This window comes from Nannobrachium achirus (genome assembly GCF_963921795.1).
Source record: "Nannobrachium achirus genome assembly, chromosome: 21".
Taxonomy (NCBI): domain Eukaryota; kingdom Metazoa; phylum Chordata; class Actinopteri; order Myctophiformes; family Myctophidae; genus Nannobrachium; species Nannobrachium achirus.
Window position 1 is genome coordinate 4,664,127 of NC_137828.1, and position 116,845 is coordinate 4,780,971.

A 116,845-nucleotide genomic window follows, 5' to 3' on the forward strand; every position below is an offset into this window, starting at 1 on the left:
ATACATGGGCAAGACAGACGGTTAAAACAGATGGGAGGGCGAGGACGCTTTTCACCCTTAGGCGTCTTACTGGGTATTATTAAGTACGGTAGGCTCTCAAAGTGCAGCTGATACATTGGTATTATGTCCTGTAGGCTCTCCGGGTAGAGTTGGTGCCCTACCTGCTGAAGCTGCTAGAAGGTATCGGTCTGGAGACCTTAGACAACCCCTCAGCCACCAAGGCTCAGATCGTCAAGGCCCTGAAGTCCATGACGCGCAGCCTACAGTATGGAGAACAGGTAATGTATAGAAATATTAATATAATACCAGCCTACAGTATGGAGAACAGGTACTGTATATGAATATTAATATAATACCAGCCTACAGTATGGAGAACAGGTAATGTATAGAAATATTAATATAATACCAGCCTACAGTATGGAGAACAGGTACTGTATATGAATATTAATATAATACCAGCCTACAGTATGGAGAACAGGTAATGTATAGAAATATTAATATAATACCAGCCTACAGTATGGAGAACAGGTACTGTATATGAATATTCATATAAATATGATAGCAGCCTGCAGTACGGAGAACAGGTACTGTATATGAATATTCATATAAATATGATAGCAGCCTGCAGTACGGAGAACAGGTACTGTATATGAATATTCATATAAATATGATAGCAGCCTGCAGTACGGAGAACAGGTACTGTATATGAATATTCATATAAATATGATAGCAGTCTGCAGTATGGAGAACAGGTACCGTATATGAATATTAATATAAATATGATAGCAGTCTGCTGTATGGAGAACAGGTACCGTATATGAATATTCATATAAATATGATAGCAGTCTGCAGTATGGAGAACAGGTACCGTATATGAATATTAATATAAATATGATAGCAGTCTGCTGTATGGAGAACAGGTACTGTTTATAAATATGAATATGACCCGCAGCCTGCAGTATGGAGAACAGAAAAATGAACACTGGTATGCAACAGTGTCAGATGTGATTGATGCTGTGATTGAAGACTAAAACAGGAATAAAGCTGGTTGCACACTGCTGCGTTCTTTCGTTGCGAAATGCGTTTTTCAGGGCAAGGAGAATTAGAGCGAGAGAGAGAGAGAGAGAGAGAGAGCAAGGGACCCAGTGGTCCGAAAATAAATGGTGGTCCAACTGGGATTTGTGTTTGATATCAGCTGGGATTGATCGTATAAATAAAAGCACATGATCAATAACGGTCCTTAGTTGACTTCTTTTCATTTAATTGTGTTTATGGATTTGTCCAGTGACGTGCTGGCCATTGGGAAAAGCGGGACAACTCCCGAACGGCCGGTTAATTCCCGGCCAGTCCAGGCCGGCCATTAGGAAAAAAAATAAAATAAAATGTCGGCCTTCGTTCCATTTTGGGGGCTGGGCGGCCAACAAAGTAAATCGTCACTGTCGGGCAGAAACCTCGTATCTCCAAGTTTCAAATGTATATATTTTTTTTTCGCAAAGCAAAGCGCTGCTTCATCATACAAGGCCGTTGCACAAAAGTAGTGAAAACAGCCGATCTACAAGCACCTCGTGGTGCGAGGCGTTGTGTGCTTGTAGATCGGCTGTTTTCACTAGTTTAAATAATTTTTAAAATGATAAATACAAAACAAACTGTTTTGGACATACAAGGTTTCCACCCGACAACGACGAAATATACAAAAAAAAAAAGAAAAAAATTAGGGCCTCTCCAACTCTTTTTCCCGGGCTGAATCAGGGGCCCTGCACGTCCCTGGATTTGTCTATTCTATGTAAGAATCCATGTTGTTGACCTGTGTGCGTTGCAGGTGAATGAGATCCTAGCTAAGTCCACAGTATGTTGTACAGTGGTTCGCCTGTGAATCCGTCAGCCTAGGGGGCTGTGGCCCCCCAGAGGTACCTAAGATTCTGGGACTGCTTGCTCACTAAAAAAAAGCGCCTCCCCCTGTCCGAATGGCCACACTACACGTTGAAATAAGATACAATATAGCCCAAGGGGTGCGGCTGAGAACATTTGGGGGAGTGGCTGGGAAGGTACCTATAGCCATTGATAGGGACAGAGAGGGGCCTTTTTGAAGCTCCTGCCAGAATGAACGGTAACCCACTGTATGTTAATGTTGTTGAACTATGTGCGTTGCAGGTGAATGAGATCCTAGCTAAGTCCACAGTGTGGAGTGCCTTCAAAGACCAAAAACACGACCTGTTCATCTCGGAATCGCAGACAGCAGGCTACCTGACAGGTACCCCAACTGTAACCACGCTTAAAGGGCTTTGCACACAGGACCGTTGTGTTTTTTTTTTTTTTCGTTTGCTGCATGATTAAAACGCATTGGATTTGGTGTGCAAGGCTGTGCGGAATCCACCCTGCGGATCCGAAGAGGAGTCATAAAAGGAGTCATTGAGTTTTTACCGCATGCGACAAGACGCACAAATCCAACTGGGTTCGATCGGGAAAAAAACGCACAGCCGCAGCCACCTGCCGCATGGCAAATCGGGATCCGGTGTGCATTGAGGTCATAGAGAATCATTGTTTTCTTTAAAAAATGAAATTGTCCGTTTTTTTTTTGCGTCTGTATGCAAAGCCTTTTACCGTCTCTGCAAAACCTCTCTTTACAACAAGTGTCGGCCGGCAAAGTTATCACATTCTCTCTCTCTCTGTTGTCTTTTTTGCCGACTTTGCTCGCGTCGAGTCGACGCTACCATGTCTGTTTGAGAATCTGCTGTTTGTCTGATGTAACACTACTGCCGTTTCCTGAAAATCACCTGTTTTGGCTGATTGCTCACTTTATGCTTAGCGCCTCTCTCTCTCTCTCTCTCTGTGTGTTGTTCGTACGCCCTGCAATCCTTCTCCTGTCCTAACCTCCCGTCCTCTCTCTCTCTCTCTGCCCCCCCCGCTACTCGCTACCCCCCCTCTTCCAGGTGTGTCCACCCCCTCTCTTATGGCGTCCAGTAGCCCCCTTCGAGGTGGGCTGTAGCCGGGGGGGGGGGGAGGCCCCCCCCTCCTCTCTCTCTCGCTCTCTTGCTCTGACGCAGGTAGACTGTTACCTCATAGCCCCCCCTATCATAACCCCTCTGTACTGCATGCCTGCATTCTTCCATCTCTGTCCGTTTCCATGTTTCACCTCCCGTCTGGGTCTTCTCTGGTGTTGGGGGTGAAATCATCCGGCAAGGTCTTCTGACAGGAATATGGAGGCGAGGCTTCCCCCTCCTTCTGGCGGGGTTTCCTTCTTTTTTACAGGGGTTGGTCCTTTTGGGTTGTAATCTCCTCCTTGAGCGCTCTCGGATCGTTTTTCATTTCTGTCTCTCGTAAAGCATCGAGTTGCTTGTTGTTCGCGTCGAGTAATTTGCTATTCGTGTCGAGCTGTTTGCTGATAGCATCTAGGCTAGTCTGTAGCGCATCCATGTTGAGTTCGCTAGCTTCGCGTATTAGTTTGTTCCCTTCCTTGTTGAGTTTCTCGTGTGCTCCACTTCGTCTATACAGGTTTGCGCCGCTCATTTCCCATTAGTTTGACTATTTATCTTTTCATGTTTTAAGCGCAATTTTAGTAGGTTGTCTCAGGGTGAAACAACTTACGCAACCTTCCTGTTCGCCGCCATTTTGAAAGTCCTTGGACGTTGTCCTAATCTAATACAGGCCTAGTCCCGCGTGACCAGACTGTTTACTCCCGCGATTTGCAAATGCTTCCGTCATACAGTCTGGGAGAACGGAAGTTCTGATGATAAGTATCCGGTTAAAGCCGTTAAAGACTCTATGTAGCATTCAGACATTGTGGAATTATTCCAATAGTTGTCTGGATACGCGAGACTAATACAGACCCAATGTTCCATCTCAGCACCGACCACAGTGGCTTGGCTCGCTAATCACCAGACTCCCAATCCACACCTCCCGGGTTTGTGTCCCGCTTGTGCCACTTTGGGCAGACAAAGTATTTTTGTATTTTTTGCAGATAAAGTATACTTATTGACCATGACAGAGGTGCGACATCTTAACACTTCTGCTGCCTTTGACAGTCCTCACCGTCATTTAAAGGGTTAATATCATGGTGCCGTTGACGATGCTCACCGTCACTGTTACTGTAAATACATTAAAAGTATTATTACTTATTATGCGTTGCTCTGGTCCTGCCCGCATCGGTAATGTCCGCGATTTGTTTACAACGTGCGTTGGGCGTGCACGCTAAGTGAAGCTCCTCCATAGTAAATCCATTGAGAGGCCCATAAAGAGACTTCATTTACTAAAAAAAATACATTTTGATACCAAGCTGGCATGTTTACAGTACAAACTGCACTCGGCTGGGCGCGGCCATGACACTTTTCTGGGCCCACACTGTCATGTGACTAGATGACGTAAACGTTGAAGTCAAGTGATAATCCATCTGCGCAAAAACAACCCCGCCCGGCCCTTCAGGAGGAATCGGCGCGGTACCAAGGCACCATGCATCCCTTCAAAGTAAGAGGCAGCAGACGTGTTAAGCGACCTTGAGCCACGTGAGACACTGCCGAGTGAGCTAAAGCGAGCGAGTCGCCGTTCGAGTTGTAAACCAGGGGGAAAGAATAGTAAATATTGTTGTGGGGGACTGCTTGTAGCCTGGGTGCCAGCCTGTTCGCTCCGTTCCACGATTTGTTTGGTCTCTCCGCATCACAGTCTAGAAATGAATCAGTTGACTCGTATTTCTGAACGTCCGTTGTGACGTAGGGATGTATTGGATGTTGTTCCAACGAATCAGAGTAGGGTTAGGGGAGCTACCTCCCCTTGGAGATAGGAGGCTTTCCAGACTGAGATGCGGAGAGACACCCAGGCTAGACTGCTTCTGCGACTGACTGCCTCTCAAAGGGACTACAGTGGTCTGGGCTGCTGCATAGAAGGCTTCACGCCCCCCATATTACTGTCAGAAGCCCTTGCCAGATGATTTCACCCGCCTGCTTCTTCTCTCACATCCATGCACAATGAATGATGGTGGTATCTGTGATCTGAAGGAGGAGGGTTGGATTGTATGTGAAAAGATCTTCATATGAATGTACAGTATGTACAGTACACAATCCACTTGGTGTAACCTCTCCCATCGTCCCTCTCATCAACATCCTGAATGTCAATCATCTTTAATGTCACAGTCAGACTACAGTAGAACGCTATGGATGTTGCCTTTCTTCACCAGTGCACTCACACACACACACACATGGTGTTTAGAACTTCTTGCTACTTTGTTTTGTTACCAGTCGGATACTTACTGCTCGGATCCTATATAAAAAAAATCTTCTTATCATCTTATTGTGTTTTGTATTGTCCCTGTCAAATACAACAATAAAATACAAATACATTCCATATTCAGGCCAATTTTTTAGAAGACAAATATATATTTAAATGTTTTTTCTGAGGAATGTTAACAGCCCTAGTTCCCATAGTCAGGGGATATTAATATCTGGGAATAAATTCCTTACCAAGACATTTCTTCAACAATGTGTTTGTAAAGGTGTCTAGTAACACATCTAACGAACACGTTTGAAATTCAAAATCCCTAGGGGAATGTTTGACAGCTGCTGAAAGTTGGGGTCCCATTCACTTACTATACATGATACTATACAGAAAAAGAATACCCCCCAAAAAGAATCTGCTTTAAGTTGCATGTGAGGGGTCAATCTAGGGTTTTTTCATGATTCTGAATCCATTGCAATTGCATTTGTTTTGCAAAAAAAAAAAAAAAACAATTTTTTGGGCTAAAAACGTACTCCACAAAAAAATGTTTAGTGATGACATGGACAAGTGGCTATGGCCGTTTTTAGACATTTTTTAGAGGCTAAAAACGGCCCCACGAAAAAAAATGGTTTAGTGACAACATGGACAAGTGGCTATGAACGTTTTTAGACATTTTTAGAAGCTAAAAACGGCCCCACAAAAAAAAATGGTTTAGTGATGACATGGCAAGGAATTTATTCCCAGATTTGACATTATTCAGACAATATTCCCTGACAGCCAGTCCAGTCCCAGTGACTCCCTCTCTCCCGTGGTCTTCCGTAGGTCCAGGAGTAGCAGGCTACCTGACTGCAGGCACCGGCTCTACCGTGATGTCCAGCGTCCCCCCACCCGTAGACACCGAGGTGGGAGACCTCCTGGGATGACCAGGGACCCCCCACCCGTAGACACCGAAGTGGGAGACCTCCTGGGATGACCAGGGACCCACCGGACACACAGAACACACAGAACACACATGGATGCTCAGGCCCCCCACCACCCTAACACCCACCCAACCCACCCTAACCAACCACCATACCAGGCCCCCCTGCCCCCCAGGCCCAGAAAGAACACACAGAACACACATGGATGCTCAGGCCCCCCACCACCCTAACACCCACCCACCCACCCTAACCTCCAACCACCATGCGGCCCCCCTGGCCCCCCAGAAAGGACCTCGTGACAAACACATGAGGTGGACGGACAGACAACGCAGAGAGGCAGAGCAGAGCGGTCCATCTCACTGACTATCACCAAAAATACATGATAAACATTCTTTTATGTCACGTCCCCACCAACAATCCTAAAGGACAATTTTTTTTCTTCTTTTTTTTTACAACAAGGATTCGTATTTTAGATAGTCATTAGGGAAAAGAAGAGTGTTAATGTGGTATGCATGCAAGTGGCTAAAATGTTATTTTTAGACACAATAAAGCCCATTCCCAAGATTCACCGCAATCTTTCATGGGCATATGTGACTTATGGGGGCTGGTGTAAATAGTAACAAAGAAATTACCGGCGTATTGTGTCTAAAAAGACATATTTAGCCACTTGTACGCATGATGCCCCCACCCACTGAAATCAAAATACTGAAATGGCTAAAACAATAGAAAGCAGTAAATGAAAACATTTTAACACTCATATTTTCTTTTCTCTAATTACAATCTAAAATATGAACCCTTGTTTAAATATTAAAGGAGAATTCCGGACTAGCTGTTTTCTTACCTTAACTCATTTCCTGCCCCAAGCCCCAGTTTCCCCCAGCTATTAATCAATTCGATTTGATTAAAAAACAATCTAAAATCCCCTTTTCCTTTACGAGGTGGAACCAGAACCTGAACCTATTTTTGGGGGTTCTGGTTTTGTCTCCATAGCGCACAGCCCGGTTTCAGATGAGATTCTGGGAACCTTTTTTAGGTCCTGCTCTTGATGTAGTTCTAAACTAGAGTTCTGGGAACCTATGGGCTCTTTTTTGGTGGGACCTTCCAGGTTAGTTCTGGTTATATGGAAACCTAAGCAGAACTTTGGTCCCGGAACTTAACAGGTTCTTGAAAGTTCTTGGTTCTGTAAAGTTCTGGTTCTAGTTCAGGTTCGGCCCTGTAGTGGAAAAGGGGCTTATGTAACCTAGAGACAGTGCTTCCGTTCTGGTCCCGGAACCGGAACCGGATCCGGATCTGCATTTTTTTGGGGAGGCGGGACAACACGTTTGTCTGTGGCCACTTTCTCCTGTGTTTACTTGCTTGTTAAACGCAGCTGCATTGCTAGCAGCAGTGCTAGCATGGATTAACATGGGGGTCTTTTGTAATCGCGCCCACGTTAAAAGGTAAGCAAATCACGGCAGTCAACCAAGAAAATCAGTTTTTTTCGGGGCAGTCGACGAGTTAATCTGATGTTATGACATCCCATAACGAGTGGTATTTGTGTCGCTCGAAGAAATGGCGAAATACTTTTTTTTTTTTTTTTTGAGCGATACGAATAAGCGGTTTAGCGTTCTGCTGCCACACTGTGGTGGACTCGGGGATATAAAAATAAAATGGAGAATTTTTTTTTTTTCTGGAATATCACAATATCGGATTAAGGTAAGAAAGGTCCAGGCTAGTCCAGAATGGAGGGTATGCGTAAAGTGAATCTAACGTCGTCTAATGCAATCAGGAGATTTCTGTTTGGATGTAGAAAGTCGTTTTTGCCACTCCAGTAGGCGTTCCCGCATAACTTCCGGGTATGATGATGTCACGCGCCTATACCCTCTATTCTCCTTAAACACGCCCCCTCCCCCTTTTCACTCACCCCGCCCCCCTGCCCCTCCCATCCCGACAGCACTCAAGTCTTCTCCCCCCTCCCCTCCCCCCCTTTGATTTATAACGACCACGCGTTTGTTCTTTTTGTGTTCTTTTACTCTTCTTTCTTCCAATTCTGAAAAGAGAAAAAAAAAAGTTTACTTTTGTATGGATATATTTTTTACTCTTGATTAGTTTTTTCTTTTCTTTGTTTTGTTTAGTTTTTTTTTTGGGGGGGGGGGCATTGGAAGACTGAGGATTGTTATTGTGTGTAAATGTAGAAGCCGTCTCATGTGTCGTGTTCTTAAATCCTGCGTTTCCATCTTAACCGTATTACCATAGAACTCTTCGTTAAGGGTAGAACCCTTTATTAAAGGGTACAATCCTTTATTAAGGGTAGAACCCTTTATTAAGGGGACTCGGCCAGGCATTGTGAGAATAGGACAAAGACTGTGGTTTTGGGGGGCGGTAAATTTCAATTTTATGAAATTTCAATTCATGAAATTTCAACTTAAATTTCAATTCATGAAATTTCAACTTAAATTTCAATTCATGAAATTTCAACTCAATGAAGTCGTACTGGACTGCACTATTGAACAGGAAGGACTGATGAATCAACAGCTCACAAAAAAATGCATCTTTCTACAAAGAATATACTTAAAAATATACACTTGATGATTTTCCCCCATTTCCACACGTAAACCCTTGAATCCCTTTTTTCTGGGCACGTCACGATTGGCGAACACTCGCTTAGAACAGCAGAGCTACAAGCTCACAAGGCGCCGCGTTCCGATGCGGCGTGAGCTTGTAGATCGGTCATTTTTTAACCCATTAAAACCAGGAAAGCATCTGTCATTTTAGATAGTTTTTGTTTTTGCATTGGATGTCCAAAAATATCAGATGTACAAACCTACTCGTTGAAAAATCTTGAAAGAACCTCCGGCTTTAGAAGGCATTCATAGAATCAGCTTCAGGTCTTTGGGGGGGGGGGGGGGTAAAGGAGGATACCAAGTACAGACCCCTGGGGGACCCCCGGGGGACCCCCTGGTAGGACTGTGGTCATGTGACCAGCATTTGTGCTGCATGTGTCCCATGCATCTATTCTGCATCTAGCTTTTGGCAAGACCCAAATTCAGAGTTAACATTTTTAACTCACATCTTTGCTTCTGGGGGTCCCTGGAACGCAATATATTGAAGATATGGGGGTCCGCGGACAAACATATGTCCTCTTGGGGGTCCTTGACATGAAAAGGTTTGAGAACCACTGATATATAGCAACATAAGTTTTTTCAGAAAACTGTTAGGATTTTGAACTTTACTAAAGTCTTTAAAACTTTAAAATGTCGGCAAGTCAAGGACCCCCAAAATGACATGTATTTGGCCGTGGACCCCCCCATCTCAAAATCTCTTGTTCCAGGGACCCCCATTTGGGTCTTGTTTCATGCTAGATGCTGAATAGATACACACCTACAATATGTGTCCAAATGCAACCCTTTGTTTCCGCTCGTTTCTGAAGGTGACACGAACAACAACGCTCTCCGCGCGGTGCCGTCTTCCATGCCCATATAAGGACCTCCATTAAAGGACATACTGTCTCTATTTGAAGTCCTTTTGTTCCGCCTCAACATATATATATATTTTTCTTTTCATTGTAACCCCCCCTCCCCTCCCCCCTCCCGTGCAGAAAGCACTATAATATTTATAGTTCAAATAAATAACCCAACCCTCCTTTACAACCCAACTGAGCATAGGACAGGAGGAATGACCATACTGACTGATTACGGTGAAAAATCTCATGTGAAAAAAAAGAACTTATTAGTGCAATTGTGAAATGTTCAATGTAATATGACGTATATAAACTTTCTATATCGAATGTACATTACAAAAAAAAAGAAGAAAAAAAGAAGTAAAAAAAAAAAAAGAACAACGAATAAATCAGTCGCACTTGTACATAAAATTTTAAGAATAAAAAGGGAACCCTACGGTGTTGTTCGTGTTTGTGTCTGTGTGTGTTCGTGACGAAGAAGACGGAAGTGACGGAAGATATCATTTCAGAACTGGCTGCAGGGACGTGCTGGCCATTAGGAAAAGCGGGACAACTCCCGAAAGGCTGGTTCATTCCCCGCCAGTCCAGGCCGGCCATTAAAAAAAATGGCCGGTCCACAAAGTAAATATAACTCATGTAATTGGTCACTGGCTTGTCTCTCATGATCTGAATTGGCCAATCTTTGAGTAGCAGCAGCGCTATAGAGAGAGATCTCTCTCTATAGCGCTGAGTAGCAGCAGCCCACAGAGCCATCACATTGGCCCCACTGGCTTGTCTATCATCTGAATACTGGCCCACTACTCCCTAGCTTCCTTGACTACTCCTGGATGGTCTACATACAACATCATTAGACTCTCTTTATACCAGAAAAACAATGAGACCTAAAATCATAGTAACCGTTCATCGGTTAGTATTTGGGGTCTCGCGGCGCGTCCGGAAGGCAAAAAAATCTGGTGCGTGGCAGATACAGCTATATTTCCACACTCACTCCAGAGGACCACTATATTTCCACACTCACTCCAGAGGACCACTATATTTCCACACTCACTCCAGAGGACCACTATATTTCCACACTCACTCCAGAGGACCACTATATTTCCACACTCACTCCAGAGGACCACTATATTTCCACACTCACTCCAGAGGACCACTATATTTCCACGCTCACTCCAGAGGACCACTATATTTCCACGCTCACTCCAGAGGGCCACATTACATATAGACCAATTATTTGTTTATGATAATAATTACATCTAACGATGCTTCTCCTCCATTCACGTTTGGTGAATGTAGCCTTGGCCAGGAAAACTTGATGTCTTCAGGCGGAACCCATCGATCATCGGCTGTTTCGACCCTTGAACCGCTACACCCTCCTGATGGCAGGGTCGACAGTGGTGGCCAAATCACTGCCCATCTCCTCCTCCTGGCCAAGGCTAAACTCCTCCCTCCGGCTCCATAAATGATTGTTTTTAAACCAACAAGAGGCTGGAGGTATTGGGTGGTCCCTCCTGAGGTCTTGAGGTGACACAGGTGCGTAGAGTTCTCCAGTACTGTGGGGTTAATCCTGCCTGGAGTTCTCCTTCGTCTCACCAACTCACCAACCAAGCTGTGCGCTGCACCTGTGACCCCTCTTCTCCACACTTGGTCACTTGATGTATTTTTTACCTTTTGTGTTCCTGCAGATGTTCTTGCAGTGAAACTTTACTTCCAATTCCTCCCCAGTTGATGTTGTTTAGGTGAGCCGTCTCATTAGCTGTGATTACAAACATGTATTGTGTAATCAATTCACAACAGATCCCCAAGCCTGTTGTTTTGGGGAGCGCTGCTTTCAGCTCATTCAACCTCCTCTTGTGTGTTGGCTAGTGAGGTGCACCCTAGCGAGACAGACATATACTTCATTGTGCAACGGTATTGCGTGTCAAGAGTAGCTGATAAACAAGCTCACATCACGTCGCAGCTGTGACTGTTGTGAGGTCTGCTATTCTCGGCCGTTCTCTGCGCGGGACGCGATAATGGAATCCGTAGGATACGGGGGTGAATGAATTAGAAGCCGCGGCTTGCGATTGGCTGAAGCGGAGGTGTGCTGGAGCGATGTGTACACTTGGACCGCGCGGAGGTGGCGAAAGTCAAATATTTACTATTCTGTCCCTATCGTGACTTAAGGCCTGTCCATACTTGTTCGGTTTGGTGAGTTGTGTTTTCCGACGTGCAAATTTCCGAACTCTCGTTCGGTTCAATGCTTTTCAGAAGTCGTGAGGGACATAATTTTAGGGTCGAAAAGGACCTTTTGACCGAAATTTTCGGTTTCGGTCAAAGTATGGAAAGCCCTTTAACTCGGACGGCGCTGAGTCGGCTCATGCGACCTTCGCACCGCTCGACACACGCTTAGCTCACTCGGCGGTGTCTCATGTGGATCGAGGGCGTATGAGACGGCGCGCCTCTGTCGTCATCACCGAAAACAAGCGCTCCTTCCACTTTCATCTCCTACGGATTCAGCAGGTGGAGCAGTGTCTGGAGCTCTTGTGCCTCACTCCCTCCGTTCTGAAGACGGCGAATGGTGGAGGGGTTTGAAGGAGAACTGTTTTGAATTGCTATTATTGTTTACAATCAACAGAATTGTAACCCCCCCCCCCCCCCCCCCCCCCATGGGCGTCAATTGGGTATGGTAGGGGTATGCAGCTGCCATACCCTGGGTCCAGGGGGGAAAATAAAAGTTACTTTTAAACATAAATCCATGAATGTCTCTTTGTATGGCAACATGACTGGTGCGCGTGCAAGACACCAGTCATGTTGCCATACCTTAGTTTTTTCTGAACTTTTTCTGACCCCCCTCCCCCCCCCCCCCCCCAATATTATATATTAGAGGTCTGGTCTAAATTTAGACTGAAATTAGCCTGGCTAGAATCGGTCTTTTTTTTTTTAAACCTAATCTAAAAAAAAGATAATTTGCATGGCTGATCTCCAAATATTGTACTAAACTAATTAGAATAGCCATTAATCCATATACAGTATGTTTAAATTTAGACAATATTTAGAAGTTTAAATCAAGTCTAACTCCAACTACTGCATTTAGACTTTCTGTAGACCTCTAACTCTATACCGCATTTCAACCTATATTTAGACCATGTTTAAAACATTTGAATTACTTGTAAGCTCATTGTTTATACAGTGCAATACTAATTCATGTTGTAACGATTAATTTGGTCAGAATGCATCTGTGTTATTTAACGTTTCTAATTCTTCTCCTTTATTTTAGTCGGGTTTGACACAAAAGAAAACACGAGGAAACAGCCGTGCAGTACCGAACACCAGCTGTGGGAGGCAGCAACACGCTGGCCGTTGAGTCGGCTCAGAGCCCTCACTAATATTAGAGAACAACATGTCCCATTTACTGTACTCATGTACTCATTCATTCTGACAACACGTACACACACACACCAGTTCCATGTCGTCTCCCCAAAATCCCTGCCCACTTAAAGGACAACTTTGTTTTTTTACAACAAGGGTTCATATTTTAGATTGTAATTAGAGAAAAGAAAAAGTGAGTGTTAAAATGTTTTCATTTGCTTCGTTCTATAGTTTTATCGTGTTTACCGTGTTAAAATGTGGGGCATGCGTACAAGTGGCTAAATATGTCTTTTTAGACACAATAAGCCATCAGTTTCTTTATTGCTATTTACAGTAACACCTCTAGCCCCCATAAGTCAGATCCAACCATGAAAGGTTGCGTTGTATCTTGGGAATGGGCTTATTCTGTGTAAAATGACATATTTAGCCACTTGTACGCATGCCCCCAACCACTGAAATAAGAATCTCTAAAACAATAGAAAGAAGTAAACTAAATGATTTTAATACTCATCTTTTATATTATTTAATTACAATCTAAAATATGAACCCTTGTTGTAAAAAACTAAAGTTGTCCTTTAAGCCCCAGGGGGGTCCAGGGGAAAAATCCGCCTAAAATGTATGCCCAAATTGGAACAATTGTGGACACAAAACTACAATGATTGTGGCTAATGTTGACTCACCAAATGTCAGCTAACCCCTGAAAATTCACAAATGCAGTGTAAAACATCACATTTCTCTTCACCAAATTGTCCTGCTGTGATCATTTAGCTAGGAAAAGATGATTGAATAAGACCTCCGCCTATGGAAATTTTGCCTTCTGAATAGCGAATGAGCCTCAAGACCTCAATGAAAACATAATATAGTGAATAGAGAAATTGTTCACCAAGGTGTCATCCATCGAGCTGTAATATTAGTAATGTTAAAGTATAGGGTGAAAAATTATAAAAACGAGTAACAATAAGTTGTGATAATAGTACTGTAATATGAGTAATGTATGGATGAAAAGTACAATGGCAGCTGATTACTATGCTGTAGGCCCACTGTAACAATAATCAACAAAGAAATTGTAGTTTGATTTGGTCTCTATTGATTTATTGACATTTATTGATAGCTATTCAGAGGTCAACACATTTTGCCCCCGCCGGTGGGGGCAATGGGGTTCAAGAGGTTAAGGTGAATTATGTCCCAAGACAGACAGACAGACAGGCACTACGGTGTAGGGTCAGCAACCTTTTTGAAATGAATTGCCACGTTTTTATTTTCTAGATAGTCGGTGTGCTGCATCAACATACATGTTTATGACACGCCATCAAACATCAAACATATTTTGATCGGCAGGACATTGTTAAAACGATCATTAGATCAATAATCAATGATGATCATTGTCACCTCTAACTCTATACCGCATTTCAACCTATATTTAGACCATCTTTAAAATATTTGAATTAGGCCTACTTGTAAGCTCATTGCTTGTTAATACAGTGCAATATTAATTCATGTTGTAACGATTAATTTGGTCAGAATGCATCTGTGTTATTTAACGTTTCTAATTCTTCTCCTTTATTTTAGTCGGGTTTGACACAAAAGAAAACATGAGGGAAACAGCCTGCAGTACCGAACACCAGCTGTGGGAGGCAGCAACACGCTGGTCATTGACTCTGCTTACAGCCCTCAATAATATTAGAGAACGACATGTCCCATTTATTACACACACTCATTCATTCTGACAACACAACACACACACCAGTTGTCCAGTTCCATGTCGCCCACTCTCTTAAGGTGAATTATGATCAACATACATGTTAATGACACGCCATCAAACATCAAACATATTTTGATTGGCTGTTGGGTGGCTCTGAGGTAAATTAAAGTTTGGGGACTTTCCACTGCTGAGCTCAGCAAGATCAAACCTCTGATCATGTGACACTTTAGTCATATGACACATGACACGCACAGGATGCACACACACACACACACACACACACACAGCAAACTGCAGAACAGAAACTCCCTGCTTCCTAAAACCTTATTAAACCTTCTAAACCACTGAACCAGAAATGGTCCAGAAAGTTGATTAATGGCTAACAGTTCCCTCCATGCCTTAAGTTAAACTTGGCCCTAAATGTATTTGCCATTTTTCTTTTACATTTCAAATAGTTGATCTACAAGCTCACAATGTGTTGATGTAGATCGGCTATTTTTTTTTTTTTTAATAGTTAAAAAGGGCAAAGATGTTTAGGGATAAGGGCTATGGAATGGACAGAAATATAGCCAACATTGTGTACATTGTGTGTACAGTGTGTACATTGTGTACATTGTGCGTACATTGTGTACATGGTGTGTACAGTGTGTGTACATTGTGTGTACATTGTGTTGAAACATTCTCAATGTAACATCAATGCAGTTGTAAAAGGTGCTCACATACTTTACTTAAAGGAGTAGTTCACCTCCAAAATGACTTTATCTCTATTGATTACTCACCCTATGGAGACTTGAGTTCAATACAATCATTGTGTTTTGTCACATTTTTAAGAATCAATGTCTCCATCTGGAATCAATGGGGGTAAATGTATTATAATCAAATTATTGTCATGTGAATTATTCCTTTAAGTAAAAAAGTATCAATGCTGAAATGCAGAAATACTCACAGGTAGAATGTTTTATTCTACCTGTGAGGATGGATTCTACCATGCATTTCAATGGCAGCAAACCACTCCACTCCCATTGAAATGCATGGTCAGAATCCACCCTCATTGGTAGAATGTAGTGTGACTGTGGCCTTAAAAGTTTGGAAATAAAATGTACTTGACTAAGGGCGGCTTGCACCAACACGGTTTAAGTCTTAAACTGGTTTAAATCAAGGTTTATCTGTTGCACCACTACTTAAAACTTTGATTTAAACATCAGTAAGGGATTAATTTTAAACCTGCTGTAGAGGTGGTTTAAATGCAAACATGCCATTGACATGAATGGGGGTCCCCCTCCACAGAGGGAAGCCCCACAGCCAGCCCTGCAGGCTTGCATCTGTAAACTGCAGACAGTGTTTCACAGCTGAAAACAAACATCTCATCATATTGTTGTCTTCAATACATCCTTGTAGTACTGTACATCGGCTATTTTAAATTAGCGAACATTTCAATATTTACAGGGACATTATACAGGCATTTGTTATGGAAGCTTGTGGACTTCCCAAGCAACATGGAGACGTTTTAATTTTCGAAATCGCTTCATAATTGACTCAAATGTGAATGTGATCAAAACTGTGGTCTTTTCTTGCTTCCTTTCTAGCCGCGCATCGCATCGCCGCACCGCACCGCACTGTGTAGCGTCCGAGCGTCACCACTATATTTCCACACTCACTCCAGAGGACCACTATATTTCCACACTCACTCCAGAGGGCCACTATATTTCCACACTCACTCCAGAGGGCCACTATATTTCCACACTCACTCCAGAGGGCCACTATATTTCCACACTCACTCCAGAGGGCCACTATATTTCCACACTCACTCCAGAGGACCACTATATTTCCACACTCACTCCAGAGGACCACTATATTTCCACACTCACTCCAGAGGACCACTATATTTCCACACTCACTCCAGAGGACCACTATATTTCCACACTCACTCCAGAGGACCACTATATTTCCACACTCACTCCAGAGGGCCACATTGCATATAGACCAATTATTTGTTTACGATTATAATTACATCTAACGATGCTTCTCCTCCATTCACGTTTGGTGAATGTAGCCTTGGCCAGGAAAATATGATGTCTTCAGGCGGTAACCATCGATCATCAGGTGTTTCGACCCTTGAACCGCGGCGCTACACCCTCCTGATGGCCGGGTCGGCAGTGGTGGCCAAATCACTGATGGGCAGTGATTTCTCCTCCGCAGTGATTACTCCTCCTCCTGGCCAAGGCTAAACTCCCCTCTCCTGCTCTATTAGTTTTTTCCCAACAAGAGGCTCCTCTGGGGAGGCATTGGGTGGGTCCCTCCTGAGGTCTTGAGGTGACACAGGTTCGTAGAGTTCTCCAGGACTGTGGGGTTATTCCTGCCTGGAGCGCTCCTTCGTCTCACCAACTCACCAACCAAGCTGTGCGCTGCACCTGTGACCCCTCTTCTCCACACTTGATGTTTTTTTTACCTTTTGTGTTCCTGCAGATGTTCTCGCAGTGACACTTTACTTCCAATTCCTCCCCAGTTGATGTTGTTTAGGTGAGCCGTCTCGTTAGCTGTGATTACAAACATTGAGACTGAATGCACAGGTGACCGTCTCATGTAATCAATTCCCAACAGATCCCCAAGCCTAGCCTGACACTCAGCCTGAATTGACATTTCGTTTCACTTCATTATTCAGTCTGAGGTCGCTTCCCCCAGGGCGATTGCAGGGATGGGCGTTGCCAAAAAGAGGCAGTCTTCAGCGATTGGTTCACCGACCAACACATGACATAGTGTTGTTATGTGTGCCTGGCTGGCTAGTGGCTAGCCTGTTGCTTGCTAGTGCTACTTGCTAACCAAATAAACAGTCAGAATAGGAGCACTATGAACTAGTAATCAATCACAACATAACATGCCTGCTACTGGTGTTTCATAGCGAGATCGATACGATCGCATATTACGGCGGCGGCGGCGGCGCTTGTTTACTCGGAAACGCACATGAGTTCTGGGAAACCCCCACCCACGCTGATCACAAGAGGCTGATTCACAACGCTGATTCGGCATACAGATTTTCGAACGAGCAAAGCCTCTTCAATGAGAGCAATGCTAGACCCTGAAACGCCAAAATAAAAATGTAAAGGGGTGTGGCTAGCGATTCAGGGTCTGGAACTAGGCTAGAGGACCACTACATTTCCACAATCACTCCAGAGGACCACATTGTATATACTCTAGATCAATTATTTGTTTACAAACAGTGAGACTGAATGCACAGGTGACTGTATCGTGTAATCAATTCCCAACAGATCCCCAAACCTGTTGTTTTGGGGAGCGCTGCTTTCAGTTCATTCAACCTCCTCTTGTGTGTTGGCTAGTGATGTGTGCCCTAGCGAGACAGACATATACTTCATTGCGCGATGGTATTGCGTGTCAAGAGTAGCTGATAAACAAGCTCACATCACGTCGCAGCTGTGACTGTTGTGAGGTCTGCTATTCTCGGCCGTTCTCTGCGCGGGACGCGATAATGGAATCCGTAGGATACGGGGGTGAATGAATTAGAAGCCGCGGCTTGCGATTGGCTGAAGCGGAGGTGTGCTGGAGCGATGTGTACACTTGGACCGCGCGGAGGTGGCGAAAGTCAAATATTTACTATTCTGTCCCTATCGTGACTTAAGGCCTGTCCATATTTGTTCGGTTTGGTGAGTTGTGTTTTCCGACGTGCAAATTTCCGAACTCTCGTTCGGTTCAATGCTTTTCAGAAGTCGTGAGGGACATAATTTTAGGGTCGAAAAGGACCTTTTGACCGAAATTTTCGGTTTCGGTCAAAGTATGGAAAGCCCTTTAACTCGGACGGCGCTGAGTCGGCTCATGCGACCTTCGCACCGCTCGACACAGCGACCAGCTCGCTTAGCTCACTCGGCGGTGTCTCATGTGGATCGAGGGCGTATGAGACGGCGCGCCTCTGTCGTCATCACCGAAAACAAGCGCTCCTTCCACTTTCATCTCCTACGGATTCAGCAGGTGGAGCAGTGTCTGGAGCTCTTGTGCCTCACTCCCTCCGTTCTGAAGACGGCGAATGGTGGAGGGGTTTGAAGGAGAACTGTTTTGAATTGCTATTATTGTTTACAATCAACAGAATTGTAAACCCCCCCCCCCATGGGCGTCAATTGGGTATGGTAGGGGTATGCAGCTGCCATACCCTGGGTCCAGGGGGGAAAATAAAAGTTACTTTTAAACATAAATCCATGAATGTCTCTTTGTATGGCAACATGACTGGTGCGCGTGCAAGACACCAGTCATGTTGCCATACTTTAGTTTTTTCTGAACTTTTTCTGACCCCCCTCCCCCCCCCCCCCCCCCAATATTATATATTAGAGGTCTGGTCTAAATTTAGACTGAAATTAGCCTGGCTAGAATCGGTCTTTTTTTTTTTTAAACCTAATCTAAAAAAAAAGATAATTTGCATGGCTGATCTCCAAATATTGTACTAAACTAATTAGAATAGCCATTAATCCATATACAGTATGTTTAAATTTAGACAATATTTAGAAGTTTAAATCAAGTCTAACTCCAACTACTGCATTTAGACTTTCTGTAGACCTCTAACTCTATACTGCATTTCAACCTATATTTAGACCATGTTTAAAACATTTGAATTACTTGTAAGCTCATTGTTTATACAGTGCAATACTAATTCATGTTGTAACGATTAATTTGGTCAGAATGCATCTGTGTTATTTAACGTTTCTAATTCTTCTCCTTTATTTTAGTCGGGTTTGACACAAAAGAAAACACGAGGAAACAGCCTGCAGTACCGAACACCAGCTGTGGGAGGCAGCAACACGCTGGCCGTTGAGTCGGCTCAGAGCCCTCACTAATATTAGAGAACAACATGTCCCATTTACTGTACTCATGTACTCATTCATTCTGACAACACGTACACACACACACACACACCAGTTCCATGTCGTCTCCCCAAAATCCCTGCCCACTTAAAGGACAACTTTGTTTTTTTACAACAAGGGTTCATATTTTAGATTGTAATTAGAGAAAAGAAAAAGTGAGTGTTAAAATGTTTTCATTTGCTTCGTTCTATAGTTTTATCGTGTTTACCGTGTTAAAATGTGGGGCATGCGTACAAGTGGCTAAATGTCTTTTTAGACACAATAAGCCATCAGTTTCTTTATTGCTATTTACAGTAACACCTCTAGCCCCCATAAGTAAGATCCAACCATGAAAGGTTGCGTTGTATCTTGGGAATGGGCTTGTGTAAAATGACATATTTAGCCACTTGTACGCATGCCCCCAACCACTGAAATAAGAATCTCTAAAACAATAGAAAGAAGTAAACTAAATGATTTTAATACTCATCTTTTATATTATTTAATTACAATCTAAAATATGAACCCTTGTTGTAAAAAACTAAAGTTGTCCTTTAAGCCCCAGGGGGGTCCAGGGGAAAAATCCGCCTAAAATGTATCCCCAAATTGGAACTACAATGATTGTGGCTACTCTTGACTCACCAAATGTCAGCTAACCCCTGACGATTCACAAATGCAGTGTAAAACATCACATTTCTCTTACCTAATTGTCCTGCTGTGATCATTTAGCTGGGAAAAGATGATTGATTAAGACCTCCGCCTATGGAAATTTTGCCTTCTGAATAGTGAATGAGCCTCAAGACCTCATTGAAAACATAATATAGTGAATAGAGAAATTGTTCACCAAGGTGTCATCAATCGATTGCATGAATATATTCCAAACTATGTAAACTCTACAGATGCTTTAGTGAGAGTAGTGCTGTGATATTAGTAATGTTAAAGTATAGGGTGAAAAATTATAAAAACGAGTAACAATAAGTTGTAATAATACTGTAATATGAGTAATGTATGGATGAAAAGTACAATGGCAGCTGATTACTATGCTGTAGGCCCACTGTAACAATAATCAACAATGACATTGTCGTTTGATTTGGTCTATATTGATTTATTGACATTTATTGACACCTGTTCAGAGGTCAACACCTTTTGCCCCCGCTGGTGGGTGCAATGGGGTTCAAGAGGTTAAGGTGAATTATGTCCCAAGACAGACAGACAGACAGACAGACAGGTACTACGGTGTAGTGACTGTCTTGGGGTCAGCAACCTTTTTTAAATGAAGTGCCACGTTTTTTATTTTCTAGATAGTCGGTGTGCTGCATCAACATACATGTTTATGACACGCCATCAAACATCAAACATATTTTGATTGACAGGACATTGTTATAACGATCATTAGATCAATAATCCACCCGCTCCCTCCCCAGTCAGAGTTCAGAGTTTTAATTAATGTTGCAGGATGTAATTTGCTGTAAATCAGGTGATGTGGTGTGTGTGTGTGTGTGTGTGTGTGTGTGTGTGTGTGTGTGTGTGTGTGTGTGTGTGTGTGTGTGTGTGTGTGTGTGTGTGTGTGTGTGTGTGTGTGTGTGTGTACACACTGTGTTCACAGCAGCATGTCTGCCTCTAGCGACAGGTGATGCTTATTAAAAGGAGACAGTTGATTGGCTGTTGAGTGGCTCTGAGGTAAATTAAAGTTTGGGGACTTTCCACTGCTGAGCTCAGCAAGATCAAACCTCTGATCATGTGACACTTTGGTCATATGACACATGACACGCACAGGACGCATGCACACACACACACACACACACACACACACACACACACACACACACACACACACACACACACACACACACACACACACACACTCACACACACCACACACACACACGACAGACAGACAGACAGACAGACACGCACACACACGCATGCACGCACACAGAGCAAACAGCAGAACAGAAACTCCCTGCTTCCTAAAACCTTATAAAACCTTCTTAACCACTGAAGCAGAAATGTTCCAGAAAGTTGATTAATGGCTAACAGTTCCCTCCATGCCTTAAGTTACCCCTTGTCCCTAAACTTATTTGCCATTTCTCTTTTACATTTCAAATAGTTGATCTACAAGCTCACAATGTGTTGATGTAGATCGGCTATTTGAAGTGTTTTTTTGTTTTTGTTTTTTTAAATAGTTAAAAAGAGCAAAGATGTTTAGGGATAAGGGCTATGGAATGGACAGAAATATAGCCTACATTGTGTGTACAGTGTGTTGAAACATCCTCAATGTAACATCAATGCAGTTGTAAAAGGTGCTCACATACTTTACTTAAAGGAGTAGTTCACCCCCAAAATGACTTTCTCTCTATTGATTACTCACCCTATGGAGACTTGAGTTCAATACAATCATTGTTTTTGTTGCATCTGGAATCAATAGGGGTACATTTATTATAATCAAATTATTGTCATAAGAGTGAATTATTCCTTTCAGTAAAAGTATCAATATACTGCAATGCAGAAATACTCTGTTTTATTCTACCAATGAGGGTGGATTCTACCATGCATTTGTTTCACAGCATTTCAATCTGCAATCACTCCATTCCCATTGAGATGCATGGTCAGAATCCACCCTCATTGGTAGAATTTAGTGTGACTGTGGCGTTACAGAGTGTGGAACTGAAAGTTTACTTGAGTAAAAGTACTAAAGTATTGCTATCAAAATGTACTTAAAGTACCAAAAGTAGAAATCACTCATTATGCAGAATGTCCCATTTCACAAGTTTTCAAATGTTTAAAATGTATAAAAAAAATCAAACCTTGGTTTGAAGTGAAGCGGTGAATCTGAGTATAAAATTGTCTAGAGCTACAGAATTCTGAATGAACATTTTTAATCATCCAATCATCAGCCCGGGACGGACACTACACACATATTCTGGACGTACGGGACAGATAAAACCTGTTCATTCTGGACTGAAATGACCATATATGGACATGGGGGACACACATGGGACACACATTTACGGACAGATAGAACCTGTTCATTCTGGACTGAAATGACCATATATGGACAGGGGGAGACACAAAGTCACTCCTTGGAAGCGGCTTTCACCGCTTCAAACATATATTATTTAAAATAGTACTTGTAGATCTGCTAATTTAGCTGTTTACTTTCTTTCTTTTTACCATATAACTTATAATACATTTCTCTCAAAAAGTCCTGAGTTGTCTTCCCCGGAGACAGATGACACAACGGCTAATCTTTATTCTGATTGGCTGATTTCTCCTTAAACTACAGAGCAGCCCCTCCTTTCCTCAGTGTCAGAAGACAGAGTTTCTGTTGAAGACAACATCCATTAGTTTAACTGTGTTTATTTTAATCACTTTATTTTAATCAGTTTATCTCAGTGTTTATTCAGATCAGTTGAGTTCAGATTGTCTCTGAGGATGAAGATCACAGCCTCCCTCCTCATCCTCCTCTCTGTACTTCATGTCAAAGCTTACGGAGGAGGTAAGAATCACATTTATGGTATTATGAGGTTTAATATTATAATGTTATTATATGATAGCCTATTTAATATTAAGATATTATTTTTAAATACATATTTGTTGCTACTACAGTATAGGCCAGTAACAACTTTTTTCACAAACGCACACATACGCGCACGCACGCATGCACGCACGCACGCACGCACGCACGCACACACACACACACACACACACACACACACACACACACACACACACACACACACACACACACACACACACACACACACAAACCAACTAATTTCAGTGTGAATTGTTTCAGCAGGTCTGTGTCACATGAACCTTGCACACTGCATATTCATAACCAAACATGAATGATTCATATCTGATGATGTGATGCAGTGATGTGTTTGATTTAACATCATCTTTGTTTTCCTTACAGTTCTACATGAGGATATTGGTGTCACTGGATGTTCAGACACTGAGGGAGAGGTGATGTGGGGACTGGATGGTGAGGTGTATTGGTACGCTGACCTCATCAAACAGAAGGGAGTGTCTCCTGTTCCTGACTATATAGATCCATCCAGCTACGATTATCCATCTGCTGTGGGCAAGCTGCATAACTGCAGAGCCAACCTGGCCGTCATCCGCAAGGTCTTCAACATCCCACCAGTGGAAGAAAGTAAACAAATACTATTATTAATATTATGATAACTATACTGTGTGTGTGTGTGTGTGTGTGTGTGTGTGTGTGTGTGTGTGTGTGTGTGTGTGTGTGTGTGTGTGTGTGTGTGTGTGTGTGTGTGTGTGTGTGTGTGTGTGTGTGTGTGTGTGTGTGTGTGTGCGCGCGCTGACCCTGGCTCTGCTGATGTCTGTCTCTGTGTGTATTGTGTGTATTGTGTGTCTTCAGAACCTGACACCAGGCTGTATCCCAGAGACCATGTAGAAGTGGGCGTGGCCAACACTCTCATCTGTCATGTGACCGGGTTCTATCCTGCTCCAGTGAGCATCAGCTGGACCAGGAACACCCTCAACCTGACTGATGACATCACTGATGACATCACTACCAGTGTCCCATACATGGACAAAGATGGAAACTACTACCAGTTCTCCAGACTGAAGTTCACTCCAGAGCAGGGAGACATCTACAGCTGTACGGTCAACCACCAATCACTGCCTGGACCTGAGACCTCCATGTGGGGTGAGAACTCTGTCTGATAAACTCTGTTCATAACTAAACACTGTTCATATTGATGTGATGGTCAGGGTTTTTTATGACCCATGGGTCCTGCAGTTATTAATAAGTTGACTCGTCCCAGCTCGCCCTGCACCCAGCAAGAGCCGCTGATTTTCACGTCCATGTCGCGTCTGCGGCCGGCCGTTTTTTTCCGCAGAAATCAGCGGCTGTCTCTCCCTGCACCACTGCAAACATTTTCGCAACCCGCCGCAATCTGCCGCCTAGAAATACACCTCATCTACGTCTTTCAATACGGCTTTTATTCCATCCAAAAGGTGCTGTTTAAAAGCACCTTTTAAAAAAAAAGTAGTATATCACCTTGCACGTCTTAATGAACCGTCAGAACAGACAAGAGTATTTTCATTTTGATAAATGCATGTGCAGGTATTCATAAACTCTTTGGATAAAGCCAAGTATTTAACATGCCTAGCCTTCATAACACACTAGCTGTATTTGACAGCAACAGGAAAGCAGCCAGCCAATCGAGACGGTTGGGGGCGTGGTTTGGATTACAGTGGCTATCCGGGGGCGTGGTTATCCAAAATCTTAGGTGAATCATCACATATTAACTAGAAAAGTATAGCTTCTTGGTCACCGCCAGGCCTGGTTGCCTAACATAGGAAGAATATTTAGAACAGTTAATGTGCGTTACAGTAATGTGTGTGTGTGTGTGTGTGTGTGTGTGTGTGTGTGTGTGTGTGTGTGTGTGTGTGTGTGTGTGTGTGTGTGTGTGTGTGTGTGTCTCCAGATGTGGACATTCAGCATCAGTCCAGTGTGGGTCCAGATGTGTACTGTGCAGTAGGACTGACCATCGCTGTGCTGGGGGTTGCCATGGGAACCTTCTTCCTCATCAAAGGAAACCAGTGCAACTATTAAAACTAGAAGTTCGTGGCCCACAGCTAGAGATCGCGCCCGCGCTGCAGGTGCTCACAGCTGCATTGTAGCAGTGATCCAACTGATATGGCCATATATGGAGATCTGTACTGTATCCTGTCAGTCCTTGCATACTTTCCCACATGTCCCTAGTGCCCAGTTGTCCAGGATCCCACCTCTCCAAGTGCCCATGTGCCTCTATTGCCCAGTAGTCCAAGTGCCCACCTCTCCAAGTGCCCACGTATCCCTAGTTCCCAGTTGTCCAGGTGCCCACCTCTCCAAGTGTCCCTAGTGGCCAGTTGTCCAAGTGCCCACCTGCCCACATGTCCCTAGTGCCCAGTTGTCTAGGTGCCCACCTCTCCAAGTTCTCACATGTCCCCATTGCCCAGTTGTCCAAGTGCCCACATGTCCCTATCGCCCAGGTGTGTCCGTCCGTCCGTCCGTCCATCCATCCATCCATCATCCATGGATGGATACATCCATCTATCTCATCAAAGGGTTTCCTGTTTCCCAGTGTTGCCATGTCTGCTATAAGTGACTTTGGTGTAGTGTAGTTGCTATATACCAGTATCGGGAGATAAACGACCGTCAGGTCGCATAGACAAACTTTAGAAGGCAATGGTAACCAATCAGGAGAGAATATGGGAACATGTTGAGGACATGACTGTAGAGATACTGTGTACCGCTTTGTGTGATTTTAGGGCAAAATCTTTAGGAGCAGTGTCCAAAAATGTGTTTTGCTAAAAACGTCCTGATAGTATGCATTATTTTAGGACAAATCTGTAGGAGCAGTGTGATGTGAGACGTTGTGACCTCTTAGATATGCTATTTTCAAATAGCCTATGTAAAGTGGGCTTGTTTTCATTAACTTAGTCGCTTGTTTCTCTCGCAAAATCTGGCAGTACACTGATTACCTGCAGCCCATTTTGAGTTCACCCCCAAACATTATTTACTATTCTGGCCCCCTGGTTTGAGTTCACTTACTTACTTACTGTTTAGACTCTTTTTTTGGTTCTCTCATTTTTCTTTTCTTTACATGTCTACTGCATAGTACTGTGTTCTATTCGTCTGTCATTCAATGTTATATGAGATACTTCAATGGTTTCCTGTGGAAACAAGCTTAGTCTTTTCATGGATCTCCTTTTAGTACACCTTGTGAACTGTACCGTCATGAAACTGTACGTTTTCCTATGCAAACTGACAATAAAGTCTTCAATCAATCAATCAATCAATCAATCAATCAAACCCCCAAACATTATTTACTATTCTGGCCCCCTGGTTTGAGTTCACCCCCAAACATTATTTACTATTCTAGCCCCCTGGTTTACAACCCAATCGGCTCAAGCGACATTCGCAAACGCTCTACAGGGCGACTCACTCACTTTAGCTCGCTCGCCAGTGTCTCACGTGGCTCAAGGTCGCTTGATGGAAAAGTTATGTCGGTGTCCATGTTATCTCAGTCTTGCATTCAGCCAATGAGAACGCAGGGAGGGCGGCGCTTACCCTAATATCGCTACGATTTACTATTAAGCTATGTAACTTGTGATTTTCACAATAAAAACTGAGATACAGTAAATAATTGTTCATGAAATCATTTCATCATCATTAGACATCCTGTGACATGCGTCATCCACAATATATTTATGACCCAATGTTTTAGGCAAGGTTTCAGCCTGATCATATCCCCAAAGACTTCTAGTTTATTATAGAACATAATAATAAGACGTTGTAGGGGTCCGGGCCGCCAGCGTGGTGATCCGGACCCTATAGGTCATACATGGGCAACTGGCGGCCCGGGGGCCACATGCGGCCTCCACCTTCACTTAATGCGGCCCACAGGTTAATACCGGAATACTAATATATTATTGATTTAGTAGCTTAATGACTAGTGTAGTAGTATTAAAATGTATTTTTTTTATGTCCTATGTATTTGTATTTAGATTCATAAAGTTAACATGAGTCTATAACTAAATGTGTTTGAAATTAAATCAAAATGTTACATTTCAGGATTCCAAAAAATAATTCAGGATTCCAATTAAAAAGAAGCAAAAATAGCTGATCTACAAGCTCAAAACGCGTATGAGATACTATGACAAAGTAGGATGTATTGTAGCAATATGCAATGTGGCCCTCTGGAGTGAAGGTGGAAATATAGTGGCCCTCGCCATCATCAAAGTTGCCCACCTCTGCTATAGGTCGTTCCTGACAACCTTTGCTGCGTACGTCACTCACCATCTCGGAGAGTGCGAGTGATAGTCTGGCTGCCAGCTTAGCATTTATGCTAAATTGGTATCATAGGTATGATATTTGGTATATAGTTTTTTTTATTGGCCTAAAATGTTGTCTATATATATACGTTCATGAATCCACCTGCTGACGGCCTGTCAGCATTGAGCAATTTATTTTATAGGGGGTAAAAGTTTGGGCCCATCACTTACTATACACTATACTATAAAGGAAAAAAATACCCCCAAAAAATCTGCTTTAAGTAGCATGTGAGGGGTCAAACTAAGGGTTTACTATAAAGGAAAAAAATACCCCCAATAAATCTGCTTTAAGTAGCATGTGAGGGGTCAAACTAGGGGTTTATAATTATTCTGAATCTGTTTTGCATGAAAAACCTTCCTTGGGCTTAAAAAGCCCCACACGGAATTGTGAAAAGTGATGACTCATCACTAAACCATATTTTTGTTTGTCTGTTCTTAGGCCAAGGAATGTTTTTCATGCCAAACCAATGCTTGCAATGGATTCAGAATAATTATAAAACCCTTGTATGACCCCTCAGGCCCTCAAATTCTACTTAAAGCTGCTTTTTGGGGGCATTTCTTTCCTTTTATAGTACTAGCCCTTACCCGTTCAAAGATATGAGCTCTGAAATGATGTGCAGTGTGTGGGTTATGGGGTGTGCACTGTGCACACAGTATATGAGGGATGGAAAGTAACTTTAACTGGTGCTTACATGATAATATGTAGGAGCGTCAATGTAAGAAATACCCGTTTCGTTTAATGGCTACAGAGATACCGTGTACCGATCTGCATGATTTTTGGACAACATCTGTTGTTTTTCGTGCATCACTAAACCATCATTTTTTTACGTCTGATTTTGGCCTAATGAATGTTTTTCGTGCAAAACAAATGCTTGCAATGGATTCAGAATAATTAAAAAACACCTAGTTAGACCCCTAACATGCTACTTAAAGCATATTTTTGGGAGTGATTTTTTTCCCTTATAGTACAGTGTATAGTAAGTGAATGAGACCCAGAATTACCCTAGCTGTCAAACATTTTGCTAGGGATGTTGAATTTCAATCTTTGTTAGATAATTACCAGACACCTTTACGAACACATTGGTGAAGAAATTGTTTGGTAAGGAATTTATTCCCAGGGTTTTTTTTTTATTCCCTGACTAAACATGACATCCGGGTGTTGAAAACCAGCCTGGAGTTTAGCCAAAGCAGATTGAGAGAAAGGAAATGCCTTCCTGGCAAAGAAATGTTGCCATAGCTTTGTACTTTTTTTCTGTTTTGTATGTGTCTATGCAGAGCCGATTCTGGGCCTACGGGGGCCCTAAGCTTGATTCTGCTATGGGGGCCTTCCTGAGGGCGCGAGCATAGCGAGCGCCCGCGAAGAAATAATATAATTTTTTATTGTTTTTTAATCAATTTGATAATGGGTTTAATTCTGGGTTTTGTATATAAATAGGCCAAATTGCAGAATCGTCATGCAATGTAGGATCAAATAGCCTAACATAACAAAGGACTGGACAAATACCCCCAAATAAGCATAGCCCCAAGGTGGAAAAGGGTGATTTTGTGGGGGGGGAGGGGGGTTGGATTACATTTTTGACCTTTTTCGGGTCAAATTGGACACCGATTGTTCTAGATATAATGAAGAAAATTAAATCTACAATAAAAATATAATATATCCTATAGATATAGTTATATGAATATAATAATATTTAGGGACTTGTCTTTAATATAGGCCACAGGCATAGACAGAGACAATGCATGCTGTGAGCTTGTAGATCGGCTATTTATTTTTTTACACACAGTAAAACATTTTGCTTAAAATGAAAGGGTTAAATTAACTGGAGTGGTTACCATGGTTACTGAGAGTGTAGTGCACGGGCAGTGCTGTAAAGTAACTAAGTACACTTACTCAAGTACTGTATTTAAGCACAATTCATTTTCAGGTTCTTTTACTTATACTGGAGTATTTCCACATCTCAGCAGCAAATATTGTAATTTTACTCTGGACTTTTACTTGTAACAGAGTATTTCTGCATTGCAGTATTGATACTTTTACTAAGTAAAACATGTGAGTACTTTTTCCATTACTAGTAGTCTACATGGGCCACGGGAGAGGGACGCGATACTATTGAGAGTGAGAACGTGCAGAAGCAGAACCCTGCGGTCATAAAGCGATTCTCCGCTTTGAAAACTGCGCTTTTTATGACTTAATTACTTTATGACCAGCCTTACACAGAGGCGGAGAAGCCAGAACAGCAGCAGCAACGTGGCTCCGTCGCACAACACAAGTTACAACTGACAGTGCAATTTGAATGTGCGTTTCTGTTTACCTGATCGCTGTTGCTGCAGTTCCGTTTAGACGCTTTTTCTTTCTCTCATATCCAGAAAGATAAACGTGCATTGTCAAAGCGAAAGTAAACACACACTAGACTCTGAAATGGGGGCGGGGCGGAAACTCCCAAAGATTTCCAGAGTCAAGAAATGTGGTCTCCTTTTTCTTTTTGGCCAATGGGACAATGGCAAAGAGCCGTGACAGCCAATCAGGGACAAGGTTAATCAGAGATGTCTCATTCAGGCTAAGATGGCAGTAGCGCTGGTGTCAAAAGACAGTTCGGTGCGTTCTTTTCTGCAGAGAGGAGGGGGGCGGTGGGGGCCTTTTGGTCAGCGGGGCCCTACGCAGACTGCGTAGTCTGCCTATAGGGGGCGCTGGCGCTGTGTCTATGAAGTTAACATTACTCTAATAGACCACCGGGTGTGGTTATAATGTGCACATTTGTCTTCCCTGTGTATTTTTGTTTACTTTCTGAAAGCTGAAAGCCTCTCAGTCAAAAGGCCTGATCGAAAAACACTGATTTAATGACATCATAATAATCAACCCCTCCCCTTTTACCATTCACCCAACACTGTGGGTGTGGCTAACTTCAGCTGGGTCACCACCCACCATGACAACCATGCATACTTAATGAACTGGTGGGTGTGGCCACGTAAAAACACAATTTTAACTCTGGTTATTTGAGTAATAGAGCATTGCAGTTTAAGCCCAACCCCGTCCTCACTCTGGTGTCGGAAGCGTTTTCCCCATGCATTTCATCCATAGACATTTCATAAAGTATTTATTTAAACGTCTTTTAAGCCTCTGACAAAGCCACCCCGGCTTGTGAGGAATCGACAATAAACACTATTTTTTGCATGCAACGACTTATTAGAAAGCTGAAAAAAGGGCAGGGTACAACACTGTGTACATCATTTTTGTCAAAACTGCAGAAACTACACTCCCAGAAAGCATTGCGAATGACATTTGTTTCCTGAAATATATCCCATAAATCACGCTCAGTTTAGTTATCCAGGCCAGTATATGGCCTGACATGTCGTGATTTTCATCTCTGTGGACGCTCTTAATGTCACCTCTAAAACTGTGCATCATATTTGTAAAAGAAAGACGCTCGCTCACAGAGTTCTGCTGAAGTGCAGACCAGGGGCATAGTTCCGCCGATTTAAAATGACTCCAATACGGAACTAAAACTTCCTATGATTGGCCGCTAGTTGCGCTGTTTCCCCCCTGGCCGGTTGCAAAAAGAATTGTTCTCCATTGGACCCCATTAATTTTCCACTTTCGTTTTCTAACCTTAATTAACATTTTCATAAATACTGGTTCCTATCGCTAGTAAAAAATTGCCTTTCAATCACAATAATATGCGTTTTGTGAAAATAAGGTGCCATTTATGTTAAAATTGATGATAATTAAAGTTGCGGGGGGCGTGGCCAACTAAACTGATACCAGCCGGCTGTGTTCTTCTTCGTGTGCTGTATTTCGGGAGGCTCCGACCACTTTCTCCCATGTATCCCTGCGGTTGCACGTGACCGTTGGCAGCCAATAGCATCCTCCAATCTATGATGGCAACACCCATGCCAAGGACCCATATTGTGTCATTTGCGCTGCATAGAAACCAGTGGCTTCGCTTTGTCCATATATTTTATACAGTCTATGGTGCAGACCTGCCAACCTGCACGCATTTTGCGTACAAAGCACACATTTTTAGGTCTCTGTACGCATTTACGCAAACTCCTCTAACGGCTACGCATTTTTGGGGGATGGTAACACAGTGTTGTGGCTCAAAGTGAGGCGAACATTTTTGCTCTGTGCTGTGTAGTTCCTCCCAGGCACCACATGAATGGTGTGTGAATGGGGTGCATGGCGCAGGGGAGCACTAGAACGGAAGCGATGCTTGTTTTGTCGGCAGAAGAAGAATGGGCCTGGCGGAGTCTGTTTTGGTTTTGTTTTGTTTCAGCACGCTGCATGCACGCATTTCACAGCGATGAGTTCTCGCTTGGATTTTACATAACAGCGATATTAATCAGATTAATTGATAAAGAAGATAATAATGGAGAATGGCCGTGGTCAGGTGTGCGAGTCGATGCAGTTGCACAGCGACTGTTCGCCCCACAGTGCTGCCAATGAGTCTAACAGGTAATAATACATTTTTAAAACTCTCCTCTGAGGTGATTTCACATGTCATAGCAGCCACAATGGTGAGAATTGGTGAAATCTCGCACTAAGGGAGCAATCGTTTTTTTATGAACAGCACCCCCTGGAGGAAAATAGGGGAGGGTCATGCTATTTTAATTTCAGTCCTGGTCTGCTGATTTCACTTTGAATTCAAGGGAGGGTCATGCAATTTTTCAAAAGCAAACAATGGCTCCAGAGGTACAGGCACTTATGCAACCATTGTCAACAGCCTTCTGCTTCATTTAATGACAAACCCTGGGTGCCAATACCAAGAATCGCACCACAGTCACTGCAGTTTGTGAATGAACTGAAGTGGCTGTGTTTATACTACATTGTATTTTCCTAAAACAATGGAGAGCTGTGTAAGGCAGCAACAATGGTTGTCAGAACTGTATCCCCCCTCCCTAAAGTAAAAGGTGAAATGGTGCTATAAAAAAAATAACATTAGGCTAACGATCGCTCGTTGAAAATGCGCAGTTGACCCAGATTTTACCACAGGCAATCAACAGCACAAAATGAATGGCAGCAGTTACAAGCCTTCTCTGTGTTGTGTACATGTGTCAACTGTTATATCTGTAACCTAGATGTCAAATAACCTGTTCTCAACCTGTGAGAACTTCTCACCTTTTTTGTGATGTCCACATTGACTTTTACACTAGCAGCAGTAGGCTACTCACTGTGTGTTACTTTAGTTTGGAGAGTGTGTTAGTTTATATTTGGAAATGTGTTTTTGGGAGGAAGTGCAGCTGGGATCTCAATGCATTATATTAGCCTATTAATTATTGTTCATTGCTGCTGCTGCCCACACCCGTTTTTAACCCTAAAAAAACAAATCCTAATTATTTACACTACAGTAAAGAAAGAAAGAAAATACATTTTGCAGTGCCCACCCAGAACTTGCTTCTCTGTTCTGTTCTCGCCACTGGTTAGGAATAACTAAGTTTAGGTTTTAGACATAATTTTAATGTGGTAAGTGTCATGTTGTGGGGGAGGGTCAACCTTTTTTATTTTAATGCCTGGGGAGGGTCATTGATTTTTCCCCCAATTGAGAGGGAGGGTCATGGCATTTTATAAAAGGGCTTATACATTTTCTCCAGTAACACCCCTCAATAAAAAACTACCCCTCCCTAACCTAAACCTATCTGGCGTCGCTGGTGAAATGAGCGGCTGCCTAGTGGTAAGTGTTCATTGAATTGTTAGGATTGTATGGCTGATAATGAAATCCCCTATGGGGTAAATTAATTGGCAGTTTACTTCCGACACCTCACTGCGATGCTCTATAACATTGTTCTATTTGCACAAATAGTGAAGTTATATTTTCGTTTTGGCATTTTATTGTGAATTTGGATAAAGCCAATTTGTATTTCCCTAAACTCAGCTAAATTTTTCCCTTTTCCTATTGCTACTGCTGTGCTTAAGGGGGGTTGGGGAGGGTTTATCTCGTCCCCCTAGTGGCGAAAAAAAAAGAACCTCTGGGAACTCAGATTGGGGAGGGTTGGGCAGGCCTGCTGAGCAGGAGGTGGGGAGGAGTGAGGGGGCCAAAACTAGCTCAATAGCGCAGTCCTCCCACTCAGGACAGGGTGGTACTGCAGCTGAAAATGCTCTGAAAGCCAGGCAGAAATGACAGGGGCCCTGTATTCAAGAGTGGTAATTTAGCCTCAAACCTTTTGAAAAGCATTTTTTTGGGACACAAACAATATTATTGCGACCGTCAGGTCGCACTTACTATCAAAACCTCCACAAACTGTGAGTCAGTCAGTCAGTCAGTCCGTCCGTCCGTCCGTCCGTCCGTCCGTCCGTCCGTCCGTCCGTCCGTCCGTCCGTCCGTCCGTCCGTCCGTCCGTCCGTCCGTCCGTCCGTCAGTCTGTCTGTCACACCTCACACGTCACACTATTGCCCTGCTCATATCTCCGCAACCATTGCCCCGATCCATGCCAAATTTTGCACACACACTCCTTGCCTGGCAAACTACAACCTCCAAGGACCCCCGGAGCTCCAGGGACCGCCAGGTCCCTGGGGGACCCCCAGATGTAAAAAATTACCAAATGACCACCCCAATGGGGCTGCTCACGGGGAATTCCCGGGGACCACCGACTCCTGGTGCTCCAGAACGGATGCCAAAGTGGTGGCGCCCCCAGTGGAGGACCCCCTCCACTGCAGGTCACATAAAATGCCGTAACTCGGGCTAGGAGCGTCCGGGAGAGCCGGGGCCGGTACCTATTCGTCCGCCAAGGCAACGCGGAGACCCCACCCCTCATTTCTCACATGGCCCTCTTCTAGCGCCACCATGAGGCCGATTCTTGCAAAACACATTTTTGGACACTGCTCCTACAGATTTTGCCCTAGAATCACACAAATCGGTACACACTATGTCTACACTCATGTCATCAACATGGATCTGTCCCATATAGCGCCACCATCAGGCTGACCTGACGGTCGCTTATCTCCCGATTAGGGAGTCTTACTGGTATAAATTATTTTTAAATGCATGGTGTAGAACCTTGTGTTAGATCAATCTCATGTTAAGAACCATATTCGATCCATACACATGTTTATTTTCATCCAGATTTAGCTGCTATGTGGGTGAACATCACATCAAAACCTCTAGCATAGCAACCTAAGCCAAACAGCCGAGTGGTGCCTGGAGAATAGGGGGCGCTTGTTGTCTTTACAAGCCCCGCTCGGAGCAATTCAGTCACCGTCCTATGCATGCAGACGGTGCTATAGAAGCGCCCGCACGGCCGGAGTTTGTAGAAAGATCAAGCACTCCCTGTTAAGCTGTAAAACACTGTGGAAAGAAACGGCACAACTGGGTTTGATATACACTGATTCAAGGTGTGGATTATCGTGAGATTTAGACACTGGTCTAATCAGAAACCAGCCAATCAGAATCAAGTAATGGGACTAACCGTTTTAGAAAATGTTACAATGCATGATGAAATGGACTGCTTCTCTTCCCTACTATAATAAAAGCAATAATACATCCATGGAACAGTACCGTTAAAATTGTAAACAAGACACTGGTGCAGTGAAACCCATACATGCAGTACAACGAATATTTGGTTTGATGCCTGCCTGGTAACAAGTGATGAGAGTGAATAGTGTTTTTTCATTGGTTGTTGTAGAGTAGAGACTATCGGACAAGCAAGTTAGTGTTCATTTCTCTGAAACATCTCAACTCATCAACACTTCAACTAAACTCTGAAACATCTCAACTCATCATGACTTCATCTCATCTCTGGCTCTGTGTTTCACTGAGTTTCATTTGTTTCTATGGAGCAGGTATATTTTATTTACATTAATATTTACATTCAGTCTGTGTTGATATTATAGAGATAATAGAGATTAATGATTGATGTCAATTTTACATTTTTGTATATATGTGAACACATTTATACATTTCTATTTACAGATGGATATGTCCACAGTACTGTTGCCCGCTGTGTGTTTAACTCCAGTGAGCTGGAGGACATACAGTACATCAGATCATATTATTACAATAGATATGAGATTAACAGGTTTGACAGCAGAGTAGGGAAGTGGGTAGGATACACTGAGGCTGGTGTGAAGCAGGCAGAGAGATGGAATAATGATCCTACAGTGATGGCTAGACAGAGAGCACAGAGAGAGCTGTACTGCAAACCAAACATTGGAATCGACTACCCCGCTGCTCTGGATAAGAGAGGTGAGCTGATCACAACATCAACACACATTACCTTATAAACTATACTTATTACTGAATACTGATATAATACTACTACTACTGCTAATAATAATAATAATAATAATAATATTCTGCACGTACTGATTATGACTAACACTCTCCAGACCCAATGGAAAAACACAATTCTCCCTCATCACTTGTTACCAGGCAGACATCAAACCGACAAACGTATTAGTTGTGGCAGTTGTTATCATAATAACTGTTGTTGTAATTATTATTATTATGACATTACAGATGTATGATCTATATTCATATTAATAATGTAATAAACTAATAAACTACACCAGTAGTGTACAGACTAAACTACTAGTGTAGTGTTGGGCAGTAACTATTTACTAATTAATAAATAATAATGTAATATTATTACTTTCCCCAGTGGTTAGTAGTCTAACTTATTACAGCTGCCTAAACTGTTATGAAGTTATTAATGAAAGTAACCTTTAGTTACAAAGTGTTGATCTGTTTATGACACAGATGAACTTTATTAAACCTATAACTTTCATGTGGAAAATAACAGATCTACAAGACACGTTATTAGCTTGTAGATCTGTTAGGGTGAATGCTTGTTTAAGCATTCACCCTCTCACTAAATTATGACATAACGTGTATGCATATTATTACTTTTCTTAGGAGTAATAAGAAAATAGTAACATATTACTCTACATGATTACCTTTGGTCATAATATAACTACTACTGCTACTACTGATACTACTGATGACAACAACAAAATATAATATTATTAATCATCATCATAATAATTGTAATTTCAGTGAAGCCTGAAGTGCGCCTGGCCTCAGCAGCCCCCTCTGGTGGTATACATTCACACATGCTGGTGTGCAGCGCCTACAAGTTCTATCCTAAACTGATCATCATCACCTGGCTGAGAGACGGACAACCCACCACCTCTGATGTCACTTCCACCGATGAGGTGTCAGATGGTGATTGGTCCTACCAGCACCACTCCTTCTTGGAGTACACACCCAGGTACACACCTAATAGACACCTATACATTCCACTACACACCCAGGTACACACCTAATAGACACCTATACATTCCAGCACACACCCAGGAGAGTTGCATAATTACAAGCATTTATATTTCCAAATAGTATCCCTATCACTAAACGCCCGGGGTCCAAATGCATTTTGCGTATTAAAACGCAGAGGTTACTATTTGGAAATATATGGTATGCACAAAATATTTTCATCAATCATATTTGACACTTTATGTAGTGTCAGATTTGGACGATACCCCCCTCCCCCGCCCCTCTGCATGCCCCAAACTCAGCTGATTGCCATGACAACCTCAACCTAAGCATCCTCACCTGATGTTTGATACCATTGATTGATTAATTGATTGATTGATTGAAGACTTTATTAGAAGTTTGTGTAGTGATGCACGGAAGCGGGGATTGAACCCGGGACTCCCACTCGCCAGTCCAACGCACAGTTGTCGCTGGTTCATGGCTGGTACTAACTGCGGGGGCTACATTTGCATAGGAAAAGGTACAGTTTCATGTCAGTACAGTTCACTGGTACAAGGTCAACTAAAAGGAGATCCTAGAAAAGACTAAGCTTATTTCCATAGGAAACCATTGAAGTATCTCATATAACATTGAATGACAGACGGATAGAACACAGTACTCTGCAGTAGTAAAACAAAAACAAAAAAGTAAATACAAATAAAATAAACAGTGCAAAAAATATATATGTACAGTAGGTAGGGCAGTGGTTCTTAACCTTTTTAAGTACCACCTCAGAAAATATCTGTGTTTCCAAGTACCACCATAATAACTGATGTTAAAATACAGGTGTGTATACTGTACCACATCCTATTCAGCTAGGCACAGTTAACACAGGAGGACAATTTATTCCTTGAATTCATGGGGATATTTTTTTTTTTTTTTTTTTTTTTTTTGCATTTCTAAGATAATAATTTGATGACCGGGTTAGGGTTAGTCATCATCAGCCAGTAACTACTACTACATGTTTGAACCTCCCGTGCAAACGCATATTATATTGTGTACATGTGTGGAATGCCTATGTCAACCAATTGCTTGTTCAGAAGAACTACCTGCATAGTATAATATCAACATTTCACTCCACTTACATTATGTATTGTTTCTTATTTTTGGGAAACTCCTCTGAGTACCACCAGAGAGGGTACATGTACCACCAGTGGTCCACAGGTTGAGAACCCCTGCTATAGGGTATAGGCTACTAGCAGAGATAACCACTATAGTAACCACTACTAAGTAATGTAATATACACTCTGTGTGTGTGTGTGTGTGTGTGTGTGTGTGTGTGTGTGTGTGTGTGTGTGTGTGTGTGTGTGTGTGTGTGTGTGTGTGTGTGTGTGTGTGTGGTACAGATCAGGAGAGAAGATCTCATGCATGGTTGAACACCCCGATCTCATGGAGCCCCTAGTGGTGGACTGGGGTAAGTGACTCTACTGTAATGTTCACTGTACTCTGCTGTAATCCACTGTCCTGCAAAGACAACCTGCACATTGATTCAATACTTTATTAGCAGTTTGAAAGAAAAGAAGAAAAAAAGGCACTGGAAAGTAAAGTTCAGTACAAGGTCTGCTAGGAGGATTTTAAACCCAAGACATAAGCGTATAACTTGTTTCCATTGTGGTCCTTTGTACTCAATTCATATGAATTTTAGTAACTTTATTAGTTTTAGGACAAACTGACTTATTTATTTCTGAGCGGTCAAATCAGCCTTCAGGACTTTTGGGGAAGAACAATTACCTCAAGACTGGTCAATTGAAACACGTTGAAGCCCTTTTTTATTTTGTATAATTACTGCACTTTGGCTACAGTACAGTAGTACAGTATACTCTACTGCAGTGGTTCTCAACCGTTTCAGGCCACAACCCCCCAAAATAAACATTTTTGGACTGGGTACCCTCCAAAATAATCATATTTTAAATGGGGATCCCCCGCCCCCCACCCTGACAAGTACTTGGAATTGAGTCTGACTTGGATTGGATTTTCTTTGACTTGGTTCCACAGATGAATATTGTGAAAATAGCCCATCTAGAAGCATTGCGAGGCCTTGTATATCAGCTATTTTCTCTTCTAGGTATTAAAATGGCCTTAAACAGTCATATTTAGGATTAGTAGTCTACTTCAGGATTTATTTTAAGATGTTAGATACGATTCCATGCCAGAGTCAGAGAGGAACAATATGTATTGCATTGCATTGCATTGCATTGCATTGCATTGCATTGTATCGTATTGTATTGTATTGTATTGTATTGTATTGTATTGTATTAATGTGTTTATTATAATGATCAGATGATTCCATGCCAGAGTCAGAGTGGAACAACATGTATTGTATTGTATTGTATTGTATTGTATTGTATTGTATGTATTGTATTGCATTGCATTGCATTGCATTGCATTGCATTGCATTAATGTGTTTATTATATGATCAGATGATTCCATGCCAGAGGGAGAGTGGAACAAGATGGCCCTCGGAACATTTGGTCTGGTTGTGGGCGTGGCCATGGGCGTGTCTGGATTCATCTACTTCCAATGGAGGAGGAGGAGAGGTCATTAACATATTTAATTAACACATGTCATTAAATGTAACCAGGATGATTCATCTACCAATGAAAAAAAAAAGAATCATTTTGGGGGTGAACTACTCCTTTAAGACGTCAACTTAAATGTTATTTGACAACGTCAGTAACAACAGCAGTAAACAGCAACAGTGGCTACAGCTGGTACTTAACGATGTAGTTTTAAAGTATGCAAATAGCTAGGGTTAGTCTATTAATAGACTGTTTACACAAACAGCTCACTGCTGAGGACTGTGGGAGACTACATAAGATACATGGTTTTATGTTGCCATATCTGGATTTGACACCCTTGGTTTCTTTGACTAAACAACAACAACCCAGTAACATGGTAACTGGTATGGTTGTTACACAGTATGTCCTGTAGAGGTCAGTATTTCACCTCTTTTAACCATCTCTCTTTGTTTTTCCTATCAGGTCGCATGCCTGTGCCCACAAACTGAAGGTGAGAATCTGTACTAACTATAAACTTTATGTCACTACTGAAAGGGAAACATAGAAATACATTCATCTCAACTATAAATGGAATGAAACCAGATGAATTGTGTTTACATGGTCAAATAAATCCTAATCTGGTTATGTCTACCAGGTTATGCTAACTGTGATATAGATTAATACAATCAGATTGATTAATACGTTGTAGACTTGTTGTACTTGTAACAGTCAGATTACAGACTTGATAATTTGTGATTTATATTAATATTTAACTATTCAGTTTGAATGTTAACTGGTTTAAAAGGTCCACTCAGTCTAATTCTGATTGGTTCATTGTTCCACTGTCATTCTAACTGGACCATTGTGTTTCCACAGATGCAGGCAGTCATTGATGCCCCCTGCTGGGGAGAGGAGGAACTACATGTCCGACCAGTCAGCTGTTAAATCATAATTATTAATAATAATACAATTAAATACAAATAGTTAATAATAGTAATACTAATAATATCAAATCAATCAAATCAAACTTTATTGATATAGCACATTTAAAAACGACAGTGTCGACCAAAGTGATGTACAACAAAAGAAAAACATATAAATACAATCAAATACAATCAAATAAACAAACAAAAAGATTAAGTTAAAACTTAGGCCCGGCAGTGGTCAAAAGCCAAATTAATAAAGTGAGTCTTAAGGAGTGATTAGGCCTACCACTCATTTTCAACATTGAACGATGTCATTGTTTAAGCCAAACCCCAATCAATCCTCCTGATTCCTCCAGTTCAAGGCAACACAGAAGGGGGCTGGACTTTTTTCTTATTTCCACACAACAACTCCAAGGTATATTAATGACAAGTGTATTCAATGTTGAAAATGAGTGGTATTAAAACCCTGGATGGACGGGTCAGACCTGAAGCTCCATCTCCCCTGAATTAAACATTTTATATTATGTGTCATTTAAACAACAAGCTAAGGATAAAGGTCATTAGGTTTACATTGTGTGAGCCTACAACAAATTAAATTATATTTTATATTTTTATAAATATTTCATATTTTTTATGAATACTTTATGGTTGTCAATCATGCTGAGAGTAAATCTCCCAAGAACAGATTCCGTGGGAAAAACAGCAGAGAGCGCTGTTTTATTTATTTATTTTATTTTTTACGACGAGTCCCCAGATTGTGCTTAGAGCGACTGAGCACTAGTGATAGTCGAACCTTGTGTCATGGCATGATCTGGTTCAGAAAGATTTTTTCCCCTCACATAATGTGAATGAATTGGATTTAATCTCACTAGTCATGCTACGAGTTAGAATAGTTAATGGACAGTCACATTCCAAACGATTCTTATACCAAAATAAACTAAACGGTTATACCAAATTAAACAGATTTTAATTTTAAACTATAATCATTTTGGAGTTGCACGACATCGGAGGTTAGGGTCATAGGTTCAGTCCTACGAAATCTTGATGATGTCACTTTACTTCCAGAAGGCAACGTTCAAGAGAATTGCCTGAAAACAGCAGTTTTTGCTTTTTTTTTTTAACCAAAAGTTCCCTTTTATAAATCACAGCCTCACTAACATTCTCTAAACTATAATTGGCATTTTATACAAAAAATATAAATCAGTGACGACATTTGTATTGTGCTATATTATACCACAGGTAGTTCTGACCAAGCATTCTGATTGGTTGAAATAGGCTCCCGAGCCGTGCTCAAACGAGCATGACATCACACCGAGCCGTTCTCAAATTAAACTCATCAAAATATAAAAATCTGGACGGTAGAGCAGAGCTAAGTGGCTAGGCTAGCTAGTTTGCATGGGAAGTTCACAGACGTAGTAGCAGCATAATATTCCATTAAAACATTCAGAATTCCTATTGAATAGATTAATATATTAATTACAATGACATTAAGATAACAGTTAAGTTTAGTTTCTCTGTGTGTTCAGTTTGGTAATAGTTGGTTGTCTCTGTTAGACTCCATGTAGGTTGTTATTTTGAGAGTGAAATTCCACACAATATGAATGCGTTTTTATGTTTTATTCTGATGATAACTTTGTAATCTCAATCTTACACTGGAGGGTGGCTTCACCGTGATTATTGTTACTTCAAGTCTATTATAGGCCTAGTTAATGAAACTAATGAAATAACGAAGACTACAAATAAAACAAAAATCATTAAATGAACTAAATAAAAACTAGACTAAAAGAATAAGACGATAACTAACTGTAACTGTGGGTTGACAAAACAGTACCAACAGTAACTGAATATATATATTTTTAAATTGTATCTTTTGTTGAATTTTTATTACACAATAAGTCTACTTATTTTGACCTTTTCCTATAAAAACTAAACTATAGGCGTTGTCACAAAAATATAAACAGATAAATACTTCCAAACCCAGTCTAAAAACTAATTAAAACTAACTAAATTAGAAAAACAATTGTCAAAACTACCGGTAACTAAAACTAAACTATAATGAAAAATCTAAAACTATTGGAACCTTGCTTCAGTGATGCTGGTGGAAGTCGTCTCCGCCCCTTTCCTGACTGCATCACTGTCATGGTGATAACCAGGGTAAAGCCACACCCTCCAGAGTGATGTCACTTAATTTGAAACAAAGGGTTAATTAATCACACACAAAATGAATTAATCAAACTCAGATGTAATCCTGGGCTCTGCTCTCCCTCTGCCAAGCTGGGGAGAACCCTGATTGCTTCCTTCAATGCACAAGGAGTGAGCAGGCCGCTTCTTATCACCTGACAGGGAAGTTACACGTTATTCCAACCTGTTCCTTTCCCCTCCATCAGGCGCCCCAGCTGGCCGGGGGGAGACAGTATAGAGACCAGGATTACTGCATGTTTTTTTTGTGATGTAACAATGTAACTTATTGACTTTATGGTTAACATTGTCTAAATCTTCAGTGAAAATATTTAATTCATATTTGTGGAAAAAGCTCATAATTCAATTCATTATGTGATCATTCATAATATGTAATCATTTGGATCACTGTACTATGTAATCATTTGCATCATTATAATATCTAATCATTAGTTTAGTTTTTTTTTTACCACTTGAACCCTTGTGTGCAGCGCTTCCAAACTGTAGCCCACTGATGGGCCGTGGGGATATTGCAAGAGGGCCCACCATAAATAACTGGCAAAAAAGACCAACAACAATATGAATTGTTTATAATCTTAAAAATATAAACAGGAACTTAAAAGTATACTGTGTTAGTTCCAAGATTATTAAAATGAACTGAAAATGCATTGCGGTCCAAAAAAACACTTCAACTCTGACTGCATTTATCAGTCAAATTGACAGGTAAATTCTCCTGGGCAAAAACTGGAGAAAATGTACCTGTCAATTTGACTGATGAATGCAGTCAGAGTGGTATATTCGTATATTATTACATACTTAGGAGACGTTTCAGAAGGGGAAAAAAACGAGAACATTATGTCTTGAGTATTTAGGAAAAGTCATGGAAGGGCACATTTCTGAGACCTTCACAGGGAGAGTTATTGCACTTTCAGATCTAAAAATCGGCCAAAATGACCGGTTAGTCACCCGTGTGTTAAAGGAGAATTCCGTAGATCTCATATTTCGCCGTCATTTTGGCGTGTTGTTGTAGACAGAGATATAAGTAGAGGATCTAGCACAGAGCCCTGGGGAACCCCGGTCCACTGCAGCAAAGGGTTAATAAGTGGTTCAGTTGAACTGTTGTGAGTTTGATTTAAACGGCTTTGTTTGATTTGAGGCTTGTATTGCTTACCGATGGAACATGCACGCGCGTGCGCGCGCACACACACACACACACACACACACACACACACACACACACACACACACACTCGCACGCTTGGTGTTTTTGCTCAATAAAGCAGTGTGAAACTATTCATCTCTTATGGTCATATTTTGTTGTTCCTCAGTCATTGGACATTGGCTGTCTGTCTGTGCATGTGTGTGCGTGTGTGCGTGCATGCGCGTGTGTGCGTGTGCGAGCGCATGTGCGTGTGTGTGCGTGTGTGTGCGTGCGCGTGTGCGAGTGCGTGTGCGTGTGCGTGTGTGTGTGTATTAGGAATGCCCTGCATATGATTACTGTAGGCCTACCACGGATAAGCTCTAAAAGTGTGAAAAACGTATATTTCATTTCACTAGGTCTTTAAGTTCTGTATAGCTACATATCTGGTGTGAAATGGTACAAGGGACCCTCACAAAAAGACCACCCCAAACATAGTGCCCTTTTTGTGAGGTTTGAGCACCTGTCCACTCATGCCATGCAGCCGAGGACCTGAGATAAAAAATTAGGGCTGTCAGTCGATTAAAAATTTTAATCCCATTAATCGCATGATTGTCCATAGTTAATCGCACGATTAATCGCAATTAATCGCATATTTTGTATTTGTTCTAAATCTACCTAAAACTGATATTAATACTCATATCAACATGGGAGTAGACAAATAGCAATCACTAAACCCCAACAACCCTATTCTAAGGGGATATTCACCAAATGTAGCAGATTTACAAGCTCATTACAAGATGCTACAAGATCTTGTAGATCGGCTATTTTTGGTGAAGAGAGTTGGTGTATAAATATAACTCAAGTACAGTGCAACTCGGGTGTTTTACAAAGCAAGCATGAGGCATTAGAGGGTCTAAATTGGTTTAACTGAAGTAATATTGATTGTTGCATGCATTTGGTGGTCACTGTTAGTGTGTTGGTGCGGGGGTCTGGGGGGCACTGTATAACGAACGTAGGCTAGTAGGCTACTATGTGCTCGTGTACAGTACAAGTTGGAGCGCTCCTGTTCTTGGGAGCTTGTGTGTCTGGGGCTTGCGCTGTCTGCAGATGTGCCGTTTCAACGCTTCTGTATTTGATGCGAGCATAGGATGCTCGCAGGACAGGAGTTGTCAGCGCATTCGCTTCCTCACTCTCTATACTACGGAGCGCACCGAGGCTCAAACATCAGCTGCATTAATCGCAAGTTAAAAAAATTAGTGGCATTAAAAGGATTGTGAGTTAACTAGTTAATAGCGCACTAAATTTGACAGGTATAATAAAAATAAAATAAAAACGGTACCATTCTGCAATATCATAACATCAGATTAACATTGTAAATCGGCTAGTGCAGAGTTATCCTTTAAGCGGGAGACAGAGCGTGGTGCAGAGATACGGACGTGGGGGTGCGGGGGTACAGGGGTGGGAGTACGGGGGTCCCTGCATGGGCTGTAACTTACAGACCGGGTCGTGCATCCTCTGCTCTATTCCGTGTGTCTCTGATTTATAAGCTAAAGCGTTCGAGGCGGAGGTACAGATTACAGTGTAGAAGCATTAGATATTCCATTAGTGCTGCTGGCTGCTCTGTCCCACTCTGCCCTCTAAATCATGACCTCTGTGCTTGGCATGATCTTCCTGTGTCCTACTCTAGAGGGTGCTATAGAGCCAGTGGTGTGTTCTAGACTTTTTTTGAGGGCATACTATAATCTATGATCTGCTGCTATTCGTGTGGCCCAGGCGGGGAAATCTTGCTTTTTCGAATGCACAACATTTCAACAAGCGGATTGTCGGCAGGTAGGCTATATCTACTCACCCCACGGAGGTTAGGGTTGGGGTTAGGTTTGGTTGTCGAAAAAATTACGCGACACACTACCGACCAGGGCAGATGCCAGTGCATAATGCCTATCAGATACGTTACTTTGAAAGGTTTACGAGGGCATAGTCTTTTTTTTTTTAAATGTCTTCATACTCCGTATACCCACGTGACACAGCACTGTATATCAGGGGTCTCCAAACTTTTTTGTCTCGGGGCACCCAATAAATATATTTTTAATCCGAGGAACCCCTACATTATTATTTTCACTCTCATCACCTTATATTTATAGCATATCGTCGTTGTCGGGTGGAAACCTTGTATGTCCAAAACCATTAGTTTTGTATTTATCATCTATGTACTAAACTAGTGAAAACAGCAGATCTACAAGCACACAACGCCTTGCGATGCGAGGCGTTGTGTGCTTTTAGATCGGCTGATTTCACTAGTTTTGTGCAACAGTCTGTGATGAAGCAGAGCTTTGCTTTACCAAAATACGTACACATTTGAAACTTGGAGATACGAGGTTTCTGCCCGACAGTGACGATATTTTAGTGATTATGTTGCGAGGAAAACGTTGAGATAATAGCCATTTTGGTTAGAACTGACTGAAAATAACTTTTTACTTCAAGTTTAAAATTATACTAAATATTTGTATATTTTATATATACCAAATAAATTCCAAATATTATCAAATGATCTCGCGGCACCTCTGGACTGCCGTCACGGCACCCCAGGGTGCTCCGTCACCCACTTTGAAAACCCCTGCTGTATATAGCACTATTTATCAAACACTGGGTCGGGACCCATTTGGGTCGCGGACACATTTGTATGGAACCCTCCGTGTCAACTCTACCCTTGAGCCACCGCACAGATGTACAACACATACATTAACCACTTGTTAACATTTCGGCCATTTGAAAATCTGCACAAAATCTTCAAGCTCAATCAACAAGCTCACAATGCGTCGCAATGCGATGCATTCTGGGCTTGTAAATCTACTATTTGCCAAAGATTCTGATACATTTGAAAACCTGTGAAACGGGCCTAATGAGTACTTTCTACTTTTAGATGCCAATGCTTTTGTACTTTTACTCAAGTACATTTTGAATTTCTGATGTTTACTTGTTAACAGAGTATTTCTACATTGCTACTTAGTTAATTTATTGAGCTTTGAAAAGCTCGCAGATGTTCTCTTTGTACGGTGACAGATGCTACCGTTCTCTTTGTCCTCCTCTCTCTATGTCTATGTCCTATTCTTTAAAAGAAAGTTTAGTTTTACGATGCCTGTGATGTCTGGTTTTGTTGTGCAGGCTTGGCGGTGTTAAAGCCAGTGTTTGTGTGGGAGGGAGAGAGCAGTGTATGGCAGCATATGGCCTTGTCCTCGGTGGGCGTTGGGAGGAGATTTATGTTCTGTTTCAGAGGATAAAGAGATGAGAAAGGAGGGCCATCACAATCTCCTCCTCCCTGGTGTCTGCACTGTTGAGGAGGACTGATGGAATGGACACATACTCACACATGTTTTACTTAAAGGTGATACGCCATGCATTTAAAAAGTATTTATGTCATATTGTTTATGTCCCAAAAACGTTTTTCAAAAGGTTTGAGGCTAAATTACCACTCCTGAATAGAGAGCCTCTCATTTTTTAATGGCTCTCAGAGCATTTTCAGCTGCAGTACCACATTTGGCCTTTTTTGGCCTTAAAAAAAAATGACGTCACAAACGGCAGCAAATCTGGACAGCCTGTTTTGAGAACCCGTGGGATGCTTTTAACCTCCACCTTCCTCCACCTTCCCAAAACCAGAGAAAGACACAACGGTCTGAATTGGGACTTTGTGAGGATAGAAGGTGCTAGTGGGACCCCAAAAAAAGGTTTTAAAATAGGAAAAGTGAATTTTCATGGTGTATCACCTTTAAGTAAAAGTAGCAAATCAGTAACCCCTAAGTCCGGTATTCAACATTTACTTGAATAATAGTACTAGATTATTGGCATCAAAGTATTGCATCAACAAAGCACAAGATAAAAGGAACACATCTCTGCTGTCAGGCCGAAAACTCCTAACTCCAAAATGTTCATTTTTGGGAAAATGAGCTCAAGTGGAGTTAGGAGGTTTTGACCGAAGGGCTTTCTTATGGCCTCTCCATACTTCGACCGAAATGTTCGGTGAGTTGTGTTTTCCGACGTGCAAATTTCCGAACTCTCGTTCGGTCCAACGCTTTTCAGAAGTCCCGAGGGATATCATTGCCAGACCCAGGGGGTCGGCCTACAAAAGGCTTTGTCGGTCGGTCGGTCTGTCTGTCTGTCTGTCGGTCGGTCGGTCCCTCTTTTCCTCACTGTGCACACACAGGTGACGGCACTCAAGGCAATCAGCCGAGCAAGGGAGGGGCAGATGCGTGTGTGTGTAACACACACACACACGCACACACACACACGCACACACACACACACGCACACGCACGCGCACGCACACGCACACGCACACGCACGCACACACGCACACGCACACGTGCACACGCACACACGCACGCACTCACACGCACACACGCACGCACTCACACGCACGCACTCACACGCACGCACGCACTCACACACACACACACACTCATACACAGCTGCACCCCTTCCTTGCATTCTGATTTTCATTGCGGGTCTGGCAGAACCAGGTGACCTGGTCTAGTTTTATGGTAGAAAAGGACCTTTTGACCGAAAACGGCGGTTTCGGTCAAAGTATGGACAGGCCTTTAGCCTGCTTCCAGACCATAGACCCCGCCCACTCTCAGAGAGTCTGAAATCAGGCTAGGGCTTTCTACTACTTTTCATTGGTTCAATATTATTTTAGCCAATACACAGACGTAAGGGGTGTTCAATAGCACATATTTATGAGAAAAAAAAGAGAAGGCCAATCGGGTGGAGTTAGCTGGTTTGGCAGAAAGTGTGGAGTTAGGAGGTTTTGTCCCAAGCACTTTTTACTACTTTCCATTGGTTCAATATTATGTTAACCAACACTCAGATACTCAGATGTAAAGGGTGTTCAATAGCCCTGATTTATGCCAAAAAATCTAAAACCTCAAAAATGGAGTGACGATATATAAGAAATACATTTTCATTCTATTGTACAGTATATCCTGAGGACACCTAAGGATACCACACGCACGCACGCACGCACGCACGCACGCACGCACACACACACACACACACACACACACACACACACACACACACACACACACACACACACACACACACACACACACACACAGTGTCCTGGTGTCAGAGTTACTACAGTACATGCTGGAAGTAACTGTCTAAGTAGAGACACAGTGAAATACACTTTGATTAAAGGGAGGGGGGTGTCTGTGTGTGTGTGTGTGTGTGTGTGTGTGTGTGTGTGTGTGTGTGTGTGTGTGTGTGTGTGTGTGTGTGTGTGTGTGTGTGTGTGTGTGTGTAGTGTCGTAGTAAATCAGTGTCATACTGTACATATTCTGAAGAAAACCTGGAGACTGACATTCAGGAACTGGGTGTTACTCTTTTGATCAAAATAAGAACATTATAATGGTGTGAAGAACAGAAAATCTAAAACATTTGCCACGGACAAGGACAAGGCTTTGCCACCAACACATTGTGTCCGTATGCAGACATAGTGATGATCTCTGGTAAAGCCTGATTCCTGGAACCTTTAATAAAAGAGTCTTTAACTATCAGAGCTGCTTCAATGTCTTCTTTGACTGGAGACATTCTGCCCTCACTCTCTCCCTGCTCCCCATGTCCCCAAGGTGTGTTTAAACAAGACCTAGAATTATGTTATACTTTAACTATTGAAAAATAGCAGATATACAAGCTCTGAGTGCCGCGCTGTGAGCTTGTAGATCTGCTATTTTTGAAAAGTCATGAAAATCTTTTCAAATCTTAGAATATATGCATTTTTAAAGCGAACATTTGTAACTAAAAAAAATTGCTTCTGGGGGTCCCTGGAACTAAATATTTTGAGATGCGGGTCTGCGGCCAAATAGCCTACATATCATTTTGGGAGATGAATAAGTTTGAGCACCACTGACATAGAAACGTCGTTTTTTTTTTAAACCTTAGAAGGATTTAGACAGAATCGGGTCAAAATGCCGCGCTGTGAGCTTAGATCTGCTATGTTTTAATAGTTAAAGCATAAAATAAAGTCGTTCAAATCCAAAGTGACACAGATTTGCGTTCGGGTCTAAATGGCTTTAATAAAAGAGTCTTTAACTGTCCAAGGTGCTCCAATGTTCTTCTAGGCCAGTCAATCTAAGCTAAAAAAGGGCCTGACCCAAAAGAAATTGCAATAGTAATGGTTCAAGGTTTTTTATGATCCTTAGGGTCATCCAAATAACATATTAAAAGTTGTGAATTATATATTTAGTGGATCAAGGTAAATTCAGGGGGTTCAATTTTTGGTCCATTCACTTACTATACAGGAAAAAAGACCCCCAAAGAAATTTTCTTTAAGTAGCATGTGTGGGGTCTATCTAGGGGTTTTTCATGATTCTGAATCCATTGCAAGCATTTGTTTTGCACAAAAAACATTCCTTGGGCTAAGAACGGACCCATAGAACTATGGTTTAGTGATGAGTCATCACTTTTCTGGGGTCATCTCCATTTCGTGGTGTCCGTTTTTAACCCGACGAATGTTTTTTGTGCAAAACGAATGCTTGCAATGGATTCAGGACCATGAAAAACCCCTAGTTAGACCCCTCACATGCTACTTAAAGAAGATTTTTTGGGGGGTCTTTTTTCCTGTATAGTAAGTGAATGGACCCAAACATGAATCCCCTAAATTTAACTTGATCCACTAAATATATAATTCACAACTTTTAATATGTTATTTGGATGACCCTAAGGATCATAAAAAAACCTTGAACCATTACTATTGCAATTTCTTTTGGGCCAAACCTTAGATTGACTAGCCTTTATTCTGTGACTGCAGGCGTTCTGTCCTCGCGAGTGCCACGCTGTGAGCTTGTAGATCTGCTATTTTTCGTGAAAATGTGTGCAAATCTTAGAATATGCATTTGTAACTTAAATTTTGCTTCTGGGGGTCCCTGGCTGGAACTAAATATTTTGTGATGGGGTCTGGGGCCAAATAGGGTGTTTGGGGGTCCTTGAGATGAAAAGGTTTGAGCACCACTGACATAGAAACATATGTTTTTTTTTTAAAACTTAGAAGGATTTAGAGAGAATCCGGTCAAAATATTCAAAGTCTTGCACAAATGTTCATGATTCCGTGCTGTGCCGTGCTGTGAGCTTGTAGATCTGCTATTTGCTGTCTTTTTATAGTTAAAGCATAAAATAATGGTTAAAGTGGTTCAAATCTAAAGTGACGCAGATTTGCGTTCAGGCCTAAGTGGCTTTAATAAAAGAGTCTTTAACTGTCAGACAGGGACGTGCTGGGCCCCTGATTCAGCCCGGGAAAAAGAGTTGTAGAGGCCCTCATTGCAGCGCTATAGAGAGAGATCTCTCTCTATAGCGCTGCTGCTACTCAAAGATTTGCCATTTCAGATCATGACAAGTGACAAGCCAGCTAGTGGGCCAATTACTGTACATGAGTTATATTTCGTCGTTGACGGGTGGAAAACCGGGTCCAAAACTGTTTTTTTTTTTTTAATGATTTAAATTAGTGAAAACAGCCGATCTACAAGCACACAACGCCTCGCGGTGCGAGGCGTTGTGTGCTTGTAGATTGGCTGTTTTCACTACTTTTGTGCAACGGCCTTGTATGATGAAGCAGGGCTTTGCTTTGCGAAAAAATGTATAAATTTGAAACTTGGAGATACGAGGTTTCTGCCCGACAGTGACGATTTACTTTGTTGGCCACCCAGCCCCCAAAATGGAACGAAGGCCGACATTTTTTTTTTTTTTTTTTTTTTTTTTCGTAATGGCCGGCCTGGACCGGCCGGGGATGAACCGACCGTTCGGGAGTTGTCCAGCTTTTCCCAATGGCCAGCACGTCCCTGCTGTCAGAGCTGCTCCAATGTTCTTCTGTGACTGGAGGTGTTCTGTCCTCATCTCTCCCTGCTCCCTGTGTCCCCAGGGTGTGTGTTTTAAAGGATGCTGTGTTCCCACCGACCGCTACTCATTCTCACTCCTCTTTTATGGTGCAATACGTAACGCAACGCAGGTCTGGTCTTTTATGGAAGTCATAAACACGGGAGAAAATGACAAACTGAAAGGTATTCTGAGCAACACTCCACTCCCCTGATATACTACAAAGAAGGGTGTCGCAGCTTGTACCTGGGTAGGTACAAGGATTCACTGCAGGCCCCCCATGAATGTTCTTCATAGGGGCAGGGGGTTTAACCCATTTAGAATGGGAACGCATTATTTTGTGCTTTAACTATTGAAAAATAGCAGATATACAAGCTTCTAGATCTGCTATTTTTGTAAAATCTTGTAGACTTGTAGTCTTGTAGACTCTTATAGACGCTTGTAAACTCTGAAAATATGTGCAAGCCTTCAAATATTTCTAAAGTTTTTTGGAAAAACCTATGTTTCTGTCAGTGGTGCTCAAACTGTTTCACTCAGTTCTGCGCTGTGAGCTTGTAGATCTTCTATGTTTCAATAGTCAAAATATAAAATAATGAAGGACCCTCCACCTTTGGCCCTATAGTAACTCAGTCCCACTTTTCCCTCCATTGTGACACCCCTGATTCTACAAATAGCTGGGAGGGAATTCGGACCCTTCCAATAACTGATGGAAGAGATCTTTCAATCAATTCTGTGTGCTAAATAACCTACTAAAAGTTTAGGAAAAACTAACTGTAAAGGCATCATTTTCATTTTGCGTTACTTAATTTAGTTCTACACAATTAAAGAATGTAGAAGAAGGGGAAATCTCGCTTTTGCGAACGCCCATCCTTTCGACCGGAGAGTTAGCGACTCACTCCACGGAGGTTAAGGTTAGGGTGAGGGTTAGAGTCGGCTGTCGAAAAGATGACATGTAGTAACAGCGCGACACGCTCCCGTAGAAGAATTGTTATTTTGATCAACATCGGCCTCTTAACACATCAATACAGCATGGAATTGTGGACAAAATATTATCCCGCGATAACAAAATATTCTTAAAGTTATAAAGTATAACGTTTTGGGTCTCAGAGGCTAAAATGTCATCATATGGTGGTTCTGTGGCTCAAATACCGAATAAATATGAAAAAGGTTTAAAACCATTTAGGCCTGAACACATTATGACGCAATATTTTATGCTTTAAATATAAAAAAATAGCAGATCTACAAGCTCACAGCGCGGCACCGAGTGCCACGCTGCAAGCTTGTAGATCTGCTATTTTTGAAAAATCGTGAAAATTAGAATTTTGACCCGATTCTAAAGTGTCTTTTGAATCCTTCTAAGATTTTTGGAAAAAAACCTATGTTTCTATGTCAGCAATCTGGCCAGCCATCGTCAAAGAAAAGGTCCTTTTCACTTAACTGGAGCTCAGTTAGTCTGTTCTTGAGAGATTACCATGTCAGTGGTTCTCAAACCTTTTTATGTGAAGGACCCCCAAAATGATATGTATTTGGCCACGGACCCCCATTTCAAAATATCTAGTTCCAGGGACCACCCAGAAGCAAAATTTGAGTTACAAACGTTCGCTTTGAAAATACATATAATCAAAGATTTGCACACATTTTCACGACTTTTTCAAAAATAGCAGATCTACAAGCTCGCAGCGCGGCACTCGGTGCCGCGCTGTGAGCTTGTAGGTCTGCTATTTTTTAATAGTTAAAGCTTCCACAAATGTTAGGCCTAAAAAGGTTTAAAACCACTGGTTTAGAATACTGTAGAGTTTGGCTGGAAGAATGTTTTCCATGTGAAGTGTTGTATTTCAGAGGAATCTCTCCAAACTCAAGCAGCAGTCATTCCAGAGTGGCAGAATATTATGCTGACTGTGCAATGTGGGCAAAACCACAACCACATACTGAAGACTGGCTCCAAACAGACCTATCATATTCTTACAGAGAGGGACTGGGGGGTTTCCTGATAATGCTGACACATGATTCATATTTAAAAAGGACATGTGCGTGGCACATTTAACCCTGGAAAGCATCGTTTTAGATCTTAGCGACGGCATTTGTCCATTCCAAAATAGCAAATCTACAAGTTCGGAGAGCAGAATGGCACAACGTGACGCGTTGCTTGTACATTTAACTTTTTTGAAAAATCTTGAAAGTAGTTTGGAAGATGTTGAAGGATTCTGAATTACGAACATGTTTGAGAACTATTTATTTAGAAGGCTAAGGAAAAGAGTCTTTGAGAACCACAACATCCAACAAAAGACCAACATCTGCACCCTGGCCACAACATGCGCTGTGGGCTGCATAACTGAAGTGGCAGAACTCCTGCGTTTAAGAGAAGTTACGTCATGCAGTACAGGTCTGTTTAGATCCCCCAGAGAAACAAACCTAAATAGATTGTAGCTCTTAACTCACTCTTACTGGTGTAACTTTGTCAGAATCCATGTTTTTGTTTGGATATTGTTTATCATGAGCGCAACCGAAGGGTCGGGAGAAGTAGAACAGTTTTTCCCCCAGCAGGGAATACGTTCGCAGAAAACAACAACATCTGGGAAAATTCTCACGGCGGAAGCCGCACCGTTCTATGCCGTCTCAGCCTCATATTGTAACCAGGCTTTTCTCTTCCACGATGAGTTAAGGCCCTATCAGAGTACAGTCTCCGGTGATAAGTCATCACCGCGATGTAGTTTTGTACCTATCACCTAAAAATGTATTACAAAGCCCATAGAGATAGCTAGAAAACTACACCGCGGTGATGACTTATCACCGCAGACTGTACTCTGATTTGCCCTTAAAGGAGTAGTTCACCACCAAAATGACCTTTTTTCTATTGATTAGTCACACCATGGAGACTTGAGTTCAGTAATATTTTTAGTTTTTTGTCGCATTCCTAAGACAAAAAAAAGTTAAAATGTAAATGTACCCCCATTGATTCCGGATGGGGACCCAAATGCATTCAGGTCCCCATCCGGAATCAATGGGGGAACATTTATTGTAATCAAATTATTGTCTTAGGAATGTGACAAAAACAAAAAAATATTATTGAACTCAAGTCTCCATGGTGTGAATAATCAATAGAAAACAAGTCATTTGGGGGAGGGGGGGGGGGGGGGGTGAACTACTCCTTTAAGTCTGGCTACACGAGGCTAGTGAAGCTGTGTTGCTCCCCACTCTGCCTTATGGATCAGAAGAAGCCTGGACCTCCATGCCCACCGGTAGACCCACCAGGACCAGAGAAGGAGGACAGTCATAACTCCACTACAGACAGAGTGACCACCGCCGGTGTGTGCGTGTGCGCGTGCCTGCGTGCGTGTGTACATTGTGTGTTTTCTCATGCCAACAAAGCTCCTTTGAATGTAATTTAATTCAAGTGTGTGTTACTATGTTTCTGAAGTATAGGCATTCTACACACAGGTTATTATGTTGAATGTGATCCCTAGTATTGGAGGTTTGGCATAATAATGCATAATAACATGTATTAACGTTTAGCTTTCAGCCTCTCTGCATTGCAAGGTAACAATGATAAAAGCAGCAGTGTCAGCACAACCAATATTAACAACAACCAGGCTATCCTCTCATAACCACAATGTGATGATTCAACGTTGTTGTCACCGACACTATGTCGTTTACAGTGTCCTCCGCTCACCGTCTAATTCCTACTAATACAGAGTTAGAGGTCTGGTTATTACACGGTGTGAACAGCAAATCCTCAGCTAATTGTAGGCTATGATATGATCCACACTTCTACGGCCACTGAGAGTTTATGCTGTAGGTGTTTGCAACACTTACAGTATGCGTACTTGATACGAGACACATCTTGTTCTTGTCCTCCTGATACATTGTGTTCATTATTAAAACAAGATGCATCCAGTAAGCTCATCCTTATTCTTATCTGTTCTTGCTATGTGTTCTCATATTCCTGGTCATGTCATGCGTCCAGTCCCACTGTATGTAATTCCCTGTGTGTAATAAACTTGTGAACATGACGTGTGATACTGCCTATGTGTGATGTGTCATCTTGTTCTCTGTGGGGTCCCCGCTTACACAGAGAATTACTATTGTTCTAATGTCTTTATTGACAGGAATGTAGACTGACAGGAAATGGAGAGAGAAATGGGGAGTGACATGCAGCACAGGTGGTCGGGAACGGGATTCGAACCCACGACACGCTGTCAGGCTGGCATTGCAGCCTAGGGTGCCTCGGGGGGCCCGGGCCACCCAGTATTTGGACTACTACACAGAGGGTCTCCTAAATTCAAAAAACACCCACAGTATAAGCTGTTGAAACCCTCCGACAACCAGTCTGTGGGTCTAAGTAAGGTCCTATAGGCTGCCCAACATACAAAAAAAATAGTCTGCACCTATCATAGCTCAGCTCTGAGATGGTAGACCCTGCTCACACATAAAGGCTTCCTATAGGCGAGGGTCAAAGGTGCAGGTTATCTCTAACACACACACACGCACACGCACACACACACACACACACACACACACACACACACACACACACAAACACAGGAGGGAAACGGCTATGTCTAACAACTGGAGATAAACGTGTGAAGATGACAGTTTCATAATAGAATTGTAAATGCGCTCGACAACGCGGAACCTCTTCCCGAGTCCCGACTAGCAATAACTCTCTGATATGTGATTCCACAGAACATTTCCTTTTATGGCCGTTGATATTTCCTATTAGAGTAGATAATGTTTCTCTGTTATGTCTGTCTCCTCATTGGAACCACAGATTAATTTGGAGATGAGGCGTACTGGGAACAGCTGCGTATGAAGCTGTCACACGTTAAAGAGGCTCCTTGAGTGGCTGAAACAGGGGTGTAGCACCAAATCCTGTAATAAATAGTTAAAGGCCCCTCCACCTTGGGCCCTAGTAACTCAATCACACTCCCCCCCCCTTGTGACGCCCCTCGGCTGAAAGTTGTTAAATGAACCATAATATTCGCCCGACTGGACGCATTTCGTAGTCCTGTCCCTGTGTGTCTACGTGAACACGGTGAGATATTTACTCTCAGCGGTGTTCAGAAACAGGATGAGAGCTCAATGTACCGTCTTTTCTTATTAACGTCCAGCAATTGAAGTCAGGTGTTTGCAACCAGCATCTGTTCTATAGGTGATAAAAACACCATGGAAATGGAATTAAATTCGTGGCAACATTAGAGCAAGTCGAATCCAGGACAACTCCTCCACGCGTCCCGGACCCTTCTCCCTTCCCTAAGACGCCCTGGACGACGCTCCACGCGTCCCAGACTCTTCTCCCTTCCCTAAAACACCCTGGACGACGCTCCACGCGTCCCAGACTCTTCTCCCTTCCCTAAAACGCCCTGGACGACGCTCCACGTGTCCCAGACTCTTCTCCCTTCCCTAAAACGCCCTGGACGACGCTCCATGTGTCCCAGACTCTTCTCCCTTCCCTAAGACGCCCTGGACGACGCTCCACGTCCCAGACTCTTCTCCCTTCCCTAAAACGCCCTGGACGACGCTCCACGCGTCCCAGACTCTTCTCCCTTCCCTAAAACGCCCTGGACGACGCTCCACGTCCCAGACTCTTCTCCCTTCCCTAAAACGCCCTGGACGACGCTCCACGTGTCCCAGACTCTTCTCCCTTCCCTAAAACGCCCTGGACGACGCTCCACGCGTCCCAGACTCTTCTCCCTTCCCTAAAACGACCTGGACGACGCTCCACACGTCCCAGACTCTTCTCCCTTCCCTAAAACACCCTGGACGACGCTCCACACGTCCCAGACTCTTCTCTCTTCCCTAAAACACCCTGGACGACGCTCCACGCGTCCCAGACTCTTCTCCCTTCCCTAAAACACCCTGGACGACGCCCCACACATCCCAGACTCTTCTCCCTTCCCTAAAACACCCTGGACGACGCTCCACACATCCCAGACTCTTCTCCCTTTGAAGACCTTGCAGGCTTATGCAAAGGCTGAAATGTCATTTAGATAGCATGTTATTTGTTCGTTTGTTGACCTGCCATGTCATCCTATAATTTGTATAGAGTTATTTTTACATTATACTGTTTAGACTGTTCTTGGTTTACCTGATCCTAGATTACTGTAAATCTTACTGTAAATCTTACTGTAAATCACTCTGGATTGACATCTGCTAAATGCCTACATTGTGAATGTCTTTGTTCAGTCTCAGTGTTACGATCCATGTGCTTTGCTTTCGTATGGATTTAGTGTTTGTGGTTTGTACCCTGCTTTTAGGAAAATGTTCCGTTCCTTTTACCAACTGTGTGTGTGTGTGTGTGTGTGTGTGTGTGTGTGTGTGTGTGTGTGTGTGTGTGTGTGTGTGTGTGTGTGTGCAGGGATGTGCAGGGATGTGCAGAGAATGTTAGAGGGGCAGGGACAGCTAAAAGGCCTTTTGGTGAAAATATTGAAAACAGCAGACCTCCAAGCTTAGAGGTCTGCTGTTTTCAGTACTTTTTGAGCGGTGGTAGACCGCTCCATAGCATGGCCGTGTGTGTATCCGTGTATCCGTGTATCCGTGTATGTATGTGTGTATGTAGCCTGAACTACCACTCAGTGACTAGAGAGGGTGCTCTTGAGTCTAGTCTGAGCATCAACTGCAATATTCTCTCTCTCTCTCTCTCTCTCACACACACACACGCACACACACACGCACGCACGCACACACACACACACACACACACACACACACACAACCACCGCTCAGTTCACACGGGTGTGATTTTTTTTTATATATACTTTATTGAGTCAAGAACTTGTAACATTCTCTTTAAATGCCTTTTCCTTTCATTTCATTTTGCATATCCTTACATGTTAATTCCCTATGTTACGGACATCTTGACCCATTTTCATTTTTTTTTTTTTTTTTTTTGTGCATACCTTCACCTGCATAAAACTCAAAACAAAAACACAGAGGGGAAAAAGACAAAACAACATAACCTATGTACACACACATAATCCACAAAACAAAAACAAAACAAAACAAAAAATATACAGAGACCAAAAAATTAAATACAAAAATAAGATAGAGAGGCTTTTTTGTTTGATGATTGAGTCTGTTTTCAGTACTTGATACCATATCAAATGAAGCATGAAAAAGCAATACACTGTAAAAAAAATAAAAGTTGAGAAAATTCAAAATTTTAAGGCAACAAACTTTTAAGTTAGACAATCAAACATAAAACTTTAAGTTTTGCTTAAATTGGTTTAGTTGGTTTATCTTAACATTTTAAGTTGCCTCAGCTTTTATCATTTTTGCTTAACTTAAATTTCTAAGTTGCCCTAAACTCAAAGGTTTTCTGAAGTTTGTTGCCTTAAAATTTTGAGTTTTCCCAACTTTTTATTTTTTACAGTGTACTGGAGATGTGGCGTAACAACATTTCTACACAGAGAGGGCAATTCTTTCAACATAAGATGCTGCATTCAAGTTCAGGAGAGTTTGGACAAGGCAATTCTCTTGAATGCTGCCTTCAGGTATGGCATGGAAAGAGGGGGCATTTGCATTTCTTTCACCATAGTTAAAACTGCATTCATGGTCTGGAGAGGGCACTTTTTACACAAGGATAAAAGGGCAGGGGCTCAAGCCCCCTTTCATGTCTATGTGTGCACGTGCCTGTGCCTGTGTGCGTGATGCGAGCGAGTGTGCGTGCATGCTTGCATGAGTGTGTATTATGTGTGTCTGGGGACAGTGTTTTACAGTTGTAACTTCACTTGCAATTAAAAATCTATTTCCTGCACTCTGCATTGTTCACTGGCAGCACTTAAAGTCCCATCACAGAGCAGCCTTTTATTACACAGTAGTTTAATTACAGCTGATTCGTCATTACTTGCATTTTGTTATGATTTCCTGTAAAGCATTGGTTCTCAAAGTGGGGTCCATGGACCCCCAGGGGTCCTTGAGGGGGCTCCAGGGGGTCCCCGTGATACATGATGGATTGTTAGGAACCAAATGGATCCTTGTGTGGTTGTAACTCAGAGAGTGTACATGTATACATACAGGTCCATTTGTACACTCTCTGAGTTAAGGTGCATGGTCTAAGGCTGGACTCACACATATGCGTGAAACATCTTCTCCGTATCGTCTGAGAATGGCCACTGGAGGCGCCGTACTAATGCATTGTCAATGAAAGGTTGTTTGGTTTTTTGTCGTTGCCGTGTTTCTAGCTCAACCACAGCCTGTCTTTTGGCCAAGAGACACGGCAACGACAAAACACCAAACAACCTTCCATTGACAATGCATTAGTACGGCGCCCCCAGTGGCCATTCTCAGATGTTTCACGCATATGTGTGTGGGGCGCCTAATAGATTGGGGTCCAGGGACTCCTATAGCAGGGGTTGACACTAAGGTCTCAGAGGCAGGTCATGTTCTACTCGCCCAAATGTCATGCCCACTTGCCCGAAAAGTAAATCGTCCATTATAAAACGATAGGTAAGATTTTAATTACCGCTCAATTTAACACTTATTTCTTTACTTTTGGGGGCTGTGCGATAAAAAATTTCATACCTCAATACCTCCAAATCCAAAGACATATTCAAAGCTACCGGTATGTAGGTAACATACCGGTAGCTTTGAATATGTCTTTGTAGCAACAGTAAAAAACAGCACATTATAGGTAGGGGGTTTGAGAACTGTTTATAACAGTTTATATTCCACATACAGAAGACAGAGCACTCTGGCCGCGTTCAGGTGTTTAGACAGATATCTCTTGTGTTTATAGATGGTTGTGCCAGGGGCAGGTGGGCAAGCCTTAGTGTCAATGCCTGCTATTGGGCCCTATATATACAGTATATATCTTCATCTTTTATGTATATTTTCAAAACATCTTGACATTCTTGAAAATGTTCACATCTTATATAGGCTCTTTGGCACAACATCTTTTCAGATGGGGGTTTGTGGCCAAATACACATTAATTAAGGGGTCTTGACATTAAAAACTTTGAGAACCCGTGCTGTATGAAGCTCTGGTCTTCATCCACATTACTGAGACTGCTATAGTTAATGAGGCAAAGCAGATCTGATGATCTAAGCTGATCCTTTTTGGGTCAGAGATGAATGGTAACAATTGTTTCACATCAGCTTAATATAGATTCAGAGAAAAACAAACCTTCTCTGCATTCGTGAAACAAATTGTTGTGAGGCCTCAGGCCTTTAAGCACTGAGAATGAGAGATTGCTACGAGTTGGTTCTTGGACATACTGTAGATCGATCTGGTTGTTTTCTGGGCAGTACTGTTGTACTTTACTCGACTATTTCCTATACATCCAATACTTTTATTTCTACTCCACAACATCTCGGATCCAAATATTGTATACTCAGCAGTATACATACACGTATACATACATATATTTAATTGAAAATGTTAGTTAAGTTTCTTTGCAGGTATACATTATAATACTACATACATGGCCCTATTTTATACCTAGGTTATTTGAAAATAGCCGATCTACAAGCTCACAATGCGTCACATGATTGCACACTGGAGAGATTTTAATTTGCTTGATTCACTATTTCGACATTTGATATTCATTTTATCAGACACACCCCTTCCCATACAAACCCTTTGTAACTTCAAACTCCATTTAACCATTTTAGATTAATCCAAATCACACATATTTTCTTTTCTGGTGACTCCTGATGCCCTCCTAAAATGTGAGCTGGCCGTTTTTTTTTTTTCTTTCTTTTTTTTCTTACCCATGGGCTGTCACCCATGGGCATGGCTGCATATCAGTGGGGTATTTTATTAATTAAATTGTGTTTGTTCACTTTAGAAATGTGCATACACCCTCTATACAGTTAAACTTTATGTTGGTTTGTTTACTGTTGAGTGAGGAAAACAATGTTGCACATTAAGTTAATCATCTGGGGACCCCCCACAATAATTTGGGGACCCCAATTCTGTGGGTCCCAACCCACAGGTTGAGAACCACTGCTTACACCACTGGACGCTGTTGACAATGACAGAGGAAGAGGAGGGGGAGAGAGAGAGAGAGAGAGAGAGAGAGAGAGAGAGAGAGAGAGAGAGGGGAGGAGACAGACCGTCTTCCAGACTGAATGCTTGATGTCAGAGAGAAAAACTGCACAGGACTTCATGGAAACAAACAACAACTAGCTGATCTGGAGGAATGTTAGGGGACACAATGAGGACATGAGGACATCTTAGGACAGTAGCCTACATAACCACAGGACAACAGGCTACTACAGAACAGGAGGACAGACATGGGGCGGATTTGCTGCTGCTGACTCCTTAACTTCAAAGATAGGATCAACAGCAAAACAATGTAGTCATCATCATAGGCGGACTTTATTTAGGGAGTGAGTCAAACATTGGACTTTTCTTTACTAACCACGATTTTTAGAAGAAAAGAAACTGCAACAATCTTTTGGGGGTTTTCCTACGTGCGGATTGGAGGTAGGCTACATTGCTGACGCGATCCTGTCTGTCTGCGAGGAAAGAATGTCTGAACGCAGCCTACTATTTTTAGGGAGTTTTGCTTTTTTCTAACTAGGAGGACGTTGCAAGACTTAAACAACAAAAGGATAAGAAAGGGCGATAATCTTTTTGGCTTTCTTACGTGAGGATCTGACTGGAAGTACATTACAGAACAGTGTGTCTGTGTCTGTGTGAGAGGAAGAGAATGTACAGTGTACAGTGTTTTCTTATTAACGCAGAGCTGTCAAAATGCCACGTTCAAGATTAGATTCCTCTTGTGATGATGATGTTGTAATGGGCTGAGCTAAGTATAAATATAACGGATCCTCCTCCCACTGTACTTCTGACACATTGTTGCAACACAACACAAAGTTGTCATCTGTTTTGTTTCATATAATAGGCTATGTGGCAACAATTTAAGCCAGTTGGAGTTGCGAGCTAGAATATGCTGGACTACCGGACGGACCGTTATAAAGTAACGGTTTCTCTCTTGCTGGATCGTATGGATTTATTGCAAAACAATACAAAGTTGCGATCCGTTTTGTTTCATTTTGTGGCAACATTTTAAGCGAGTTGTAGAGTTTAGTTGGAGAGTTCAGAATCTCCTAAACGTTCCAGCAGCTTAGCGCTGTCCAACCTGCGGCCCGCGGACCGCATGCGGCCCCTGCAGCATGTCTAATGCGGCCCGTCATATGGTCATGCCAATAACAATACGTTTTGTCTACTTTCAGTGTGGACATAATAATTTTTAACCATTTTTCAGTTACTCTCCAAAAGCACTAGGGAACTATTTTTCTCTTGTTTTATACAAGATTCTTTTGCTATTTTGCTTGTTCCAAAAGGATAAACTTTGTCATTTTCATCATTGATCATTCCATGACAATCTTTTTGTTCATTGAGGTTTGGCCTATAGTGTTTTCTAGTGTGTTCCCTTAATTTTTAGACTGCTGATGCATTGTGTTACAAAATCATTGTCTAAACGTCCAAAACAGGACGGTCAAATTTAGGCCTATCTTACGACCCTTGGACTTATGGTATTTTGCGCCCCTGAGCCATCTTAAATTGAGTAGCCCTGGATATGCTGGACTAACCTATCGGTCTCTCATCCTGGACTAAACAGACCGTTAAAGTAACGGTCTCTCTCCCCCCGGGACCACCGGAGGAGGGGTTTATCTGGTCCATGGCATCGGCCGTGTTCTCCGGGACCTCGGTGGTCAACATGTGGGTGAGGGACTGCTGGGTCAACGGGGTCCGCCGGCTGCTGATCAGCCCGCGCGGGGAGGAGGAGCAGTTCTTCGAGGTCCGCACGGAGTGGTCCGACCGCAACGTGATCTACCTGCACCGCAGCTCCTCTGACCTGGCCACCATGGTCCGCAGACTGCTAGAGAGCTTCCCCGAGGACCACGGAGAGCTGACCAAGAGTCCTCTGATTGAAGGTTGGTACTGTATGCTACTAACTACTGACCAAGAGTCCTCTGATTGAAGGTTGGTACTGTATGTTATAGGCTACTAACTACTGACCAAGAGTCCTTTGATTGAAGGTTGGTACTGTCTGTATGGTAGGCCAGACAATTGTACAAGTCCCTCTGATCCGAGTCCAAGTCGAGTCACAAGTCATTTGGTCCAAGTCTCAAGCAAGTCTCAAGTTGTTCTGTTGTGGGCAAGTCAAGTCAAGTCGAGTCACAAGGTTGTCAAGTCAAGTCGAGTCGAGTCACAAGGTTGTCATGTCAAGTCGCGTCGAGTCGCGTCGAGTCGAGTCACAAGGTTGTCAAGTCAAGTCAAGTCACAAGGTTGTCAAGTTGAGTAAATGATACCTCTGTGACCATAACTATTAAGTAATTAACATTCAGTAGGAAAAAAACAGTAGCCTAACACTAAGCCTACCCTCTGACCATAATACTCTATCATGGCAGAGGTTCTCAAACTTTTAAATTCCGAGGTCTCTCTCCCCTAGAACCAAATGGATTTGGTTGTACACTGTCAGTACAGACCTGTAAGGGTCAATTTAGACCCCTGGCTGGTATATCCTCTGAAAAAAAAATAGACTACAAAACTGCTACAGGCCTATTGCTTTAAAAACAAAAACAAACAAGACACAATAATCTTAACGTGCATGCTTTGTTTTGTACTACTAGTACTGTATTTTAAAGTCATTTCTCATCAGGCACAAATTTAGCTGCCTACTCCACAACACTTGCATCATTTGTTTTGCTGGCATGGGGTCCCATTCATGACCGCAAGTAACCCCAAGTTACACCAAATGTCGTTACCCGTCGTAAACTATAGAATGACTACGCAACCACCACAGGCTGGCAACACATTTCTGGTCGGTCACATTTGTCTGTGTAACATTACGGGCCATGCGAAAAGCTCCCAAGAATTACAGTGGAGTGGAAAACTTGTCGGAGGCTAAATGAAAAGGAATAAAGCTTTTGCGTGGGAGTTATTTAGTGAAGTTCTTAACCCTGCTGACGACTGGATGGGATGTATGTTATGAAAAGTGAGAAAGTGTTGGAAGACGGAGGCTTGCTACCATGATGGATAATTGGATAATTATTTATGCAGTCACAGATCAACGTTCGTGACAGTGGTGAGTGACATTGTTGTCTTATTAATGTTCAAAACACGATCGACCGACAGTATATCACCAACACACACATGCACACGCGCACACACACTTAGTTCTAATGTTATCTTCTTATGTTTGGTTTTACTTGTCTTCATGCGCAGTCTTCAAGTGGCGGATAAAGTTTGATGTCGTTCCCTCTTTGTCTTTGATTTTAGCGTTGCATATCTTGCATTGAGTGTTCCTCTGTTTACCATCGGAGTGGAAGTTTTTATATGCAAACTGCACAGAACTGTAGCAGCAGAACTGGCAGTGGCTGCATCAGGCTGGGGTGCAGCAGTAGCCATTCATGCTGTGTGTGTGTGTGTGTGTGTGTGTGTCTGGTGCTTGTGCTCTCGCTTACATGCCTGTCTCCAATCAATCAAATCAATCAATCAATAAAAGTGTGAACCTAGCGTGGCGTTCACGACTGCTTTGGTGAGTGGCGTAGCGGCAAGTCGTCCGAGTCAGCGTGTCTCAAGTCGAGTCGAGTCGGGAGTCATTGTCTTCCAAGTCAAGTCGAGTCTCAAGTTTTTGTCCTTATGTCCGATCAAGTCGCAAGTCGTCAAAAATATGACTCGGGTCCGAGTCAAGTCGAGTCATCATGACTCGAGTCCAATTGTCTGTGGTAGGCTACTAACTACTGACCAAGAGCCCTCTGATTGAAGGTTGGTACTGTCTGTATGGTAGGCTAGGCTACTAACTACTGACCAAGAGTCATATAAGGTTAGTTTATGGATACTAACTACTGACCAAGAGTCCTCTCATAGAAGGTTAGTTTATGGATACTATACTACTGACCAAGAGTCCTCTGATAGAAGGTTGGTACTGTCTGTATGGTAGGCTACTAACTACTGACCAAGAGTCCTCTCATTGAAGGTTGGTACTGTATGGTAGGCTACTAACTACTGACCACTATGGATACTATACTACTGACCAAGAGTCCTCTGATTGAAGGTTGGTACTTTATGCTACTAACTACTGACCAAGAGTCCTCTTATTGAAGGTTGGTATAGGATACTATACTACTGACCAAGAGTCCACTGATTGAAGGTTGGTATAGGATACTATACTACTGACCAAGAGTCCTCTGATTGAAGGTTGGTATAGGATACTATACTACTGACCAAGAGTCCTCTTATTGAAGGTTGGTATAGGATACTATACTACTGACCAAGAGTCCTCTTATTGAAGGTTGGTATAGGATACTATACTACTGACCAAGAGTCCTCTGATTGAAGGTTGGTTTATGGCTACTAACTACTGACCAAGAGTCCTCTGATTGAAGGTTGGTACTGTATGGTATAGCTACTAACTGTCCAAGAGTCCTCTCATTGAAGGTTGGTACTGTCTGTATGGTAGGCTACTAACTACTGACCAAGAGTCCTCTGATTGAAGGTTGGTTTATGGATACTAACTACTGACCAAGAGTCCTCTCATTGAAGGTTGGTACTGTATGTTATAGGCTACTAACTACTGACCAAGAGCCCTCTCATAGAAGGTTGGTACTGTATGTTATATAGGCTACTAACTACTGACCAAGAGCCCTCTCATAGAAGGTTGGTTTATGGATACTATACTATTGACCAAGAGTCCTCTGATTGAAGGTTGGTATGAAGTCTGGACTTCCGGGTAAAGGCAGTGAGTATGAGAAATTGCCCCGATCATTTTCTGATCGGGGCCAATCAGTGACTGCTGTCCACACAACAAACGTAGTCTTCTTGACAACAAGTGAAAAGCTTCCCCTGATTGGTCCATGTGTAGACGGTGACGTAGATGCTTGCTGCAGCATTTTCAAAACAACAATGGCTGCCCTCGATGCAACAAGTGTAACAGTTAACGCTCTAATGATTAAAACAAGCAATAAGTGAAGTTATTTCACACTTGGAATCAATTACAACAATTAAAAAGGAACACGGGAGATGCGCTAGCGGAGTTCATCGGCCGAAAAGACGTGTTTGTTTGCCGTTCTTCCGACTGGCTGCACTGTGACAGACGTTTTGCTACTCTGATTGGTTAGAGGAGTCTGTCTGTCAAGGCAAGTACTCCTGCCCACTTTTCAAGCTGCCTATCGGCCGAAGGCCAGGCCTCATACTGGGGAGTGAACGCAGTATAATGTGGGATGGCCCACCAGGCTAGGGGCTTGAGCCCCTGCCCTTTTTATCCCTCTGTAGACCTCTATAGCCTCTCCAGACCATGAATGCACTGACCCCCCAAGGCTGTCTCCAGCACCACATCCCTTATAGATCAGGGGACTTCAACGTTTTTTTCAGGCCAATTAAGGACCCCTTAGTTGAGAGAGAGACGAAGCAGGGGGGAGACACCCATTAGCCTATTATATATTTCAAGGATAGCTTCATAGTCTTGAATCCTACACCAATTTTCAGTATAAGAGTTATACTGAAAATAGCAGATCATAATGTATTAATTTTGCTAATGTTCTCCACAGAATAGCGATGCTGGGGTTCAAGTGGTTAATGTAAAAAACATGATCCTATCACACAAAGATTTGGTGCCCCCCCTGTAGTAACTCTGAGGACCCCCTAGGGGTCCCGGACCTCCTTTTTAAGACCTCTAGTATAGAGGCTATAATAATAAGCATAGGGTTTGGTTTGACAATATACAGTCAGTGATACATCTGATAATAACAGAGGGTAATGCCAATACAACCTCTAATAATAAGGTGCTTTATGATTAAGGACAACTGTTAAAGCCTATATTTAAAACCAACCACTTTATGACCTACATTTAAATCCTTGTACCTACAGTATCCATAGGGTTTAATCATTAACTAAGTCCAGTTTAACTTTAGGATGTCATGTCACTTTAACCTATGACATCACATCACATGGCTGGACTTGGAACCACAATCAAACAAATAGTTTAGCCCAGGGTTTCTCTAAAGTGGGTGCCGTAGCACCCTAGGGTACTGTGATCTGTGACGTCTATGGGTGCAGCAGCTACAATACTTTGATAATATTTGGAATTTATCAACGTCACTTCAGTTAAACCACTAATACGGACAGTACACCAAGTCTCTTCACCAAAACATAGCAGATCTACAAGCTCACAACGTGTCACAACGTGACGACGCGTGTGAGCTTATTTGTCAATAATTGTGAATATTTCTGGATGTTTAATTTCTTTCAATGTCCCTATCCACCTGTTTCCGCAAGAATTTACTGTAGCATTATCTGTAGGACAGACATACATACAAGCTCGCGTCGTGTCGCAGATGCAACCGTTGTGATCTTGTAGATCACACTCGGCTGCGGCGCCGGAAGCTGCTGCACACCTTCTGCGCAATGCACGATGGGACGTGGGAAAGTTGTGGATACCAGGGCAGGAATTTCATGGAGGCCAGGCCACAGTGGCCTTAATGCCCCAGCTGACTGTATCACTTTCTGCTCTGTCTCTTTCTTGTCATGTAGACACCAGTGTCTTTTGTTGAGATTCTGAATTCTTAACTCCCCAGAGTCCCCATCTTTAAACCAATCCAGTGACTTTGATTGGTGCAGGGCTGAGCATGGATCAGATGATCAGATTGTAAATACCATCATTTATCTATTTCACTGCAGATTACAGTAGGTTATCTTGTTTTATTTGATGGCCTTCCTGCCCTGGCATTTGGCCTTTGTGCCCTCAAACAATGGACAACACCAAAGGCCAAGTGGCCATGCCCCTAAAATGATGAAATGCTAGGCCTGGTCCCTACATAAGTATATCTCTCGGGCCGAAACCTCCTAACTCCAAAATGTTCATTTTCGGGAAAATGAGCTCAAGTAGAGTTAGGAGGTTTTGACCGAAGGGCTTTTTACTACTTTCCATTGGTTCAATATTATTTTAACCAACACTCAGATGTAAAGGGTGTTCAATAGCCCTGATTTATGCCATAAAAAAACTAAATCTTGAGTTAAATTGAGTTAAGAGGTTTTGGCCAGACAGTGACGACATTATGTAGATTTGAATTCATTGAATAGGCTACCATATTAACAGTTTGCAAAAAAAGTACAGATGTATAATTATACAATCATGCTAAAAGGATTTAAAATATATACAATAATACAATACATATATGTATATTTATTCTGGACAAACACATATGAACCAGTATTGTAAAACAGCATCATATTGAAGACTTTAAAATAATACAGACAAAGTCAGTCACAGTTCACTGTGAGTTGTTTTTCTCCAGAGTTCTGTGCGGTCTGAAGTTCCAAAGGGATTATTTGGTAGAGCAAAGCAGTGCTTTGAGTTTTCATTGGCTAAGGTTTTGTCAAGCGTAGCCTATAATAACCATAGCCTTAAGTCTTGGATGGCTGTCACTGTGGTCGCTGTGGACCCATGGGGTTTGGCTCAATGTTCAGCATGTGCACTGGTGTAAAGTTAATTTACTCAAGTACTGTACCTATGTGCACATTTTAGGTATATCTTTATTTTATTAGAGTATTTTCAACTAATCTCACAGGCAAATGGGTGCCATGGCATTGGTCCTACGGTACATCTCATTGTTCCTACATCCCATTAGTCAGAATCTGGTGATGTTAACCTGGTAAACATACTGTGCCTAAACCTAAACCTAACCCTAACCTCAGTAAAACTATGCCTAAACCTAATCCTAAAACCTAACCCTAACCAAATTAGGACTAATGAGATGTAGGACTTATTATGGGCAGTTCCCCAGGCAAATACTGTATTACCGGTATTATTTCATTGTTTTACTTTTTACTACAATTATAGGAAAACTTCAGTTTTGTAGATTTAGATTATAATCATTACAAAGCACACTATCTACTCCAGCAGTATATATTTTTCGGCCATTTGAAGATAGCAGATCTACAAGCTCACAATGCGTCACATCGTGACACATTGTGAGCTTGTAGATCGGATATTTTTTGGAACTTGTGAAATGGAACATCCTGAACAATTTGACTATACATAAGTACATTTTGATCACGGGACTTCTAATTGTAACAGAGTATATTTCTACATTGCAGTATTGATACTTTTACTTAAAGGTGATACACCATGCATTTAAAAAGTATTTATGTCATATTGTTTATGTCCCAAAAACGTTTTTCAAAAGGTTTGAGGCTAAATTACCACTCCTGAATAGAGAGCCTGTCTCATTTTTGAATGGCTCTCAGAGCATTTTCAGCTGCAGTACCACCTTTGGCCTGAACCTTTTTTTGGGAAAAAAAAAATTGTCTTCAAAAACGGCCGTTTATGACGTCACAAACGGCAGCAAATCTGGACAGCCTGTTTTGAGAACCCGTGGGATGCTTTTAACCTCCGCCTTCCCAAAACCAGAGAAAGACACAACGGTCTGAAATGGGACTTTGTGAAGATAGAAGGTGCTAGTGGGACCCCCAAAAAAGGTTTTAAAATAGGAAAAGTGAATTTTCATGGTGTATCACCTTTAAGTAAAACATTTTAGTTATTTTTCCACCCATGTTCTGCATGGGTCTGTTATATCACACACCACTGTCTTCCTGGCATTTCTCTTCAGTCTGTGCCAAAGACTGCCAACCGAGCCTTACTTAGAGCCTATGAGTATGTTTTATACTGTATGTTGGAAGCCTGCCTTTCAGTGCAGAGGGGGCGATGGAGTAGAGGAACACTTCTCTTCCTTCCTCTTAAACTGAAATAGCAGAGAAGAGTTGTCAACAGTTTGCTGTGCAGTAATGTGCAGACAGACAGAGTGCATTATGGGAAGGAACTCATGACTGTCTGACTGACTAGATTTTGGACTTCTTGTTTTTCTGGATCTCTTCTTTAAGCTACAGTATATATATAGACCTGAGTGAGGAAGATTCTTCTACACACATTTCTTCTAAATCAGTCCTTTCTCAGTTTCACGAAGAGGATTGAGATTCTTGGTGCCAAGCAACTCCCACATTCATACAGTATACATAAGTTTCCGTGTTTGTATTTCTTTATTGCACAGCTACTCTTAGGCAATTTGTATTGTGAACTTTTAATCAGTTTAATGAATGACCTCTTTCACTAAAGGAAAGGATTCTAAATAAGCCTGATGGCTTCTTCCTCTCCTTGCGCAGTATTTTGTATCCTTGATATGTATTGTTCTATTTTTTATAATGTGCTAATAAAACTAAACTATATATTTGGCAGCAGACCCTCCCCATCTGAAAATGTTTTGTGCCGGGGGACCCCCAGAATTAGAAGATCATGTGTACTAAAAAGAAAATCAAAACGATTCAAAAATATTTCTAACGCACCCATTTAGACCGGGCAAACATCTTATTTCTCTCTTTTGGGTCATGTGAGCTAAAAGGTTTGCGAACCACTATGTTAGAGGACCATGTGCTCAGGGCAGTACTACTTCACTCTGATAGCTGTGACGTCTCCAGTGATTGATCACTGCTGCTAGCCGGACATTAATTCTTTCCTCTGTCCTGTCCTTCTTTGTAATTCCCCACCTCAGCTCAATATTTCATTCACATCCTGGCTTTAACGGCTGTGAACAGGACATAGTTCTACTCGTGGAGAAGTGTCTTCCACCCTCTCTCCTCTGTGAACGGAGCTCTCTCTCTCTCTCTCTCTCTCTCTCTCTCTCTCTCTCTCTGCTGGCAGAGCGAGCGGTGCCCCCGGCTGCCCCTCGTGTTTTCCTGTTTCTGTCCCGTAACCCCCGGCAACCGCGGGGAGGCGGGCAACAACTCTCAGACTGATGTCATGATCTGTGAGGGGGAGAGAGAGGGTGATAAACATGCAGGCCTGGGAGAGCAGAATAGAGGAGAGGACACTGGACAGCCTATATTTAGACGAAGGTTCAAACTCCTCCTGACACTAGGCTAGGCTATAGTTGGGTCGAATCCGATACTTCCGTGACTGTGGAGAGCAAAGGTCCGCTTCTCAGTGGTTTTGTCAACTTTGAAGGTTAAATAGACGGGTTTCTGGTCCACGTTACACTGATAAGAACTAGATGCGTGCGCAGGGTCGGTACCAAAATTAGCCAATGAAACCAGCGCTCCCCAAAACAACAGGTTTGGGGATTGATTACATGATACAGTCAGATTACATGCATTTAGTCTCAATGTTTGTAAACAAGAAACCCGTCTATAACTTAATTGAGCTCCCATGGCCCTCGCAAAAATGTGGGCAAAATGTTTGACAGCCGCTGAAAGTTTGTGTCTCATTCACTTTACTATACACAATAAAGGAAAAAAAATCACCCCCAAAAAATCTGCTTTAGGGGTCAAACTAGAGGTTTTTAATTATTCAGAATCCATTGCAAGCGTTTGTTTTGCATGAAAAACATTCATTGGGCTAAAAATGGCCCAACACAACTATGGTTTAGTGATGAGTCATCACTTTTCACCGTTTTTTGGGAAAAGATTTATAAAATCGGGTCAAAATATATTCAAAGAATTGCACAAATGTTCAATATTCTTAATCCATTCAGGCCGGGTACACATTTTAGTGTATGGGAGGGGCTTACAGTAGATGTACAGTATGTATCAACATATTTGTTTTTGTAGGCTAATTTCTGATTTGGGCCTTACTATAGGTTAGGCCTAAATGGGTTAAATAGCAGATTAAATAGCAGATCTACAAGCTCACAGCGCGGCACTCGGTGCCGCGATGTGAGCTTGGATATCTGCTATTTTTTTAATTGTAGATATTAATGACTTTAGCCTGGTGTGATGTTGATCATGGAACCAGTGCTAGTTTTAGCGGTGAGATGATATCAGCTGACTCTCCTATCTGATGAGCTGCAGGAGGCATAGAGGCTCGTTGTGAAACCGTTGTTTGCTCTGATGACTGTTGAGATAGCGTGGTTGAGGAGGACACAGCATAGCATCCTGTCCTGGAATATATCGTCGTTGTCGGGTGGAAACCTTATATGTCCAAAACCGTTTGTTTTGCATTATCATCTTGAAAATGATTTAAACTAGTGAAAACAGCCGATCTACAAGCACACAACGCCTCGCACCGCGAGGCGTTGTGTGCTTGTTGATCTGCTGTTTTCACTACTTTTGTGCAACGGCCTTGTATGATGAAGCAGGGCTTTACTTAGGGAAAGAATGTATACATTTGAAACTTGGAGATAGGCCTACGAGGTTTCTGCCCGACAGAGACAATATTTTAGTGATTATGTTGCAAGGAAAAAGTTGAGATAACAGCCATTTTGGTTAGAATTGAACATTTTAAAATGATAGTAAATATTTTTTCAAGTGTCCAAATAAATTCCAAATATAATCAAATGATCTCGCGGCACCCCTGGACTGCCGTCACGGCACCCCAGGGTGCCCCGTCACCCACTTTGAAAACCCCTGGTCTAGAGGCTCGTTGTGAAACCACTGTTTGCTCTGATGACTGTTGAGATAGCGTGGTTGAGGAGGACACAGCATAGCATCCTGTCCTGGAACAGGGGCGTCAATTGGGTATGGCAGGGGTATGCAGCTGCCATACCCTGGGTCCAGGGGGGAAAATAAAAGTTACCTTTAAATATAAATCCATGAATGTCTCTTTGTCTATCTGTATTATTTTGTTAAATTACAGTAAAATAACTACAAAATTTAACAAAATGGTCACTTTAACACAACTACTGCCTCTTAATCTGAAGGTTTGCTTGGTGCCTCGGTGCCACGCCGTTTCCTCCATAGGCCGCCGCTATTATTTTTGAAGGGCCGTAAGGGGGTTGTTTTTGTTTTTTTGGATTATCACTTGACGGCAACGATTACGTCATCTAGTCACATGACAGTGTGAGCCCAGAAGAGAACATGGCTGCGCCCAGCTTTTGTGTACAAGTATGGAGAGTGGAGACCATCCTTTGTATAAGAATGTCCCTTTTGGAGAAAATGAAGTCTCTTTATGGGCCTCTCAATGGATTTACTATGGAGGACGTTAACTTCGCGTGCACGCCCGACGTGCGTTGTAAACAAATCGCGGACATTACCGATGCGGGCGGGACCGGAGCGACGTACAGTAAGTAATAATATCTTTACTGTATATACAGTAAGATTGACAGTCCTCGCCGTCAACGGCGCCATGGTATTAACCCTTTCACTGACGGTGAGCGTCGTCAAGGGCAGCAGAACAGTTAACAAGGTATTGTGGCACGTTTACTAACATGCCAAGTTTAGCTGCACTTGAACAACCGTTCCAGGCTGCCATATCCAGCCCAAGAAACCGTAGAAAGTAGAAACGGGGGGAAATAGAATGTACTTCTTAAGGTATGGCAACATGACTGGTGCTTCACGCGCGTGCAAGACACCAGTCATGTTGCCATACCTCAGCTTTTTCTGAACTGACACCACTGTCCTGGAATATGTTCTCTTCTTTAGTTTATATCTTATCTCTAGTGGTGTAAAAAGTACTCACATTCTTTACAGTATCAATACTAAAACACAAATAAAATAGAAATATTCTTTCAAGGTTAGTAAAAAGTCCGCAATTCAAAACGTACTTGAGCAAAAGTACGAAAGTATTGGCATCAAAATGTACCAAAAGTAAAAGTACAACATGTTTGAAAAATAGCAGGTCTACAACATCGCAAAGCATTGTGAGCTTGTAGATCTGCTATTGTCAAATAACCTAGGTATAAAATGGGGCTACAGTGGTTAATGTATGTTTTAATAATTCTATAATGAATACCTGCAAAGTAACTAGTAACTAAAGATGTCAAATAAATGTAGTGGAGTAAAAGTACAATATTTGGATCCCAGATGTAGTGGAGTAGAAGTAAAAGTATTGGAAATTGGAAATACTCAAGTAAAGTACGAATAACTCAAAATTGTATGGTAAAAGGCTTAACCTCTTGAACCCCATTGCCCCCACCGGCGGGGGCAAAAGGTGTTGACCTCTGAACAGCTGTCAATAAATGTCAATACATCAATATAGACCAAATCAAACAACAATGTCATTGTTGATTATTGTTACAGTGGTCCTACAGCATCGTAATCAGCTGCCATTGTACTTTTCATCCATACATTACTCATATTAGAGTATTATTACAACTTATTGTTACTCGTTTTTATAATTTTTCACCCTATACTTTAACATTACTAATATTACAGCACTACTCTCACTAAAACATCTGTAGAGTTTACATAGTTTGGAATATATTCATACAATTCTTGAGGCTCATTCACTCTTCAGAAGGCAAAAGTTCCATAGGCGGAGGTCTTATTCAATCATCTTTTCCTTGGTAAATGATCATAGCAGGACAATTTGGTAAAAGAAATGTGATGTTTTACACTGCATTTGTGAATTCTCAGGGGTTAGCTGACATGCGCTGAGTCAAGAGTAGCCACAATCATGGTAGTTTTGTGTCCACAACTGTTCCAATTTGGGCATACATTTTAGGCGTATTTTTTCCCCTGGACCCCCCCTTAACCTAACCCTAACCCTAGTGTAAATAAATGTACTTAGTTACTTTATACTACTGCTTATCTCTGATGTCATCTGTCTGGGTTCTATGTTGTTAAAATGACACGCTGGCTGACGGTTATGTCAGGACTGTGTGTCCCTGCTCTATCTCATGTAAAGAACAGTAACTATGAGCATCAAAGTATTGGTTACAGCAGAGTTTGGTGTACTGCCATGTTGTAGTTGATGTGTAATTGATGTTTTGGTTGGTGCATTTGGCCATGTAGTTAAAGGTAGGGTGAGTGGTATTGTTTAGTTAAAATAATACGCTTTAAATTGCTTCATATTCTCATTGCTGTTTGTTCAGTAACAGAATTATCCATGTCTCTCCAGCTCTTAAACAGAAAAGACCTTTTCAGGTCAGGGATACACATTTTATCCAACCAGGATATAGAGAACTCAGACAGGATACAGATTAAACTATAAGACGCCTCAGGGCCAGGCCAGTGATATGTATCGGACTAGTTACCCATATATGGAGACCCCTGGTACCCATATATGGAGATCCATGTACTGTATGGATATATGCTGTGAGACCCCAAACATGCTTACTCAGCTATTCGTTATACGAAAGTCCTATGATGTCTATGACATCTGACATCATACCCTTTTATGCCCATACATGGAGATCCCTATCTGTAGAACCAACCACGCTCACAGATATTAATTACATGGCTACGGGACTTTCTCCTGATTGGCTGAAGATGTGTCACCTACCTAAAAAAAATATATATATATATTTTATGTTTATTAATGTTCTTGAGAGACGCAGAGACACCTGTTACTGAATAAACACTCTATAAATGACGATTACTGCAACACTATAGTGATATATTTTAACTTTTTGTTTGTTTTAAGCAGTTTGTTTTAAGCATCAAATATCACGTCACTTAAAGCTGATATAAGCATTTTTTGGGCCAGCTTGTCAGAATTTTACTGTCACTTTTTTTTATTTTTTATTTTAGATTCAGATGGTTAGCAATTAGGTTTGACAGAGACAAAAAATTAAAAATAAATGCAATTAAAAATCGAGTCTCTAGATTGCCTGTAGGGGCCGCAGTCTGCCTCCAAAGCAGAGAGCTGCTGGGCTATTATTGGTTCAAAATCACCGCGCCGCGGTACAAACTGCCTCTCTCGATTGGCTACGTCGGTAGCCTCTTTCGATTGGCTACGTCGGTTGTCAATCATTTTAGCCCCACAGGCCGACGCTTGAAACCACCGTGTGAAAGACAACAGAAGAAGAGCATAGGCCTACTGCACAATGTGCGCATATGTCGTCTCCAACGGCAGCTTGCTTGATACATACCAACAAAACATGCTTCTCTAGCTCTCTAAACTAGTTTTTAGTTCGAAAGAAATGACAGACTGGGAGAAAAAACGTCCTATTCTACCCTTTCCTACTACTGCATACACTGCAAAGTGTGCAAACAAAAAGAAGGGGAAAAAAAAGGAAACAAACGATGGAGGGGATGGAGGGGACTCTCTCTGAACCAACGCAGAACTTGCTGTGTCTTCTGTACAGGTAATCATTTCTTATGGTCTATTTCAGTATTTTGTTTGTGTATAAGTTAGTCCACTAAACGTTACAATGAAGGAGGATGGCCAACTTGTTTCCACGACCTAACAAAACAAACGTTGAAGAAGACCTCTTACTGTTGATAAAAATAAATAAAAGGGCTATTGCATCGTGGCTACTGGCTATACAAGCTGCGCGACCACTCTTTCTTTAAAAAGTTTTATATAAGGTGATATAAACAGTCCTCGTTTGTTTACATTACCTAGCAGTATGGTACAATGACGTTAGCTTTCTGGTGTCTGACTCTGCAGCTAGTAGTCTCTTATAATGGGGGTCCCTGGTATATCTGGGGGTCCGCGAGCTTATGTCAATTTGGGGGTCCTTGACATGAAAAGGTTTGAGAACCACTGTTGTAAAATACATTAGAATCCTAACTTTAGTCTTGTGGTTCACACTGTGCTAACATACTTATTTTCAGGGTGCATCTGTCTGACTTGGCAGTAGCCTAGTAGTTGTAGTCTCTTATGGGGGTCCCTGGCATATCTGGGGGTCCGCGGGCTAATAAGTGTCAATTTAGTGGTCCTTGACATGAAAAGGTTTTAGAACCACTTGTGTAATATGCTTGCTAACTAGTCGGTGTTTGTTGAAAATCTATACAATTGTTACAAAAATTACATCTAAAAAGGTTGTCAATTTTTTTAAATTAATATTTTATTTTTAGTAGGAAAAGAAAATGGGATTATTACTCGAGTTGTGACCCATACAAATTGGTCTGTGACCCACAAATGTGTCTCGACCCACTGTTTGGGAAACTACCCGAGGAAATGGCCCACAAATAATAGCTACATGACATCAATTACTATCGCTGTTATTTTCCCATTGAAATACATGTCAAATTGTTCATTCAGAGTATTTTGTCTGAATAATACTTTCTGAATATTTCCTTTCATAGCATTGACTGGGAGGAGGAGGAGGAAGAAGTCTAGGTGTGTGCTGGAGCGAGGGCTTGTAGAGTCTGCGTCATCATCTGAAGAGGAGGACGGTGAAGATTATGTGGCTCTGCTGTTAGGTAGGTTCCTATGCTGTCCCATAACTTGTGTTCCACCCCCATCCACACAGCAGCTGTTTGAGTCACGTCAGCTGAGGTCTTGGTACAATTTATAATAGAGGAGATGCATTTGAATAGTACACCTCCATATAAAGTGGCCACCAGGACTAAACCGAAAAGCATGAATCACTCATCCTGCACTATGAGGGAATCTATTTAGTAAATAACTATCCATGGTGATTCAGAAGGAAACATTGTTTTATTATTTTGTGTGTTACTTCAGCTAACCTCTGATGCCTGAAAAATGACTAGTCGGTGGGTCAAATTCATTGTCCAGGCGTAAACCTTATGCTGTGAACAAGCAGATTTCATTTTAATTCTAATTATGATTTTACTTTACCAGGCCATGGCATGGACTTAGCTGGGAGCCGACAGGACCATGGAGACAGCAAAGTACCCCGCAGATCCAACCAGTGGAAGACCCCAGGTCTCCGGCAGTCTTCTGAACTGACTTCCAATAACTGTTCCAATAACTGTCATTACTGCACTGCCACCAAAGTGCCCTTACACAGAATACACACCTCTTCGAAAACTTGGATCTCCAAAGGATTTTGTGCCTTTTTCACTTTAGTGCCTCTGCGCTCTACAGTGTTTTATAATGTGTCGATATTGTATTTGTGTTAAAAGTGAAGCGTTTGGTCATGCTTCACACATTGTCACTGTTGTGCTTCACATGACAACACAATCTGTATGTAATGGTAAGACTGAATTCATTTTCCAGTGGATTCCTCGCAACCTGCATCAGTGAAACCACACTTGGAATTTCCCAGAATTGCACCTTTCTAGTTTTATGCAATGTTGATGAATTACATGGGACCACAATGAAGCAAGTCACCAGGACATGTTTTGTTATCCATTTAGCTGAAGTGTAATGGTATGTTATATTTCTGTTTACACAGTGTTTAATCAATCAACACAGATTTTTAAACCAGGGACCAACAATCTTCTACTGAGAACCCACTGTTGAAAACCTGTTTTATTTCAATGTCTGAAGGACAAAATGTTTTACACTGCAGTGGTGTAATAAAAAAATAAATCCACCATAGAACTCTTTAGTTATTCTTTGTCAGAATATAATGGTAGTCCTGATGTTTTGATTCTGTGACATCATATTGCACTTGCTAATTGTCCATCCTCTTGTGTCAGTTACGGGATAGACTGCTGCTGTTAAAAATATGAAATGTTGTCAAAGACTTCCCAAAGAAGTAACATTTCAACATTACAGGAAACAAAGTGTAGATATACAGTATGTGACTGTCTATAGGCCTACTTTGACCTCAGTGGGGCTGCATTTTTTGGATTGCCCACTGAAGTAAAATAAATTCAAAAATAGTTATGCAGTGTGACAGAAGATGACATTTCTATTATGTCTAGACATTTATGCACTTGTGTCTAACAAAACAAATACAAGTAGAATTGTCTGTGGAATGAACAGCACATTTATTTAATTGCAGGTTTTTGTGTGACCATGGTGACCAGTTTATCTTTTGACTACGTTTGTCACACAATGGTACATGAATATGTAAATATTTACCTCCTAAAATACAGCATGTCATGAAGAAAACTTGAGAGTAACCATTTCCATTATGACTGACTGAAAATATATACTTGATGTTTAACCAGTTGAACCCCAGCATCCCTATTCTGGGGGGAACATTATGTCTATAATAGCCTCTACTATATACAGGTATATATTTTTAATTCCTATATATTCTTTTAATTCCCTAACCCTACAACTTCTGTACTATGAAGCCTACATGATGACCCTCAGATTGTTGCTTGCAGCACTTCTTCAACAATGTTGGCATTTCTCTGCATCAACTGGGTGCCCAGGGGCCTGGCGGAGGACATTGGGGGAATCTGGCAGGTCGAAGAGCAGGCTGGGCTCTCACTGAAGAGTGTGACATTTGGTCAATCTGTGCCTGATAATAGACAAAGACAATCATATTCACATAGAGACAATTAATTTCCCACAAAGTAACTTATGTTCATAAAAATATAAATATTATGTGTGCAATGGGCAAACATCTCTCTTTCCCATACTTTGTTAATTATTATACTGTACAACCAATAGCCTACTTGGTACAGTAGCATTTACAAATCACATAAGCTTGAGTTACACTTTATAATTTGATGGTGTCATGTAGCAAAGAGCCGGTCTACAAGCTCACAGTTATTCCCAAAATTGGGAAAGCAGATTGAAAGAGCCCAAATGCAATTTTAGTAGTTGTTTTGTTACATAGAAATAATATAGTATATATAATTACAACATAATTGTACATGAACAGCCCATTCATGCACAATTCACCAAAGCAAATATAATTTAAATGTATTGACTTTACTTGTTGTAGCTTGAGTAAAACATACTTGTAAACACTGTGATAACTATGGTAGGCTCTGCCTGGCGTGCAGATATTTAGACTAAAATTGGCATATAGCCTACCAATATATCTGAACTGGACTAGTTTGATGCATCATCGCTACTAACTGATGTATGATAACTACTAAAGGGCTATAGCTAACATTATCGCTAACATAGTAACATTAGCTTCAGCTAATATGTTTTTTTTACATAAAGATTCACTCGGAAACATGCTGTTGCAACGTGTACACACACACACGCGCGCACGCACGCACACACACACACGCACGCACGCACGCACGCACGCACGCACGCACGCACGCACGCACGCACGCACGCACGCACGCACGCACGCACGCACGCACGCACGCACGCACGCACGCACGCACACACACGCACACACACACACACACACACACACACACACACACTGCGTATGGGGCTCGAATCGTGACACGGGGACGTTGGTGCGTGCGCGTGCACGCATTCGATTTTATCTGTGTTGTACTGAACGCATGGACTTCTCCTGTAGTTTTTCAATGGCATTTAATAGCATTACACGTAGGCGTCGCTGGCACGCGTAGCTGTGTGTCTTCATTTAAGTGGCCAGGCGGGTTACACGGGGACGCGTTTAATTAGGCGTTTGTGGCGAACGCATGTGTTAACGCACGCATACATCTTTTGGTCATGTGGCCATCATGCGTGAGACGACACGGTCAAATGCAGCGCCGCCATGAACTGTACGCGTGATTGACTTGTTGCTCTGCTCTGGGACGCACGTGTGAGCTGTGTGCCACCCATTTGATTCTCAGCGCTAAACCTGCGTGTGTGTGTGTAGACGTGTATATCAAATAAAACATCCATCCAGAGTCTGGATTCCAGACGTTCATGCGAGCATGCGTTGGTCTGTCACTGTGGGCTGCATGCTCTCTGTGCTCCTTAGGGCTGGCGTAGCAAATTTGCTTTATAGGCCTATTTGAATTGAGATAAAATACAGACCCTCAAGGACCACCGCGGTGGTCCTTTGGTGAGTTGGTGGTCCTGGTGGTCCTGACTGATTGAGACTATACATATTTCGTTAATTTATTTATATTTATTTATTTAACTGTTTGTTTTGTTTGGTGTTCCTAAGTTGAGCCCTTCGGAATGGCTGCCTTCTGGTTATGTTGTCAGTTAAATTGCTTTATTTATTATTAGTTTAGTTCTGTTCAGTTATGTTGTGTTTAGACCTTTATTTCGTTATTTGTTTGTTTTGTTTAGTTATTAATTTCAGCTCTGAGCAGCGGCCTTTTCTTCGTCACAATTTATAAGATCGGTGAGTAGGCCTACAGCCTCCTAGCCTTTAACTGTTAGCAATATATACCCAATGGCCAACGTAGAATGTAGTCATCTTGGTCTCTTGTGATCTTATCATTTATTTATAAATGTATTTTATTTAATTTCAGCTGCTTGCTGTCTGATTGAATTATTCGCCGGAGCGAGCGGGCGGTGCGGCCTCTTGCGCCCAGCGCTGGATTTTTGGGACTCTCCAGAGAGAGAGAGAGAGAGAGAGAGAGAGAGAGAGAGAGAGAGAGAGAGAGAGAGAGAGAGAGAGAGAGAGAGAGAGAGATCGTTTTGCTCGCTGTGTATGAAAGGCTCTCTCTCTCTCTCTCTCTCTCTCTCTCTCTCTCTCTCTCTCTCTCTCTGTGTTTCAAATGGATGATACGCACGGAGCGAGGAGCGGAGAGAGATAGAAAGGGAGAGAGAGGAGAGAGGAGGGGGGGGGGGGGTGTAGACAGACAGATACGTGGTTCTCCTCCTAGTCTCGCCGCTGTTTTAATTATTAGCTTCCAATACTACATTATAGGCCTCTTAATGTAAGGCTACTGCAGCCATGTATTTCATGAGGAGAGCTGGAGAATGGAGAAAGATCAGGGCATTATTACGCAGCGGTCCAGCGGACAGATCACTAGTAGGCTAATATTGCTGTTAAATAGTGTGTTATTTGTCTAATTTGTTAAATTGTCATGATGAGGCAATGCCCAGTGCTCAAATCCACAGTAAAACGAAACAGCTGCGAGCCTGTGACCACTTGTCGCGCTCGTTACACCTCCGTGGTTGCCCTGCGCTAAAAAAGTTGAGATTTCATTCATAGATTCCTCACGCATAACTGCCAAGTAGGCCTATAGGGAATTTAAACATCCCACGAACAAGCTGTGGGTTTGTTTCTTTCTCTCTGTCGTTCTTAATCTTGTTCGCTTTCGCTCTCTTTTTCTCACTCGATCAGGCTATCTCTCTCTCTCTCTCTCTCTCTCTCTCTCTCTCTCTCTCTCTCTCTCTCTCTCTCTCTCTCTGTGTGTGTGTGTGTGTGTGTGTGTGTGTGTGTGTGTGTGTGTGTGTGTGTGTGTGTGTGTGTGTGTGTGTGTGTGTGTGTGTGCCGATCATCATCATAGATTCAGAGCCTAATAACTAATATGTAGGCCTACTGGTAGCCTATTTGCTCCGCCTAAAAATAAACACGGAATGCATGCCAAAAGTGATGCCTAATCAATGGTTGTTGTGATAATTGATTTGGGTGCACGGTGGTCGCCCGCAGTGAGTGCACCTCAGGCTGGCTGTGCATGCATTCAATTATCATTATGCATTACTGTCTGAAAAGTCATCCAATAAACTGAATAAAGACTACTATGTGAATTGTGAATAACCCTTTACCTTATACTGTCACTGCCGGCCTGCCGCTGTGATGTGATGTGATGCATTTTGAAGGTCCATGAAGAAGTAATCCGTTATTTGGGGTGACCAGAATGCAGGATAGACTATCATTAGTTGGCTGACTGAGAATATAATGCCACAATGGTTTAAGTTATCTAATGTAACTTTGAGAAGCGCAGAGCTGGTCCATTCAGACCAGCTGCGGGACTGCTGCGCTAATTGGGTTAACTCGTTGACCCTATAGCAGGCGCGTACGCTTCATTAAGGCGAAAAGGCCGTCGCCTTACATTTATTCTGTAGAAAATGTTAAAAATAGCCCCCAAAGCACCCCCAAGCACCCAAAAGGCCCTGCTAATTTCAAGAATGTCTCTCAACCCCCCTTGCACACTCGCTGGGGAAGGCAGCCAGCCAGTTCTTTGGGATGTAAATTGCTTCTCCTCGCCTTTTGTTCCTGTGCGTCTTTTGTTATAATGGTGTTACAGGGCAGGGGAGGAGATTTTGGGCCATTATCACCTCTACCTGGCTGAAAGGTGGGCTACTGTATAAAACAGGCTCTCAGACTAGCCTTGATTCATTACTGACTGAACTCCAACATGGGACCACCAGCTAAGAAGAAGTTCACCCGCTCCAGTTCACCGCCGCCAGCAAAAGCAAGCCGCCTTCTGAAGACCTCCCTGCCGCCGCTTTGGAGCCGCCTTCGCCACCTTCCGAAGACCTGCCTATAGGGCCTATAGGCCTAGGCCTACTTGCGCTATTCGATTTATAATTGAAAAATGGAAATGCAATGACAGTAGGCCTATTAATTCATTTATCTATCTGTCTGTCTGTCTGTCTGTCTGTCTGTCTGTCTGTCTGTCTGTCTGTCTGACAGACAGACAGACAGACAGACAGACTGATCATTTTCCCATTGCACACGAGAATTCAGCACCGCAGGCAGCCCCTCATCACAGACAGCGTGTTAAAAGTGGTTGCACTTACAGACTTACTTGCGTATATGAGACAGAAATGGGCCTCTAATATTTGACAATTTGGCCAATGTTTAATTTGTCACGTTAGAAATGTTCAGATACTGCTCTATAGACCCAACCTGTGGGTCCCAACCCACAGGTTGAGAACCACTGGTATAGCTTTCAATGGATCAATTATGCGCGGTCATTATTTGCTTTCAAGGAAAAACAAACAATAGATGTGTGAATTACGCCGGTCATTAGCTCCTGCTGTGACATCAAATGAATATGGTCCACCAATTAAGGTTCAAAGCAAAGGCAATTGTGGTGATCGAGGATTTCGGTGTCTGGAGGTTTATGAGTGGAGTTTTTTTTTTTTTTTTTTTTTGTGGGGGGGGATTCGACAAGAGATGACTATTTTCTGAGGAGTTGCTCACAGAGTCAGATAAAAGGAAAGTGCCACTGGAGTGAGGAGAAATATTGTATGTATCCTATAGGCTATGCCTAAAATAGAATATTGCAGGCCAAATCGTGGCAAATGGAGACGTTTTACGCGCAGCGAAAGCCTGGGCTGCGAGGAGAGATTGATAGAGCAGAGAGGGAGGGCGAGAGGAGAGACAGCCAGGTTAAGATAGAGAGAGACGTTGAATATACATTAATATCTTGCTAAACTAAGTATAGGCTCTATATAATTTGTCTGGTTTATTGCAGGGTTTAACGCCGCTGGTTTTATTTTTTGATCGCCCGTTTCCGACCGCGATAAGCGCCGCAATTTTGCTGGGGTGCACTGTTGATTTGTATACATTTGAAAACTTGAATTGGGACCAACATTGTGCATCAGTAGGCCTATACCGTTGTTATACCTACATTTTTATGTTAATAATCATTCATAATTCTATTGTTTTTTTGTTTTACCGTGGAGTAAATCTCATGTCTATACTTTGAAAGAAATATGCCAGTTCAGCTGTGAAAGATCACATCTTAAGCCTGGACTTTGTTTAATTTGGTTTCTAATTTAGTGCGTAGACAAAACGATATAAGATAATACAATGTATAAAAAGCATATAAGTAAAGTGTCCCTCTGGGATGAAAGCTGCTGTTGGATGTTTTCTGTCTGGCATCATAACTTAGTTTCGAATACCGTTATGTGGTAGATGTGCGCACAGTGTGTGTTGGGTCACAGGGGACGGGGACGGTGGGAGAGAATTAGAAATTAGTAAAACAGACATTCATTGAGAATTTGAGAAAAGGCCTTCTGAATGTTGATGGGTTTTTGGAGAGCTGTCCAAGAGCCCCAAATTACGCATGAACGAGAAGTAAGCTGCGTTTCAGAGAGAGAGAGAGAGAGAGAGAGAGAGAGAGAGAGAGAGGCCGCCGCTGCAACCCATTTTGTGCCCGACTGCGCGCTTTTTCAATGCACCACCCACATATCAAATGAATTAAACAGAGCAGGCATCACAACCATTAATCTGGCATCACGCATGCTTGCTTGCATGCATGCATGCATGCCGTGATTATTTTTAGGCGGCGAAAATATGAGTTATTATGATGATCATGATTCTTTTTTCTTTTTCTCTCATTTTTTGGTGCACTTTGGCACAACCATTGCTCTACACAGAATGGAAACGACAGTTACCAGACTACCAGTAACTACTCATCGACAGAGGGAGAGGTTCATATGGATACAGCCAAAAGCGACCTTATAGTTGACAGCGCCATGCAGCCGTTAACTGCTGCTGCTTATTTATTTAGGAAAAGAAACAAATGACAGAAAGAGAGAGAGGGAGAGAGCGATCGATCCACTCAGAGTTCATTTAGGCCTACGTGTATATTCGTTTTTCCAGAGGGGCGATTTGGTTGCAGCAATAGGCCTACATAACTTAGCGCAAATGTGTGCATGTGCGTGTGCGTGCGTGTGTGTGTCAGTGTGTGCGTGTGTGTCCAGAAACGTTTTGGAAACGCCACCTTAATTGTCTTCTTGGCTTGCGATCATAAATAGCCTACGAATAACGAAACCACAGCAAAATATCCTTCATCAGATAAATTAAGGGGACTGGAGTAAAGGGATATAAGAAATTGTCCATTTTAGAAGTAGGCCTATTTAAGCCTTTTTAAGCACTTGTATATGGAGCGATTGGAGCCTATTAGGCTATCTTATAGGCCCATGGGCCGCCAGGCGCACACATATGGATTGTTTATGTGATGATGATAATGATATAGGAATAGGACTAATGCAACAGCGCGACAATAGGTGCATTTCATTGACCAATCTGATCTAAATAAAGACAGACAGACAGACAGACAGACAGACAGACAGACAGACAGACAGACAGACAGACAGACAGACAGCGTCGTGCACAACTGTGCGACTTGTCAGTAGCTATATATTCCATGTCCATCAGTTTTGGGCCGACGATAGGCTATCATTTGATAACAAGACAGACCCCAGCCAAACTGCGAAAAATTGCCGATCTACAAGCTCACAACGAGGTGTGTCTACAGACTACACAACATGCATGCTTGCGAGTTTGCAGATCTGGTGAGCTACCCCAAGGCATACTATAAAGCTTTGATTAGATTAGATTAAATAAGCCATGTCACAGTGACCCATTGTAATTTGGCAACTTTTTTGAGCCTATTGTTAAATCAAGTAGGCGTATAGACTATATTTATTGCTCCTAATAATTAACAAATTAAGCCAGCAATATAGCCTACATTACAGCTACGTGATTTCATCTGTTCTGTAGGATATTATTCAATCATTAATGCGGGGAATGGCGCGTCGTTGCTGTCCGTGGCTCCCCGGGGCTCCGGTGGGCCTGGCAGGCTGGCCCAGGTGCCCACTGAACGGCGGGGTGACAAGCGGTGGTCCGCGGGGCCGGGGGACCACTGGATGAAGCTCCGATGCTGCCTGGGTGTTGGCGCCGCCTCGGTGGACGCACAAAGCCTTATTTCTCGGTCAATTCTCAAGGGATTTTTCTAATTTTAAGTACTGTATATCTGTGAAGTGTCTGAATACAGTGTATATAGGCCTAAATGTTTTAATTGTCCCTCCATCAAACCATCAAGCTTGAAGTACAGGAATAATACTAGGCCGTTACAAGATTGCGTTGAGAGAGAGAGAGAGAGAGAGAGAGAGAGAGAGAGAGAAAGAGAGAGAGAGAGAGAGAGAGAGAGAAAGAGAGGGAGAGAGAGAGAAAGAAAGAAAGAAAGAAAGAAAGAAAGAAAGAAAGAAAGAAAGAAGAAAGAAAGAGAGAAAGAGAGATGGGGGGAGATGCACATAAACTCATTCCTTTTTTTTCTTCTTCTTCTTCCACCCCTATGAACTGCCGCTCTACGCACAGCTGAATCGTTCGCTTATAGAAGCAGCGGCCGCGCATTGCTTTTGCAAAAATAGAAGGGCTTTTTTTTTCCAGTCAGTGCCATCCTTTTTTTTTTTTTTACATGACGGGTCACGCGTACCATAGTGGAACCATAGTGGACATTTACATGACGTGTCCACGCGTACCAATGCAGGGCAATCGTGTGCGCCGGAGTGCCACTGGAGCAGAACTAACGCATGCACACACGCATGCATATCTAAACAAAAACCATGCTGCACAAGATGCGTAGCAACGTTCAGAAGGCATTAAAAAAGCTTCATACACTGCGCACACACACGTCTCACACACACACACACACACACACACACACACACACACACACACACACACACACACACACACACACACACACACAGTGCAACACGTTAGGTAGCTAATCTTAGCCAGCAAACTGAATACAGCCCAGTATAATGTCTTCCAGTAACTTGCTATAAAGCAGTAAAAACGTTCATTATGACACATCATTTTCTAAAAGTCTGATGATGGATAGCTTACCTCAGAACCAGATATTCTGCTTTCGGTAGAGGTCAGAGGAGCGGAGTGGAGTAGCGAGTTGTTGGTTTTCTTTCATAACAGAGGCCCTGAGCATGCGCAGTGCATCGTTCTTTCTTCTTCGTTGGTGGCTTTTGCGAAGGGCCGTGGTGAGAGAGGCTGCCCCTGTATTATTGTCACAGGATTGGCTAGTTGTTTAGAGGCTAACTGCGACCCCTGCAGGTAATATAGAGACTAAATATTTAGTATGAATAACCAACCCATTGAAACTTGTCTAAAAAAAAAAAAAAAAAGTGACAGTAAAATTTTGACCAGATCTGGCCCAAAAAATGCTTATATCAGCTTTAACCTACACCTACACAGTAGATTTAACCCTTAATATAACCCTTTAACCCCTTAATATAACTCCCCTATTGTGATCTGAGACATAATATTATGTTTATAAACATGAGCCCGCCGCCCCTCCTTCTTGGACAGCGCCGTTGTTTTTTCTTTTTTTCCCCCCCCAGGTCATTAGCTCACGTGATTTTCTCGATCTCCGTTGGGATAGAATGGTGGTTTTGGCCGAGCATCGATCTCCCCGTGTGTTTCGCGTGCGCGATCCGCGCGCATAACGATCCATGCATATAGTCCAGGAGTGACTGAACAGTCGATGTGTCCACTTTGGATAGCCTCACTCCAGCTCTGCTAGAGCTAACGTCCAAACAACAAGTGGGTGGGAGGAAGGAAGGCTGAAGAAGGAGAGGCCATGAGAGTCACTTCTGTTTCATGTCAGAGCAGCCACGAGCCACCGATGGACGAGCGGTGACTAGGGAAGGTTAGACGATCGCAGATTTTCGGATCAAAATCATTTATTCCGGTTTTAATGACAAAGTCCGGGAAAGTACGGCGCGGCTGAGACTCCTTGCTGGGATGTGCGATATACTACGGTTTTAACATTAAGGGGCTCCCCGTGGCTTACAAAGTGTTAACATAGACTGATTTGTCCCAGTGATAGGAACAGAGTGCAGACTGCTCGTTACAAGCAGCAGGATTATTTGCCCAGATTCTCAGAGCTGTGAATAATGTGACCGTCTACTCTAGAGCCATTACCACCAGGAAGTACAGGCAGGAAACGGACGCTGACAGGAAATTGGAGAAAATACACTTAAAAGGGCTTCTAAAAGGAAACAATGTTTCCAACAACTAGCCCTGCCTGTAGGCTTAGTATCAGCCAGGTGGTTAGTGATGATTAGTGGATCATTAATGATTTGAATCCATTTTTTAATCATATTTGAACTAGGGATGCTCCAAAATAATCATATTTGAACTGGAGAGGAGTTGAGGCGTTATATATCTCGTTTGACCCGGTTCCACAGATAAATATTGTGTATTAGCCGATCTACAAGCTCACAACACCTCTGTCATCAGATCCCTGACCAGTGTTTGGTGAGGATGCATGGGACCAACAGTGTGCCTTGCAAGTCTGCATGTTTGTGACTTCCACCGTCGAGGGTGGGTGGGCACAGGGCAATTCTTTTATTGATCCTTGGCTTGTACTTTATTAGGTGTTTCTTGGTAGCACACGAAACGCCCCAAAACCAGGTGCACACATAGACATCAAAGGTGGCTTGAGCCCCTGCCCTTTTACCCGCCTGTAAAAAGTGCCCTCTCTCCAGACCATGAATGCAGTTTTCTCTGCAAATGCAAATGCCCTCTTTCCATGCCATACCTGCTCTCCTGAACTTGAACGCAGCATCTTGTGTTGAAAGAATTGCCCTCTCTGTGTAGAAATCCATGCCTTTTTTATGCTTAGTTTAGTGTGGTATCAAGAACTGAAAATAGCCGACCTCCAAGCTCACAACGTTGTGAGCTTGGAGGTCTGCTATTTTCAATATTTTCACCAAAAGGCCCTTTTAAAAATGTCAGCCCCTGCCTCTCTAATATGCTCTGCACATCCCTGACAGGAACAAGCAAAAGACTAAAAGAATGTCATTTCTTGTGAGGTCCCATGGAGATGATTACAGGGACAACAACCGGACCGCCTGCATGCTTAGTCTGAACACAAGTTCTGTCCTTCTGTTTCGTTTCCATTTGAGATGTAAAATATCACCGCTGTCGGGCAGAAACCTCTTATTCTAACTCTGTGTTTTTTTCATACATTTACGTCCTACTCTATCATACTGTAGCACAGGGACGTGCTGGCCATTGGGAAAAGCGGGACAACTCCCGAACGGCCGGTTCATTCCCGCGGTGCGAGGCGTTGTGTGCTTGTAGATCGGCTGTTTTCACTAGTTTAAATCATTTTTAAAATGGTTTTGGACAAGGTTTCCACCCGACAATGACGAAATATAACTCATGTAATTGGCCCACTGGCTTGTCACTTGTCATGATCTGAAATGGCAAATCTTTGAGTAGCAGCAGCGCTATAGGCGCACAATGAGAGCCTCTACAACTCTTTTTCCCGGGCTGAATCAAGGGCCCAGCACGTCCCTGCTGTAGCATCACACAGAAGCGTCAAAAGTAGCAGATCTCCAAGCTTGAAACACCAGGCACCAGACAACACTGAAACATCTCCTTACTTATTCACTTAGATTTAGTCACACTGCCCAAAATAAGAGCTCCCAAATCACACCACAATGAAACCTCTATTCTCTAAACACAACCATTTATCGCTGTATGTTGTCAGAGAAAAGCCATTCTAGTGGCGGTGTCTCCTTCCTTTGCCTGAAAAAACATGTTCACCAGAGGCATAAGAAACGATGTACAAGCCTGGGTTGGAGATAGTCGGGGGCGTTAGGGATATTTTGCGCTAATTAGTCTAAAAGTACAACATTTTGCACAGATGTAGCCCAGGGCATGCTCTAATGATTCAGCTAGGGCACCCGAGTCGGCGACCTTCGGGGTCGCCACAGCTCCAGAAAACACCCACAAAACTCTGAAAAGTGACGACTCATCACTTTTCATCACTAAACCATCCTTTTCTGGTGCCATTTATAGCCCAAGGAATGTTTTTTGTGCAAAACAAATGCTTGCAATGGATTCAGCATCATGACAAACCCCTAGTTAGACCCTAGTTTTCTGGGTATTTTCCTCCTGTATTGAAAGTCGATGGGAGCCCAACTTGATTTGGCCGCTGTGGTGACCCCGAATGTCGCAGACTCGGGTGCCCTAGCTAAATCATTAGAGCATACCCTGGGCTACATCTGTGCAAAATGTGGCGCTTTTAGACTAATTAGCACGAAATTACCATTCTATCTCCCTAACGCCCCCGACTAAGAGTTGATTTAAAGGACCTACACCATGAATTTTCACTTTTTCTATTTTAAAACCTTTTTTTGGGGTCCCACTGGCACCTTCTATCCTCACAAAGTCCTATTTCTGTACATTGTGTCTTTCTCTGGTTTTGGGAAGACAGAGATGAAAAGCTTTCCACAGGTTCTCAGAACAGTGCTGTTCTGAGAGTTGACGCATGTGACGTCACACGCGTTTCCCGTTTTTTTTTCAGAGTAAAAAAAAAATAAATTTTTTTTTTCAAAATTTTTTTTTTTCAAAACTTTTTTTTTCAAAACTTTTTTTTTTCAAAACTTTTTTTTCAAAACTTTTCAGCAAGAGCCGCTGATACAAACGACCTACGGCCTGGTCGCGACTTAGGCCACGACTTGGAGGTCGTAGGTCCCGGTTCTGGAGGTTTTGCGCGATCTCGGTCGTAATTCAGCGACCTGGGAAGTCCGCGATCGAAACTCTACGCTTGCTAAGGGAAGGGACGCGAGTTTAGAAACTCTACGCTTGCTAAGGGAAGGAGCGCCGCGATCGAAACTCTACGCTTGCTAAGGGAAGGGACGCGAGTTTAGAAACTACGCTTGCTAAGGGAAGGAGCGCTCGTTTTCAACAGCGTCGGCAGGTTAGCTACTCAGTGTCGGCAGGTTAGGGTTAGGGTTAGGGTTAGGGTTAGGGTTAGGGTTAGAGTTGGGGTTAGGGTTAAGGTTAGGGTTAGAGTTAGAGTTGGGGTTAGGGTTAAGGATAGGTTTTGGTGCACCTCGCGCGGTCCAAGTGACTACAATGGAGCGCTTCCTACCTCCGGTTCAGCCAATCACAAGCTTCAAAAGGTTGAATAGCGCTGCTGCTCTAGAATATTCTGCAAAAAGACCTTTTAAATACGACCGCGGACTTCCCAGGTCGCTGAACAACGGCCCGATCGCGCAACAACGGCCCGGGGACGACCGAGGTGGCGCAACCACGGCCGGGGGTCGCGAAACTAGACCGGCCGCGACCTAACAAGTATGTACCGCGAACTACGACCTCCAGAACCGGGACCTACGACCTCCAGGTCGTGGCCTAGGTCGCGACCAGGCCGTAGGTCGTTCGTATCAGCGGCTGTCTCTCAAACTTTTTTCAAAAACTTTTTTTTTTTCAAAAACTTTTTTTTTCAAAAAACTTTTTTTTTCAAAAACTTTTTTTCAAAAAACTTTTTTTCAAAAACTTTTTTTTCAAAACACTTTTCAAAAAACTTTTTTTTTCAAAAACTTTTTTTTTTTTTCAAAAAACTTCTTTTTTTTTCTGGAAAAACCCCACTAGATGCGCCCCTGAGCAAACAGAGGCCGTTTTGGTATTGCAGCTGGAGAGCCTCATTATAGTAGAGCTAGAACAAACAAAAAGAATGGTCAGAGTGTTTGTTGAGGGTTAAAACCTGTCTAAGACTCAATTTTGAGCATATATTTATACAAAAAATATAGTTTTAAAAGCATGGTGTAGGCCCTTTAATGGCCTCATCAGTCAACACTCATCACAACCAGTGTTGCCATTTCGTGCTCGTTATAAGCAACTTTTGTTGGCTTGTTCTTCTGTAACGTTGCTTGTAAATATTGCTAGTTGAGGGTTTTGAGGGTTTAGTTTCTATAGTGTAATTGCTTATTTGGGTCTTCATTGGCCCTCAAACATTTTCATGGCTTGTTTCTCTCGCATTCTCTGGCAACGCCGATCACAAACTCCCAGGCCGTGATGTCATCATTGTGTGCCGTTGATAAATGGACGAGACTGTGAGGTTTTACTTTCAGAGCTGTCTGGTGTCCTCACAGACACAGAGCTTCTATCTCTCAGCAGCTCTCTGTGCTTACATTAGTTTGTAGCTTCACAATAAGACAGAGAACCACTTTGTTCAACAACCTCTGAGTCATCGCTAAAAGTGTTGGTCATTTCCTGTGGGCTAGCGTTCTGCAGCCTGACCCTAAACGATGCTGTGATGTTGAGTAATGTAAGGCTCATATTGCGTGTCATAACTATTAAGGGGGGCTCAGTGGAGGGCAAATCTCTGCCAGGAGGAGGCTGGCCTCCACTAACCCCGCCCCCAGCATTGTGTCAGTGTGGTGCATGTGAGGACATTGTTCTGGCGTTGTGTGTGCACACAAGGTTGCTTACAGTATATGGGGCTTTGGGCTTATTTGTAAATATTGGTAGCTTTTTGGGGTGGCTTATTTCTAAGGTGTAGTAGCTTATTGGGGCTTGCTTCCAAAGTTTTGTGCCACGGAGTGCCGTACCAGATTTGCGTTGTTAGGATTCGCGCCGCAAAGTGGTGTGAGCTTGTAGATCTGCTACGCGTTGATCGGCAAACGTGTTAATTTCTCTTTTGGGTTCTCGAGGCGAAAATGTTCGTGAACCACCGGTCTATTACAGCCACTGCTATTGCACTTCCGCTTTTAACCAAAGATAACTTTAATAGTTTATCATGAATATTGTAGTCTCAATACAGTATTGTTAATAAAGGTTAGTGCATTCATTCTACAGGTTTAGCAGCAACCTTTTAGAAGAGGAGTGGTCTGTTCAACACATTCTGGTGTTTCCTGACTCCTTGGAAGCAAAGGTCACACCGATATAGTTCTTCTTGTGTCGTATGCTTTTTGTAAAACTGATTCAGGATTATACAGTCGGGGGAGGCTTACTGTAGCCTGATAAACCACTCTGTTGCAGAATTCAATTTCATTTTCAGTTAGCGGAATGAAAGTGAGAAAGATTTCCACGACCAGGTATATATTTTTGTCAAGCTTGTTCTTGAGGTCGAGGGTTCCCGCGGCCCCCCCAAAATAATCATATTTGAACTGGGGACCCCCCACACCCTGACAAGCACTTGGAATTGTAGTAGTCCAGTAATTTTAGGCCAAAATTAGGCTAAACCTAAAACAAATTGCAATAGTAGCAAACTCAACTGATTTTGTATCCTCAATATGTCCTTATGTTTAAAAAGTCCCAAGGAATCCCACCAGGGGAAAGTTTTGAAAACGACCTACCTACCTTCACTTCACTACACTATAAAGGAAAAAATGACTCCCAAAAAATCTGCTTTAAGTGGGATGTGAGGGGTCAAACTAGGGGTTTTTAATTATTCTGAATCTATTGCAAGCATTTGTTTTGCATGAAAAACATTCCTTGGGCAAGAAATGGCCCCTCAAAACGATGGTTTAGTGATTTTCACAGTTGGGGTCCGTTTTTAGCCCAAGGAATGTTTTTCATGCAAAACAAATGTTTGCAATGGATTCAGAATAATTAAAAACCCCTAGTTTGACCCCTCACATCCCACTTAAAGGAGATTTTTGTTGGGAGTCATGTTTTCCTTTATAGTGTAGTGTAGTAAGTGAAGGTAGGTAGGTCGTTTTCAAAACTTTCCCCTGATGGGATTCCTTGGGACTTTTTTTCCCTCACTAAGGACATAATGAGGATACAGAATCAGTTGAGTTTGCTACTATTGCAATTTGTTTTAGGTTTTTTCATATAACGACTGGACTATTATAGGCATTACATTTAGTTTGACTCTGTTCCACAGATATAAATATTGTGAAAATCGCCAAAGTTACGTAAGGGTTTGTATGGGAACAAATATCTCAGTAAATACTGAATCAATCAACTTCTGGGGTGAAACACAGAAAGCTTGAATAGACGTTGAATTCACCCCAAACATGCTTGAAAGTGAAATGTCCCTTAAAGTTGTGTATCTTTGTTTGTTCCAGGACTGGTGAAGATTAAAGAAGCGAGTGACATGGAGATGAAGTTAAATGAGGTGGAGAGGCTGCTGAAGAATGCCATCACCATGCCATTGAAGGTTGGTTCATTCTCTATCACCATGTTATATTAGAATGCCATCACCATGCCACTGAAGGTTGGTTCACTGACCCACTATCACCATGTTATATTAAAGCAATAAGCCACAAGAGGCGAGTGGTTACCGGGGGAGTATACACCGGCTGAGAGGCGCTGGGAAACACGAGGCGCAGCCGAGTGTTTCCGACCCTCTCAGCCGGTGTATACTCCCCCGGTAACCACAAGCCTCGCGTGGCTTATTGCTTTTCTAAAACGGTCACAATAATTGCAACATGAAAATCATAGCATTGCATTATTTAAAGAAAAAAGTACACTTCTCCGCCACCAGGAAGAGACATTTCCTTGCGTTTACCAGTCACATCCAGGAATGGAACTTACGGAAGGCAGTGTCTGTTTACAAAGTCACGCCATTCTTTTTGCCAAAAAAATAGGGAAACAACACTTGTGTTAGATCAGTCTCATGTTAAGAACCATATTCGATCCATACACATGTTTATTTTCATCCAGATTTAGCTGCTATGTGGGTGAACAAAACATCAAAAACGCTAGCATAGCAACCTAACAGCCGAGTGGTGCCTGGAGAATAGAGGGCGCTTGTTGCCTTTACAAGCCCCGCCCGGAGCCATTCAGTCACTGTCCTATGCATGTGGGCGGTGCTTAGAAGCACCCGCACGGCAGGATTTGAGAGGAAATCAAACGCTCGCTTCTCTAGTTCAGCCTCACGGCACAGTGGAAAGAAATAACGCACCTGGCTTTGATATAAACTGATTCAAGGTGTGGGTTACAGTCTCAGGTATACCATGGCAACCAGCCAATCAAAATCAAGGAATGGAACTAGCCGTTTTAGAATAGAATGTATCACCATGCCACTGAAGGTTGGTTCATTCTCTATCACCATGTTATATTAGAATGCCATCACCATGCCACTGAAGGTTGGTTCATTCTCTATCACCATGTTATATTAGAATGTATCACCATGCCATGGAAGGTTGGGTCATTCTCTATCACCATGTTATATTAGAATGTATCACCATGTTATATTAGAATGTATCACCATGTTATACTAGAATGTATCACCATGCCATGGAAGGTTGGTTCATCACTCACCCATACCACCTCACACATCTTATCACTGTTGCTCTTAATCATGCATGGACTTCTGGCACCTCGCAAGTCTAACCATGTTGGACATGGTGTCATGATATCAGGGCTAAATTCAGCCTTGTGTGATTATTTCACATCATATTACTACTTACTATTTACTACTAGGAACATAATGCCCCCACAATGTGTCATGGTTCTCTAGATACAATGGCCTCACAAACGTAAGCATTCATCATACTTCAATCATTCATTGTCTCCACCAGGCTGAAACATTCTGGGCCCTGGGTACTTTGACTATTGAAAAATAGCAGATCTACAAGCTCACAGCGCGGCACTCAGTGCCACGTTGTGAGCTTGTAGATCTGCTATTTGATATGTATTTGGCCACGGACCCCCATCTCAAAATATTTGGTTCCAGGGACCCCCCAGAAGCAAAATATGACTTACAAATGTTCGCTTAAAAAATATTATATTCAAAGATTTGCACCCATTTTCACGACTTTTCAATAGCAAAAGTAACTATGGGCCCTAGTAACTCAGTCCCACTTTTCCCCCCCTTGTGACGCCCCTGTGTATGGTCGAGACTATGTTTTGCCCCCTGTCTGTCCGTCCGTCCGTCCGTCCGTCCGTCCGTCCCTCCATCCGTCCTGTGTCTGTCCGTTGGCCAATTCAGAACCTCATGCCCCACATTTTCACATGGGCCTGTTCTAGCGCCACCATGAGGCAGACTTTTGCAAAACAAATTTTTGGACGGTACTCCTACAGACTTTGTCCAAAAATCGCGCACATCGGTAGAGAGTATCTCTACAGTCATGTGATCGACATGGATCTGTCCGATTTTCCATATTCCATCCTGATTGGCTGAGATTGGCTTCCAAAGTTTTCAGGATTGGTCCGTTTTGATTAATTCCTTCAAACCTTTATTCTTTCAGTCTTTTCAGTTTAGTTTAGTTTAGTTTAGTTTATAGCAAAACACACATAAAAGAACTACAACTCCCCCTTGAGTTTATAAACAGGTGCAGAGCCTTGTGTGCAGGGGAACATGTATATTTCACATACACTAATAGTACTGTAAACCCTTCTCTCTCCACAGTACTCCAGGTCGGAGGTGATGCTGACGTTCTTCGAGCGGTCGCCCCTGGACCAGGTGCTGCGGAACGACAAGGTCCACCGAATACAGCCCTGTTTCCAGAGTCCTATCAAGATATCAGGTAGAGAACCATGAATACAGCCCTGTTTCCAGAGTCCTATCAAAATATCAGGTAGAGAACCATGAATACAGCCCTGTTTCCAGAGTCCTATCAAGATATCAGGTAGAGAACCATGAATACAGCCCTGTTTCCAGAGTCCTATCAAGATATCAGGTAGAGAACCATGAATACAGCCCTGTTTCCAGAGTCCTATCAAGATATCAGGTAGAGAACCATGAATACAGCCCTGTTTCTAGAGTCCTATCAAGATATCAGGTAGAGAACCATGAATACAGCCCTGTTTCTATAGAGTCCTATCAAGATATCAGGTATAGAACCATGAATACAGCCCTGTTTCCAGAGTCCTATCAAGATATCAGGTAGAGAACCATGAATACAGCCCTGTTTCCAGAGTCCTATCAAGATATCAGGTAGAGAACCATGAATACAGCCCTGTTTCTAGAGTCCTATCAAGATATCAGGTAGAGAACCATGAATACAGCCCTGTTTCTATAGAGTCCTATCAAGATATCAGGTATAGAACCATGAATACAGCCCTGTTTCCAGAGTCCTATCAAGATATCAGGTAGAGAACCATGAATACAGCCCTGTTTCCAGAGTCCTATCAAGATATCAGGTAGAGAACCATGAATACAGCCCTGTTTCTATAGAGTCCTATCAAGATATCAGGTATAGAACCATGAATACAGCCCTGTTTCCAGAGTCCTATCAAGATATCAGGTAGAGAACCATGAATACAGCCCTGTTTCTATAGAGTCCTATCAAGATATCAGGTATAGAACCATGAATACAGCCCTGTTTCTATAGAGTCCTATCAAGATATCAGGTATAGAACCATGAATACAGCCCTGTTTCTATAGAGTCCTATCAAGATATCAGGTAGAGAACCATGAATACAGCCCTGTTTCTATAGAGTCCTATCAATATATCAGGTATAGAACCATGAATACAGCCCTGTTTCTATAGAGTCCTATCAAGATATCAGGTAGAGAACCATGAATACAGCCCTGTTTCTATAGAGTCCTATCAAGATATCAGGTAGAGAACCATGAATACAGCCCTGTTTCTATAGAGTCCTATCAAGATATCAGGTATAGAACCATGAATACAGCCCTGTTTCTATAGAGTCCTATCAAGATATCAGGTATAGAACCATGAATACAGCCCTGTTTCTATAGAGTCCTATCAAGATATCAGGTATAGAACCATGAATACAGCCCTGTTTCTATAGAGTCCTATCAAGATATCAGGTATAGAACCATGAATACAGCCCTGTTTCTATAGAGTCCTATCAAGATATCAGGTATAGAACCATGAATACAGCCCTGTTTCTATAGAGTCCTATCAAGATATCACGTAGAGAACCATGAATACAGCCCTGTTTATATAGAGTCCTATCAAGATATCAGGTACAGAACCATGAATACAGCCCTGTTTCTATAGAGTCCTATCAAGATATCACGTAGAGAACCATGAATACAGCCCTGTTTATATAGAGTCCTATCAAGATATCAGGTACAGAACCATGAATACAGCCCTGTTTCTATAGAGTCCTATCAAGATATCAGGTATAGGACTGTGAGGTGTGGTTTGGTCCAGCATGATGATTGATAACATTGAATGACAGACAGATAGAACACTATTAGTACTATGCAGAAGATATCATCAAAGTCGTAAAAGACAGAAATGTCGGGGGGAGGTAAGGATAGGCTTTGTTTTCTTTTACCGGTTTCGAGTAGCTGCCGCCTCTAAGTGGCTTTTCAGTGCTGTTTTAAAGGAAGCAAGGGATTTACACTCCTTTATGGCCTTCGGTAGGGCGTTCCACATTTTAGCGGCATAGCAGCAGAACACATTTGACCCTTTTTTTTGTGCCAAATCTGGGTTTGACGTGATCTGTGGAGCTGCATCTGGTGTTGTAGTTGTGAACATCCTTGACTTTTTAGGATGTTAAAAACATCGTTAAAATGTTTGAGAACGTTTGAGAACCACTGTTCATAATTGTCAAAGTGGAGCTATAAGGTGTATTGCATTGTGTGTCTTCCCAGAGATCATGTTAAAGTGCAGCTACAAGGTGTATTGCATTGTGTGTCTTCCCAGAGATCATGTTAAAGTGCAGCTACAAGGTGTATTGCATTGTGTGTCTTCCCAGAGATCATGTTAAAGTGCAGCTACAAGGTGTATTGCATTGTGTGTCTCCATAGAGATCATGTTAAAGTGCAGCTACAAGGTGTATTGCATTGTGTCTCCATAGAGATCATGTTAAAGTGCAGCTACAAGGTGTATTGCATTGTGTGTCTTCATATAGATCATGTTAAAGTGCAGCTACAAGGTGTATTGCATTGTGTGTCTTCATATAGATCATGTTAAAGTGCAGCTACAAGGTGTATTGCATTGTGTGTCTTCATATAGATCATGTTAAAGTGCAGCTACAAGGTGTATTGCATTGTGTCTCTATAGAGATCATGTTAAAGTGCAGCTACAAGGTGTATTGCATTGTGTCTTCCCAGAGATCATGTTAAAGTGCAGCTACAAGGTGTATTGCATTGTGTCTCCATAGAGATCATGTTAAAGTGCAGCTACAAGGTGTATTGCATTGTGTCTTCCATAGAGATCATGTTAAAGTGCAGCTACAAGGTGTATTGCATTGTGTCTTCCCAGAGATCATGTTAAAGTGCAGCTACAAGGTGTATTGCATTGTGTCTTCCATAGAGATCATGTTAAAGTGCAGCTACAAGGTGTATTGCATTGTGTCTTCCCAGAGATCATGTTAAAGTGCAGCTACAAGGTGTATTGCATTGTGTGTCTCCATAGAGATCATGTTAAAGTGCAGCTACAAGGTGTATTGCATTGTGTGTCTCCATAGAGATCATGTTAAAGTGCAGCTACAAGGTGTATTGCATTGTGTGTCTCCATAGAGATCATGTTAAAGTGCAGCTACAAGGTGTATTGCATTGTGTCTCCATAGAGATCATGTTAAAGTGCAGCTACAAGGTGTATTGCATTGTGTCTTCCATAGATATCATGTTAAAGTGCAGCTACAAGGTGTATTGCATTGTGTGTCTTCCCAGAGATCATGTTAAAGTGCAGCTACAAGGTGTATTACATTCTGTGTCTTCACAGAGATCATGTTAAAGTGCAGCTACATTGTGTGTCTTCCCAGAGATCATGCGGTCCAACGGTTTCTGTCTAGCCAACACAGAGACCATCGTCTTCGATGACAACCTGTCTCAGGACAAGGAGAGGCCGTCGTCCGCTGACTCTGGGGAAAACACGTACGTATCAGAGCCGAGATGTTTTTACACTATACTTTAGTTACTAGTTACTTTGCAGATATAAATTATAGGCCTAATATTATAAAACATTAACCACTTTAGCCCTATTTTATACCAAGGCTATTTCTTTATTGAAGTATCGATACTTTTACTTAAAGTAAAACATGTGAGTATTTTTTCCACCACTGTCTTAACCACGTTAACCCCGGAGTCCCTATTTAGGGTACATTTCATCATTCATCAACGCATCCTGATGTGAAATGGTTTGAGCTTGTAGATCGGCTATCATTTTGTTATTTCAATTCTGTTCTTGTTCAGCCAAGTTTAACGCTGGCCGATGTTCTGCAGTACGTCTAGATGTGAATTCTTATGTGAATGGTGTTGCGTTATGTTATCAGATACCAGCGCTATAACAAAAGCTTCAAAACGACCAATCGTGACCGGCTAGAATAGATTACATTTCTGTCAAGTCGCCCACTAAAGTGTTGCTAAAGCCTCCATATGTCCAAGGGAAGTGGCTGACCTCAGGAATGACTGACGGAAGGGAGAGGAGAGGATGTTTGTTGTGGGGAGAGAAGGGGAATAGAAACGTTAAAAACAAAAACAAATGATTGACTGACGCTCCATTGACTGCATCGTTACAGTTTACAGTTTAAGCCAGGGGTCTTCAACGTTTTCAGGCCAAGGACCCCTTAGTTGAGAGAGAGATGAAGCAGGGACCCGCACAACCTGTTCATAGATTCCATATAGTTTCATTGTTTGACAGCACAATCATCAGTGTATTTTGGTTTCATGTCAGTTTGTGTTTTCAGATATTTAACCACTTGAACCAGTAAGACTCGTCGACCATCAGGTCGCATACACAAACCTTAGAAGGCAATGGTAGCCAATCAGGAGGGAATATGGGAAATGGGACAGATCCATGTTGATGACAGTTCCTTAGTTCCCGTCTACACGAAAACTCTTTGCCGAAAATAGCCGATCTTTGTAGATCGGCTATTTTCGGCCAGGGTTCTGAACACTAGGGTTCAAGTGGTTAATATAAAAAATACTGTTCAGGACAGGAAACTTTTGGGGTTCTGGGGTGAAGTGAAGGGCTGTGCATCAGTTGTGTAACTGTCTCCCTTTGAAAAAACAACTCTTAGTTAGTCCACCGACAAAATAAACAAACAGAACAGTACAGAACGCAGCGTGAGTGAAATTCCTTGAATGCTACGCTAGCCACTCCCAGCACCTCAGGAAGTGTCTCTGAAACGCTTCCTTCCTTCCGTGTGTGTGTGTGTGTGTGTGTGTGTGTGTGTGTGTGTGTGTGTGTGTGTGTGTGTGTGTGTGTGTGTGTGTGTGTGTGTGTGTGTGTGTGTGTGTGTGCATGCGTGTGCGTGGGTGCGTCCCTGTGTGTGTGTGTGTGCGTGTGTGTGCCTGTGTAGGAAGCAAAGCATATCCTCTTGGCATTACACACATAACTACACGTCATCCTCTCTCACTAATCAGCAGAACTATGCCAAGCATCCATTTAGGGATGGGACGATACGCAATATTATCGTTTATCGTGATAAAAAAAAACACTCCACGATAATCGTATTGTGGAGATTTACATTTATCGTGATATCGTCATGCACTGGGATCAATTCAGCTCTTATTTGCCGAGCTTCATATCCGGTACCATTTAAACCCTCTATAAAATTGGTAAAAGGTACTTATAATATACATACTTGATACAGTCTTTTTTTCACCCGCTAACAAATATATCTGCCAAGAAATAGCCGATCTACGTTGATAGATCAAGGTAGATAAAAAAATAGCGAGTCTAAATAGCCGATCTAGCGGTTGCGACGCGCTGTGAGCTTGTAGATCATCTATTTTTTTGTATTTTTTTTTTTACAAATGTTCCGCCCCAGGATAATGGATTTTGATTATATAATAATCGTAAAAATGATATTGTAAATCACGATTTCTTTTGACACCATAATTGTGATGTGAAATCTTCATATCGGCCCATCCCTACATCCATTATGACTGTGTTGTGAAGAGGGGAAGCCAGGGAGGCAGGGAGGGAGGGAGGGAGGGAGGGCATTCCTTGTCCCAGCTGCACCCAGCAGTTCCTTCCAACAGCTTGGGTCAATGCTTAGGAGGCTGACCGGACGTCCCGGTTTGGCCAGGGTTGTCAGAATTTCAAGCTGCGTGTCACAACAATACCGACAAATAATATTTTGTCTGTCCATACTGTCTCCGACCACTAAACCTTCCGTCTGAAAAGTCCTGTTCAACTACAAAATGACGTCACTCGCATCTTCTGAAAATCATTACCCCGAATTAGAGTTCGGAAAGCTGCACGTCGGAAAGTCGGAACTCATCAACAAAACGTTTGGTGGTCGGAGACAGTATGGACAGGCCTTTAAGTTAAGGCATAAGAGCTGGTACTGAAGACAAAAATACAGCCCAATTATCTCTAAAACACTGATATGTCCCGGTTCACTTACTAAATTGTCCCGGTATTCAACAGAATCAAAATAGTAACAATAGTCGTTATCCGTGGGTTGCAAAGTCATTTATCATGTTCTATTAATGTAAACACGCTCACTGCGAGGCGTTGTGAGCTTGTAGATCTGCTATCTTCACAATTAGTCTAGTAATTCTAGTAAAAAAATCCACTCAGGTTGGAAAAAATTGTGTTATTTAGTTTCTCAACTGATTCTGACAGGAAATTAGGTCTACTAGCCAGGATAAAAAATCTACCATAATCTGCTCACTGCAAATACCCACAGTGGCCAAATCAAGTTGGGCTCCCATCGACTTTCTATACAGGAGGAAAATACCCAGAAAAAAATCTGCTTTAAGTAGGATGTGAGGGGTCTAACTGGGGGTTTGTCATGATGCTGAATCCATTGCAAGCATTTGTTTTGCACAAAAAACATTCATTGGGCTAAAAATGGCCCCAGAAAATGATGGTTTAGTGATGAAAAGTGATGAGTCATCACTTTTCATCAGTTTTGTGGGCGTTTTCTGGGGCCAAGGAATGTTTTTGTGCAAAACAAATGCTTGCAATGGATTCAGCATCATGACAAACCCCCAGTTAGACCCCTCACATCCTACTTAAAGCAGATTTTTTTCTGGGTATTTTCCTCCTGTATAGAAAGTCGATGGGAGCCCAACTTGATTTGGCCACTGTGGGTATTTGCAGTGAGCAGATTATGGTAGATTTTTTATCCTGGCTAGTAGACCTAATTTCCTGTCAGAATCAGTTGAAAAACTAAATAACACAATTTTTTCCAACCTCAGCTTTATTTTTACTGGACTAAATATTTTATCTGTGGAACAGTCAAACTAAATGTAAGTGCTTGCCAGTGTCCGGGGTCCCCAGTTCAAATATGATTATTTTTGGAGGTCCCCAGTTCAAATATGATTATTTTGGGGTGTTTGATCACGGCCTGAAGCGTTTGGAAACCCTTGTGAGTAAACGTTTTGTTTCTCTACCTTTCAGGTACGAAGACGGAACAGAGTTCCTGCCAGCGGAACCAGATCTGCTCTGTGCCGAGGAGGAGGAGACAGAAGCTTACGTCACCAACCTGTCCTACTACCATCTGGTTCCCTTTGAGACAGACATTCTGGAGTGAACCGCTCTTCCACGATGGAACCGTTGACTGTGATTCATGAGTGATTCGTTCATAAGAATCGAATCATTAGCGAGACTCGTGAACGATTCGTTCAAATCAGGGGCGCCACAAGACCTTTTGGTGCCTGACTCGCAACTGGCTGTTGGGTGCCCCCCGCGACAACCCCCCCCCCCCCCCCCCCAACTGTGCTGCGGGCCCGCCCCCAGATCAAATGGATCGGCTTGGCTCTTCTTTTTTCTTTTTCTCTCTCATTTTTTGGTGCCTTTTGGCAACGTGATGCCTGACTCACAGCGCGTCATGCGCGTCATAGTAGCGGCGGCGCTGGTTCAAATCCCTGAAATGTGTCGTTCACACAAAAGTTGCGTGTGTGTCTGTGTGAGTGACTGCTTCCACACAGAACTGCAATCAGAAATATGTAATCAAAAGCTTGGTGAAATCAGCGTGTGTGTGCTGCCTGTTGTGTGTGCTCTTCCTGAAACGTAATCGTTTCAACTGCTGCGCGGATTGGATATTCGTTAGACCCACCCCCACCCCCCGCGCTCATTGGAGGAGCTGCCATTTCGGACGGGATAAACTGCAGATTCAGATTACAACACCAGACCAGAGAAACAATCCGCTCAGAAAGTGGACGGGTCTTAGCCTGATTTCAGACTCAGCTCACGCTTTAGTCTGAAACTGTGCTCCATTCTGAGCGATTTACGGGGGACTTTTTTGCGAGCGTGCACGCGCGTGTCAGTGATCGCGACGCACGGTGATCGAGACGCACGGTGGACGCGACGCACCGTCGGGGAGTGTGTGTGTGTGATTGTGTGTGTGTGTCTCTGTCTGTGCCAGTGACTGCTTCCACACAGAACTGCGACCAGAAACTTGTAATCAACATTAAACAGCTTGGTGAAATCAGTGCGCTCGTGCGTGTGTGTGTGTGTGTGTGTGTGCCTTCCTCTGTGTGTGTGAACTTCGTTTGAATCGTTTCAACTGCTGCGCGGATTGGATATTCGTTAGACCCACCCCACCCCCACCCCCACCCCGCGCGCTCATTGGACAGCCGAAAATAAAAACCGATTCATGTACTAAGCTCCAGACCAGAGAAAGAGTCCACTCTGAGAGTGGGCGGGGTCTCTGGTCTGGAAGCAGGCTAGACGGGTCTATGGGCTGGAACCAGGCTAGCAGTGAGTTGCTCTTCTTTTTTTTCTTTTTTTTTGCGATTTTGGAACCCATTTACACCCAGTGCCAATTGCCTATGTAATCCTGGGCTCTGCTCTCCCTCTGCCGCGCCTGGGGAGACAACGGACTGACCTCATGCCTCCTTCTATGCATGAAGAGTCCAAGTTGCTTCTTTTCACGTGACAGTGGGGATTTACCCGGTTTGGACGTAGCGCGCGGAAGGAACCCGTTATTCCAACCAGTTCCTTTCCCCTCCATCAGGCGCCCCGGCTGGCCAGGGGGAGGCAGTATAGAGACCAGGATTACTGCATGTTTTTGTGAGGGTATCTACCCTAGGAGACACGGGGAGAACATGCAAACTCCACACAGAAAGGCCCTATCGCCAACCCCACCTAGGGTGTGGGCGCTGATGATGCGGAGGAGAGAACACGCACCCAGCACCCACAGCGTCCCCCGGCGGGAATCGAACCCAGGACCTTCTAGCTGTGAGGCGCAGCGCTAACCGTGCCCCCCCCCAAGGCTTTTCTTTCTTGAATGAAATGCCTGGATCCCGAGGCTAGTAGTCGAGGACCCACATGGCCAAAAGCTCAAAGAAAAGAGGGGTACCTGTGATTTTCTGCCGTACTTTTTATTTCAGTTTTATCTATTAGTTTGGTCATTAAGGTCCACAGAATGAGAGGCCTGCTCTGCCGAAAACATCGCGAAAAAAAGTTATGGCCATTTGTATTCAGTGTCCCATTACTCCACTAGAAATATATAAAAAAGAAAAAAGTCTGCTTTAATTAGCATGTGAGGGGTCAAACTAGGGATTCTTCGTGATTCTGAATCCATTGCAAGCATTTGTTTTGCATGAAAAACTTCCTTGAGCTAGATATCAACCCCCCAAAACAGTCAAAAGTGATGAGTCATCACTTTTTTTCCACTTTTCACAGTTTTGGGCTGCCGAAAAGTAACCCAAGCAATGTTTTTTATGCAAAACAAATGCTTGCAATGGATTCAGAATCATGAAGAACCCCTAATTTGACCCCTCACATGCTAATTAAAGCAGATGTTTTTCCTTTTTCTAATATTTCTAGTGGAGTCAATGGGACAGTGAATATACAAATGGCCATAACTTTTTTTCGCAATGTTTCCGGCAGAGCAGGCCTCTCATTCTGTGGACCTTAATGACCAAACTAATAGATAAAACAGAAATACAAAGTACGGCAGAACATCACAGGTCCCCTCCCATTTTGGGGACTGGGTCCCCGACTATAGGGAACCATTGACAGTCAACGCTGCACACTGAGAGGAACGCGTCCCTAATTAACGGCCCTGTCCTGGACCTTCCCTGGTTGTTAAGGGAGCTCGGCCTCGACACATAGCTGTTGCTGTGTAACGCCGCCGCTACCTATTCAACTCTTGTTTCCACACCGCCGTGGGTTTCTTTCTCTCTAATAGCAGACGGGCAGACAGTGGGATTCTTTCCGAGCTGTGAGACCAGGGACGTGCTGGGCCCCTGATTCAGCCCGGGAAAAAGAGTTGGAGAGGCCCTCATTGTGCGCTATAGAGAGAGATCTCTCTCTATAGCACTGCTGCTGCTACTCAAAGATTTGACATTTCAGATCATGACAAGTGACAAGCCAGTGGACCAATTACATGAGTTAAATGTTGTCGTTGTCGGGTGGAAACCTTGTATGTCCAAAACTGTTTGTTTTGTATTTATCATTTTAAAAATGATTTAAACTAGTGAAAACAGCCGATCTACAAGCATACAACGCCTCGCACCGCGAGGCGTTGTGTGCTTGTAGATCGGCTGTTTTCACGACTTTTGTGTGACGGCCTTGTATGGTGAAGCAGGGCTTTGCTTTACGAAAAAAATTACAAATTTGAAACTTGGAGATACGAGGTTTCTGCCCGACAGTGACGATTTACTTTGTTGGCCGCCCAGCCCCCAAAATGGAACGAAGGCCGACATTTTATTTCAATTTTTTTTCCTAATGTCCGGCCTGGACCGGACGGGAATGAACCGGCCGTTCTGGAGTTTTGTCCCGCTTTTCCCAATGGCCAGCACGTCCCTGTGTGAGACTGTGGAACATACCTACTCTACGTACGGTTGCACAGAGCGACAGGAGCGGAGGAATGCTGTTCCATTGTCACCGCCGTTGCGTTGTCCTTTTCCCTCCTCCACCACGGTCTGTGATGTCACCGCTGTGCCTAGACTTCCCCGCCTTACTGTGCTGCGCATCAGTGTCTCTGAACGAGACCAGACGTCTGTCTGGATGGAGAGACCTGACTAACTGTCTCCTTAACACACTGAGTGCCCGGATGTATGACGTGTGTGTGTTGCTGGTGCCCATGGCAACGCGTCATTTACGTACCTTCGCGTCATGGGAAAAGTATCCGTAATACGTTGAGTAAATGTAATCCAAGTATGTCCAGTTTATTTTCACGATGATCTTTTCTTTCAGTCAGGACAGCTTTTTACCAATCTTGGGCCACAGCGTGTGTATCACGGGCGGTAGAAAGGGTCGCGTTTTGAACATGGTGACTGAAAAAGCTAGACCAGGAGAGGAATCCGCCATGTTACGTTACCTCCGGTCCTCCGCAGCGTCACTGGGAAAATAGTATCCATGATACGAGTAAATGTAATCCACGGATGTCCTGTTTATTTTTACGATAAAGTTTTCTTTCAGTCAGGACATCTTTTTATCAAACCTGGGCCACAGCGTTTGTGTCACGGTAGGTAGAAAGGACCGCGCATTGAACATGGTGATTGAAAAAGCTAGACTAGGAGAAGAATCCGCCATGTTACGTGTATCTCCGCCGAGACTCCGTTACTGGGTAAATACTATAGTATCCATGATACATAGGCTACGAGTCGTGCTAGCCTGCGAGGGGACGATAGAGTGCAGGATAGGAACAGAAGCTTGTGATTGGCTGCAGGGAGACTGCACATCCTGGTCACATGTACCGCGCTGCATTTTGGGAAATGTAGTGTTTTTCCCATATTGTTGGCGTTTGATCACCGTGGTAGAGCCTTCATTGCGGTAGCAACCAATGTACAGTAACTACAGTATTGTAAAACGCGTCAAACACGTCGTGGGCACTGGGGCTGGGCGTCCAGAGACATCAAAGAGATTGGCGTGTAGACACCTCGTGGGCACCCGATGTGTTAAAGGTGAGGAAATTTCACTTTTCCTATTTTAAAACCTTTTTTTGGGGTCCCACTAGCACCTTCTATCCTCACAAAGTCCCATTTCTGACCGTTGTGTCTTTCTCTGGTTTTGGGAAGGTGGAGGTTAAAAGCATCCCACGGGTTCTCAAAACAGGCTGTCCAGATTTGCTGCCGTTTGTGACGTCATCGACGGCCGTTTTTGAAGAAAAAAAAATATATATTTTTTTCAAAAACATTTTTTTTTTTTCAAAAACATTTTGGGGGGGTGGCGCAGTTCAGGCCAAAGGTGGTACTGCAGCTGAAAATGCTCTGAGAGCCATTCAAAAATGAGAGGCTCTCTATTCAGGAGTGGTAATTTAGCCTCAAACCTTTTGAAAAACGTTTTTGGGACATAAACAATATGACATAAATACTTTGTAAATGCATGGTGTATCACCTCTAATGTGATTGTGCCCTGCCATCAGTGGTTCTCAAAGTGGGGTCCGGGGACCCCCAGGGGTCCTTATTGGGACGGACGGGGTTGTGGGGTTCCAGGGGGTCCCCGGCAAAATGTGTTAATACAGCGTCGCAATCATTTCATTTTGATTGTATTTTATCCATATTTTATACGTTGGGTGTTCCAAAATAGCAGACGTACAAGCTCACAGCACGTCACTTTGTGCTGCACTGCGAGCTTTTAGATCTGCCTTTTTTTAAGATTGAAAATCGTATATTATTGTAAGATAAATCTTCTCTTCTGGGGGTCCTTGGCACAAAACAGGACCGCTGCCAAATACAATTGGGGGTCCTTGACAAGTTTGAGAACCACTGCCCTACATTGTGCCCAAGTATTGCCACTCTTGTTCCCATGGGAATAAGACAGTATCACAAGGATTGGTCATGTTTGTTGAAGTCATTTCAGCCATAGAACCTGAATCTGTTTTTTGCCTATATTGTACCTTGGATTAAATTGGAAGTGTTTTGTTCTCTTTTAATTTACAGTAGCTTTTTTTTTTTAGGCTTGAGACTATTCTAAGATTGATCTCAAACTGGAATACAATGTATAGTAACTGTCTACCACTAAGCCAAACCTTATCATTTCTGGTTGTTTGTAGACTATACTCTGAAGTTACACAATATCCTGCTTTTCACATGACAAAATATGAAGTTTCCTTCTTATTACAAGGATTACAACTGTTACTTCATTTTGAGATCGGCTATTTCCACTATTAATAAAGTATTTTGAGAAAGTATATGTATTTGCAAAGTGAAGACTTTCATGCAGCCTAATTTCAATTGAATTACCTTTTTGAGGGGTGAAATGTATTAATTAATTAACAGTCCCTGCCAAAAATAAGCCTGTCTATGTAGCTTCCTGCCAGGCCCAATAATCCTGAGAATTTAATAAGCTTTAATTGAAATAATTTTTTTTATCGAAAACCGGAACTAAAAAAAGCAGAACTAAACCTCTCGGAACGGTTTCTTCACGGACCCATTTGATCGCTGCACTATTACCATGGCAACCGAAAGCAGATTTCCTTCCGAGCCGTGGGATGGTTCACTCACTTATTCACGTTATTCCTGGCCCCGCCACCGGCTTCCTGTTCATATCCTGAAAGAGGCGGAGGCTGAAAAAGCTGGCCTGAAAAACATCATTTGGTTTCCTGTTGTCCTTGCATTAAAGTGTCAGTAGTTGGCGCTCTGGGCTCTGTATGTACCTGGGTGGCCATGTCTGCTTATAATAAGCAATCAGTGTCTTTTAAAACAATAGTTGCTTATTGGGCTTATTTTCTAATATTTTCTTTAAACAAGTGGTTCCGAAAACTTTTCATATCAGGGACCCCAGATTAACATATTTGTCCACAGTCGCAGACCCCCACCTGAAAATATGTGGTGCCAGGGACCGCCACACAGATTTATGTTGTTCAGATGTTTCAAAAATATTCAAAATATTATAATTTTATCCCTCAATAGTTTTTAAATGGCAAATATACAAGCTCACAATATGTCGCAATGTGACACATTGTGAGCTTGCTGATCTGATATTTTCAAATGTGAATGTAAAGTAGTATAGCCAACTTCCGGGTGGGTGTAGTAGTATAGCCAGCTTCTGTTGGGCTTGTTTCTTTGGCAAAATCTGGCAACAGACAATTCCATGTCACTTCCTTACTTGGGACAAGAAGGCTCAAAGAAGGAGAAGACACCCACCCGGAAGTTGGCACACCACGGTCCATGCGCCATGACACTTTTGGGTGGCGGAAGTGGCACCGCTAATGTTATTCACCGAACCTCCGGTGCCACTTCCGCCACCCAAAGTGTCATGGCGGATGGCCATGGAGCCTAAAATGACGTTGGTGTCCATTCCTTCTTTGATCTTGCTTGACTTGGGAGGAAGTGAAAAGTTTTGCCCTCTGTAAAAGAAAATGGCAGCCTCCATAGAGAGGACCAGGAATAACGTGAATACAACACAGGAGCTAGTTCTTCAACGGATGGTCGGATTTTCAAAATTTTTCTTTTATTTATTTCGAAGCTGTGGACAGCGTAAACACGCACGATTCATGGTTGAAGTCCGATTGTGCACGACGGATATTCTCGCGACCACGTTTAAAGGTAAGAGAAGAAAGGCAGTGAGCTACTAGCCGCAAATTGCAACACTAGATTTTTTATAATCGGATGAATCTAGGGTTGCAATACCTCCCATAGGCAGCCAATGCATCAAAACAGTTTTTTGCTATCTGATTGTATTAAACGACTTCAAACTCACCAATATTGTGGCTCTATGGAAAGCTTGGAATTTACTCTTGCTATCTGCAAAGTGTTTGTTTCTGAAAAATCCACCGTGTAATTGTTATGATTTATTTTCTGTCAAGAAATCCAAGCAGAAATGGTTTATTTTCTAAGTGTTGAACTTCGGAAGCGCTCGTCTTCTATAACGCCATGTCCCGCTGCCTCCTGCATAATGTGACATTTAGAACCAGGTGGTCACAGGACCGTTGAGGGATTTTCCACGAGCGCTTCCAAACTCCAGGACTTAGAAAAAAATATCACCTGAACCAAATTTCTTGGATAGAAAGTAGCTCCTAACATGTCTACTGTGGATTTTTCTGAAACAAACACTTTGCAGATAGAAAGAGGATACTCCAAGCTTTCCATAGAGCCGCAATATTGGTGAGTTTGAAGTCGTTTAATACAATCAGATAGCAAAAAACTGTTTTGATGCATTGGATCCCTATGGGAGGTATTGCAACCCTAGATTCAACCGATTATAAAAAAATCTAGTGTTGCAATTTGCGGCTAGTAGTGAGCTACATAGGGAAATTCTCCAAATTGACAAATGGGCAGATGACAACATCAACATCCCCAAAAGGATTAAATAGAAGGGTACGTCCACAATATTCATGGTAGTTAGGTTACACTGTTGCTCTGTACAAAGACTTGCTACAGTATCTGTGCAGACTAGTGCTTGCTCTGCTATCATATAGTTAATATTACTGTATCGTGGTTTTTGCATATTAATCAGAAACAATCTAACAACAAATAGTTAATATGACAGTGGAGCAGGCACTGCACAGATAGCAAGTCTTTGTGCACAGTATGGTTGCAACCTAACTTACCTTGAATATCGTTACCATGGATGTAATCAATAATCTACTGTAGCCCTGCAATTTAATCATTTTGGGGATGTTGATGTTGTCATCTGCCCATTTGTCAATTTGGTCAAAAGAAATTGGTTGAACAGAACTCATATTTTGGGACCATCGCTCCATTGTTCACAATGGTTTGTAATGCAGACTGCTATCCCAGGAAGTCATGTGATCCAAGATGGCCACGGTGTGAATAAGGTCTATGAGTTAAAGTTGTACCATGTAACTTTTTTTATAAAACAAATCTTAAAATTGTCCTAACTGTTAAATCGCTAAAGTTTTAGAACACCCACTCCGTTATTTTCAGCTTCTGAAGCCTTCTCTTTATATGTTTTCTATGATCCTGGCCGTGGACCGGATTTCGCGCCAAAATGACGTAATCTGCATCATCTGTATACGTTGTGTATACGTTGCCCAATCACATCGCCGATCATGCACACATGGTACACTACCGGCCAATCACAGCGCATCTTGAAGTGGGGTCGCCATATTTGTAGTCGCCCGTGTGTCTCTTTACTCAAAAGGTAATCTCGCCTACCAGGCAGGGTGAAGTAGTCCGTTTCTCCGGAATGCCTGAACGCACAGGAACCAGGGACCCCTCTAAAGATAGCTCTCGGCGTTGTGGAGGCAGACGCGGGGGTGTGAAGGTACGAAAAACGGGCGAAAGACGCGAACGCGACCGCGGTTTGCTATAGGGCTACTGACCACTAGTTGAGCATCTTACACAGTATAGCTTTAAAGTCAGAATGTCAGTGTTTGGATATTGAAGATGTATGATTTTAGGGGGAAAAGAAAAACAAACATGTGGTCAGTGAATGACATCACATTCTATGGGAAAAGTGAATTTTGGCCTCTTGAAAGATTTCATTTAATTTCAGGCCTGTTTTGACAGAGGCCAGAGATGCACATATTTAACCCATTTAGGCCTGGAATTATTGATTGCTTTAACTATTGAAAAATAGAAGTGCCGTGCTGTGAGCTTGTAGATCTTCTATTTTTGAAATGGAAATGTCTGCAAATCTTTGAAGATGTGTATTTTTAAAGTGAACATTTGTAACTCAAATTCTGATTCTGGGGGGTCCCTGGAACTAAATGTTTTGAGATGGGGGTCCGCGGCCAAATACATATCATTTTGTAGCCTAGTAAACTTGACTCCTCCCATCTTCTGTTTCGAGAGTCTGGTCTACGAGGCTAATCATTTTGGGGGTCCTTCACGTGAAATGTTTGAGCACCAATGACATAGAAACATAATGTTCTTTCAGAAAACCTTAGAAGGATTTAGAAGACACTTATACATTAGAATAAAGATATTCAAAGACTTGCACAAAAGTTCACAATTTTTCAAAAATAGCAGATCTACAAGCTCGCAGCGCGGCACTCGGTGCCGCGCTGTGAGCTTGTATATCTGCTATTTTTGAGCGGTGGTCACAACGCTCCTATACGTGGCCGTGTGTGTGGGTCTGTCTGTCTGTCTGTTTGTCTGTTTGTCTGTCTGTCTGTCTGTCTGTCTGTCTGTCTGTCTCCGGGTATGTAGCCTGCAGTAACCTTTTCTGACCACACAGGGGCGCTGTTGTTCAGGATAGGCCAGGCATAGGCCAGGCACACTCACACACAAACACACACAGGGGGCACACACACACACACACACACACACACACACAGGGGGCACACACACACACACACACACACACACACACACACACACACACCACCGCTCAGTTCACACGAGTGTGATTTTTTAATAGTTGAAGCATAAAATAATGGTTAAAGTGGTTCAAATCTAAAGTGACCCAGATTTGTGTTCAGGTCTTGTGGTCAGTGAATGACATCACTTTCTATGGGAAAAGTCAGTTTTGATTTCATGACAGATGCTTTTAATTTCAGGCCTGTTTTGATACAAGGCCAGAGATCCACATCAGGGGCGTCAATTGGGTATGGCAGGGGTATGCAGCTGCCATACCCTGGGTCCAGGGGGGAAAATAAAAGTTACTTTTAAATATAAATCCATGAATGTCCCTTTCCTACTGTGCTGGTTATTATGTTGTTAAATTACAGTAAAATAACTACAAATGCAAAACTTTAGAAAATGGTCACTTTAACAAGGTATTATAATTGTATTCTCCACACTTGTATTCTCCCCATCTTGACAGAATGGTATGTTCCCAGGTTCCGCAGGTCAGCTGCACAGGTGCGATGCATTATTGTTAATTGTGGCGCGTTTACTAACATGCCAAGTTTAGTTGCACTTGAACAACCGTTCCAGGCTGCCATATCCAGCCCAAGAAACCGTAGAAACATAAGATGTACTTAAAATAAATGTATCATGCCTGTTGCTAAGGTATGGCAACATGACTGGTGTCTTGCACGCACGCGAAGACGTGCATGCAAGACACCAGTCATGTTGCCATACCTTAGCTTTTTCTGAACTGACGCCACTGGGCCAGAGATCCACATATTTAAGGGATGATGTCATGTCATTCCACACAGTGGATACTGAGAGATGGCAAACAGATAGTAGGAGATATCGGTGAGAAAACTCCATAACAGTCCTTCACACTTTATAAAGTGGTTTAAGGACCGTGTTAACTGCAGAAAGTGGAGCAAACAGCTGCTGGTCCGCTGTTGTTGTGGACATGCAGACACTCTAGTCTCACTCTTAGTTTTTTTTTTTTTGTGTGCCAGATTTAGCAAGAGAAACAAGCAACCAGGTCTATGAAGATGACTAATAATAGGCCATACTGTATGAGCAGCACTCTAAACCTATGTATATGCATGCATCAGATATTTGAAAATAGCTGATGTACAAGCTCACAACGCTACACGATGTAACACGTTGTGAGCCTGTAGATCCATTTTGAGATGGTGGTCTGTGGCCAAATCCATATTATTTTGGGGGCCCTTGACATGAAAAGGTTTGAGAACCACTGACATAGAAACATAGGTTTTTCAGAAACGTGTTAGGATTGAGGAGACATTTATAGAATCGGTCAAAAATAGCAGATCTATACGCATACATGTATATCTGCTATTTTTTTATAGTTAAAGCACAACAAAGTGTTTAAAGTGGTTAATCTAAAAGGACACAGATTTGCGTTCCAGGACAACATCTAGGAAACAAATAATCCCCCCAAAACTACCAATATTCACAAGTGACTTTACAGAAAAACAAGCCCCCCATGAAGTGGCTTACAATAAGCAGACATGGCAACACTAGCCGGTCTTCCGGAGGCTTTGAGCAAGAAGACTGTCTCTGCATGAGTCTGTTTAGTAACACTGTCATGCTTCTCTATTCACCACAACACAACACAACACCACCCCGTGAGAAATACTGCTCTTTCACAAAACTGTTTCAATTCAATTTCAATTCAAAGGAGCTTATTGGCATGAGAAAACATACGTTTACATTGCCAAAGCAAGTGTCACAAATACAATAAAAACAGTTGAAAATGGGGAACATATACAGTTGGTTATACATACAGTTGGAGGGGGTACAGCATTGTGTAAACAGCTATGTCGCATTGTGACATTTTATATGTACTGTAGGGTATAAAGCTTTTGGAACAAATAACAGCATTGTTTTTTCTCTAAATGCATTTAAAGGTAGCAGCTCTGTTCCATACTGTATGTGCAGTAGGTCTAGATGTTTCATACTGTATGTGCAGTAGGTCTAGATGTTTCATACTGTATGTGCAGTAGGTCTAGATGTTTCATACTGTATGTGCAGCAGGTCTAGATGTTTCATACTGTTTGTGCAGTAGGTCTAGATGTTTCATACTGTATGTGCAGTAGGTCTAGATGTTTCATACTGTATGTGCAGTAGGTCTAGATGTTTCATACTGTATGTGCAGTAGGTCTAGATGTTTCATACTGTATGTACAGTAGGTCTAGATGTTTCATACTGTATGTGCAGTAGGTCTAGATGTTTCATACTGTATGTACAGTAGGTCTAGATGTTTCATACTGTATGTGCAGTAGGTCTAGATGTTTCATACTGTATGTGCAGTAGGTCTAGATGTTTCATACTGTATGTACAGTAGGTCTAGATGTTTCATACTGTATGTGCAGTAGGTCTAGATGTTTCATACTGTATGTACAGTAGGTCTAGATGTTTCACACTGTATGTGCAGTAGGTCTAGATGTTTCATACTGTATGTACAGTAGGTCTAGATGTTTCATACTGTATGTACAGTAGGTCTAGATGTCAATCCATGGTTTGTAGTCCTTAGGGTGGTTGTGTTTCTATCCTTCTTTTGTCGCCACAGTTCACACATCTTGCTGCTGTGTTCGCACATTGTTGTATTTCTCCCAGTAGGTATGGGAGGTTTTCATCATTGGTCATGTTTTCAAACTCACTTCGGGCGTGTGTAATCTGTAGTAGTGGGAGCGTTTCAGGCAAAAATCGTGCACTTTATGAAAGAAGCATGAAATTTGGCACACAGTTAGAACATGCCATATGGAACATTTTTGGCTATAGGGGCATCACAGATTTGTCTTGGGAAACTTGTGGGAGCCAATCAAAGTTGGGCTCTCATAGACTTTACTATAGAGTAAAATAATACAAAAATTAAATATGCTTTAAGTATCATATGAAGGGGTCAATCTAGGTGTTTTTCGGGATTCTGAATCCAATGCAAGCATTTGTTTTGCACGAAAAATATTCCTTTCCGAGAAATGGCCGCCACAAAACTGTGAAAAGTGATGACTCATCACTAAACCATAGTTATATGGGGTCTATCTTTTAGCTCAAGGAATGTTTTTCCTGCAAAACAAATGTTTGCATTGGATTCAGAATCCCGAAAAACACCTAGTTTGACCCCTCACATGCTACTTAAAGCATATTTATTTTTTGTATTATTTTACTCTATAGTAAAGTCTATGAGAGCCCAACTTTGATGGCTCCCACACGTTTCCCAAGACAAATCTGCGATGCCCCTATAGCCAAAAATGTTCCATATGGCATGTTCTAACTGTGTGCCAAATTTCATGCTTCTTTCATTAAGTGCACGATTCCATCAAAATACTGCCCGAAACGCCTGGACTATAGGAAGTATGCGTCTCTGATGTCTTGGTATAGTGGGCAGGTGGTCAGTATGTGTCTCTGATGTCTTGGTATAGAGGGCAGGTGGTTAGAAAGTGTAGCTCTGTTTCTACCACATTTTGTGTGCAGTGGGTTCGTAGTCTGTCTTCCCTTGGGAGTGGGGTCTGTCTGTGGTGGCCTTTCTCTATATTTTCCCACTGTTTGTTGTTCTGTAGGCTAGTTTCTTTTAGATGGAACATATGAGTGGGAGGAAAACATTCATTGAAATTCACAAAAAAGTTTGAGAAACATTGATGTCTGCAATCATCAATAACTACTGCATCTTCCCACCAGAACACTGGTTCTCAAACCTTTTCGCCCAAGGAACCCTAAAAATGATTATGTAGCCTGTTTGTTTGCGGACCCCTTTCTCAAAAATGTTCAGTCCAGGGTCCCCCCATGCAGAAGCAAAGACAATTGCGAGGCATTGTGTGCGTGTAGACTGGCTATTTTCA

The 116,845-nt window shown here is 42.5% G+C and overlaps 3 protein-coding genes across 4 annotated transcripts in view; all 3 read left to right on the top strand.

Annotated features, from left to right (window-relative positions):
- dnajc13 (DnaJ heat shock protein family (Hsp40) member C13) overlaps window positions 1-7,023 on the top strand; it is a 162,519-nt gene extending 155,496 nt beyond the window's left edge. For both annotated transcript variants that reach the window (XM_080752196.1, XM_080752197.1), the window contains 3 exons: window positions 135-278; window positions 2,152-2,251; window positions 6,028-7,023. In XM_080752196.1, coding sequence (XP_080608322.1) covers window positions 135-278; window positions 2,152-2,251; window positions 6,028-6,128 — 345 coding nt within the window. In that variant the 3' untranslated portion in view covers window positions 6,129-7,023. The remainder of the gene's footprint in view (window positions 1-134; window positions 279-2,151; window positions 2,252-6,027) is intronic.
- A 15,809-nt stretch (window positions 7,024-22,832) lies between these two features.
- LOC308307225 (H-2 class II histocompatibility antigen, A-U alpha chain-like) lies at window positions 22,833-25,045 on the top strand (the record flags this gene model as incomplete). The annotated part of the gene is made up of 4 exons (XM_080752398.1): window positions 22,833-22,954; window positions 23,375-23,614; window positions 23,843-24,133; window positions 24,918-25,045. The coding sequence occupies exons 1-4, from the start codon at window positions 22,891-22,893 to the stop codon at window positions 25,043-25,045; spliced, it is 723 nt and encodes a 240-aa protein (XP_080608524.1). The 5' UTR covers window positions 22,833-22,890.
- A 36,228-nt stretch (window positions 25,046-61,273) lies between these two features.
- pxdc1b (PX domain containing 1b) lies at window positions 61,274-106,189 on the top strand. The gene is made up of 5 exons (XM_080751515.1): window positions 61,274-63,037; window positions 94,078-94,169; window positions 96,366-96,483; window positions 99,644-99,755; window positions 103,237-106,189. The coding sequence occupies exons 1-5, from the start codon at window positions 62,782-62,784 to the stop codon at window positions 103,367-103,369; spliced, it is 711 nt and encodes a 236-aa protein (XP_080607641.1). The 5' UTR covers window positions 61,274-62,781; the 3' UTR covers window positions 103,370-106,189.
- Window positions 106,190-116,845: the final 10,656 nt, after the last annotated feature.

Coding starts and splice junctions, on each gene's coding strand:
- pxdc1b (XM_080751515.1), top strand. CDS start 62,782: ATGGCATCGGCCGTGTTCTCCGGGACCTCGGTGGTCAACATGTGGGTG. Junction 63,038..94,077: donor CAAGAGTCCTCTGATTGAAG/GTTGGTACTGTA, acceptor TGTTTGTTCCAG/GACTGGTGAAGATTAAAGAA. Junction 96,484..99,643: donor GAGTCCTATCAAGATATCAG/GTAGAGAACCAT, acceptor GTGTCTTCCCAG/AGATCATGCGGTCCAACGGT.